The 144,179-nt window shown below is 43.1% G+C and overlaps 2 protein-coding genes across 2 annotated transcripts; both read left to right on the top strand.

Annotated features, from left to right (window-relative positions):
• The first annotated feature begins 60,107 nt into the window (after positions 1-60,107).
• On the top strand, positions 60,108-104,628 carry LPCAT1 (lysophosphatidylcholine acyltransferase 1). The gene is made up of 14 exons (XM_053397220.1): positions 60,108-60,616; positions 77,765-77,907; positions 80,549-80,763; positions 83,932-84,044; positions 86,216-86,276; positions 89,335-89,393; positions 90,483-90,517; positions 91,253-91,307; positions 93,463-93,545; positions 94,903-95,028; positions 97,560-97,713; positions 99,467-99,565; positions 102,424-102,562; positions 103,762-104,628. Exons 1-14 carry the CDS (start codon positions 60,449-60,451, stop codon positions 103,926-103,928), a joined length of 1,617 nt encoding a protein of 538 aa, XP_053253195.1. The 5' UTR covers positions 60,108-60,448; the 3' UTR covers positions 103,929-104,628.
• A 15,099-nt stretch (positions 104,629-119,727) lies between these two features.
• CLPTM1L (CLPTM1 like) lies at positions 119,728-143,959 on the top strand. Its single transcript, XM_053397219.1, has 17 exons — positions 119,728-119,983; positions 123,808-123,908; positions 125,355-125,544; positions 127,289-127,434; positions 129,719-129,797; positions 130,944-131,061; positions 132,364-132,458; positions 133,483-133,567; positions 134,296-134,399; positions 134,651-134,716; positions 135,310-135,360; positions 136,220-136,302; positions 137,004-137,038; positions 138,898-138,953; positions 139,054-139,098; positions 140,012-140,127; positions 141,250-143,959. The coding sequence occupies exons 1-17, from the start codon at positions 119,801-119,803 to the stop codon at positions 141,332-141,334; spliced, it is 1,638 nt and encodes a 545-aa protein (XP_053253194.1). The 5' UTR covers positions 119,728-119,800; the 3' UTR covers positions 141,335-143,959.
• Positions 143,960-144,179: the final 220 nt, after the last annotated feature.

Raw genomic sequence — 144,179 nt, 5'->3', positions numbered from 1 at the left:
ATTGGATATAGTGATCAGGTTTGATTATCTGCTTCTAATCCCCATATTTGATTGTTACATTCCTGGTTAGTCACATTAAGATCCCAGGTCCAATGTGTTTATCTGCAGGGTGAAGGGTTAATTTTTTATTTTTTAAAAAAATCATTTCTCATAGATACTTAGCCCTTAAAATGATGTACAGATTCCTGCAGATCTCTTTGCTTAGGCCCAGTCACTCATTTATGAATCCTTTTTCACTTTCTTCCTATAGGGTATACAATCACTTCTTGTTCAGCATCTGATTATCTTAATCCATGGGTAGGCAAACTAAGGCCCGGGGGCTGGATCCGGCCCAATCGCCTTCTAAATCCAGCCCGCAGATGGTCAGCATGTTTTTACATGAGTAGAATGTATCCTTTTATTTAAAATGCATCTCTGGGTTATTTGTGGGGCACAGGAATTCGTTCATTATTATTTTTTTCAAAATATAGTCTGGCCCCCCACAAGGTCTGAGGGACAGTGGACCGGCCCCCTGCTGGAAAAGTTTGCTGACCCCTGTATAATCCATTGACAGCCATTAGTACACAAGGTGTTTTTAGAAGGAATAGATCAATTCATGGTGGATGGGCTATCAGTAGGTAATAGTCATGCTAGCTAAAAATGACATTTTAGGGTACAGAGGTAGTATACAGTGGTACCTTGGGTTAAGTACTTAATTCGTTCCGGAGGTCTGTTCTTAACCTGAAACTGTTCTTAACCTGAAGCACCACTTTAGCTAATGGGGCCTCCCACTGCTGCTGCGCCGCCGGAGCACAATTTCTGTTCTCATCCTGAAGCGAAGTTCTTCACCCGAGGTAATATTTCTGGCTTAGCAGAGTCTGTAACCTGAAGCGTATGTAACCTGAAGCGTTTGTAACCCGAGGTACCACTGTATTTTTAATTACAAAATGTTGGAAACAAATAATTGAATGTAACCCCTTCAGTGAACATCTGACTGGGTCTGGAACACAGGGTTCTAGGTGGCTTCTAGGCGGACCTTTGGTTTGGCTCAGCAAGCCGGTTCTTACGTTCTTTACCAGCCAGATGTGAATTATAAAATTGGATTCTGGTTCAACTGGAATAAGGTTATTGATTTTTTCATACACAAAGAGGAAATCAGAACACTCAGCCATAAAAATTTGACCAACTATGCAAGTTTATAATTTGATGTGTCTTACACATTTTTGGGGGATGAAATCCATCATCATTCTCATGTACCTTATTCAGCAGTTTACCTTTCTGAATGATCAACCTATGTGTTTTTGTCCAGCTCATTGCAAATTGTCGCTCCATGTTATTTAGATATTTTCTAGATTTACTGCAAGTTGCAAACAAATCATTTCTCATTTTACTATTATAATCACTCAATTCTCCATCCCTTGGCTGTGGTGTCTCTGTAATTAAAGTCTGGGGCTTTCTACGGGATGCATCGCACCAAGTGAAAAATGTTAGCTATTTCCACACTTCAGAGACCCAGCTGCTCGGAGCATTAAAATTTTACTTAAAACATAAATTTATTGCGTTGCGATTACCATGGATTATGTTGTTATAAATGAACTGCACTGTAAATTGCTGTTTTTAATTAAAATACAGGTTATTAGGAAAGGCAAGGGAATAAAGTGGGGAGAAGTTATGTTTCATGTAATTGCCTCCATACACAACAATACCTGCAGAGGTAGCAAAAGACCCATTTAGAGTCCAAAAGCCTCTTAAGACTGCAGAGTACAAGCTTCCATTTCAAAGGCTGTATGCAGACTGAATGCAGATCAATGTCCTGATACCACCGCAACCTATTCACTCAGCGAAAGTAATATGGGAACGACTCTGGACCCATCTCTTCAAAGCCAGGACTATCTCTCAGAAACCACAGTTCTCCCACAGTATATTCATATTCTGCCTTTTCTCTTCCAGCCTTTACACTTAATGTTTTTATTTCCCCCTTATTTCAGAGGCAGTGTGTCATAGCTTTGAGAGTGCTAAATGTTTGTTGACTGCGGATGCTAACGTGCTTCAAATGGGGGTTCATGGAATGGCCAGGAACTCCCTTCTGTACTGCTACTTCCTGTTCTGGTGGGCGTGGAAGAAACTCCTGCCCAACCACAGCAACACTTGCACCCAGAGCTTCTCCATTGGTTTCTGTAGGCAGTTGTCACTTCCACACCAGGCAGGGGGAAAGCACTACGGAATTGGCAGTGGAGCAGATTGTGTTCGGATCTGGGTCAGTTAAGCCTGCAGCTGAGCGTAGCTGAGCCATTGAATGTTGAAGGTGGGGAGAAAGTAGCATGGAAGGTCTTCTTGAGCCCCATAATGTTGTTGTTGTGTTGTTTAGTTGTTTAGTCATGTCCGATTCTTCATGACCCCATGGACCAGAGCACGCCAGGCACTCCTGTCTTCCACTGCCTCCCGCAGTTTGGTCAAACTCATGCTGGTAGCTTCGAGAACACTGTCCAACCATCTCGTCCTCTGTCGTCCCCTTCTCCTTGTGCCCTCCATCTTCTCCAACATCAGGGTCTTTTCCAGGGAGTCTTCTCTTCTCATGAGGTGGCCAAATATTGGAGTCTCAGCTTCAGGATCTGTCCTTCCAGTGAACCCCATAATAGCTTATTATAATGTGCTTGGATGTGAACATTTGAGTTGAGGAATCTGTGCCATGAGGTTAAAATTTGTTGGATGGATTCTGATGACGAGGGGATATTTTATTTAGTAGTTATCTTTCACCTTTCTCACTTGTGTGAGAATGTAAATATTTTTTTCAGCAGAGTTTGAAATCATCAGTGCACAGCTTATTGCTAGAAGTGATTAGGACAAGGTTGCATAGAACAATAATGGATGCTTTCAGAAAACTTGGATTATCTTCTCCCATTTTAGGTTTCCCTCTTCACAAAGAAATGACCCTCAGACTGCTTAGTAAGCAAGAAAACACAAGCTTTACTCACACCAAAAGTCTTGCCAGGATTCAGCTGATACACTGATGAAAGACATGCAGTCAATCATCCTTAAATGTTACAAATATCTATAGTCCTTTTCAAAATGGAGATTTCCCTCTGGAGGAGAGCAAAAATACGTCTTCCCCCATCGCAGGTAGGAAAAAGAGCATGTAGTGACAGGATGAAATGAATGAAGCTATCTGTAGTTGGTAGGATATTGAAGGAACTGCTCTTAATCCAGATGGGTTGGATTAAGTTTTAAACAGGCTTTGAGTTACCTCCTTAGTCTCCATCCCCAGCTGAAACAAAGTTTATGTACGCACACTGCACATGCTCATAGTCCCCTTTGCCTCTCATCACCCTCTGTTGCACCTCTCCCCTCAGCCCTGTCAAAATTCAGATTGTAAACTTCTTGGGGCAATAACCTTTCTCTCTTTTCTTTTCTTTTCTTTTCTTTTCTTTTCTTTTCTTTCTTTTATGCCTCTTTAGAGCGTCCTGTACATTGTCTAAATAAGTACTGGTCTCAGGCATAAAGGTAAAGGGTAAAGGGACCCCTGACCATTAGTTCCAGTTGTGGCCGACTCTGGGGTTGCGGCGCTCATCTCGCTTTATTGGCTGAGGGAGCCGGCATACAGCTTCCAGGTCATGTGGTCGGCATGACTAAACCGCTTCTGGCAAACCAGAGCAGTGCACGGAAACGCCTTTTACCTTCCCGCTGGAACTTGCACTTTGACGTGCTTTCGAACTGCTAGGTTGGCAGGAGCAGGGACCAAGCAACGGGAGCTCACCCCATCACGGGGATTTGAACCGCCGACCTTCTGATCGGCAAGTCCTAGGCTCTGTGGTTTAACCCACAGCGCCACCCGTGTCCCTCGGTCTCAGGCATAAAAACCAGCAAATTGGTTTTATAACTTGACACAAAATGCCAGCAGTCCAAAGTTCTAAGCATACAAGAGTACCGCTCTCAAGCTTTTGAATATCCCTTGTATTGATTTCAGTGTTTTTATTTAAAAAACAAAACACCTGAGCTGTCGTGGCTTAAATATCCTATCTATCCTTGGAAGATTCTGATCAGTGTGATTTTGAAAACATGAGCTGTGTCCCAGCATACCTTTCAACTAAAATCTGGTTAACATGGAGCAATGGGTTTCATCTCCCCATAAATTTTCTGAAGTCCTGGGAAGTCTCACTTTGGAATGGCTACATTCTTCCATGAAACCTGGAGATGGTCAAGATTGTCTCTTCTCTGGATAACTGTAGATCTGCTTTAATACCCACCTAATGGTTGCAAGTCTATGCTCAAAGCAACGACTGAGCTCTATGTCAGATACTAATAGGAGCAGCTCCATTCCATTTCTCAAGTCCATTTTAAATTAATAAGTGTTTCCCCTTCTGGGGTTTTTTCTTAATCCACAAAAGAGACCTCTCTGCATATTAATCTAATGTTAAATTGATGGATCAAATTATACCAAGCTCAGATTCCATTCTGCACGTACTCACTAGGATAGACCAAATCCCTTAGCAGGGATAAAGCGCAGAAAATGCATTTGGAGACACTGATAAGTCCAGGTCCATTATATTTCATTTTAAACAAAGGGGGGTGGAAGGGAAGTCCCCTCTGAGATGCTCTATCAGCTATTAAACAGAAACGTTGCTTGCAGAGGGAGATTGATGATTAGCAGAGAGACCATCTCAGGATGATTCTCCCCGGGCAGACAAATTCACAGTTCACAGGCAACCCCATACAATTCTCTGGTTTTGTGGCTCTTCCACCACAATCAGTTCACAAGTGCAGAATTCCAGTGTTGGTCTTTGGTGCCAGTGAAGTATCAGGCTGTATATGTATCTAATTCAGTGATTGTGCATTTGCTAGGTTTACTAATATACGTAATTAGGCTGATGCTGCAGTGAAGTCCAACTTTCAGATATAGCTCAGTGGGCAGGGTCCATCCTTTCAGGGCCGGCCCACCCATGAGACATAGTGAGGGGACCACTTCAGGCGGCAGGATCCACAGGGGCAGCAGACCCCAATGTAAATTTTTATTCCCCCTTTGTTCCTGATGTAGATCTTCACTCCCCTCCCCCTTCTTCCCTGTTGGGGGAGGGTGTTGCCATGTTGTGATTTCGCCCCAGGTGCCAAAATGTCATGGGTCAAACCTGCGTACTTTGAATGCAGAAATTCCTAAATTCAATCCCTGGCATATTCAGTTAAAATGATCTTAGGTAACAGGCTTGTGTCTTGAGACCTTAGTCAGTAGACAGAACAGAGGTAGATGGGCCAACGACTTTGCCCATTATGTGGCAGCTTCCTATGTTCGTGGGAAGACAGGTGCAGCTTTTGCAGGATTGGTCCAGTGGTGTTCTGGGAATGCCTAATATATTTGCATTGTTGCAGCAAATCATGTGTGTTAAGTTGTGGGTGAACATATCAGATGACACGGCGATTCTTCAGACAGCTCTTGTTTATTCACAGGCCAGAACAGAACTGAACTGAAGGGTTCAGCCAACCAGCTTATATAGAGCTCAACTACAAAGCAACAGTAACAACTTTCTGTAACTATCCAATCACTGAATGTCAATTTCAATTCCTTATTTGGATATGCGGACCTGAGTGAAAACTATCTACAGTATCCCCCTGCTGGCCCAGGGTGAGAACTTCAGTACATAACAATACAGTGGTACCTCGGGTTACATACGTTTCAGGTTACATATGCTTCATGTTACAGACTCGGCTAACCCAGAAATAGTACCTCGGGTTAAGAACTTTGCTTCAGGATGAGAACAGAAATTGTGCTCCGGCGACACAGCAGCAGCAGGAGGAGGCCCCATTAGCTAAAGTGGTGCTTCAGGTTAAGAACAGTTTCAGGTTAAGAACGGACCTCTGGAATGAATTAAGTACTTAACCTGAGGTTCCACTGTGTGTGCATCTGCCCATCCACGCTTTCGACTGGTGAAGCAAGAAACTGCAGCAACAGAGCCCAGCACAGTCAGATTGAGCTAAGAGGAGAGATACCCCTGCCTCATCCAAGCCCCCTCTGGTGTCACTGAAAAATAATAATGGGTGTTTTAGAATATATAAAACTCAGGGTTTTATTCTGATTTTGGTTGCTTTGAGCTGTTGGAACAGATGAGAGGAAATGCTTTAATTAAAAAAATAAAAATTGCTGTACTGAAAGGACCCACCAGTCTATAGCTGATAGCTTTCCATGCCATTGCTTCCATTGACAGCCCAGCCTCTCAACCAATGTATACACTGCTCTTGCAAACTGAAGAGTGGCTTGTCTCTTTCTCCCTTGTATGCCGCCTATAGTCATCTGAAGTGCACACAAAAGGCTTTTCGGTTCTTTTTTTGAATCCTCCATCAAGGGGAGTTAGGCTGCAATGACTTTCCTGGCCCAAGCTTTGTGGCAGAGCAGGGATTTGAACCTGGAGCTCCTCTGGTCAAATCCAACACTCTTTATTTGGGTTTGTTGTTGTTGTTTAGTCGTGTCCGACTCTTTGTGACCCCATGGACCAGAGCACGCCAGGCACTCCTGTCTTCCACTGCCTCCCGCAGTTTGGTCAAACTCATGCTGGTAACCTCGAAAACACTATCCAACCATCTCGTCCTCTGTTGCCCCCTTCTTCTTGTGCCCTCCATCTTTCCCAACATCAGGGTCTTCTCCAGGGAGTCTTCTCTTCTCATGAGGTGGCCAAAGTACTGGAGCCTCAGCTTCACAATCTGTCCTTCCAGTGAGCACTCAGGGCTGATTTCCTTCAGAATGGAGAGGTTTGATCTTCTTGCAGTCCATGGGACTCTCAAGAGTCTCCTCCAGCACCATAATTCAAAAGCATCAATTCTTTGGCGATCAGCCTTCTTGATGGTCCAGCTCTCACTTCCATACATCACTACTGGGAAAACCATAGCTTTAACTATACGGACCTTTGCCGGCAAGGTGATGTCTCTGCTTTTTAAGATGCTGTCTAGGTTTACACACACACAAACACACACACACTACAAAAAAAAAATCACTTGTGGGGGTTGGGGAAGAGAAAAGCCTTATGCAGAAGTGCATTCAAGGATGCTGATCTTGAAACCAGCTATTTCTTGAGGGGATACCCTAGGCATGCTACAGGAAGGTTATACTGTCAAATCTAATTAGATGTGCTTCTATAACCCATGGTATACGTTTCGTGGGTCTCTCAGGAACTTGCTGAGATATTCCACATCCTATTTTTTAAAATGTAAATAAAACATATAGGGCTGGCTCTTTACCTGATGTCAGCCAGCTGATAAGCAGCTGCTGGTGGTCTGCCCAACATGCCACAAAGATTAAAAGAATGAAAAATCCAGTAGTCTTTCTATGGCTGTAAACGGCACGATTTTTTTCCTTGGGAAAAGCAGACAGTGAAAACAACATTTATAGGATTCGCTGAAATGCTTTAAAACACGGGTGTCAAACACAAGGCCCGCGGGCCGAATCCGGCCCGCCAGACCACGTCATGTGGCCCGTGTAGCCGCCGCCGGCCGCCGGCCTTCAGCTTTTATTCTCGCTTTTTTTTTTTTTTGACACAAGAAAGCCGCCTCTTCAGCGCATGCGCGGCAGCCTACAAGCCAGAGAACGTCTGCCCTCTAGCGGTGCCGGCCGTTCTACACAGGAAACCTCCACTTTACATGTCCTTTACATAGTCCTACAGATACAACCAGCCCTTTGAGGGTGACCAAACTGCTGATGCGGCCCCCGATGAATTTGAGTTTGACACCCCTGCTTTAAAATGTCTTGAAATAACCCTGGAAGTTCATTCTCAACGGGAAGCATTAATATAAGCAAATCTATCACCACCACCCCGGAATGTTTCCAGAGGCTACAAAAGAACAACATTGATTGGGGACTGCTATTTTGGATCTGGCTCATTGCTGCAGGACTTGGGAGAGCTCCCAAGTTCATCTCGAAGAGCCCAGGGTTTAAGTGAGCCATTATATCCCCAAGCAGAGCCTGACGATAACAACCAGAATTTGCTGGGGATGTAAATGGGTGGTGTTCTAACTTAGGCATGTGCTCTCCACCTTGTTCGCCAAGTACTCCTCAGATGATAAATGGCCCAGCCTGAATCAGAAAAGGCATGAGCTGTTTCTCATGGTTTCAGAAGCTCATCCTGTAATTCCAGAGAGGCGTTTGACAGGATTCCCTTATTATTTATTTATTTATTTATTTATTTATTTATTTATTTATTTCACTTGCTTGTAAAACAACAACCTCCCAACAGAATTGTGGTGCCTTTCTATGATCAGGAGATGAGCTTAGGGGGTGATGCTGGACTTAACACCTCCTCTTTTGAGGGGCAGGTAAAGGGGTGGTGAAGAATAGAAACCAAAAGTAACCCAGCAGAACAGAAACTGGAAGTGATGAAAAGATTCCCTTCAGAAACAAAACCTTAGTACAGCCATACTTCGGGTTACAGACGCTTCAGGTTGCGTTTTTTCGGGTTGCGGACCGCTGAAACCCGGACGGGTTACTTCCAGGTTTCAGCGGCCGCGCATGCGCAGAAGTGCTAAATCATGCTTTGTGCATGCACAGCTGCACTGAATCGCAAGCCGTGCGTGTGCAGATGCGCTGCTGCAGGTTGCGGTCACTACGGGTTGCAAACATGCATCCCGCACGGATCATGCTTGCAACCCAAGCGTCCACTGTACTAGTGATTTGATTGGGTGAAGACTGAGATAAAGGCACAAAGCTTTTCTGTATAAGCATACCCTACAATATTTCTCCAATGAAAATAGGTGAGGCATCTGATCAAAGCCTGTATTCTTGATCAAGGTTTATATTTTGATCAGATTCCTGTATTCTAAAAATGAGCTTAAATTCACAAATATTTCTTTCGAGGCAGGAAACCAGCAGGCAGCTGGCAAGCTCTTAGACAGAGGGCCCCTCTGGTTTATTGCAGTCATAAAAAGGCTGAGGTCACTGACCCTACATATTACAGAATACAATCAAGCTGCAATTAAGTTGGTAAATAGTAAGAATTATTGTGCCTCCCATTAGAGACTTGAGCCACATTTTCATAAGGTTAAAAAGGCAAATAGAAACAGCAGCTGGACTAGGCAAAGCAGCTCTCTGAAACTGCTTTGAAGCTTTAGAGAACTTAGAATTTAGCTTAGCTTTTACTAAGTTCCCTTCCTTCTGAAAAACTATATATGTTATGAAATATATTGGCTTAAATGTAATTATGCAAAGGATTTAGAAAGTAAGAAATGTTAGATTCTTATGTTAGATTCTTATTTCATAGAATCATAGAATCATAAAGAATCATAAAGTTGATAGGGACAACATTGATGATGAGGATGATGAGGATGATGATGATATACCCCACCTGTCCATCTGACTGAGTTGCCCCAGCCACTCTAGGCAACTTCCAACTTATATAAAAACATAATAAAACATTAAACATTAAAAAAACTTTCCAATACAGGGCTGCCTTCAGATGTTTTCTAATGGTTGTTGTGGTGGTTGTTGTTGTTGTTGCTGCTGCTGCTGTTATTAGAATTTATACCGCTCTATACCCGCAGGACTCAGGGCAGTGCACAGGTTGTATAGTTACTTACCTCTTTATCTTAGAGGTCACATAACTCCATATCCTCCAACATTTCTCCCATGAAAATAGGGACGTCCTAAGGAAAAGTGACAGGGACGCGGGTGGCGCTGTGGGTTAAAGCCTCAGCACCTAGGACTTGCTGATCAAAAGGTCGGAGGTTTGAATCCCCACGGCGGGGTGCGCTCCCGTTCCTCGGTCCCAGCACCTGCCAACCTAGCAGTTCGAAAGCACCTTCAGGTGCAAGTAGATAAATAGGGACCGCTTAACAGCAGGAAGGTAAACAGCGTTCCGTGTGCTGCGCTGGCTCGCCAGATGCAGCTTGTCACGCTGGCCACGTGACCCGGAAGTGTCTGCGGACAGCGCTGGCTCCCGGCCTATAGAGTGAGATGAGCGCACAACCCTAGAGTCTGGCAAGACTGGCCCGTACGGGCAGGGGTACCTTTACCTTTACCTTTTAAGGAAAAGTGGGACATTATTGGATCCAGTGAGAAAGTGGGAAGGGTTCTGTAAGTGTGGGACTGTCCCTGGAAAATAGGAACACTTGGAGGGTCTGTATAAGGTTTTAAGAGGGAGAAAGCAAAGAAACAGAGCTGTTTCTATTGGTTTAGCTCTGGTTGCCCACAGCCCCTTCAAAAAGCAGAGGAGAGTTAGTGAGCCCCAGACATATACTGAAGACACTACTTCATTAGATGTGGTGCCTTCTAACTATTCTCCTTGGTTAGTATTCTCTGCTGCTTTGAAAGGAAGTGTATGCCATTATTGCATTTTATTTCTCCAGCCAGTAGCGCTGCAATTACAAGGGACCTTCATTACCAAAGTTGTATCAAGCACAAAGACTTCAAAGAAGCTGCAAGAGAAGCTCTCACAGAGCGGTGAGTTCACATGAAGATGCTTTGAACTTCCTTTATGTCTTGAACAGGAAAAAAGTGTCAGTTGAACAGAAGACGTCATATGCAGGAGCTGTAGAGGAATATACAACAAAAACCGTACTCTGTGATATCAACCATTGTTTGGTGTGAGTCGCATGACCCTGTGCTTCATTGATGCCACAGGTAAAAGGATAGACCTCTTACAGTTTCACGTTGAGGCAGGGGATGAAATATTGGGGCACACAATGCAAAGTATACCTCTTCAAGAATGCAGAACGAGTGGATAATGTTGTGTGGCCAAATTTTGAGGGAAGATAATGTTTGCACTCATTTCACACGCTAGCAAGGTTATGCTTAAAATTCTACAAGGAAGGCTCAAGCAGTATGTGGACCGAGAACTCCCAGAAGTGCAAGCTGGATTTAGAAGAGGCAGAGGAACCAGAGACCAAATTGCAAACATGCGCTGGATTATGGAGAAAGCTAGAGAGTTCCAGAAAGACATCTACTTCTGCTTCATTGACTATGCAAAAGCCTTTGACTGTGTCGACCACGGCAAACTATGGCAAGTTCTTAAAGAAATGGGAGTGCCTGATCACCTCATCTGTCTCCTGAGAAATCTCTATGTGGGACAAGAAGCTACAGTTAGAACTGGATATGGAACAACTGATTGGTTCAAAATTGGAAAAGAAGTACGACAAGGCTGTATTTTGTCTCCCTGCTTATTTAACTTATATGCAGAATTCATCATGCGAAAGGCTGGGCTGGATGAATCCCTAGCCGGAATTAAGATTGCCGGAAGAAATATCAACAACCTCAGATATGCAGATGACACAACCTTGATGGCAGAAAGTGAGGAGGAATTAAAGAACCTTTTAATGAGGGTGAAAGAGGAGAGCGCAAAATATGGTCTGAAGCTCAACATCAAAAAAACGAAGATCATGGCCACTGGTCCCATCACCTCCTGGCAAATAGAAGGGGAAGAAATGGAGGCAATGAGAGATTTTACTTTCCTGGGCTCCATGATCACTGCAGATGGTGACAGCAGTCACGAAATTAAAAGATGCCTGCTTCTTGGGAGAAGGGCAATGACAGGCCTAGACAGCATCTTGAGAAGTAGAGACATCACCTTGCCAACAAAGGTTCGTATAGTTAAAGCTATGGTTTTCCCAGTAGTGATGTATGGAAGTGAGAGCTGGACCATAAAGAAGGCTGATCGCCGAAAAATTGATGCTTTTGAATTATGGTGCTGGAGGAGACTCTTGAGAGTCCCATGGACTGCAAGAAGATCAAACCTCTCCATTCTGAAGGAAATCAGCCCTGAGTGCTCACTGGAAGGACAGATCGTGAAGCTGAGGCTCCAGTACTTTGGCCACCTCATGAGAAGAGAAGACTCCCTGGAAAAGACCCTGATGTTGGGAAAGATGGAGGGCACAAGGAGAAGGGGGCGACAGAGGACGAGATGGTTGGATAGTGTTTTCGAGGTTACCAGCATGAGTTTGACCAAACTGCGGGAGGCAGTGGAGGACAGAGGTGCCTGGCGTTCTCTGGTCCATGGGGTCACGAAGAGTCGGACACGACTAAATGACTAAACAACAATAACAATGTTGAAAGCTGATGCCTCCATGAGATTCTCAGATTTCGCAGATGAAACAGCAGATATTTCTGGCATAGAAAAACTGCTTCTAGGTGTAAGATTTGTGGAAGAAGCTGATGGGTATATGAGGAATTCCTTGGGTTCATTTCAATCTCAGACTAAACTGCCAACACAATTTTATCTGCTTGTTCTGATTTTGGAGTAGGTTTCAATAAATCAGTTGGATGAGGATACAATAGTTGTTCAGCTATGGCCAGAAAACAAGGTGGGGTTCAAGCACAAATGAGGGCATTCTATCCTCAGGCAACCTTTGTCTGCGGCTCATCCCATAGACTTAATCTCACTGTAAATGATCTGAACAGCGTAGATGATGTGTGGTGTACAGCTGGCACAATTAAAACTGCCATCCTTTTTTCCATGAGACTGCCCAAACACAACATCTAATATCCAACACGTCAATACTATGTGGAACATGGTGGGCTGAAAAATACAAGAGCATCCATGTGTTTGCAAAAAAAAAAAGTACAGAAGTATCGTCTCACAACTGAAGCAATTAGCTGGATCAAGGGAAATGATGACAAATTGGCTTTTGGACCACTTGTTGTGTGCATTGCAGATATCAGCTTTTACTGTTTCTCTTGGAATCAGAAGGAAATATTATTTGATGCCAGAGTCAGTCGCCAAAGCTCTGCAAACTGTGATGTGAGGTGTAATGGAAATGAAAGCACATATATGAGAGTTGCTGAGAATCCTGAAATAACAGGGGAACTTAGTGAGGAGACCTTTAGCACAATAATAGAAAAGTGCAAGAAGCTGGCAGATGAATGATCTAGACACACCATACACAACAGAAAATGTGCAAATCATCCCTACCAATCCACAGAAGAGTTATACTGGGGGTCCATCTATGTTCCCTACATGGATTCACTTATAAACTCACTGAGGATTCATTTCCATTCTGTTTGTTGAAACTACGTCCATGTCAGATGTGCCGCAGTGGAGAAGAAGACTTTTAAGCCCACATCAATTCCATCAAGGAATGTTACTAGTTTCAAAACTTGGGGAATGAATCTGTTGCTTAGTATGAGCTGTGGAGGAAAAGACCTGCCAAAGAAATACACACATCATTGTTGCTCGCAAGGCAACACGGGCCTTAATGAACTATTGGACCCCACCAAACGGTTCCCTGCAATTAAAATGGCTATCCAATTTCCCTCCCAGTTACAATTAGCATTTTGCACCGGGGGAAGACATGATTGTCTGAAGATCATGTATGTTGAGCTTTCATAGAGAAAAGTTGAAGACCTATCCCAAGGAGAAACTTCTAAAAGAAGTTATCAGCCGTTTTGGTCAAGATCCCCTAAGGTCTCCATATTTTGTTTAAAGAATGACCCACTTTGCACTGTATTTTCATAAGAACATACAATGAGCCTGCTGGATCAGGCCAGTGGCCCATTTAGTCCAGCATCCCGTACTCACAGTGTTGACCAGATGTCTATGTGAAGCTCAAAAGCAGGACCTGAGCACCACAGCATTCTGCCCTAATAGGTGGGTAGTCCTATAATGGAGATTTAAGTGCAGAAAAGGAGAGGGAATTCTCCTGCTCCTGCTTAACAAAAGAGGAGAGTCTGATTAGCTTTAGGTGAAGTTTAAAGTAGTTCTTGTACAGAACCCTTGAAATCTCAGGGTCAATGGATAGGGGACCCTATTAAGGCGTTAGTCTTAAGATATGAGGAGGAGGAATAGAGATGAGTGTGCTTGCTCTGTCTTCCTGTCACTGCTCAGAAACTGAATGGTGAACTTCTGGAGCAAGGAGCCTCCTAAACTCATATAAGTTCCTCATCCAGTGCAGAATGTGGATTCTACGTTGTGAGTTACTCCTATATAGGTGAGTATGAGAGCTACTCCCAAAGCATTTTTTTCCCAGCTGGAGCTCACAGGAGCTCAGCTCTGGTACCTCTCTGGTGGGTGCCATTGCCATTCTAAGAGAACGAGGGAGAAGTTCATGGTGAGCTCCAGAACCTCATGTTCTAAAAAAAAGAAAATAGCACTGGTTACTTCTATATACATGAGTATTTAAGGTTACAACCTTATTTGCGAGTAGGATCCTTAGACATCAGCGCAACTTACTGTTGAGCAAGCATACTGCAAGTTTCCAATCCTGAACACATTTGCCAAGAAGTTAAGTCCTATTTGCTGAGGAGAGTTTCCTTCTTCAGTATATATGTTCATTCAGCTGAAGGCAGTGAGGAGTGCCAGTGTTGACATTCTCTTAAAATGCTGTTTGTCAGACCCATGAAATGAATCTACGCCACGGAGCTATCATGGGAACGTTTTCAACATTTTTCTATATTCCACAGAGCACATCATTCTCCTTCTAAGACACAATCTAGCAGGAAGTCCTCCAGCCCAAGCACCGTTCCAATGAATGGCTGCCACACAAGAGCATTCATGTTCTTGCACTTCTCCCATTGATTGTAAAGGGGCTTGCAGTGGGATCGACTGCTGATGCGTGCCCAAAGCAGGCTATATTTTTGTGAAGGCTTTCCAACAGAGCTGTGCTCGCTCTCTGCTCCACAGTATGTGCTCTACTCAGTCTGTCCTTTGCATTGGTTCCACCAGAACGTGCATTACAATCAATTCTCAAAGCAACAGCTCCACCCTTTGTTTGTGAAGAACAATGCAGAATTTACAGTGCATCAAACCACAGAAGAAGAAAGAGCGCACTTCAGAATGACATTTGCTGTTATTTCTATTGATATTCTGCTACTTGCCATGGGCTAAGATAGTATTATATGCTTCTCTGCTTCCCTAGGTAGTGAGAAATTCAAGGGATAGGGCTATTGCATTGGATGCTGAAAGTGTCTTTGCAATGTTTAATGCTTTTACAGAAGTACAAAAAGGTAAATGGAATGGTGATGTAATTTGATTGTTGGTCGCAATTCAGATACGATACAATAATCTTTATTGTCATTGTCCCATACAAAACAACGAAACTGAAAAAATCTAGACATTAAAAAACCAACAAGCCTGCTATCCCAACTATCCCAACCTGGTTAGCCCCTAAAAACTCTGATACCCCATTTTTAAATACAATATACTCCCATAGAGACTCCTTACACTGCGTTTAAAATCAGAATCTCATTTGGATAGAAGCTGTTTCTCAGGCGGCTAGTCCTAGTCTTAACAACCCTGTACCTTCTTCCAGAAGGCAGAAGCTGAAAGAGATCATTTCCGGGGTGCGCACTATCCTGCACTATCTCTGCAGCTTTCTTATGGCACCTGGAAGTATAGATTTGATCCAAGGTGGGAAGAGTGCACCCAATTATTCTCTCCGCAGTCTTTACAACCCTGGACAGCATTGTTTTTCCCCTGACCATGCAGCTCCCAAACCACACATAGAGACCATAAGTTAATACACTCTCAACAGTACAATGGTAAAATGCCATTATGATTCAAGGGATTGATCACTATTTTTAACTATTTCTGATCTGGTGGTCCTTTAGCTTTTCAAAAATAAGAGAAGACCTTTCTGATGCTAAGAGTTGTTTGACAGTGGAACAGACTCCCAAGGTGGTGGGCTCTCCATCTTTGGAGGTTTTTAAGCAAAGCTTGTATGGCTATCTGTCATGGGTGCTTTTGTTAAGATTCCTGCATTGCAGGGGGTTGTACTCGGTGACTCTCATTGTCTCTTCCAACTCAACAATTCTATGATTCTATGAATGCTATTAGGGATGCGGGTGGCGCTGTGGGTTAAACCACAGAGCCTAGGACTTGCCGATCAGAAGGTTGGTGGTTCGAATCCCCGCAACGGGGTGAGCTCCCGTTGCTCGGTCCCTGCTCCTACCAACCTAGCAGTTCGAAAGCACGTTAAAGTGCAAGTTGATAAATAGGTACCGCTCCGGCGGGAAGGTAAACGGCGTTTCTGTGCACTGCTCTGGTTCACCAGAAGTGGCTTAGTCATGCTGGCCACAAGACCCGGAAGCTATATGCCGGCTCCCTCTGCCAATAAAGCGAGATGAGCGCCGCGACCCCAGAGTCGGTCACGACTGGACCTAATGGTCAGGGGTCCCTTTACCTTTTTGAACGTTATTGTTTACTTTTTTATGATGATTTCGGAACTGGCTAACTCAAGGAGCCGGAAATTGTCAATTGAAGTATGCACCTTGCCTTAGGGTTACTATCTGTTCAAGTGAAGATGAGGACCCCATCACTACCCTTGGAACTGCTGCTGTTTGTCATTTTTTTATTATTAGCAGTCAAGAAAATGAGTGACCCACCACACACACACACACACACACAAAAAAAAAACCCGAGTTCATATGGGATTCAAGGCATGTGCTTATGATTCTGCCCCGCCCCTTCCCAAACACTTTCTCCAGAAAAAAGAAAAAAATGTGTTTTTGCATGAATCAATCAAGGAAAGTAATAAATATGAACAGGGTGATAGGAAAATGAACTGTTTATTACAATGCAATAAATAATGTAATAGTGTTATTACAAAAATATATGCATCAGCTGCACATTTTAACACTCAAACAGTCCATTTTTCAGTTACATTAATAAATATCAGAGATTCACATTAAGTCCCAACAGCTGCACTTTCTGTGTGTTTGGCTAAATCACAGGGAGCAAAAAAGAGAAGATAAAGAGGTCAACAATAAAACAACAATTAAACATTGGATGTTAATGGTGGTTAACGGCTAATAATCACCTTAACAGCAAATCAATGGGACCAAAGCTAACACCACATTTCAGCAGTACTTAGTTAGCAAACAGTTAAGATGAAACATCGATGGTGATAGCAACTGACTAAATTTTATCATAACAAATATGTTTTAAAAATAAAAAGACACTCTCAGGGAATTCTGCAGAAAGTCACTGCAAACAAGACCTTTTTGCAAAGAGAGTGAACAAATGCACTACAGTCCAGCTCAAAGCTCAGTCCACTTGTGGAGATTTCTGCCACCATCCTTAAAATGGAAGAAGAAGAAGAGTTTGGATTTGATATCCCGCCTTTCACTCCCTTTAAGGAGTCTCAAAGCAGCTAGCATTCTCCTTTCCCTTCCTCAACAAACACTCTGTGAGGTGAGTGGGGCTGAGAGACTTCAGACAAGTGTGACTGGCCCAAGGCCACCCAGCAGCTGCATGTGGAGGAGCGGAGACGCGAACCCGGTTCCCCAGATTACGAGACTACCGCTCTTAACCACTACACCACACTGGCTCTCGAGGCAAAATGGAGGCAAACAGACACTTCTATAAGTAGCGCAGCTGCTTATCCTGTACTAGATCATCAAAGACAGCAACTGCATCTCAAGAATCCTTCAGCTTCAGGATCACAGCAGGGGTAGAGGAGGGAATTTAATATCCTCCCTGAGGAAGGTCCTGGGGAAAAATCACATATGAAAGTTGTTTGTATCATAAAGAAGCATCCCACTTGTGCATGTGGCAATTTTGATAATCTGCTCACCTTACTCCCAAACTGATGCTATTTTCGTTTTCTTTAAAACCTGAAGGTTAAACACAAAGATGCATTTAACACCATGTCTTGCTTGGCCCTCAGAGTCTAGTTATACAGGCAAATAACCCACTCATTTTGGCCCAGTTCTCCAATCTGTTATGGTCGTTTTGAACCCAAATTCTGCCTTCTGCGGCATTAGCTACACCTCCCAGTTTGGCATCATCTGCAAATTTGATGAACTTCCCTTCAATTCCTTCATCCAAGCCGTTTATAAAGATGTCGAACAACAACAGGCCCAGGACAGAACCCCATGGCACCCCACTTGCTACTTTTTCCCAGGATGATGAGGAACCATCAGCGAGCACTCCATGGGTTTGGTCAGTCAACCAACGACAAATCTTCCTAGCAGTTACCTTGTCCAGCCCACATTTTACCGGCTTCTCTGCAAGAAGATCATGGGGGACTTTGTCAAAAGCCTTACTGAAATCAAGATACACTATGTCCACAGCGTTCCCCTGATCCACCAAACTTGTAACTCTATCAAAAAGGGGGGGGGAGAAATGAGATTCGTCTGGCATGACTTGTTTTTGAGAAACCCACACTGTGTCTTAGTAATCACAGCATAAGTGCTCACAGACCGACTGTCAAATTACCTGTTCCAGCAGCCTTCCTGGTATTGATGTCAACAGAGCCGTCTTTCTCATAGAGCTTAGTGGCGCGCTGCGCCACAGCGCTGCTTTCTCAGGGGTGCCCCAGCGAGTGGGGGAGCTGTGCGGCTTTGCCGGCAGCCTCCCCTTTCCCTGCACGTCCGGGCGTGCAGCTTGCCTCCTGAGCCTCCTGTGCATTGCAGGAGCGCGGGATGAGAGCTCCGAACCAGTAGCTAAGTTCCTCTATTTGATTTTTTGTCGCCGAAGTATGCTACAGGATCCGGCCCTTCCTGGAAACCCACAGAGATGAGGCTGATTGCTCACCTCTTCTGCCCTTTGGAGGGTGACTGTGCCGTTGGGGGGGGGCGACGAGATCGCACTGGCCTATCTATTCTGAATGTATTCTGAATGTTCTTATGTGATGCCAATAAAGGTTACTTGATTTGACTTGAGAGCCGAAGAGGCGGGTGGGAACAGTTTTGACGGGGAAGCTGGAGCCTCTCCCAGCGGCTCTCTGTCAAAGTTCCCCACCAGCAAGCGAGGAGAAGGGAACTCCAAAACATTTGCAAAGACTCTGTGTTTTTTTATTATTTTTATTATTAAAGATTTTCTTGTTTTACAGAAGTATGTGTAATGTCTCTTCTATTTCTTCCATGTAACATTTTTACAAATCCGTTTCATTTGTTGAGACATTAGGGGGAGAAAAAATGGGGTGGAGGGGGGAAGATGGGTGGGGTCGGGTTGTGATGTTTCTATTTTGCTTAATGTATGTAGGGTTTGGTGTCAGCGTTGCTTGTGCTGTTCACTTGTGTTCCTTTGGTGGTGAGAGAGGTTGGGGTTGTTTGTTTGTGATGGGCTGTGGTGATCTTTGTTTTCGTGTGTGAGTGGGGTGGGTGGGTGTTTTGGATCAGGTTAGCCATATTGATTTGTATGCTGTTGGTGGATTATTGTCATTGTCTTGCTGAGCTGTGCATGTGATAAAGGGGAGCCATACCGGGGTAAAGGCGTCCTCTTCTGTTTGTCCCCATGTCAGTTTCAGTTTATTGGTTAATTTTTCTAGTAGGGCTGTTTCCCATACTATTTGGTACCATTGGTCCATGCTTACTCCTGACAGGTCTCTCCAGGACTCTCCTCCTCTTCACTCAGGAGCAGAAAGAGCTGCTTTGGCTGCTGCCCCTGAGACTCAATCCATGCTCTTTTCTGGAGTCCAAGCTGAACTCTGACTGAAAGAATTATTTCATGGGGTCTGCCCAAGGCGTTTGGCTCCCCCCCCCCCAGACCCAGCCTTAGCTGTGCCCATAAAAGGTAAAGGTAAAGGTACCCCTGCCCGTACGGGCCAGTCTTGACAGACTCTGGGGTTGTGCGCCCATCTCACTCAAGAGGCCGTGGGCCAGCGCTGTCCGCAGACACTTCTGGGTCACGTGGCCAGCGTGACATCGCTGCTCTGGCGAGCCAGAGCCGCACACGGAAACGCCGTTTACCTTCCCGCTGGTAAGCGGTCCCTATTTATCTATTTGCACCCGAGCAGTGGGAGCACACCCCGCCGCGGGGATTCGAACCGCCGACCTTTCGATCGGCAAGCCCTAGGCGCTGAGGCTTTTACCCACAGCGCCACCCACGTCCCTTAGCTGTGACCAAGTGCACTTTTATTTCTCCGTTTAAGTAGTGTTGCGAAATGCAGCAGGCTGCACACACACACACCCCGTACACTGCGTGTGTGGTTGTGGGGGCGGACAATCTGCTGCTGTCCTGCCGCACCCAACCACCCACTCACTCACTCACTCACTTTGAGAGGATCAGGGAAGACTGCATGGGCGGGAGGAGCGAGGCTATTACTGCCCAGCTCAGCTTCCCAATCACCCCCCTCCTCTCCTCTCCGTCGGTGGGTTAAATGTCCTCTCCTTCCTGCTTTCCTCTGTCCCATTTTCTCTCTTTCTCTTTATCCAGTAAAGGAAGGGGTAGGTTCTCCCATGCCCAGTTCTTGCCTCTCCTTCCCTGGGGGACCTTATAAAAGGTCAACAACTTTGGGGTTCCCCCCTTAAAAAGGTCGACAACTCTGGGAAACGGGGGGGGGGGACCGGAGGGATCTTTGCACCACGGCGTCGGATATGCTTAAGATGGCCCTGGATGTCAAGCCAACCAGTTGCTAGTTAACTGGATATTCTTTTTGAAGATGGGAACATTTTCCCATCTCCAGTCTGCAGGGACCTCACCTGTTCTCCACAAATTCTCAAATATTATAGACAGAAGGTCTTATATACCTCTCTCGCCCTGACCTAGACACTGTGATCCACGTGACGGTCACCTCCAGACTGGATTATTGTAACTCACTCTACGTGAGACTGACCCAGAAACTCCAGCAGGTGCAGAATGCCACGGCGAGACTCCTTACGGGGTCCTCACTGCAGGATCACATTCACCCAGTGCTATACCAGCTGCACTGGCTCCCGGTGGAGTACAGGATCAGGTTTAAGGTGCTGATTTTAACCTTTAAAGCCCTTCACGGCCTATGATCCTCATACCTACGGAACCGCCTCTCCTGGCATATCCCACAGAGGACCTTACGGTCTTCAAAAACATCTTGGAGCTCCCGGGCCACAGGGAGGTTAGGTTGGCCTCAATCAGAGCCAGGGCTTTTTGGCTAGGGCCCCGATCTGGTGGAACACTCTGTCACAAGAGACTAGGGCCCTGTGGGACTTGACATCTTTCCGCAGGGCCTGCAAGACAGAGCTGTTCCACCAGGCCTTTGGCCAAGGCACAACGTGACCCCCTCCTTTGGCAATCCTCACAGAACTCTAGCCCAGTGCTTGCCATTTATTTGATTTGAACTGATTTTAGAATGAAATGATTTTAGAATGTTGTATTATTTTACTGTTGTTAGCTGCTCTGAGCCCAGCTTCGGCTGGGGAGTTGTTGTTGTTGTTGTTTAGTCGTTTAGTCGTGTCCGACTCTTCGTGACCCCATGGACCAGAGAACGCCAGGCACCTCTGTCCTCCACTGCCTCCCGCAGTTTGGTCAAACTCATGCTGGTAACCTCGAAAACACTATCCAACCATCTCGTCCTCTGTCACCCCCTTCTCCTTGTGCCCTCCATCTTTCCCAACATCAGTGTTTTCTCCAGGGAGTCTTCTCTTCTCATGAGGTGGCCAAAGTACTGGAGCCTCAGCTTCACGATCTGTCCTTCCAGTGAGCACTCAGGGCTGATTTCCTTCAGAATGGAGAGGTTTGATCTTCTTGCAGTCCATGGGACTCTCAAGAGTCTCCTCCAGCACCATAATTCAAAAGCATCAATTCTGCGGCGATCAGCCTTCTTTATGGTCCAGCTCTCACTTTCATACATCACTACTGGGAAAACCATAGCTTTAACTATACGAACCTTTGTTGGCAAGGTGATGTCTCTACTTCTCAAGATGCTGTCTAGGCCTGTCATTGCCCTTCTCCCAAGAAGCAGGCGTCTTTTAATTTCGTGACTGCTGTCACCATCTGCAGTGATCATGGAGCCCAAGAAAGTAAAATCTCTCACTGCCTCCATTTCTTCCCCTTCTGTTTGCCAGGAGGTGATGGGACCAGTGGCCATGAGCTGCGTTTTTTTGATGTTGAGCTTCAGACCATATTTTGCGCTCTCCTCTTTCACCCTCATTAAAAGGTTCTTTAATTCCTCCTCACTTTCGGCTGGGGAGGGCGGGATATAAATATTATTATTATTATTATTATTATTATTATTATTATTATTATATGTGCTAGCTCCTTTAGTACCCTTGGGTCCAGCTCATCAGGCCCTGGAGATTTGAATTCATTTAAGGCAGCTAGGTGTTCCCTTACCACATCTCCTATCTTAGGCTGTAGCTCCATCCTTGCATCATTTATTCTGTTGTCACCAGGTTGTACAATGCTAACCCTAACCCTAACTCTAACTCTAACCTCCCTATGTCACTTGTTTTAGTTTTAGTTTATTGTACCTGAAGTTCATAAGCATAGCCTATTCCTGAACTCAGCCATAAGATGTTCCACAAAAGTTGCTCAGGCATTTTGAAAGAACTCCCCCTTTTCTCACCTACTGACGAATGTTATCAAACTCCATTTTTCAGACACCCCAGACTTTTAAAACTTATGCTAAGCTGATTGACCAAGTATTTCCAAGCAAATACTATGGATTTGGATAGGCATATCTGAAATTCCTGCAGCATTAAGTCTGTTAATGTCAGTGGGTTAATGCTGACTAAAACTAAGTTGCCCACAACCCTGGCTTTCTATTTACAAAACACACAATAGCTACCTAGGCCTTCTGCAAGGTCAGGTTATTTGTCCAGTTAGGCCAGCGTTGTCTAGCCTAGATGATTCTCTAGGGTCTCAGGCAAAGAAAGGCATTTCCCAGCATCTGTAAGCTGATGCTTTTAATTGGTTGCATGTGCCAATTTACTTAGCCCCTGGGCTATGGTTCCTACACACACACTGTCTCTATGTCTTAGATAAGGTACCTACGTTTTCTTGCTTTTGTAGCAGATATTATAACTTTGCTGGCATACGCAGAGTTTGAAATTTCCGAGGGAGTAATCCTGTACACAAGACGCCATCAAAAAGCAAGCAGGTGTTAAGTTAAAGTTAAACCAGATCCAAACTCTGTTCACAGCAGGGCTACCGCTGGCGAAGCCAGCCGAAGAGGAAGGACACCTTTATCTGGTCCTAAACATTTCAGACATTTTAAGTGTGGCGTTATGGGACATTTAGGGAGCAGTCCTGTGCTCAGAAAGCTGGTGTAAGTTACACCATCATTTTTGCCAGGTAAATTTACAGCAAGTTGCCGGGTAAGGTGACCAAGCTGAGTGGGATGGTTTTAACAGGGATGAGGTTTTAACCTGGGTGGGTGCTGTTTTGTTTGGAAGGTGGGGTTGTTTTAAATTCTTGTTAAATGTTGTATGTTCATTTGGATTAATACCATGTTGGCAAATGCTAATGTTGTAGATGTGGGGGCTGAAATGCCAATTTCTGCATGAAGCTAAAACCATGGATTACCTTTTAAACTGGTCCATACCGTATTTTTGCACACCGACCCCTATCGCTCTCCAGGCTTCAGGGATAGCCGCCTGAAGCCTTCAGAGCGCAGCGAGAGTTCCCGCTGCGTTCTGGAGGCTTCAGGTTCCTTTCACTGAAGCCAGGAGAGTCTTGCTCTCCCGGCTTCAGCAAAAGGAACCCGAGGCTTGCGGGGCGCAGCGGGAACTCGCACTGCGCTCCGAAGGCTTCGGGGATAGCCGCGCGCAGCCCCTCCGGCAAGGAGAGGCTGCACGTGCCTATGGCTTCTTTAGCCCCGCGCAGCCTCTCCCAGCTGGAGAGGTTGCGCAGCTAAAGAGGATCCATCCCGCTCGCTGTCTTGGCTTCTTTGGTCTTTGGGGCTGGGGGAGGCAAACCCGGGCTTCCCCCGGCAGCCCCAGCAGCTCTGGGAGAAACGGACAGGCTGCACGCAGCCTGTCCACTGCTCTTTGGAGCGGGGTGGGGGAAGAAGATTTTTTTTCTTGATTTCCCCCTCTAAAAACTAGGTGCGCCTTATGGTCCGGTGCGCCTTATGGACCGAAAAATACGGTAATTGGTCCATAACCCTGTTCTCCGTTTACCTGAGAATAAGCCCCATTGAACTCAGTGTGACCTAATTCTGAGTAGACAGGTGCAGGATTGTGCTCTTAGTCATTTACGATCACATGTGGTCAGCTGTAGGCACTCAGGAAACTTTTGTGTTCTCCATTGTTTTCTACATCAGAAGGTCTGTTCTTCTGCATTAGATCTCATTTCCCTAAGTGTTATCATATCCACATGTGTAGTCCATGTTCATTTTAGTAGTTATAAGGGAGTTGCTGTCTTAACAGCTAAGAGACATACCAGGAATTAACATGACTGTCTCAATGTAGAGTTGTTAATTGGTTATCTAGCTGATCATCTCCCTCATAACTGATTGATCCATTTATTTTTAAGTAAATTCACACATCAATGAAAGTTCAATTTAGACATTTCTGAGGCCACTGGAGAGAGGGTGAGATCCTGCAAATTTAATACACAAAAGCTAGCATTCATTACAACAATTTAGGAAATGTCACCTCTAATATTATTCTTTTGTGGTTGCAAAGGCTTCAGATCAAAAGATAAAAGCCACAATCCAGCACAGAAATGGGCATGCTAAAAGCCTGTGAAATAAATTAACTTACAGCCCATGCTTGCCTACTCAAAAGCCCCACTGATTTCAGGAGGGCTTACTCCAAGGTAAATGGATGTGGCATTAAGCAAGACAGGCTCTGTGTTGCTTTGTGTCTTACATTCTCACTAAACCTGCACTTCTAAACTCACTCACTAGTGAGTAACACCCATTAAGCATAGTGGGTGAGACTTACCCTATTTTTTGCTCTATAAGACTCACTTTTTCCCTCCTAAAAAGTAAGGGGAAATGTGTGTGCGTCTTATGGAGCGAATGCAGGCTGCGCAGCTATCCTAGAAGCCAGAACAGCAAGAGGGATTGCTGCTTTCACTGTGCAGCGATCCCTCTTGCTGTTCTGGCTTCTGAGATTCAGAATATTTTTTTTCTTGTTTTCCTCCTCCAAAAACTAGGTGCGTCTTGTGGTCTGGTGCGTCTTATAGAGCGAAAAATACGGTATTTCTGAGCAAAGATGCACAGGACTGCACTGCGAAGCTATCCGTTCAGCTAATATAACCTTGCACCCCAACTTCCAATACATTTCAAAGTTTAGAAAACCTGGGGGGGGTTGCCTCTGGCTGTGCTCCAAATGGTTCCAAATTCTGAACTAACTAGAAGTGCATTCTGCGCTCAGAATAAATAAAACGCTTCCCCTTGTTAGGATAAACAAACAACCAAATCACCTCTTAACCTCCTTAAGCCCCCCATCAGAGCCAAGTCCTTGAGCTTTTCTCTCTACAGCTGATTTGATGCTCTCTAACATGCTGCAAACTCCTTTATCAAAAGGCTCAAGGGACGTGGCTTCTTGTCAGATAAAGCAGCGTTTGGTTGATGGAACTGCAGACAGCTGTCAACTGTCATCCTTCAAAGTTCTGCAAGCCCCAACAGCCCTTTATTATACTACAGGCTGCAAGTTTCAACATTTAATGTAACTGCATTTTATAGAGGAGGGAGTGTTTTCTGCTTTAAAAGTGACTGGAATCCAGCTCAAATAACAGTAATCTTTGAGATTCCCTATTAAAATGTTTGGGTAAGGGTTTGAAAAAGAAATGGATGTGTTGCACAAGTCGGTCATTCTGATCATTGCCAACTGTAATGTCGCAGTCTGGTCAAGCAAAGCACGATTGCCACGTGGAAAGGAAATGGTTTGTACACACCTGCTTTTATCTGGTGAGGGAAATTCCAGGCAAGTTGAAGTCTCAAGCTGCTAGATCTCAACAAGTAAATTTCCCAGTGTGATGTAGCCAGTGTGGTGTAGTGGTTAAGAGCGGTGGACTAGTAATCTGGTGAACTGGGTTTGCTTCCCTGCTCCTCCACATGCAGCTGCTGGGTGACCTTGGACTAGTCACACTCCTCTGAAGTCTCTCAGCCCCACTTACCTCACAGAGTGTTTGTTGTGGAGGAGGAAGGGAAAGGAGATTGTGAGCCGCTTTGAGACTCCTTAGGGTAGTGATAAAGTGGGATATAAAATCCAAACTCTTATTCTTCCCATCTTCTCTGCATCCTTATTCCTTTGCTATTGAGCAAAGACCAGTATTCTCTCATCAACACAACAACAACAGTAGTTGTGAGTATACAACCAAGATGTTCGTGTGGTTATGCCCTTCTTCGTTGAAACCAAAGGTTCACAACCTGTGGTTGTGGCAAGCTCAGAAGGACTGAAAAGTAGCTGGGAGAAACATCAACATCTTCAGATGAAAATAGGGACATTTTTCATGCCCTGCAAACTGACCCTTCTCAAACCCCCCATTTTTGTCCCCGCTCCTCCCTGCAGAGCATTTCCTATCAGAAGAAGGGCAAGTGCCACCCCCACCCCCATACCAATATATCTTAATTCCAATTTTATTTCATTTTATTCTTTGGCAAATTTATAAAAAGAAAAACACACCCCAGTAAATAAATTTTAGAAAGGGGCAAGATTAGACATGGACACACAAAACATTAAAAAGGGGGGGGGGGAGAGAGAGACTCCTTTGGTTTTACAAAATCAAATTGCCCAGTCCCAGTTCACAGTCTTGCATCTCTATTCTGGACTAACTGATGTTTCTGAATCATTTCCCTCCTCTGTTTCCCAATTTAATATTTTCTTGAATTTCAAAAGTTTTTACATATTAACTTCAACTTCAATATTAATTCCCTTTGACATTTTGATTTCCCACTCTTACCTCCATGGTGTTTTGTTTTTTTTTTAATAAATTTTTATTAATTTTCCAACACATATTAAATGACAATACAAAACAATACAAAAACAAACAAACATATAAACACGTATAATTTCTTAACCTTCTTTTCCTTAAACCTTCTTTCAACGACTTCCCCATACCTCCTTTTTCTGCATCCCTGTTTTAAATCTTTCCAGCAACCCCTAATTTTGTTTACTTATGGCACTTCCTTTAAATCCTTTTTCCCATATCCAATTGTTTATCGCTGCAATTCTATTTTGCATTACTCAAAACATTTTAGCACTCATTAATTTTACAACAGTTCTTAAGGTAAACTTTAAATTTCTTCCAATCTTCTTCCACCGTCTCTTTCCCTTGGTCACGGATTCTGCCGGTCATCTCAGCCAGTCCCAACCTCCATGGTGTTTTTGTTCCCATTCTTATTCCTACTGTGGGATGTGATCCATGAGAGGCAGTCAAGTACAACATTCCTTGTAATGCTAGAGAAGACATGCGAGGGAATGTTTGGTCCAGCCAGTCGAAACTTCCTGTTCCTCCTGGCTGGAGCACCCTTACTTTTGCATGTGATGAAAGGTGGGCATGACCTAACCTGTCCAGGTAACAAAAGGACGAGTCATGCAGCACACTTCCCTCCTTTTGACTTCCTTCTTTGTTGGACCAGCTTTTAGGTAGGACTGCAGAAGCACTGGGATTATTCCCCCATATGGGGTAGATCCACATGTACATATTTGTAACTAAGTCTGCCTTCAGGAATCCAACTGTGAACTGATGTGAGTAAACTTCTTTTATTGACTTTGAATAAGATTGTGGCGTCTTCATTCTTTTAAGAGGGATTCAAGGGAACTTACTAGGAATGTACAATTCAATCTGAGACAGACTGAATTGTATAATAGTGAGAGGCTCACACGAGCCCGCAACCAGCTATCTGCTGTGCATGTAAAAAGGGGAATGTAAACTCTGCTATGTAAAGGAACTTGCTAGTGCAAGTTAGGAAGGATATTAATAAACAATATATCCTCTCCTGCCACCCTGAACATTCCCACACCTACTGCATTACACAACATACATTTATCCAATATATAACCTGTCTTACATTTATCATCATTTTGTTTCGGCTGCTCATCCTTTGAATCCTGATCGTGACTCCATCTGACTGTGATATTTTCTCAGATAGTACATAAAGGGTTTCCACTCTTTGCTTTGATCTCTTAACTGTTGCTGTCAGCTTTGCCATTTCTGCAGACTCCGTTAGTTTTAATATCCGTTCTTCCTTAGCTGGAACTTCTCTTTCTTTCCATTTCTGTGCATATAAAATTCTAACTGCTGCTTTTGTGTACATAAATGATTTTATTGTGTTCTTTGGGACATCTGTCCCTATTATCCTGAAGGAGCGGCTCCCCTCCATCATCAACTCTGGACACTGAGGTCCAGCTCCGAGGGCCTTCTGGAGGTTCCCTCTCTGTGAAAAGTGAGTTTACAGGAAACCAGGCAAAGGGCCTTCTTGGTAGTAGCACCCATCCTGTGGAAAGTCCTCCCATCTGATATCAAGGAGATAAAAAACTATACAACCTTCAGAAGACATTTGAAGGCAACCCTGTATAGGGAAGTTTTTAATGTGTAATATTTTATTATGGTTTTATTATATGTTGGCAGGCACCAATTATATGTTGGCGGGTGGGGTACAAATAATAAAATTATTATTATTATTATTATTATTATTATTATTATTATTATTATTATCTCTAAAAGAAAAGCTTTTTGTTTGGGGGGAATAACCAATTTTAACATCTTTTTCATTTCATTATGTATCATTTCCCCAAACCCTTTAGCTTTTCCTCTGAATCATTTCAGAGGCAACTTCACATACAAAAGCACATCATACTAATATCTGCAGTAAGTTCCCAGTGTGTTGTCTCTGTCCCAGTGAGGTCAAACCTGGCGTAGGAGCTTGAGCCGGCCTTCACTAACCTGTTGCGCTCCAGGTTAGTGCCCATCAGCCCCGGCCAGCATGTGCCCCAGGTGGTTGAAGCCAGGCTAAACTGATGGAAGGTGCTCAGAGCTATAATTGCCATCTGTGCCTGTAGTCAGAATGAGAGTATCCTGAAACTGGGAGCCTGATCCTGTTTAGGGGAAGTGCATCCACCTCCAGGATAGAATGAAAACTTCAACTGAGCAGACAAACCACACACAAACAATGTAGTACCACCTCCTTTTCTGGATCAAGTTTCAGATTACGAGGCCTCATCCATCCTAATGACTGCTTAAGGTACTAATTTAGATAACACTCACTTGTCCCTTGATTAGGAGGACAGGTGTATATTGGTGGCAACCCAACCCAACTACCTGAATGTCCTCAATCCAAGAATCAGTGGTTTCAAGTAGATGTTGAAGAGCATGGCGATCATCCCATCAGGTGTACAAAATGGCCTGTCCCCATCCGATGTTGACTGGAAGGAGGCATGGCCAAAGCACTGACTCATGCAGAGACCCAGCAGAGAGCATCTCTTCTGCAAGTCAATACTTTGGGCTCACAGGAGTTTTGAATAATGTCATCGCTTTATTTCCTGAAGCACACTACAGTGGTACCTCGGGTTACATACGCTTCAGGTTACATATGCTTCAGGTTACAGACTCCGCTAACCCAGAAATAGTGCTTCAGGTTAAGAACTTTGCTTCAGGATGAGAACAGAAATTGTGCTCTGGCGGCGCGGCGGCAGCAGGAGGCCCCATTAGTTAAAGTGGTGCTTCAGGTTAAGAACAGTTTCAGGCTAAGTATGGACCTCTGGAACTAATTAAGTACTTAACCCGAGCTACCAGTGTAACAGATCCCTAGTGGCACACTTGGAATTAGCAAGGCAAATACGAAAGGTGGTTTGATCGTTTTGGGGGGCATAAAGATTATTGCTATCTTGCTTTTTTAATATAGAAATAGCGACAGGTGCATATGAACTGTCTGTCTTGAAATGGTTAATAGTATTGTGTAAGCATTTCCCATACAGCACTGACATATAACTGTACAGTTTTGATTACACACACACACACACACACACACACACACACAGCTCAAACAACTCAAGGCAAGCTGTCAGTCAGGTGGATATTAGCCTAAGGGCTTATTTAAGGTATATAGGAAAGAAAACAGGAAGAGGTTTAGGTTTTGGGTTTTGGGGGGTTGATAATCTCTCCTGTTTCTCTTCCGCTAGAGCTTGAAGGACTGGTAGGAGTTCGATACATGTTGAAACAAATTGTGGTCCCTTTTGTGAATGATGCCGTTATTTGTACAGGCTGCCCTACATGACCCAATCAATTCGGCAGTGCAATAAACACCAATGGCTTACTAAAGAATTTAACCTGAGAAACACGGCATCTGAAACAAATGTCATTTGACCTAGATTGGATTTCTCTCTCTCTCTCTCACTCTCTTTGCGTGTTCATTAAAACCGTTTGTGGAGCTCCATTTCCTGAGGCGACTTAGCGGGGGCAGGCTACAGCCCAAAGAAACAGAAAGCCTGTGAAATGTAAACTTTGGGGGATCACACCCTTCATATTTCCACATGCTATTAGAGAGAAGCATTCTGTTCTGTACATTGCAACATTTCGTCTAAATATTATAAATCATGAAGGCATCTTTTGCGTAGATCTTGCTTCCTGTCTTTATTTACAGTGTAGCCCTGTAAGCCCGTCCACGAAGTGACCAGCCTGCAAATATATATATATGTTGTTGTTTAGTTGTGTCCGACTCTTCGTGACCCCATGGACCAGAGCACGCCAGGCACTCCTGTCTTCCACTGCCTGGAAGTTGGTCAAACTCATGCTGGTAGCTTCAAGAACACTGTCCAACCATCTCGTCCTCTGTCGTCCCCTTCTCCTTGTGCCCTCAATCTTTTCCAACATCAGGGTCTTTCCCAGGGAGTCTTCTCTTCTGAGGAGGTGGCCAAAGTATTGGAGCCTCAGCTTCAGGATCTGTCCTTCCAGTGAGCACTCAGGGCTGATTTCCTTCAGAATGGAGAGGTTTGATCTTCTTGCAGTCCATGGGACTCTCAAGAGTCTCCTCCAGCACCATAATTCAAAAGCATCAATTCTTTGGTGATCAGCCTTCTTTATGGTCCAGCTCTTACTTCCATATATATATATATATATTACTAGCCATCTGGGGCTTGGCCTAGGAAGGACAGAGTGTTCTGTTCTTCCTACAGAAGGGCCCATCACCAGTTTGACCCCATTAGCCCATCAAGACTACCCTACAGTACTGGGTGCCCTTGCCACCATCAAAGTTGCATCACAGGTCCCAGTTGAAGACTAGAGTCAGCCCAGATGCAGGTTTACCTCTCAGGCTGTGTACACACCGTTCATCCAAAGCATGTGGCTTCCCCAAAGAATCCTGGGTACACATGCATGCACACAGGGTATGCCCAGCCATACTATAATGTTGCTGTTTTTTAAGGGAAGGTCATGGCAAGGAGGGACATGGGTGGCGCTGTGGATTAAACCACAGAGCCTAGGACTTGCCGATCAGAAGGTCGGCGGTTCGAATCCCCGCAACGGGGTGAGCTCCCATTACTCGGTCCCTGCTCCTGCCAACCTAGCAGTTCGAAAGCACATCAAGGTGCAAGTAGATAAATAGGTACCGTTCTGGCAGGAAGGTAAACGGCGTTTCCGTGCGCTGCTCTGGTTCACCAGAAGCGGCTTAGTCATGCCGGCCACATGACCCGGAAGCTGTACGCTGGCTCCCTCGGTCCATAAAGCGAGATGAGCGCCGCAACCCCAAAGTCGGCCACAACTGGACCTAATGGTCAGGGGTCCCTTTACCTTTTACATGGCAAGGAGGAGAGCGTATGGAGCAGCACCCTGTCAGCTACCACAACCCATCGGGAAATGGGGTTGGAGGGAGACAAAGGGAGGAGGTGGAAAGCAGACAGACAGAGAGAGATACCGGCAGAAGAAAAAGGCTGGCATGGCTCTAGAATGGGACTGCAGCTTCTGCCTGCATCTGTCTCTGGAAGCAACATAGACAGAATCAGCAGATCCATTCCAGCCTTTTTCTTCTGCTTGAGTCTTTCTCTCTCTCGTGGCTCTTCCTCTGTCCACCATCTTTTGCTCAAATGTGGTGAGGTCTCATTCTCTAGGAAAGATGAAGAAACCTAAATTTGTTCTGGTCAGTTTAGGTTAGCTTATTATATTGATGGAGATGGATTGAGGATTAAATCTGTAATTTAAAATGTAAACCTCCTGCCCCACATGTTTGGGAGAAATATGAGAGTAAACAAGCTGTGAAGCCCTTTTAGCAGAGTAAAAACACTTATGTGCTTTTGCAGCTTACTGGAAGATTAGGCAATTACACCTTTTATCCCTGTCTGCTTTACTTTTCCCCTCTCTGTCCCCTTTGCTAAGAATGAACCACACGTTTTAGTAAAAGCAAAAGGTTTACTTACATTTCAATGCAGGCAGCAAATATATCATGTTTAAAGAAGCTTTTAATGTTTAACAGACCATTGTATTTTAATATTTTGTTGGAAGCCACCCAGAGTGGCTGGGGAAACCCAGCCAGATGGGTGGGGTATAAATAATAAATTATTATTATTATCAAAGTAGTATGCAGGTAGAAATACTTCTTAGTTATGAAATACAAAATTAGTTTCCAAAATGGAGCTTGAGCTCTGAGCACAGTCCAGGCATGTATGTCTGCTCACTTTATAGCGCTGAAAGGAACAGAGACTGAGGCAAGGAGAAAGGAGAAAAGATTAATAACCTTTGTCCTATTTTCCAGCACAGGAAGTAGAGGCTATAACCTGTCTTTTCTAGGAATATAGGAACTCTTTATAGTCTTAACCCCTTTATAGGCCTATTTAGCAAACATAATTGTCATTCTGACTGCACATTTCCTCATATATCCAGTTAAAGATAAAGATTATTGGCTATAGCTTTGTATACACTTGGTTATCATTGCAGCAAAAATCTGGTGCTGTCCCTCATTTTTTAAGTTTGTATTTTTAAACTAAAGTTTAGTTGTTAAGTAAAAAAATAAGATTAGTTAAGCTTTAGTTTCTTTAGTTTGATGACTAAATAAAATGTCCTTTATGATTAATAAATGTTTGCTTTAAAAAAAAAAATCCCTAGGAGAAACACTCTAATGAAATGTGCTCCCTGGGAACTGTATCCCTCGCAGAACGAAAATTCCCAGTAACCTTAGCAAACCACAATTCCCATTATTTTGGGGGGGAAGTCCTGTAATTTAAATGTATGGTGTGTACACAGCCTAAGTGAGAGCTAGGCCTATATGTTTTTACAGAAAAGCCAATCTGTTACAGAGACCAAGAATAAAAAGTGGCGAGAATGAGGCTATTGGGGGGCAGGGGCGGGCAAGGCACAGGTTTGATTCCTGAATTCAACAGGGATCAGGTATAGCCTTTGTCCCAAATTTTCTTACTCATATGAAATTTACTTTCCAAAATAATAATAATCGTGTTAGCGTTAATTTATTATTTTTAAACGATAATTTCCAGATGGATAGTTTAGCCTGTGTTAGCAAAAACAACAGAATCCTTTGGCACCTTTAAGACAAATTCTGTATAGCATAAGCTTTCTTCCCCCCCCCCCCAAATTTTTATTATTTTCCCTTAAACAACATTTCCAACATTACAGTAAAAAACACAAAACAACCTTTTTGCTCTGCCGAGTTTGTGACTTCCCTCCTTCCCTTCAACAGGTATCCCATATCACATTCATTCGCGCAATTTAAGTCTTTGCTATATGTCCACATTGTAGGATTTATTTCAATCCTGCTGGTGTCTTCAGATTTTTATCATTCAAATATACAATAAACTTACTCCAGTCTCTTTGGAATTTCTGATCGTCATGGTCTCGGATACTGCAAGTCAGTTTGGCCAACTCTGCAAAGTCCATCATCTTCACCTACCACTCCGCAATAGTAGGTATTTCTTGTAATTTCCATCGTTGAGCCAGCAAAGTCCTCGCTGCGACTGTGGCATACATAAATAGTCTTTGATCCACCTTCGCAATCTCATTTCCCATCAAACCTAGCAAAAATGCTTCCAGATTTTGGGGGAAAATATATCTAAACATCTTCTTTAATTCGTTGTAGATCATCTCCCAAAATACTTTTACTTTATCACAAGTCCACCACATATGATAGAAGTCACTGTCTGAATCTTTGCATTTCCAGCATGCTTTATCTCTCATCCTATACATTTTGGCAAGCTTTACAGGTGTCAAATACCATCTATACATCATATTCATTACATTTTCTTTCAAAGCCATACATGCTGTAAATTTCATATTTTCATTCCATAATCTTATCCTTGAATCAAACTCTATATTATACCCAAAATCTAAAGCCCGTTTTATCATAACTTCTTTCACTTCCTCATCTTTAGTAAACCATTCTAACAACAGATTATACATCTGTATAGCATAAGCTTTCATGGACTACAGCAGCCTTATAAATAAGCCCACAAAAGTTACTAGTCTGCTAACACAAAAACAACTAACCTATGGGAGGGAGATGCTGTCAGGAGAAGAATGGGGTGCTTCTTTCTTCCTGCAACAATCCACATAATTTCTATGCTCAGGATGGGGGGGGGCTTATCTTCTCTAATATCCCACCTGATTTCTGCGCTGGGTCCACTTGCCTGCATGCAAGTTCATCTTCTTGCCTGTGGCTACCAGGCCAGTGCATAGTTGCAAGGCTGGATTAGAGTCCACTTCATCAGTTGCCCGAAGTGTATCCACAACCTGCAGCTGAAGAACTTCATGCATCTGATGAAAGAGATCCTACTCCACGAAAGCTTATGTTATAAAGAATGTGTTCATCTTTAAAGTGCCGCAAGACTGTTAGATTTAAATAATGTTTTCCTTGTTTAAAAAATGGAGGGAATCAAATTAGATTTAATGAATCTAAAGAAATGCTCTCATCACTGGGTTACAGTCACATTTAGGAAACAATCAATATTAACAGTTGTGTACATAAATGTGATGATGGGAACACTGTAATAATACATTTGAGAGAGAAAATAGGCATGTAAAACAGAGAAGCAGTGCAGGAAGATCGATGGCATGTAATCATGTGGAAGCACTGGAATGGCTTTGAAAGAGGATCTAATATTTGTTTAACTTCTTAAGAGCCATAATTAAAGTGGGATGTGCCAGTAGGCCTCTGAAGAATGATGCCTAGCTCTCTTGACTGATACACTTTAGAAAGCAGCAATTAATAGGCAGCAAGCAAGTTCTTTAATATCCCTAAAACAAAGTAGGATTAAGCAGGATGAAGCAGGGATGGGAGTTTATCTGATTAGTCTAGAGAAGAAAGGAACCAAATCCCCTGGCAGGCCTGCCGGTGTAAATCTGGAGTAACGTCACCGACTTGCCTGGGATTCTTTAGGCCAGATGACCATCAGATTCCATGCATGGTGGGTCAGATGAGTAATGAGTGCAACAGTCTGGTAGTAAATTACTACTTGCGTTTAGAATTGCCAACTGTAGCACAGCTGCGAGAAACCCTATCCTGACCTCAAAGGCCAGAAGCAGCTGTGTACAACGAGAGTAGTGAGGGCAGGAGCTACGGGAAAAGGAGATTCAGAAAAGAAGTAACGGACAGAAGGAGCAGCCCAATATCAAGCTGAGCTTCTGCTTGTCTCTGGGGAGGCAAAAGGTGCCATAGATTTATGTATAAGCTGAACAAGCTATAGCGATGCGGGTGGCGCTGTGGGTTAAACCACAGAGCCTAGGGCTTGCCGATCAGAAGGTTGGTGGTTCAAATCCCCGCGACAGGGTGAGCTCCTGTTGCTTAGTCCCTGCTCCTGCCAAACTAGCAGTTCGAAAGCACGTCAAAGTGCAAGTAGATAAATAGGTACCGCTCTGGCGGGAAGGTAAACAGCATTTCTGTATGCTGCTCTGATTCACCAGAAGCGGCTTAGTCATGTTGGCCACATGACCCGGAAGCTGTACGCCGGCTCCCTTGGCCAATAAAGCAAGATGAGCGCCGCAACCCCAGAGTTGGTTACGACTGGACCTAATGGTCAGGGGTCCCTTTACCTTTACCTTTACCTGTAGGCTCCTATGATGCAAGTAATGGGCCCCACCTGCTAGCCTGCTCCCTAAACTATCACTGTTTTGCTCATTTCTATATATAGGGTGCCTACATTCTGCATGGACTGGTTTCATGGCAACATATGCAAATGGCTTTAGATACCTATTAGGTCCATAAATTACCATATAGCATACAGTGGTACCTCGGTTTACAAACAGTCCTGTTTACGAATTATTCGGTTTACGAATTTTGCAAAGTAGTGTTCTGGTTGGTGAACTTTAGCTCGGTTTATGAACAGAAGCCAAAGGTGGAAGGGCACTGGTGGCAGGAGGCCTCATTAGGGAAAGCACGCCTCATTTTAAGAACGGATTTGGTTTAAGAACAGACTTTCAGAATGGATTAAGTTCGTAAACCGAGGTACTACTGTATATTCAACACAAAAACAGCAACAATTTGTTGTTAACAAAGGACAGCTGGACATATAAAGGGCCCCATTACCTTCAGCAGCTTAGGGTCTCATCAAACCTAAATCCAGCCCTGCTGTAGACCTTCTAGATCACAATGTTCATTGCCTCATGTGTCATCTTTATCAACTTGCGCATTCATTCATTCTTTATGAAATTAATATTGGCTAACGATCAATACATGGAAAGCATTTTAAAACAATGGAACAATAAAAATAGATTGTACTTTAAACCACAAGCCAGGCCACAGCAGCCTTAACAGATCGAAAGCCGTCCTGAGCAAAACACACTCTTGCCGTTCTTCTGAAGAATATGGCCGAAGCTGAGGTCTATAAGCAGATTCATATCCAGCTCCCCCTTGCAGTCTGCTGCCTCATGGCCTTCGCAACTCATATCCCTTTGAAGCAGGGAGTGCGATGGGCTTAATTCTGTTAACGTTTGCCCCGACTTCTGTATGTGTTATGGAATAATCTTTTTAAAAGCTTCCACGATTAATTCAAAGCAATGCCGCTGCGTCGATGAATCTTTTACTGCTGCATGCATGTATCTGAAAGCAAAAGAGAATTAAATAAATGGTGGAGCTCATTATGTGAATGAAAGTGAGTTCTGCTGAAGTCAATAGAACTTTAATCCAAAATAGATCTCACCGATGCACATTCACTCTGAACTGTGCGCTTGGACCTTCTTTGTGATGCTCATCTTGGCCCAAGGTGGTTCGATATGGTTTTTTGATACATGTAGCATTGCGCCTCCTCCTGTCCAAGGCCACCACATGTCACATGCAACTAGGTGCCCATGAGAAAATGTTTAGAGTAGTAGCTTGTTACCAGTTCAGTAACAACCGTTCTGTGCTATTATATTTGAATCTGCGTGTGTTTTGAATGGTTCCTGTACTCTCTTTGCAACTTTAATTTCTCATTAGGCCACCCTCAGCTACACTGAAGAATTTTAAAACGTGTACATCTGGACACTTACACAGAGAGAGCATACAATTTGTGCAGCGCATTTCATGTTTGTAAATTATTCTCTTGTTAAAAGGAGGGGAACCTTTTGTGATGTGGGCTGCATTACATTTCCCACTTACTATTAACCTAGAGAGCCCTAAAGGAGCTCTCCCTTCCCCCTCTTTCTTACTCAGTTGTATAATAGTGACCTGATGCAATCTGCCTGCAGGGGCAAATACAGTTATCTCTCTCTAAATTAAAATTGTAATTCATTTGGTGCAGTTTACACAAGGCCTCAGCTTTGACACATGCAATTACTATGAACACAGGGCGAACATGATTGCTGGGCGCCACCAGGAATAGAGTTTAATCAGAAAACATGGAGTTGTTCCAACAGATTTATGAGTCCACTACTTGTTATTCTTTTGTGTTCTTGGGGTTCAGATAATTAGATACACTGGTTCTTGCTTCTCAAAAGGCCAGAGAGGGCAAGTCTGATTATTTCTGTGTGTGTGTGTGCATTAAAAATGATTAAATTATATTGCCATCCATCTACAACCTTTTTCTGTTGTTAAAGTGACAAATTCACTCTGTTTATTGCAATGTTTACAAAATATTACAAATCACTCACTTTATAGTATTTGAATATTTCACCCAGTGCGGAAGTGAATTAATTCATTATACAAATTCATGGCATGAGCCAGGAATATCTGTCATGTGAAAACCGCTAAGTTAGGCATCCATTCCATCCTTTTAATCAGGTTTTCACAAGTAGCCCTTTAAAAAAGAATACAGTTCACAGATTGCTGTGGTCATATTTTTATCAAAGGGTTGGATCCAGACATGGTAAACAGACTCATTAAAAGCAATGAGACTGAAGTCAGTTCTCTCAGTTTCTCATATTTCCAATCTTAAATGATGTTCTCCGCATTTCTTCAGCAATTTGCTCATTTGTTTTGAACAAATCCTCGTGAAAATCCTTCAGCATTTTATCATTAAAAGGTAAAGGGACCCCTGACCATTAAGTCCAGTCATGGCCAACTCTGGGGTTGCGGCGTTCATCTCGCTTTATTGGCCAAGGGAGCCGGCGTACAGCTTCCGGGTCATTTGGCCAGCATGACTAAGCTGCTTCAGGCGAACCAGAGCAGCGCACGGAAACACCGTTTACCTTCCCGCCGGAGCGGTACCTATTTATCTACTTGCACTTTGACGTGCTTTCGAACTGCTAGGTTGGCAGGAGCAGGGACCGAGCAACGGGAGCTCACCCCGTCACAGGGATTCAAACCACTGACCTTCTGATCGGCAAGTCCTAGGCTCTGTGGTTTAACCCACAGCACCACCCGCGTCTCACTGTCGTATAGATGCTGTTAATTTAGCCACTTTAAATATTTGTTTAATTTGAGAATCCATTCCTCCTTGGTAGGTAGTTCTTTCGCTTTCCATTTAGATGCTATTACTATCCTAGCTGCGGCGGTCGCATATAAAAAAATTCTTTTTTTTTATTTCGGTATTTCTTTTCCTAATAGGCCCAGTAAGTAAGCCTCTGGTTTTTTCGTTAATGGGATTTAAACATTTTTTTCAACTCCTTGTGTATTTCTCCCCAGAGGTACTTAATTGGGGTGCAGTTCCACCACATATGCATTGTTGTTCCAGCTTCCTTGTGGCATTTCCAACAGAGGTTGGATTTCAGTTTACAGATTTTTGCTAGTTTGACTGGTGTTAAATGCCACCTGTAGAACATTTTGATGAAATTTTCTTTTATTGTAGTAAATTGCTGTAAATCTGATATCTTCCTGCCAAAGCTTCTCCCATTGCTCTAAATATATTGTATGGCCGAAGTCTTGCACCCATTTAATCATTGTCTCTTTCACTTCACCGTCAGTCATGTCCAGATCTAGCAAAAGGTTATACATTTTAGACAGCAATTTTTTGTTGTTTTTTAATAGTATTTCATACATTAATGAATACTCGTTAGTGAAACCCATGACAACAGGCTTCTTGTCACTCTCAAACAGGGGTGCCAACTTGAATAAAATATTGAGGGGTCCCAGGTAAGCCCTGCCCCACATATTCAATCACATTACACAGTGCACACGCACCATTTGAATGGCAATGCCCATCAACTTTGGGGGGGCAGCCCCCTGAAATATTTTATGGGGGACTGAAACCATATGAAGAGGTTAAAGAAAATGTGAATGATTGGTTGCATTATTATCAGTTGAATGCAATGTTTAAAAAAGAGATGCGAGAAAGAGGTTTTCAGGAAAAGAAATCTAGGTTCCAACAAGAAATATTGAACTGTGATGCAAAAATATTGTCAAAAATGTACAAATTATTACTTGAGTGGCATACAAAAGATGAAGAAGTGAAATCGGTTATGATACAATGGGCCAAAGACTTTGGTTATAATATACAATTGGATGAGTGGATAAAATTATGGAAAGAGGGAATGAAATTCACTGCATGTATTACAATAAAAGAAAATGTTATGAAAATGATATATAAATGGTATGTAACACCAGTGAAACTTGGAAAGATGTATAAAGTTAGTAACAAATGCTGGAAATGTCAGGAGAAGGAAGGAACATTTTATCATATGTGGTGGGAGTGTAAAAAAGTGAAATGCTTTTGGGAAATGGTTTATAATGAGATGAAGAAAATGTTAAAATATACTTTTGTTAAGAAACCAGAAGCATTGCTATTGGGTATGTTAGGGAATGATATTGAAAAGAAAGATGTGAAGTTATTTAGATATGCAGTTACAGCAGCTAGAATTTTGATGGCCCAGAAATGGAAACAGGAGGAAATGCCAGCGAGGGAAGAATGGAGAATGAAATTGATGGAGTACGCAGAAATGGACAAATTGACCGGAAAAATCCGAAACCAACGCGATCAGAGATTCACCAAGGACTGGAATAAATTTACAGAGTATATCAAAACTGTGTGTGAAGAAGAACTAACGCTTGTTGCTTTTCAGGAAGCTCTGTGAAAAGAATAGATAGGAATGTCGCTTAAAAGAAAAGATAAAATAAGGATTGTTAAAGTGCAACATAAATTTAGGAAATGTGAGAAGTTGTGATAAATATGAAAATTGTCAGATAGGCTGAGGGAAGTCTAAAAGATGTTTATGTTAAACTGGATGTTAAATTATAAATGGAATGTTTATTGGAAACTGAATAAAAATTAATTTAAAAAAAGGAAATATTTTATGGGGGGCTGAAGTCCCCACAGCCCCTAGAAGTTGGCTCTTTAATAATGTGTTTTCCAGGAACAGACATTAAGTTAACTAGCCTGTAATTTCCTGAGTCCCTCTTTATCTCTTTTTTTAAAAAATGGTGTTACATTGCTGTTACATCCAGTTGTTTGGTACTGAAGCCAGTTGTACAATTTCAAACTGCTGTGCAATTTGCTCAGCTTTCATTTCCCAAGGTTCATTTGCATCTTTCCCTAGGATACCAATGTAAGTAAGTTCCTGGGCACATGGATGAAGTAACACAAAAAAGAATCCTGATGTGACGGTAACCGCAATCACATCAAGGTACCTTTCTGCAACATCTTTCATCCATATGCACAGAACTTTATGCACATTGGAAACCTAGCAGAAAAAAGAGGTCAGAAGTAACTCAAAGTGGGTCCAACCGCATAAACATTTCCACCTGCATTTAGCTGATTACTGATGCTGCTATTTTACTGCTGGGTTTTGGAATGAATTGTTTTTAGTTCGGATCTTTATATTTTACCTCTCAGTGTGTTTTTGTGAAGAACTTATTTTGCGAAGAACTTATTTTGTGAACCACTTTCAGAGGGCTGCTGAAAGGCAGTACCTTGGTTCTCGAACAGAATGCGTTCAGGGAGTCCGTTCGACTTCCGGAACTGTTCGAAAACCAAGGCGCGGCTTCCAATTGGCTGTAGGAATGTCCTGCAGCCAATCAGAAACCGCAGAAGCCACACCGGACATTCAGCTTTGGAAAATCATTAGAAAACCAGAACAATCACTTCCAGTTTTCGATCGTTCTGGAGCCAAAACGTACGAGTTCCAAGGCGTTCAGCAACCAAGGTACGACTGCATAAAAACATTAGAATGGAAATGGAAACCCCACATTTAAAGCTGAAGGAAGGCAAGTTAAAATAATGAAGTTGAGCCGTCTCACTGATCAATAATGGAATAACATAGAGCAAATCTGTCCATCCCAGCTTCACCTCTCATCCCTGGATGATGCTATATTTGACTGCTCTTGGCCGAATGAGTGAGCTGGCTCCATTGAAGAGTATTACACATCATACAGTCATGCAGATTGACTCTGAGCTGTCCTTGGGAGCTGCAAAAATTATATGTGTGATGAACCTGCAATGACTCAGTCACACAGGCAAGTCAACTGTTGATGCTTCACCAAACAAGCAACGAACAGGCATGTGTCAACCAGTCCTCAGTTGCAGCCAGTTTGATTAGATGCCCAGATCATCTGAAGAGAAGGTGAAGTAGAGGAGTAGGAGAGCTGAAAATAATGCCAGGATATTTCACATCTGGCAACCGACACATCCCTTTGGTTTCAGATAGTACATGGGTAGATGAGTCTAGAGACTATGGTGGCTCATTTTCCAGAAGTAATGCATTTAGCATTAACTCTGGAAGTGTATAAGCTAAGCCTCCAGAGTTAAATGAATTACAGTGGTACCTCGGGTTACATACGCTTCAGGTTACAGACTCCGCTAACCCAGAAATAGTGCTTCAGGTTAAGAACTTTGCTTCAGGATGAGAACAGAAATTGTGCTCTAGAGGCGCGGCAGCAGCAGGAGGCCCCATTAGCTAAAGTGGTGATTCAGCTTAAGAACAGTTTCAGGTTAAGTACGGACCTCTGGAACGAATTAAGTATTTAACCTGAGGTACCACTTTACTGAATGAATCTTCCAGTTAATATTGTGTGCATCCTTTTTTTATCTCAAGATTTGCCCATTGTTCTACCAGTTCTTAAAAGCAACACTGATGGCGTGGTGGAAATGGAGCTCAGTACTGGCTTCTGTTTGTAAGAGGCAAAGCAATCTCAGAAGAGGATCTGGTAGCAAAGATGAAAGCGATCTAACAAAGGCATCAGCGGTGAAGGCTTAGGAGCCAGTACTGAGTTCGAATTCCACCCCACCATCAATGTTGCTTTTAAGAATTGGTTAGCCCCCTTTCCTAGTTCCATACGAGAGAGCTGCAAGAAGCCCAGAGCACGTACTGATGGTATTGTGTAGTTGCCTTCTATCTGTAAAAAGGTAAAGGTACCCCTGCCCGTACGGGCCAGTCTTGACAGACTCTAGGGTTGTGCGCTCATCTCACTCTAGAGGCCGGGAGCCAGCGCTGTCCGCAGACACTTCCGGGTCACGTGGCCAGCGTGACGAAGCTGCTCTGGCGAGCCAGAGCCGCACACGGAAATGCCGTTTACCTTCCCGCTGGTAAGCGGTCCCTATTTATCTACTTGCACCCGAGGGTGCTTTCGAACTGCTAGGTTGGCAGGCGCTGGGACCGAGCAACGGGAGCGCACCCTGCCGCGGGGATTTGAACCGCCGACCATGCGATCGGCAAGTCCTAGGCGCTGAGGTTTTACCCACAGCGCCACCCGCGTCCCTTCTTCTATCTGTACCCATGGAATATTCACACTGCCTCTAATGAGAAGTGATTTAATTCAGAAAGCTGCATAGCATAACCCAAGACTGGGCATTCCTAGCCCTCCTTCATATTCTTGAGGTCTACCCATCTTATACAAGGTGAGTCCTTTAAAAGAGGCCCAGTGGATACAGAGTACACATGTTCCACAGGGCCTCTTTTAAAAGGCTCACCCTGTATATATATATTTTTAAATGATATTTATTAAGATTTTTCCATTATCAAAAAATCAAAGAAAAACACAAAAAAGAAAACGAAACAAAAAAAATATTAAAAAAATTTAAAAACACATAAAATTCAAAGTCATTATTTTCAATAACATATTTTCTGACTTCCCCACACCTCCCCCTCTTGTATTCCAGTTCAAATTGTTGGCTCAACAAGTTCTTGTCCCCAATTTTTAACCTTTTTATATTTCAATCATTTTAGAAAAACCAATATTAACTTTTAAACTTTTAACTTATAAATTTATAACTTATAACTTATAAACATCAATAATTATACATCTGTTCTTATTCTTAAAGCCTTTTTCTAAAGTCGACCTAAATTCCCTTCCACGATTTCCTCAATTCTCATACAAATAACAAAACAAAATAAAAGCAAAGCAAATTATAATTATGCACCCTTTGGATTCCCAAACTCCACCCCCCCCCTTTCCCGGTTCCAATCCCAATAATCGTCCATCAGTCAATCTACTCTCAGCCTGGGGATCTCACGTCCGAGGCTCTCAATTCTCTCTCAGTTCCTCTCTGCCGGCTTTTTGGATAGTCCTTAGTATTAAACACCAAATCTCGGAGAAGCTCTAGTCCAATAAAGTCCATATTTCTTCCAACCAGACCTCCATACTCAAAAGTGGAGCCTAAGTCTTGTTTCTTACTCTTTTTAAGTCCAAATGTCCCGAAAGCTCCAACTTCCACCTTAATCAGATTTGTAATCCTTAGGTCTTCAGATCTCCACACAAGAAGATCTCTCCATTCTTCAGTCTCCAATTCAAACCAAATTTTCACCATCGAGATCTTATTTTCCTTTGCAGCCATCATGCCAGGCCTCTGGCTCTCCTTTACCATCTGTAAAATTACAGCTCCTCCTTCCTTTTTCTCAGGAACACCATATATCTCTTTCTAAGACTCACCCTGTATAAGCCTTCCATGTGGGTGGGAAATGAGACAATGTCTGTTAAGAATCCTATATTGCCTGTGATTTGTGTTCCCATTATACTCTGGGTAGTTCCATGTCATTTCCTCTGCTTTCTGTTCTTTTATTCTATTACGAGGAAAATTAGATTTGGGGAAGATGGCAATTTGCAAAGCTCCCTCTGTCCTCATTCTTATTTTTAAAAAATCAATACTACTTTTTCTTTCATTCATTCTTCTGTTATGTTAGCAATTGTCCATGATTGTCCAAAGAGAATTGCCAGCAATCCTGAAAGTTTATAAACTAACTCCGTAAATAACCCTTTCCAAACTTGTGTGCATTGTACTTTTCCCATTATTTCTATCATTTTTCTAATTAATGTTCTGATTGGTTTGCTAAGTTGTCCTTAATAGTCTTTTGGGGGGTTTTCTTCTACATGGGAATATATGTAAGGTAAAGGTAAAGGGACCCCTGACCATTTGGTCCAGTCGTGACCGACTCTGGGGTTGCGGCGCTCATCTCGCTTTATTGGCCAAGGGAGCTGGCATACAGCTTCCAGGTCACGTGGCCAGCATGACTAAGCCGCTTCTGGTGAACCAGAGCAGTGTATGGAAACGCCGTTTACCTTCCCGTTGGAGTGGTACCTATTTATCTACTTTGACGTGATTTCGAACTGCTAGGTTGGCAGGAGCAGGGACTGAGCAACAGGAGCTCACCCCATCACGGGGATTATAACTGCCGACCTTCTGATCAGCAAGTCCTAGGCTCTGTGGTTTAACCCACAGTGCCACCCGCGTCCTTGTAAATATATGTACATAGCTACAATTTTCAAACAGTTTTGCAAATCTCTTTAATGTTGTAAACCTATCAGAGGTTTTACAAAATTATGAATAGTGCAGAAAGCGATTATTTTCTCCTTCTCTCATAGTACCAGTTGGTGGGACGTACCGCTTACTAAACATAGATGGTTCATATGTATTTCCCGCACAGAATCACTCTGACAGGGGACATGTCAGGGATGCTCTGGTGGTACCGATGTCTAACATTTCTTCACCCACACCCCACATATGTCAGTTGTCCATGAACACTAATTGGCACAATTATTTTCAAAGATAGGAGCAACCTGACTGGTTCATAGAGTTGAGTAGGGACTCATCTTGAAGCAGAACGATGGTGGCTTACTTTCTTGGGTCTCAGACTTAAGGCAGGAATGGTGTGTCAGAAATTAAAAAATAAATCAGAAGAAGGGTTGAAATCTAAACATGGGCAGGAGATGTAGGTGGAAGAGAGCTATGTTTAGGCCAGTTTCATCACCAATGTATATGGGTGGCATACAGAGCACCACAAGGAAAAAAGACGGGTCTCTTCCTCAGGGAGCATAAGATCTAAATGTTGACAGCGAGAGAGACAAATCTGGAAGAGTTAAGAAGAGCAAACATTTACTAAAGACTGGAAAACTCTTATAGTCTTTTTGTGTGAAAAAGATAATGAAATGGTATATGCATTTGGGGACTGAAGATGGTGTTGGTTTATAGAAAGTGGTTTTGTTGGGTGTTATATTGGGGTGGACGAAGTAACTATTGTTTAAATATAGTGGGCAGATGAAGAATCATAAGTTCTTTAATTTCTGTATTTTATGTTCTTTTCTATCTCTTTTTTCTTATTGTTTTCTCTCATTTTCTCTCTCTTCTCTTTTGTCCTTTCCCTTTTCTTTTCCTCTTTCATTACGCTTTTATTTTATTTAGATTAATGTTGAATTAAGAAAAAGATGTTAATACCAAATAGTTTTGTATCTCTCTTTATAAACTGTAATAAAATTTATTCAAAAAGAAGAAGGACAAAGAGAAAGTGGGAGGAGGAGGAAGAATGGGAGAGATGAGAAAAAGTTCTGATGCCCATGGTTTAATCCACTTAGGGCACAGCAGTACATTCAGCTTGAGACCTGGGTACATTTAGGACCATCTTATTTCATATATTCCTCTCTGCATGTTCTACTCAACACTTGAAGCCTTGCTTGGGTTTGTTCACTCATATGAAGCACAGTGACAACCACTAGGGGCAGGACATTTTCTGGGGTGGCCTTCTAGGTGAGATCTTCCATCACTTTACAATATTCTATAATTAAGATGCTGTATGTGTTCCGTTTGCCCATAAAGGGGAGCAAAAATAGCCTCCCAGAATTCTGCGGCAGTGAAAATTCGCTTCTTTCTCCCTGTCCTGAGCAGGAACTGTATTGGCAGCCTGGTCACCAACTGCATCTCCTAAAATGATGGAGACCGAGCACTGTTCCAGGCCATTATGGGTTGGGGGGAGAAATGGTTGCTAGTGGCTACCACACACAAAAATGATCCTCTCTTTTCAGAAGGGGTCAAAAATAAAATTTACCAGAAAAATATCTTCTTGTTCAACAACAATTTTGGCTTGTTCCTGCATGGCAGGAAAAGCACCACAGTCCCGAGCCATTCTATACTGTTCCTTTGAATCAGGTAGGAATAATAACAGTAATACGACTGTTTGCTAGGGATATGTACAAGAAGCCCTTGGATCTGCCTTTCGCTTAAAACCAAAAACTGTGTAAAACCAACACAGTGACATTGCAGTTAATCCATTTAATGATATATAATTCAAACCAGTCAGAGAATTTTGTGGAACAATCCTAACACATTTCCCACGCATGTCTGCTCAGCAATAAGCCTTGCTGGTTTCAATGGGGCTGACTTCCAAGAAAGTGTCCATTGGATTGTAACCTTAAAACTTAAATAAACAAGTTTGTGTTTTCAGGAAATCTTGTGCAAGAGCTACCAATCTAGTCAGTTCCTCTAGCAGCTAGAGTCCAGCTACTTTAAAAAAGAAGAAGGTGCAAGTGGTTAGAAGAAGTAGGAAGTTTTATGTAAGAGAGTCTCTTAGCAAACAGATCTGCGATTAGTAGCTAAAGGAACATACTAAGGGACAGGGAACACACTGTAAGCTCCCTGTAACCAGGGCTGCAGTGGTCAGATGTAAAGCAGGAGAAGGCTACTTGTGTACACTTGCTGAAATTTCCTCTTCTGCACAGCAATTAAGGCTTCACATTCTAAGACGTTACAGATCATCTCAACACACACTCCTTACACCATGTAGGGTGAGGGGGCGCTTGAGTGAGGGAGCCCACTCAGCTGAGGCAGCCTTCTGGCAGCTGAACTCAACTGCTGAGCCAGTTAGAGGGTGACACAGGAGTCCGACCCAATCGTCTTCCCCACTGCCGCCTTCTGCTATGGCTGCCATCATTAACCACTGGGCTATGGATGCAGCCATGGCTGTGCTACTCCACAAGGTTTGCATTGCACCTTTCCACTGTGTTGTAAACAAAATCTGCCCTTTTTCCCTTATGGGGTATCCAAGAGCCCGTATAGAGTCCTTACATGGGTTCCCTATTGGTAGGAGAAAATAACAGAGGCAAACCAGAGAATACTGAGAAACAAAGCAGCTAGTAAGCCTGATCTTTATTGATCTGTTGCAACAGGGTGCTCCCCTCACACGCAGGAAAGGAGGCGGTCCCAGAAACAAGGTGTGCCTGCCCTTATATAGACATTTTAAATTCCCTGCCCTGGAGCTCAAGACCAGCCCTCCATACATCATACATACATCATAGAAGGGGTGTAACCCAAGACCACCACCCACAAACATTATACCTACATCACAGAAAAGGTGGTCTACAACAGAAATTTGAATGTTGTTGTTTTTCCTGTCTGTCAGGTTATCTGATAATGCCTTATCTGATTGCCTTTCCTGGTAGTCTGGCCATTCCTTTGAGATGGTGATTTCCCAATTCCTGAGACAATGGGAAGGTTCCCTCACCCCCTCCCTCCTTGCAGAGAAACATTTGGTCAGTTTGGGAGTCAAAATGGTTTCAGGGCGGTCTTCCTGTGCTGCTCCAGACATGTGGTCCACATATCTATGTACGTGCTTGGTTGGTACATTTATGAACATTTATTATATATATAAGCCCTTATTTTTTTTATTTCAGTATGTTTTCATGATGCATGCACTCCTGTGTGTTCTTTCTATGACAAGTACCGATGTGTGTGTTCTTCCTTTATGTTCGGCCTTTAATGTCTCCAGTCAGGCTTCTGAGTATAAACACTTCATATTGCGTCTGTATAAACTGCCTCTGCAATTTTAGCAATTTTGCAGCTTTAGTTTTCTCAGACAAAATGCCCTCGGGGTAATAATATGAGTCACTTGTGAAATGGCATGAGCGAATGGCATTAGCTTAGAAAATAACCTTCTGCTACCAGGAAAGAAGCAACAGGCAATGTTTTCTGGGAATCACAAAATGTGCTGGGAATCACAAGCTGGGAGAGTGCTGTTGCACTCAGGTTCTGCCTGCAAGCTTCTCATGAGCCATTATGCTGTTGGCCACTATAAGAACTAGATGGGCCATTGACCTGGCTTAGCAGGGCTCTTCTGATGCCTTCATGGCCAGCATTTCAAAGTCAGATGTGCCTCTTTAGAACTACAAGGAACTGTGCAGGACCTCTGTAAGTGTGACCTCAGTCTGGAGGGACACCCCAAGATCAACACGGACTCTGTCTTCTGTTTTATAGGATTTAACGTCTATGATATAGGGGGGGGAATAGGGGTGGTTGGCTTTTGCTGCCCAACTCCCCAAGGGACTGAGTCCACCAAGTCCATGATTGGTCAGAGATGAATGGATGGAGGCAGATCTTTATTTTTCTGTTACAACAGAGTTCCCACCCCTCCTAGCAAAGAGGCAACCAAGAAGAAACATCTCTTTTAAGGGTTGGCATTTTGGCATGGAGAAGGACATCCCCTCTGCAAACAGTCATAAATTACATCACACGTAAGGTGGGGTTACTGTGGCTCAGGCAAGCCAAGGTGTGATATTCCTGGGGATTTAGCAAGTTTCACACAAAGAATTAGCATTTGATAAGAGAGCCTCTTGTTGTTGTTGTTGTTGTTGTTTAATCGTTTAGTCGTGTCCAACTCTTCGTGACCAGAGCACGCCAGGCACTCCTGTCTTCCACTGCCTCCTGCAGTTTGGTCAAACTCATGCTGGTAGCTTTGAGAACACTATCCAACCATCTCGTCCTCTGTCGTCCCCTTCTCCTTGTGCCCTCAATCTTTCCCAACATCCGCGTCTTTTCCAGGGAGTCTTCTCTTCTCATGAAGTGGCCAAAATATTGGAGTCTCAGCTTCAGGATCTGTCCTTCCAGTGAGCACTCAGGGCTGATTTCCTTCAGAATGGAGAGGTTTGATCTTCTTGCTGTCCATGGGACTCTCAAGAGTCTCCTCCAGCACCATAATTCAAAAGCATCAATTCTTCGGCGATCAGCCTTCTTTATGGTACAGCTCTCACTTCCATACATCACTACTGGGAAAACCATAGCTTTAACTATACGGACCTTTGTTGGCAAGGTGATGTCTCTGCTTTTTAAGATGCTGTCTAGGTTTGTCATCACTTTTCTCCCAAGAAGCAGGCGTCTTTTAATTTCGTGGCTGCTGTCACCATCTGCAGTGATCATAGAGCCCAAGTATAATGGTTATGGGGTTGCTCGTGCATAAGTTGCCGCCACTCCTGGCTAGGTGGCCTGGTTAAACCTTTCCTGGCTGGACAGCCCCTCACTTCGTGGCTGTTCAGTCGCTGGCAGAATCCGACAGTGGGCGTTTCTTCAACCTTTTCCAACATAAAAGTTCTTTGACGCCCAGTCTCCTCCTAGCCTCCCTGCGCAGAAGCCTTCTGCGCAGGGTGGGCGTGGGTAGCGGAGGACCTGTGCTCTCCCCGCTGGTGTCCAGTGAAGAGTCTCTGAGCCTGCTCTCCGCTTCCCCCATTGGCTTCCCTCCATCCCTGGTGTCGCGCTGATTTTCTTCCCCAACAGGAGACCTGCCTCTCTCCCTACTTGGCCCCTCTCCAGCATCGTTGTGGAGCCCCTCCTCCTCCTCTCGTTCCGATGGCAGTTCCCTGACACCAAGAAAGTAAAATCTCTCACTGCCTCCATTTCTTTCCCTTCTATTTGCCAGGAGGTGATGGGACCAGTGGCCATGATCTTCGTTTTTTTAATGTTGAGCTTCAAACCATAGTTTGCGCTCTCCTCTTTCACCCTCATTAAAAGGTTCTATAATTCCTCCTCACTTTCTGCCATCAATGTTGTGTCATCTGCATATCTGAGGTCGTTGATATTTCTTCCGGCAATCTTAATTCTGGCTAGGGATTCATCCAGCCCAGCCTTTCGCATGATGAATTCTGCATATAAGTTAAATAAGCAGGGAGACAACATACAGCCTTGTCGTACTCCTTTCCCAATTTTGAACCAATCAGTTGTTCCATATCCAGTTCTAACTGTAGCTTCTTGTCCCACATAGAGATTTCTCAGGAGACAGATGAGGTGATCAGGCACTCCCATTTCTTTAAGAACTTGCCATAGTTTGCTGTGATCGACACAGTCAAAAGCGTTTGCATAGACTTAGACAATCCAGATGCCCGTCAGACATCCCTCAGTGCAGAGCATCTGGGCAAACAATGACAATTAATACAAAGGAGGTTCGTAGATATAGGAGAGGAATCCCTTAAGGAACTTCCCCCAATTGCTGTCTGCCTACCTGTTCTCAGACAAGGGGGATTGAGGAGGCAAAGGAAATATTTTAGAGTATTTAGGGGAGCCAAGATGGTTTTTGGATTGCTCTCCTGTACTATTTTAGACATATGGTTTATATACTTAGGTATGTACGTTTACTTTGTGCGATTAGCAACATTTATTCTATATTTAAGACCTTAGAATTCCTATAACATCTACCTACCTGAACATGTGCTGACAGTCTGTGGTCAAGGTAGCAAAGAGTGTGAACGAAGGAGTCTTGAGCAACTGATACCCTAATCACTGGGGGAAAGTGCCTGAGCAGAAGACAGCATCTTTGTGGGACAAGTTAAGGGGCAAGAGCTCTGCATCCACCTGAAGTAAAACAATGACTCTGGTCTCTTTCCTCCTCCTCCTCCAACTCTCCATTTATAGTCTGGCCATTGTGGAATCAAAGCACCGCTGCAGAGTGTGTTTTAAGGTGGGTGCATGAGAGCTCACTGATTTTCTGAACTGAGTTCAGTAAATGTGGCAGTCTCACCTTTTCCCGTATATAAAAGTCTCACTAGGTTTGTTTCCGTTTTGTTTATATTTTTAAGGTTGGACTTCATGCATAAAATTAAAGGTGCCCTGTTCTCTTTTGCACCTGGTCACCCCAATTGGGCTGTCTAAGACTAGATCAAACCAACCTAATAAAATATTAGAGGAATAGTCAATGTTAGTCACACTCAGATTAGGCCCGTTGAAATGAATTGGTCTGGTATGACTAACATTAGATATATTGAAACCATGAATGTGGAAAAGCTTTTTAATATTCAGATGAATGTGATATATATCCTGTGGGAGGAGAATGTTTGCAGAGCAGAGGAGGAATCTGGTTTTACGGACAGCAGTTTCACCAAGCCAGATATTTACTATACAATTCAAAGCAAGTTAAATGTATTGCTAATGTAATTCAAAGTACAAACCTGCGCCTTACAGACTCCTGTGCCTTACAGACAGTGGCTAGAACCACAGGGAGATGAAAAAGGGCAATTGTCAACAATGACTTTTGGAAACAAAGGGCTCCAGGGGCCTTCTTAATACACCTAATTTGGATCTGTCCAGTTGTTAGCTATTTTGGAGGACAGAAATAATTTCTTCAGTAAATATAGTCCTTAATGCTTTCATCGCAGAGAGGTTAGTAGTCCAACAAACTGGAAGCTGTCCTGGCTTTTGTGGGAATTTCAATTGCTAAATGCAAATTTCTCTGCCATTGGAAGTGTAAACCTGAACCATAATATGATAAATAGGTGGCAAAGATGTAGCCCTTGTGAGACTGAGGAATCCAGATCAATTTAAAAACATAGGTGAGCTTCTGGATCTATAGAGTCCAGGTCATGTTTATAGAATTACTGCTCATTAACACTTGAATGCATGCAAGAGTGAGGTAAAAAGGTAAAGGGACCCCTGACCATTAGGTCCAGTCATGGCTGACTCTGGAGTTGCGGCACTCATCTTGCTTTATTGGCCAAGGGAGCCAGTGTACAGCTTCCGGGTCATGTGGCCAGCATGACTAAGCCGCTTATGGCGAACCAGAACAGCGCACGGAAATGCCGTTTACCTTCCCGCCAGAGCGGTGCCTATTTATCTACTTGCACTTTGACGTGCTTTCGAACTGCTAGGTCGGCAGGAGCAGGGACTGAGCAACGGGAGCTCACCCCGTCGCGGGGATTCGAACCGCCAGCCTTCTGATCTGCAAGTCCTAGGCTCTGTGATTTAACCCACAGCGCCACCCGCAGCCCTCGGAAGAGTGAGGTACCCATGATTTATTCAAATTACTGAGTAATCCACTTTTAATGTTATTTTTATTAATTTATCAGTGAATAACATTTTAAAAAGAAATTATTTTCTGTCTTTGTTTTCCCTCTTTTATGGCATCTTGACATAATATTTGGCCCATCTGATTTTACCATGACAACTGTGAGTTATTGTTATGTATTATATGGTTTGATGTTGTTACCGGAAAAATCCGAGGGCTCCCTTGGACAAAAAGTAAAGACACCAACCAGGATAACTTGGAGCAAAACAGCAGCCTGTAGGCTTGGCCTTTATTGAACTGTTGCAACAGGGTGTTCCCCTCACTTGCAAGAGAGAGGAAAGACCCAGAAAAATAGTGTGCAAGGTCTTATAAAAACTTTTTGAAATTCCCCTCCTCTAGGTCAAGCCCACCCCCAGAAACATCATGCATACATTACAGAAAGGAGGGGTTGAGGGAGGAGTTGGTGGTAACCTGAGTGTCTTGTCACCTGGCTGGTTCCTCCTTTCCCCCCTCCCCATGAGTCACTTCCAGGAGACAAAGGGGAGTTTGCAGTTTCCTGCCCCCAGAGGGAAGATCTGATCATTGTCCTTTGTTTCAGTCCATGCTGAATCCACTCCCATATGCAACTTCTTTGTGATCTTGATTGTCTTCTGTCTGGGATCATCAGGGTTGGCATAGCAACTGGGCAGGGCTCCTGTGGATGTGCTGAGACGGTGAAGGGATTATGGCTGACCAGGACCAAGCCACCCCCCTTTGATAGTTCTTGTCATATGGAGTAAAATAAAATGGAACAGTGCAAATCCGATGTATGGTTGATTTTCTATGAATTTATAACAGAAATGTGGCGTATGTAGTGTGTGAGTGTGTGTGTGTGTGTGAAGTTTGTACAAACAGAATGATTGGGGTGGGGGGGTTCCTGCTACAATGTTTACTTTTAAGACTGGATCTCATAAGGACTGTGTTTGCAGGTAAGATGGATGGAGGAGGGTCTGATGATGGAGAGGAAGGCAGTATGGTGGAATGGTGTATTTCTATTAAATGAATTCTTTTAAAAATAATAATTCCATTCATTAGAGATTTCTGAAACATTAAGCCGTATATAAATGCTTTTTTTTACAAATCAATTTTAAAACTGGGACTTGCAGATCTCATTTATCTCCAATGATTTTGGCAGATGAAATCTATGAGAGTCCCACACCTGTATTTCTGGTTTTTTTTCTTGGTAACCTTTTAACTGGTTCTCAGATTGTTTCTGATTTCTTCTGGCAAGAATGGGTTGCAGCCATATAGATATTGCAGACCTGAGAAGCAAGAACTGCAAAGCTAATAAAACGAGACCAGAATCACTGTGCTTTGTTCTTCAGTGATCTTTACAGTCTTCCTTATCAGCAGAAAAAAGGCAGACATATTGAGAACACCTTGGAGCAACAGCAACTAAAGGATATTTAAGTGTGCTAACCACTTTAAGTGTTTACTTTTTCAAATAGCTTTCTTGATTGACTATTAGGACCAAAGAATGAGAGAATCAAGAAGTTTCCAAGTTGACATTTCTTCTCCTTTAATTTACCTGGAAGAGAATTTACTTGATTTGCTGAAGTGTGCTTTCAGAACAGCATTGACTTCGATGAAATTGTCAGCAGAGGCCTGCTGCAATTTTAGAGGAAAGCATGCATTTTAAGTAACATCACTATGTTTGGGAGGAGGAGACAGTAACAGCCATTCCTCAATATATATTTTATTTTTGGTAGTAATATTTTATTGAAAAGTTTACAATTATAAAGAAAAAAAGTGATACAAAGAAAAAAAAGGAAGAAAAATACAAAAGGCACAAAAATGTGTAGAGAACACACACACACAATACGACAAATGCCCTAACCCATACATTCTTTTTAAAGTTTGATTTAACCTTATACATATGTAAATATTAATAGCCTACTACATTTTGTATAAACCCATTCCAAATATTGTTACATTTATCCGAACAAAGTCTACATTGGTAAGCAATCCATTCATAAGTTGCGAGCGTTATCACATTGTCAATTTCATTGTGCTATTTTAAGAATGCATGGAACCAGTTTCTATTCCAGTCATGGAAATATCATGGACAATGGTAAAATCAACAGAAAACAGAATTTTCAGTGAAAATAAGACAATTACTGTGGCTGTCTTTGCTCTCGTGAGTGGGAAGCAACAGCAAAAGTATTCTGATTCACACATTCATTTGGGTGCCTTATGTACATAAGCAGAATCACTGGGAGGTACATTTATAGGTTGTTAGTATCACAGTGATAGTAATACTATTATTTGGCAATAAGCCATAACAAAAAGAATTGGGGCGCCCAGAGTTGAGCCATAAATGTAGCTCTCAATGTCCTGGCCACCAACACCAACATGGAAACATACAAGGTAACATAGTTTTCATTATCAGGCAGCAAAATAACAACAAAACCTTACAAACTCAGAAAGTGTAACAAAGTAATTTTAGATACTAAACTCAGGCAAATATTTTTAGTACCACATTGTTTTAAGACCTGTTTCCTGCTTGGTTGGTTTTCTCCTATTCTATAGAAGTAACAAGTCAGCTACTTTTTCGTGGCATTTTGATTGGTTCCAATAATAATAATAATAATAATAATTTATTATTTATACCCCGCCCATCTGGCTGGGCCTCCCCAGCCACTCTGGGCGGCTTCCATAAAAACCAAAAATACAGTAAAATATCACACGTTAAAAACTTCCCTGAACAGGGCTGCCTTAAGATGTCTTCTGAATGTCAGGTAGTTGTTTATCGCTTTGACATCTGCTGGAAGGGCGCTCCACAGGGCGGGCGCCACTACCGAGAAGGCCCTCTGCCTGGTTCCCTGTAGCTTTGCTTCTCGCAATGAGGGAACCGCCAGAAGGCCCTCAGCGCTGGACCTCAGCGTCCAGGCAGAATGATGGGGGTGGAGACGCTCCTTCAGGTATACTGGACCGAGGCCGTTTAGGGCTTTAAAGGTCAGCACCAACACTTTGAATTGTGCTCGGAAACGTACTGGGAGCCAATGTAGGTCTTTCAAGACCGGTGTTATATGGTCTCGGCGGCCGCCCCCAGTCACCAGTCTAGCTGCTGCATTCTGGATTAGTTGTAGTTTCCGAGTCACCTTCAAAGGTAGCCCCACGTAGAGCGCATTGCAGTAATCCAAGTGGGAGATAACCAGAGCAATAAAGCCAACTGTGAAGTTCGGAGGGGATTTCCCCCCTGATGCCAACACTAACTACCTTTTGCTTTTTATATGCTTTGGGGAATACTGAATCCAGACATTCAGAATGGAATCTACATCTGAAGATGGATTTTGTAAATATGGAGGGTTGCATTCCCCTCCAGCCACTAGCATGTGCTACACAACTTGGCTTCAATTGACTCTTTTTTCCACCCACCTACCCTCTTCCCCTGGGACGCGGGTGGGGCTGTGGGTTAAACCACAGAGCCTAGGACTTGCCAATCAGAAGGTCGGCGGTTCGAATCCCCGCGATGGGGTGAGCTCCCGTTGCTCTGTCCCAGCTCCTGCCAACCTAGCAGTTTGAAAGCACGTCAAAGTGCAAGTAGATAAATAGGTACCGCTCTGGCGGGAAGGTAAACAGTGTTTCTGTGTGCTGCTCTAGTTCGTCAGAAGCAGCTTAGTCATGCTGGCCACATGACCCGGAAGCTGTACGCCGGCTCCCTCGGCCAATAAAGCGAGATGAGCGCCGCAACCCGAGTCAGCCATGACTGGACCTAATGGTCAGGGGTCCCTTTATCTTTACCCTCTTGCTCAGGAGAGGTGCAAAGAGCTCTGTCAGGGAACATCACGGCGGGTAATATAGATGTCTTCTTTCTCATTGATGGGGAACATGCCCACACCGTCTTGCGGACCTGTCTTTTTTTTCTGTGGTTAATAGATGTGGCAATCATTTTGTGTTATGCCACACCTTCATGGCAGCTGCATTGCTGACTGGCACCCACAAAGCCTTCTCAATATTCCAGATGTGTTCATTGTCCCCAAAAGTTTCCCAATCCCTGCATTAAGGTACAGGGCTGGGCTGGGAAGGTTGGATTGAAATACGCACAGAACTAGTTGTGAGGTCCAGGCACATTCACAATATCTCGGTCAAAGCAACTCAAAACATTGTGTTGAGGATAAAACTGGGGAAATGCAGACATGCCTAAGATTAGACCGTGAATGTCAGAATGTGTGCCTAACAGCAATGGGAAAAGCAAGATCTAAGGGTAATATGGAAGCCTTTGTACATTCTTTTCATTTTCTATAACCTGTGAGATTTTCAATTGCAGCAGCTCTTCAAATAATCTTTAGCAGAAAGCAGGAGAAGAGTGAAGTGGTCATTTGCAAGCCCTGTGTTTCTTTCAACCTCTTAAATATATGCATTGCTTTCCTGCCCGATAGGGCTCCAATGTAGTGTACAACTAATACAAAACATGGTACAATATTGATAATAACTATCTGCTACAACAGCGGCAAGAGTCTTGATAGCACAAGGATGGAAGAATGAGGAAAGCCCGACAAAAGAACCGTGGCAAGAGAAATTGATGAACTATGCAGAACTGGCGAAACTGACATGCAAACTGTGAGATAAGGACAACTGTGACTTTAAAGAAGAATGGGAACTTTTTACAAATTATTTAAGAAGACAACAAAATGAACTGGACTCCTTGGCCGGTTTTGAATAAACATACACAAATTTATTGAGGGTTAATACAGTAGACAGATAGGATGTATACAATTTTACAATATGCAAAGAATAACATGAGTTGAGAAATCAGAGAGAGGAGCTGAGGGAAGTCTCAGGGGGGAGGGGAAATAATGAAAATGATTTGTTTTGATAATTTGTTGTTGAAATTAATATTTTTTAAAAAAAAAATATTGATAATAACTATCATTTTCAATAGGCAGTTTTTTTGCTATTCCTATCTACACCATGCTCAAAAATCTCCCTTTGACGTAGGTTTGGGTACAAGGAAGTGTTTCTAATACACACACAGGGGAGGAGATTTGTCTTTGATTTCTAGCACTCCCTGTTCTCTACGGTAAGTGGTACTTTGCTTCTGGAGTATGGTGCTCACATCCAGAAGTGCGCAGTTTCTGCTTCTCAAGGTTCAAGTGCCATATGTTCCCATCACCTGTTCTTGAATCATAATTAAGATCTGAATGCACAGAAGCAGTTTTCTGACTGTTTGTGTAATAATAATAATTTTTATTTATACCCCACCCTCCCCAGCCAAGGCCGGGCTCAGGGCGGCTAACAAGCAATAATAAAAACAAATTGAATGAATACATCTTAAAAACAACATTAAAATATTGAAACATTAAAATATTGAAACATTAAAATGTAGCCTCATCGCAGGATGAGTAAGGGCACCCTTCCATAATAATTAGATATGGGGAAAGCCTAATGATCTGGCCCTGCACGGTGATATCAGAAGAGCTACTGCTTGACTACCAGTTAAGTTTTAACTTATCCAGTTAATAGGATCTTTGTTTTAAATTACAGTATAATATTTCAAGCTACGGTGCCTTTAAACATGTTAGATAGGCTAGCACAAATGATATACGGGTGGCTAAACCTAAGGTTACATTTTAGATGTAATCTACACATGGAGAGAAATCACATGGTGCTGAGAGGAACTATAATATCTCAAACTTGCGAGGGCTAGATTGAGTGCTGCCCCACAAAAGCATCCCTCTACCAGGGAAAAACTGTCCCCACTCCAGGTTGAATTCCTCTCAGGAACTTGCATGTCATTCCCACGCATGTGTCAATTCACCCTAAACTAGGATTGCCGTATTTCAAACAGTGAAAACCTGGACAGAAAAGCTTTGGGGCAAAAACGCAAAAAAGAAACAAACCAAAAAACCCCACAATTTTCCAGCTAGTTTTATGGGAAAACAATAAAAACGACACTGCCTACATGGGGTTCCATATCCCTGGATTTTCCCGGATATTTGACTGATTTCTGCCCAGGCACTGCTGCCGACTGCACTATTTTGAGTATGTCCAGGAAAATCTGGACCTACAGCAACCGTACCCTAAACTGGGGAAGAGTTACATTTTATATGTATGCCACCAGAGAACAAGGCATGGTATAAATAAATATAGAATATTGATTGCTGGCATCCATCTGTCTCAGGAGACAACGGAAGAGTGCACCATTGGGGGTAAAGTCAAACCATTACAGCGCCTTCTGTGGTTGTTGAGACAGATATGGAAGAGACATGTTTTGTTGCAGCTGGGGCAGGTGAAAGCATCCAGTTTCATGGTTACAGCGGTCATTCCTCCTCTGGTCACTGCTGTGGATACACGACTACCTGTCTCCCAGCCATCCAGTCGAGGGAACTGCCCACTAACAGCACCTGTCTTAACCGGATTGAGCTTCCATTTGTTGACTTTCATTCAGTCCATTACTGAGGCAAGGCATCAATAATTCAAACCTCTTCCCAACTCTAGATTAAGCAATGCAAAGTATCTACCACCACCTTCCTGGGGTTGGCATTCATATCTCCAATATGAATTGGGAGCAACGGCCACCTCTTTTGGTGCACACTTTTGCAGGAGTAATCCCAATTTAAATATAACCTAATTTACCTATCCATTCTGAAGGAAATCAGCCCTGAGTGCTCACTGGAAGGACAGACCGTGAAGCTGAGGCTCCAATACTTTGGCCACCTCGTGAGAAGAGAAGACTCCCTGGAAAAGACCCTGATGTTGGGAAAGATGGAGGGTACAAGGAGAAGGGGACGACAGAGGACGAGATGGTTGGACAGTGTTCTCAAAGCTACCAGCATGAGTTTGACCAAACTGCGGGAAGACAGGAGTGCCTGGTGTGCTCTGGTCCATGGGGTCACGAAGAGTCGGACACGACTAAATGACTAAACAACAACAACAACAAATTTACACTGTGGGTTAAACCACAGAGCCTAGGGCTTGCCAATCAGAAGGTCAGCGATTCGAATCCCCGTGACGGGGTGAGCTCCCATTGCTCGGTCCCTGCTCCTGCCAACCTAGCAGTTCGAAAGCACATCAAAGTGCAAGTAGATAAATAGGTATCGCTCCGGCGGGAAGGCAAACGGCGTTTCCGTGTGCTGCTCTGGTTCGCCATGCTGGCTTAGTCATGCTGGCCACATGACCCAGAAGCTGTACGCCGGCTCCCTCGGCCAATAAAGCGAGATGAGCGCCACAACCATAGAGTCGTCCCTTTGTTGTTGTTGTTGTTTAGTCGTGTCCGACTCTTCGTGACCAGAGCACGCCAGGCACTCCTGTCTTCCGCTGCCTCCCGCAGTTTGGTCAAACTCATGCTGGTAGCTTCGAGAACACTGTCCAACCATCTCGTCCTCTGTCGTCCCCTTCTCCTTGTGCCCTCCATCTTTCCCAACATCAGGTTCTTTTCCAGGGAGTCTTCTCTTCTCATGAGGTGGCCAAAGTATTGGAGTCTCAGCTTCACGATCTGTCCTTCCAGTGAGCACTCAGGGCTGATTTCCTTCAGAATGGATCGGTTTGATCTTCTTGCAGTCCATGGGACTCTCCAGAGTCTCCTTACCTTTACCTAATTTACTTGTAGGTAACTAGCTCTGGATTGTGAGCAAACTGCAGGGCCTATTTTCTGTTTTGGCCACCAGTTGCTGTTTTGACCACCATTTTCATTCTAATTCCACTGAGTCCCATCCCTTTGCAAGGAGAAGCCAAGGTTTGGGCGAAATCGACACAGAGAAAGAGAGAGTGGGTGAAGCATCGCTCTCCAAGGTTCACAAGTTCACTGACTCCTGCTCGCAATCCTAACAAAGGTCATAAATGCCAAGTTTGTTGGGGTTACAGTATTCCAAGCAGGTGGCCTTCCTGGGGGAGAGGGAAACCGAGCGCCCAGAGGTCGCCTCACAGCAGCCCACTGGGCCCCGCCGTGGCCTTGCCTTCCCGCGCCCCCGCGTCCCTCAGAGTCTCCAAGCGGCGGCGCCGGGGGCTTCCCGCCCTCCGCCCCCATCACTGCGCCCAGGACGCATGCGCGCTCCGGAGGGCGGGGCTGAAGCCGGGAGCTCGGCGCGGCAGCGGCAACAGCAGCAGCGTCTGACACAGCCGCGCATCCGCCTCCTTCCCTCCCTGCCGGCTCAGGGAGACCCAGAGGCCGAGCGCTGCTCCGACACCCTCGCCAGCCCCGGCCCGGCTCGGCCTAGTTGATTAACCGCAGCGCCGAAATTGCCTACCTCTCGCTCCCGGCTCCTTGCTTCCGAGGAGAGGAATTTCCCTCAGCTTCCCCTCATCCCTTCCTTCCTCCTCATCTCTCCGTTATCCCCTCCCTCCCTCTCCTGACCCAGCGCGCCCATTTTCTCGCTCGGCTTTTCCTCCATTCGCATCCCTCAACCATGAGGCTGAAGGGCCGGGGGTGCTGCGCCCCGGGCGGAGGCAACGGAGGAGGCGGCGGCGGGGAGGAGGAGAAGCAGCCACAGCAGCAGCCGCCCGGGCCGGCCCCTCCGCCGGTGCGGAGCCCCTTCGCGCACCACCTGCGCTTCAGCGCCCTGCAGAAAGCCAAGGTGGGTGTGTGTGCGCGCGCGCGCTAAGCGGGGCATGTCTTCTTGTCTGGAGGCGAAAGGGGCGAAGGAAACCGCCGCCCGGAGACATAGATAGGGGAGTGCGCGCGCGCGGTTCTTCCTCTCCACCCCCCCCCAATAAAGCATGTGTGTGTGTATATCTTCTCCCGCGCGCGCCCGCGAGGCAAGACCCGCTCGTGTGTGCGCGACACGGAGGGGGGGGGGTAGCATTGCACAACGCGTGGAGACGCCGAGTTGCGCGCCCGGCGGAGGGGAAGGAATGAGGGGCTCGCGCTTTTGCGCGCGGCGCTGCAACCAAATCGCACCAATTCTAGTCTCCTAACCGCTAACGCAGATGGTCTTGAAGTCCTCCTCCTCCTCTCCATCACCAGGCCTTTCCTTCACCCCTCCGCTTTCTTTCAGCCTCTTGCCATCTTCCTGATGCTTCTCAGTACAACAGGTGCCTGAAGCCCCGAGGCCTGATTTTTTTTATTTTTATTTTTTGGCCTGGCCTCCCTGGCAGAGCCAAAAGATTGCAGTAAACTGGCGCCCTCGACTCTCTCAGGCATACATAGCAAGGGTGGATCTAGGGAAACGAGACTGGTTCAGTCGCACTGGACAGCAGAGCTTGTGAGGCGCCACAGCAGTTGCCACAACTATGAAGTCCAACACAAGAGGCGTGCGTCGGATTATGGTATCACACGGGGCATCACTGATATTTGAGGCGCCAAGGTCCGCCGCTGTAGGTAGTGCCCCTTGGCAAGGAGCTGTATTGGCACACACATATGGGAGGGTCACTTTACCGCAATAGCCGTATTAGAAATTACTACGTTTTACAACTACTCCAAGCGTCCGGAGTGAGGGCGGCGAGGCGAGGAGGAAGGATGATAAAAAATTTGCACGCCTTTGTGTGAGAAAGATGGGAAGCTTCTGTGTTCAATGATGCCATGACAGCAGCGGTACATCACCACAAACATATATAGTGGTACCTCTGGTTACGTACTTAATTCTTTCCAGAGGTCCGTTCTTAACTGTTCTTAACCTGAAGCACCACTTTAGCTAATGGGGCCTGCTGCCACGCTGCCGCTGCATGATTTCTGTTATCATCCTGAAGCAAAGTTCTTAACCCGAGGTACTGTTTCTGGGTTAGTGGAGTCTGTAACCTGAAGTGTAAGTAAGCTGAAGCATATGTAACCCGAGGTACCACTGTACTGCACATTGTACGCTCTGTAGCGTGGCAGGTGATTTCTGCAGCCCCCCTGGGCCTGGGTCCCAGGGGGACCGGTTTCGCCAACCCCTGGGTACACCTCTGCCCCCTCTATAGGCAAGTGCTTCCCATGGCCTCCCATGGCCTTTTCCCAAGGAAGATCTGGTAGGAAGTGCCTTAGATTGTGGCTACTTCTTGTGCTACTCAGAGTGCTTTCTTCCAGTGGCATCCAACCCTTCCTTGTCTGCCTTAATTGGTCTGGAGTGGGAAAGACAGATTTGGGAAGTTTGCCTGTGTGGCTAGGCAATTCAGGCATCTTGGGCAATGCAGCTGTTGCCAAACAAGCCCCAGACTCCCTCCAACCTTTGGAGCTGAAGAGGTGGGGCAGGGATTGACATGCAGTTACTAAGACAGTCGCCCACCTTTGCAACTTTACGCCTTGGGAGGAAGACTGGCTACTCACAGTCTCACAGGACATCACCATGCTTTGTCATAGTGAATGTGGCAAGTGGGAATTGCTGAAGCCTGCTAAAGCCCACTCCTAACCAAGGTTCTCAGAAATAAGGCTCATTCATTTTCAGCACAGCTGATTTGTAAGCATGCTTAGAATCGCAAAGTAGTCCAAAAGCAATCCTGGAGTTGGGACAAAAGCGGGGCTCTAGTGTTCTTCACAGGACACGGGTGGCGCTGTGGGTTAAAGCCTCAGTGCCTAGGACTTACCGATCGAAAGGTCGGCAGTTCGAATCCCCGCGGCGGGGTGCGCTCCCGTCGTTCGGTCCCAGCGCCTGCCAACCTAGCAGTTCGAAAGCACCTTCGGGTTGCAAGTAGATAAATGGGGACCGCTTACCAGCGGGAAGGTAAACGGCGTTCCGTGTGCTGCGCTGGCTCGCCAGATGCAGCTTTGTCACACTGGCCACGTGACCCGGAAGTGTCTGCGGACAGCGCTGGCTCCCGGCCTATAGAGTGAGATGAGCGCACAACCCCAGAGTCTGGCAAGACTGGCCCGTACGGGCAGGGGTACCTTTACCTTTACCTTTAGTGTTCTTCACACCTCCTGTTCCTTGTTTGTATGATGAGAAAGACCATCTCATGTCTTCTCATTTGTGTCAAGGAAATAAACAACTATCTGACTTTTAGAAGACACCTGAAGGCAGTTCAGGGAAGTTTTTAATGTTTGAAGTTTTATTCTGTTTTTAGTCCTCTGTTGGGAGCCGCCCTGAGTGGCCGGGGAAACCCAGCCAGATGGGCAGGGTATAAATAGTGTTGTTGTTGTTTGTAATAGGGACTGTATTAGTGTCCAGCCCCAGCCTCACTTTAGTGCCCTTAATTTTCCTGCACTGTCCAAGAACAGAGACATGAGGTTTGATAAATTCTCCTCGCTTTATTGAGGTGCCCATATCAGAATCTTCCCTGGGCCATATATGGCTTTAAAATGAAATATGATATCTAGCCACCATAAATCATAGTCATATCTGATCTTAAAAGTTTTTGTTACATTGGAACAAATTGGCCTTGTTTAGATTCTAGTCTTCTGTCCATAATACCTAGCACTAGATGTTCAGAGAATGTGCAAAATGAGCACAGGAGAAGTTATGGTTTTCTACTGTGACAGAACAATAGTAGAATACCAGTGCTGAAAATAATTGCACCATAAGGATAGCACCCAAACTTACTTTTTCTCACCTCATGGGACCAATATTCTGGCAGTCCTCTCAGCTGCTAGCCATCTCAAGGACTTGTTGGCATGGGGTTCCTCAACCCTCTTCTAATCAATGTTTGTGCTATGCACACTGATTCCTACTTTCTGCAAGCCAGTTGTGACTGCTGTTTTGACCCATACTCCACTTGCAGAAAGAACAGCAAAGTCCATACAGTTATACTATGCAAACTTTCCTGCAACCTAGTACTTTTTCTTAGGCACTGTTTCGCACACTTCCAGATGAATGATGAAAAATAGTAGTGCAGAAGTGAATACGGAGAGGAAAGAATTGTCCAGTATCACTTCATTCGTAGCTTCTGGCATTTGCCTTCCTCTGACCAGAGGATGCACTTTTAAACTTTGGTAGTATGTTGCACCAGGCATCTTTCATAATCACGTCTAACTATGTTTTGAACACACACACACAGCGCAACCACTTTTTTTGGAAATAACCATGAATGACACCTGGAAAGCACTATATAGACTATTTTTTTATCTCTTGTGGCAGTGAATTTTGTACGCTAACATTGTATTGCATGAAAATGTAACTTCCCCCCATCTTAACCTGATTTAAATTTCTTTAAGTCTTCCTTAGTTTATTGTCGGATGGAGAAAACTTGAGCAATAGCCCTCTATTCACATTTTCCTTGATTCTTGGCTATACTTCTTTCATTAGTGCTTTTTCCCATTGATTTGTGTGTTTGTTTTTGGGGAAAAAAGCTTGCTTGAACGATACAAAATCTTATCTTTCTGTGTGCCCTTTTCTAATTCTGCTGGAAGGCAGCAAGAATTACACGTGAAATTTAAAGGGTTGTCGCCAGTAGGAATGCTCTGGCAGTTGCTCTGACAACTTCTCATGTGGGCTAGGAAAGGGGTGACTAACGTGTGTCCCTCCATATATTGCTAGGCTCAGGCTCCCATCAGCTCCAACCAGCTTGCATGGTCAGGGATAGCGGGAATTGTAGTTCTGCAACATCTGGAACGCCAGAGATTAGTCACTCCTAGACTAGGGCAAGAAGAGGATGGCGATTAGCAGACTAAGTCACAACATAAATGAATGAAGCCTCCTCCCCCCCCCCATGTGCTGGAGGGCTGGGCTATGGGTGCAAGCAGCAACAAAAATATCTGGCTAATAAGCCAGGTAAAAACTTATGGACCTCTGTCAATGCCCCAGTTTTGGTTTCCGACAGGCATCCGGTAGGCCACCTTGAAAACAAGTTGCCATGACCTGATCCAACAGGCTGTTCTTATGTTCTTATGTTGTTGTTGTTTAGTCGTTTAGTCGTGTCCGACTCTTCGTGACCCCATGGACCAGAGCACGCCAGGCACTCCTGTCTTCCACTGCCTCCCGCAGTTTGGTCAGACTCATGTTTTTAGCTTCGAGAACACTGTCCAACCATCTCATCCTCTGTCGTCCCCTTCTCCTTGTGCCCTCAATCTTTCCCAACATCAGGGTCTTTTCCAGAACCACTATATTTTCTTACAGAACCACTATATTTTCTGTTTTACACCGTAATCCTTGCTAGAGAAGTGTAAGCAGAACTCTACTCATATAGCAGTGCCTTCTCCCGTCTCCACCCCTACTGTAGCCTTCTGAGTCGCCTGAAAAGCTGCTCTTCTGGGTTAGGGGCACTCTCCCAAATTTCATGCAATGATGAGACCACTGTAATGGGGGGGGACACACGTGGAAATCAGGATCCTATCTTCTGCCCCCTTCCCAGTTGCCTAACCAATGTTTAAGAATGATGTGTTTTGCCAACTATTGTTTACTGTGTATAATGTTTTTTAAACCACCCTGTCTTCAACTGAATTGATTTCCTGTTTGTAGAACAGGAATTCTCAGAATATCTATAGAGGCAGGATGCATTGATATAAATCACTAAGAAGAAGCATGGTTTAAACCAGGTTTCCCATTGCAACTCCATGTGGTTTCTAAACCACATGGAGTTGCAATGGTTACTAAATGGTTAATGGTTACTAAATGGTTAATAAATGGTTAAAAATGGTTAATGGTTACTAAATGCATACTAAATGGTTAATAGATTTTGGTTGGCATCCGTCTGTCTCAGGAGGTAATGGAGCAGTGCATCATTGATATTAAAGCACATTTATGTACCACTCCGCAAAGTGTTTATATTATCTGGGAATGTATGTTTTGTATATGTGCACGCACACAAACAAACAAACAAACAAACGTGGGGCCAGTTTTCTTGCAGCTGCCATAGTCTGAAACAAGCAGTGTACTGGTGCATGTTGCTCAGTCAAGCCCACTTGGCCGTTCAGTTTCTAGAGCTGGGAAGCTGGTTTAGCATTACATACAGACTAGCATTCATGGTTTGTTCCTCTCAAGCAAACCATGAGTGGAGAATCCAGGGTCTAGAAGACAACTTTAAACCATGTTTTTACATTCTGACTTCCTTGGAAGCTATTAACCAGTTTCCTAGTTCAATGTAAGCTATGGTTGACTTCTCCCACACTCATTCAAAGTGCACAAAGGTTGTGCACACATTTGCTTATTAAGTCAAGGTTTGATCAAATTCAAACATGGTCTCTCCTTACCTAATAGCTACCACCAGCCAAATCCTACCATGGCTTGGCGAGGGTATAGAAGAGAGAGGTTGAGGTGGAGCTGGACACAGGTTCATTGATGGAAGCTAGTGGCCAAGGCATAGAGAAAGTTACTGTAGATTGAACTCAGGTTAAGAAGTATGGTCAGTGCAACTAGCCTAGATCTGAACCTTCTTTGTGTTGGTGTAATAAGAATGCATCAGATGGATGGCTATCTCAGATTTCTGTACTACATTTGCCAAATCTTATTCATCTTCAAAGATCTATTTGTGTTCCCATGGCTGAATCACTTTGGTTCATAGTCATCTTGTGACCAAGACCCAAGTACCAGATGAGAATCTGTGGTTTCCAGCTGATGAATCCTCAGCAGACAGGAAAAGTAATCATTACTAACTTCCAAATGCACATTGGCATTGCTTATGGGGCATTATCCAGCAACAGTTGAGTATTCCTAAAACCTATACATTATAGTGGGATAGTTGACCTCCTTAATTTTAGGTGGAGTGTACTTGGAAGTTTCCATCTTAGCTTCATTGCTGCACCCTATACACCTATACACATAATGGGGACGCGGGTGGCGCTGTGGGTTAAACCACAGAGCCTAGGACTTGCCGATCAGAAGGTCGGCGGTTCGAATCCTGGCTACGGGGTGAGCTCCCATTGCTCAGTCCCTGCTCCTGCCAACCTAGCAGTTCAAAAGCACGTCAAAGTGCAAGTAGATAAATAGGGACCGCTCCGGCGGGAAGGTAAACGGCGTTTCCGTGCGCTGCTCTGGTTCTCCAGAAGCAGCTTAGTCATGGTGGCCACATGACCCGGAAGCTGTACGCCGGCTCCCTCGGCCAATAAAGCGAGATGAGCGCCGCAACCCCAGAGTCTGTCACGACTGGACCTAATGGTCAGGGGTCCCTTTACCTTTATACACATAATGGTTGGCAATGCTCACAACCTTCTGGTGCACTAACTGGTACCTGTTGATTTCTGGAATTCTTGCAAAGAATGCTAGATAGCTAGATCTAGGGTCACCCTGTGTGCTTAAGCAAGACTCTACTCCTTCTCATCGAACATGATTCATTATGCCTTAGCTAATAAGAGATCCCAAGCAGGCTGCCTTGATTTGTAAATTTAGAATGCATTAGTGGACAGTGTGGAGTCTAGTGCAGGGGAAAAAACAAATCACACATTACTGAAATCCGCTCACCCTTATTGTAAAACTTCAGCCACTAATCTTCCATATTTCTGAAAAAACTGAATATAATGGATCCTAAAACTTGTGCTTGGTAGAGTATTTGTTAAGTTATTTATGTGGGTTATGATTTCTAAAAAAGAGATTTTCGTATCACAATAGTCGCTCCCTCAAATAGTGTGTTCAGCTGCTGAGTGCTGACAAAATGGAGCCAACAGAGGGACGCTGAGAAACAAAAGGAAAGTATTAGAGGGACCAGAAAGTATCAAGAAATAACAACAAACAAAGCAAAATTTTGAAACAGCAGAGTATGGGGCAACCCTCCACCCACCATAAGCCCAATAAGCAGATACTATGTCTCAGATTTTGTTATATTTTGCCTTTTGTATTGATAACTTGATTTTTATGTACAGCACTCAGGATTCACACTTTGGCTGAACATGCACTTCATAAATTTTCTAAATAAATAAAATGGAAATTAAAAACTAAGAAAGGGCTGCCTGCAAGAAGAGGTTGTGGCTGCCTGCGTCCCTTAACAGGTGGGAGGTGAGAATACATTGCATGTTACATTGCAGAGGTATATGGAAGGGTAGTGCCTCTGGTGGGGGACACGTCGTGCTCCTTCTGGGGTGGTTTGTCCAGCTTTGTTCCCCACCCTGCACTAGTCTCTCACCTGTGGCTCCTGGAAGCTGTCAGCATGCGACAGCGGCCACACCATGGGAACAGCTTTGACTGGCCAGCTAAACCAGGTGAGGGCAGCTGATGGATCTCAAACCCTCATTGAGTTAGGGACTTCCCTGCATAGGAAGACAAGCTCTGGCAGATTAAGCGGGTAAGACCAGTAGTGGGTCCAGTGGTCAAGAAGGCAGTTTCTGCACATGCAGAGGGAAGTGAAGGGTAGATGGGGCTTGTCAGCCTGGGAAGGTAGCCCATCTACAAGAAGGAAACCTCTGATCCTAAACCTCTGCTGCCTTGTGGGACATCTTTGGGAGATGAAGGGGGTAAGGAGCAAACCCTACACAAATCTGGAGTGGAGTCTTATACCAAATGTATTGCTCTGCTTTCCTTTGCACCACACCAGCGAGGCTGAGTCTTGTCATCTGGGCAGCCCAGGACCTCCATACATACTGTCTAGGCTTGTGCCCCAAGTAGGTCACTTAAGTGCTGCTAACTCAGTGGTTTGACTTCACCCGCAGAGGAGCACTCCATTGTCTCTGAGACAGACGGATGGCAGCAATACATTGCAGCACTTTGTTGCAAGTTCCACTTGTTCCTTCTTATGGCCAACTAAACCAGTTCATGAGACCACCCACCCCCCAAAAAATCAGGTAGTTTTTTTTAACATGCTCCTTAGATCTGTAATGGGGTGCCTCTAAGCACCATGGTGCCCTCAGATATGCCCCTTGGCCAAGACCTACTGCCCCTCCCCATTCTTATAAAATGAGTTTTCCAGGTTTCTTTTACCATGGGTGCTGCTGAGCTAGCTGGAAAAGAAAGTGCAGGCGTTCATCCGCATCCATCCTCTTAACTTCTTTTCTTCCAGAATGCCCCATGTTGGGATGCCTTGCTTCCATTTTTGTTCATTTTGTGGCAGTTGTAGGCATTGTTATTTTCTTCTTCTTTCCTTTTTTGTGGATTTGCCTACTTTATCTTTTGAGAGGGAATGCATTTCAGCTGCTTTTTCTTTTGTTTGTTTGGAAGACACTTTGCCTGGTTTTTTTGTGGGGGAGAGTGGCTCACTTGCCCTTTTTTGACAGTATTTTGTGTGTTCTTGGAGTGTAGATGTGTTGCCTGTTTTGGGGGTCTGAGTTTCACCCAGTTGTTTCCTGTTAAATGGGTATCTTGTGGTGCCCATTGCAGTTTCTTAGATTCCCATACATATTCCCAGGTTCAAAATTGACATAGGAGTTCATAGATGCATGTAAATTGAGAGAGAAATATATTTGTTTCTCTACTGCCAAATCATAAAATGACCGTGGTGGTGTTCAATAGAAGCATTAAAACATTACAAAATCCAGAAGAAATGATTAAGGCTGGATCAAATTAATGATCTGAAAATACTTGTTGAAACAGAAACCTTTTCAGCAGGCAACAAAATGTCAAAATTATTTCTTAATTCATTAGAAGCAGTGTTTCAAAGTACGAGTGCCACTATGCTAAAAGCAGGCATCCCCAACCTTCAGCCCTTCAGATGTTTTGAACTACGATTCCCATCATCCCTGACCACTGGTCCTGTTAGCTAGGGAGCATGGGAGTTGTAGGCCAAAACATCTGGAGGACCGCAGGTTGGGGCTGCCTGGCTAAAAGCCTTAGTTTGCATAGAAACCAAACAATTCTATGATAACTGTGGAGCAGTTAGGAGGGTTTCTCTGGGTGATCAGTGATCTGGCCAGTGTATAAGGAACAAAGTGGTTCTTCAGGTAACCTGGTTCTAGGTCATTTAAAACCTAACAGTAATATCTTGAACTTAGCTCAGCAATGTAATGGCAGCCAGTGCAATGCAATATGTCTCTATTTCCCAGTTCTCAGATCATTCTCAGATGTAAAGAACTCAGTTTCCCCATATATTTTCTTCTCAGAGGCACACTCAATTGGCACTTATTGGTGCATGTAAAACAAGATCAAAGTATGTTGGTGTTCTGCCTACTTCTCTTCAGTTTTCCCTTTTTACTAGTAGTGATGAATATCTCTTCCCAGTGCAGGTAATAATTTTTATCATGAAGTATTTGAATCCTAAACTGATTAATCTGGCGTTTATTTTGCCCAGAGAGCCAGCTGCCATTTTCAAAGTTATCCAATTAGTCTTGGCACCTTCTACATGTGATGAACCCATGCCGCAGTACAGTCTGTTTGCAATTTCCTGCCACATCATTAATTAATCTTTTCTCTGATATCTATTCCAGGGCCTTGCATACTACCAAAGTTAGCTCAATTGGCCTCTGATCATTTGAATTGGTTCTATTTCTGTTTTTGGATGAGATTAAAGGTACAACGTTCAATATTTCCTATTTTGTAAGGTACCGTTGCTGACTTCTCTGAAAACCTGACTTTATGGGCAGGGTCATAATAAAATGTTTCATTCTCTGGTTCCTCCCTCATAAGATGGGCTTTGCCAAGCAGGAAACAGGATATGGCCAATTTCCTTCAGTGTCAAAAGCACAAATAACATTTCTTACCCCTGCCTTCTGCATGGTCTCAGTAGATCCAATCTAGGTTATGGCCTTGGTTTCAACATTTAAGAAGAGCCCTGCTCAACAAAATTTAATCTACTCTAGCATCTGTTTCCAACAGTGTCTGTCCAGACAATGTAAGAACACATGCATCCTCTTCTATAGTAGCATCATAGAGGATCAAGCGCACAGAGCCAAGGGGTGTTGGCACCTTCCTGCACAGTCAACCTTGCTCTTAGCCATTATTGGATGGCTGTGCTTTGAAAGGACCCCTGTTGAGCGGTGCAAAAGTCTTGTCCAAGGGGAGAAAAGCTTGCTTGAATGAGGTAAGAAGGGAAAGGGAAAAGGTGCTCTTCATGATTCCTCCCATTGGTTTCTAGCAAAACAGTAGCTCAGGAAGCCATCACGAAAGGTTCAGTGAGCTGGGCCTCTCCTGACGCATTCTCATTCAGGCACAGGGTAGGATACTAATAGTTTCTTGCGGGAAATTCTAAAAGCACGCCATAATGGCCTTCAGCACATAGTCGTAACTGCACAATCCTATGTCAACTGTAGCAAAGGCAACCCATCTTAGTTCAAGGGAAGCTGGATAGGTCTACATGACTTGCTCCTTCACAATGTGCTCCTCAAACTGTTGCAACGTAGGATTCTGTTTAGGACTATTTTGTTTAAGTGTGCAGTTTTTATGAGCCTGGGTTTTTTAAAGGTAAAAAAAGGGGGGGTGAACATAATTTCTATACCTTCAGTTTTAAATGCTTAAATGATTTCCAGCTCTGTTATATTTTACTCCAGGAAGACCCATTTATTGCTGCAGAAGCAATCACTCAGATCACTTTTAAAATAAGAGACTGTTAAGTATTTTGCAGTCTCTAAGTGTATCTAATGTCCCTGCCAGTTTTAATAGCGGCATGGTGACTTCTTGTTTTTGAATTGCTTCGCAATACACTATTTAAAATCTGCACTCAGGAAGTTTATTCCATGTCTCAAAACATAATGTGATCAGGGTTAATAGATGTGTATAATATGCTGAGAATCTGAGAGCAGGTCTAGCATACATGTGTGTAAATCTTTACTTGTTTACGTATTAAATGTGGGAGTGTTTTGTAGGAGCATTCGCCTGACTTTAAATTGTAAAGAAGGAAGTCTCCCTGAATATAACCCATGGCCTACAAGCAATAATTTCTCCAGTCAGAAGAATGCTTGGCAAGGACAGAAAGTAAAAATATAAACTTTTTTGGGGGGGTGACAACAGAAAGTTAGGGCTAGTGCAAAGCCTTTTAACAGAATAAAGCATTGACATTAAATCCTACTTAATAAGGACCTCTAGTATTTCTTCCATTAGCAGGAATTATTGGTAAAAAGCTGTTTTTTACTGCATCATAGCTATCTAGGAAGATTTAGGCCGTTAGACAACTTAAGTGGTTTTAAACAAAAGTTGTGAAGAAATGTATTCATCATTTAGGGAATTTCGTTCATTGTACTGAAAGAAAGCTGTACTTTTGGTGAAAGGCTTAGTTTTCTAGTGTGAAAATCAAAGGTTTGTGTCGCAGTATTAGATACAGCAGCTGAGGCATATTGCTGATAGTTCTAAAGGTTCTCTGCAGGTCCCATATATCTTAAAGAACATACTTACTGCTTCAGAGTGAAGATGGTTGATTTATTTTTCTGGTTCCAAGCAACTGGATGTAATCCTATTTTTCACAACTTTCTATTGCTGCTATAAATAACTTCAGCATGCCATGTTACTTTTCTACAGAATATACTCTATACAAATTCTATTTTTTGTTGTATTATATGATGTGGTTTTTGACAGTGTGCATGGAAAAAGTAGAATTGTTTGGCGTTTCTGTTTTAACCTGCGAGAGCTTACATGCCCTCATCCTTTTGATAGCTGGTTTTGTCTGTTGTTCGACTGAGATAGCATTTTAATGCCACTTAATCAGTCAGGCAAACTGATCCTTCGGGTAGTTCTCTGGCATAAATATTGAAACGAACGGAGTTTGTTAACAGATTCCTTGACCTTGTTCGTTTCAGGTAACATAATTCTGAAGCCCAAATCAGTTCTGAAAGCTTGGTCAGATAATTCTTGTTAATGATCAGTATCTCATAATCTAAATTCTTTCTTGCGTATCTGAATAAGGCTGCAGTCCTGACCTCACTTATCTAAGAGTAAGCCCCATTGAATTAAATCGGACTTAGACTGGAATAGATGTGGTTAGGATTGCACTGTTAGTGTGATGTTTCTTTAATGCAATCTTGTGTTGAACCGAGTACATATTTGTTGCCGAGGCAGTTCATATCAAGGTCCTTAATTGTAAAGTTTAATCCTTTGCAGCTGCAACTGCTTTCTTGTTGAATGTGTTTGTAAACATACATACCATGTCATTATTGGTAAGGTGCTTCACCTGTGGCTTTTAGTATCTGGGAACTGGTCTGTGTGAATTTCTTTACATCTATCCACCAGTCCATTTCTCTTGTGCGCTACCTCTTCTCCTATTGCAGAGAGCCAACAACAATGCAAGTGAATGAATGTTGTGCCCTCTGTTGTAAGAGAATAAGGCCGCATACACAATATTCCTTTGAAGCACTTCTCTCTCTCTCTCTCTCTCTCTCTCTCTCCCCCAAATTCTGGACTGTAGTTTGCTAGGAGTTGCTGGGAATTTGTAGCTGTGAGGAGTAAGCTATAATACCTAGAATTATTTGAGGGAAAGAATGTGCTTCAAATGTTCTTTAGATATATACACCGTATTTTTCGCGCTATAAGACGCACCAGACCATAAGACGCACCTAGTTTTTGGAGGAGGAAAACAAGAAAAAAAATATTTTGAATCTCAGAAACCAGAAGAGCAAGAGGGATCGCTGCACAGTGATCCCTCTTGCTGTTCTGGCTTCAGCAATAGCTGTGCAGCCTGCATTCGCTCCATAAGACGCACACACATGTCCCTTTACTTTTTAGGAGGGAAAAAGTGAGTCTTATAGAGCAAAAAATACGGTACTTGGTGTGCTTGCAGCCTCAAAAACAGTTGACTGCATTTCTGTCACTTTGTCTAAGCTTGCAGCCTTGAATCGGAAGAAGTTAATATTAAAATTAATTGTGCTATCATTATGCAACTACATATGTAAAGCCATTCAGCTGAATATGCTACAAAAATAGTTTGATGCGTGCCAGGAGCCTCAGCCAGCAATCTTCTTCTGTTTGTTCTTTAATGGCCTATTGTCTTGGGTATTAACAGTCTTACGACTGGAGTGTACAGTTCTGTGCTCAGCCTTTTACCACTGTTCCTAGTTATTGCAAGACACCACAGACTTGCTGGAGGAACTGCAGTCCAGAAACGCCATTCTGGCCACCACAGATATATGTAGAAGTCCCAAACACACATTTTCCACACAAAGTTGGGCTATAAACCATCAGAAACACTAAGCGGTGGCGTATCTAGCTACTGAGCTTAATTGCTTTGTTTCACAGTTGCAGGTAGTCCGCACCTTCAAGTTAGTGGTCTTGCTTCAGTGTTGCCCCATGGTATACTTATTGCTGAATTAGAACAGTCTTTCCTTAGTTCCTGACCTCAGTTGCCTCTCTGATACCTGAATTGCGTCAGTGATGACATCATAATCTAGTTCTATAAGCACACAAACACAATCTTATACCATATTTACGGCTACACGTACCTGTATGCTTCCAGCTGCCATCCATAGCACACAGCACAATTCATTGTCTGTAACTACCCCCTAAGAGAGGAGCCACAAACTCATTAGGGCCTGTGGGACATTTGATAATCTTAAACTGTTAATGGGCACTAACAGAGTACCGGGTTTGCACAGAAGAAAGCTGCTGGTGCTCAGAAGCCCCCCCCCCCAAGCTGCTCCATCTTGCAGTCACTAGATGGCAACATGCACAATCCAGACTGGAACACCAATTTGCCTGCCTTCTCCCCAGGCCAGCATCAGCGCACTGCTCTCCAGCCAGGTTTGGAGTATGGTATTGGTTTCCTCCATTGGTTATTGAGTATTAACATTTCATATGGAACAGATGCCCTTGGGAGGTGGTTGACTCTCCTTCCTTGGAGGCTTTTAAGCAGAGATTGGATGGCCATGTTTCATGGATGCTTTAGTTGAGATTCCTGCATTGCAGGGGGCTGGACTAGATGACCCACAGGGTCCCTACCAACTCTATGGTTTTATGAAGTGTCTGATTTGTGTCTGGGTCTGTGCATTTATCCTTTTGCCCAGACACAGTCTGGTTTGGTCTGTCAGAGTCCATACTTCTGGTAGTCTTCACCCTCTTCAAGATATACTTGTGAGTTGCTTGGTGTCCTCATATTCTGATACATAGGCAGTGATGTAACAGCTGTTTCTCAGTACATATATTACATGATGTGTCACAATGCAAGAGGTGGCTTTTCTTTCATTTCCTCATTCCATACAGCTATTTCTCTTTTTAAAATTCTGTTTACTTAAAAACTTGACCAGGCTGCAGCTCAGCAGTTGTTACTTGTGTGGCATAGCTACAGAGAGCATAATCCTACAGATCTATAGGCAGAAATCAGTGGAAATGATATTAAAGCTCACTTTTTTGGTCTGACTGCATCATACAGTCTTTTTTCCACTGCCAAAAATAGTTTACAATCTCTTTACTACATGTTGTTCCAAGTATTGTGATGTAAATAATATGGGGACGGACAGAGACAGGAAGGGTAACTGAATTGTAATGGGAAAAAAGCCAGTGCTTTTCTATTTGTATTAATTATATAACAGAGTTTTAAAAGATGCCATGTTCATGCCGCGTTTCATTAAGATCGTTCATAGTGGGTTACTGCCGTATGTGTTCTCAAATTGTCAATCTTTTACTCAGCTAGAAACAAATTCAGGCTTCTTCCTGGATAGCAGACAAATAGCTTTCCAGGTCAATGAAGCATTAGTTCATCTGTGTTGTGTTTGAGCTTAGGATGCAATTAGGTGAAATTACAATGGCTTGTAATATCAGATTTCTGTTGGACTATGACTAACGTTGGATATCACCGTGCGTGCCTTTGCTTGTTAAAAACTTGCAGAAGCTTATTGGAGCAGACTAGATGTGCAACTAGATTTTTTTGCAATCTATGTATTAGCTACAAGCACACTAATACCTTGTGTACCAAGGGATTTTTGGCAGGAAATTGAAAATTAAGATTTGGTCACTCCAGTGGGTTTCTCAAAGTTTACAGCAACTGTACCAAAAGTTCTAATAAATGTTGACTAGGAACATAAGAAAAGCCCCCCAATGCACAAACCAAAGACAGTACAGGTAAAATATAGTCACTGTTGCTAGGTAGCCATTTATAGCTTTATGATCCATGAATTTTAAGCCCTTTAAGCTTGTGGGATCACTTTAGCCCATACACGTCATACCCAACCACTTCCGTCTGCAGAACTGCCAACTGTAACAGGTGCCATGTAATATTTCCACAGTTGTAAGAAATCCATAGTTTAGTGTGGCAGGGCCTGCCCTGTAGAACTCCCTGACTATTGACATCAGGGAGACGACTCTGTTGTACTACTGTCTATGCCTTCTTAAAACATTTTTTTATTTAGTCAAGACCTGTAGGTGTTGATGTGCTTTCATCTATTTTACTGTTAATTTTAAGTATCTTTATTTTTTATTGATATTTTAAATTTTTCTTGTAAATCACTTACAACTTGGCAGTATGTGCATTTTGTTAAGTAAAACGAATTTTGTCTAATCCTCTTTTAGAAGTCACCCTGTTTGGTGATCATTACTGTGTATTGGGAGAGTGAATTCCATAACTATGCACTGTGCAAAGTGATAATTCCTAGCACAAATGAATGAAATCAGGGTCCTTAGTAATTTGGAGTGGATCTACTCCAAGAAGCAATTATTAACATCACTATGCAAGACAACAGAAGTCAGTTGTGTTAAAGGAAAGCTCTCAGTGCTCTTAACTCTGTGTGGACTGTGGCACCAACCACCGTGGGGTTTATCTGATTCTAAAAACTTCTCATTTCCCCACATACAAACCCCATCTTGAAATTTGACAGCTGCCCTGTGTGCTTCATTTGAGTATAATTGTGTTTGCTGGGATTTCTTCATTCCCAGTTTGGACAGGGATAGAGTCAGGGTGAATGGGTGGCATAAAAACTAAGGTGTGAAAAGCATGGCTGCATAACTATTCAATCTAAGTGTTATTTCAGATTCTTTCTTCAACTTATTTTCCCTTACAACCTGCCCTGAACCTCTTGGAATGTGCGTTGGGGATGGGAGCGTTGGTGGGGGGGAGGAAGAGTTCTTGTGTGATGCTTCCTGCTCGCTCTTTTAGTCCACAGCTGGAGAAATGCTTTTGGCAGAGTGTTGTATGTGTGTTTGGCTGTGTATTCCTGCTTAACTAAATCAGGGGTCAGCAAACCTTTTCAGCAGGGGGCCGGTCCACTGTCCCTCAGACCTTGGGGGGGGGGGCAGACTATATTTTTTGGGGGGGGAATGAACGAATTCCTATGCCCCACAAATAACCCAGAGATGCATTTTAAATAAAAGGACACATTCTACTCATGTAAAAACACACTGATTCCCGGACCGTCCATGGGCCAGATTTAAACGATGATTGGGCCGGATCTGGCCCCCGGGCCTTAGTTTGCCTACGCATGAACTAAATCATTCTGGGGAATACTACAGGCTTTTACTAAACCAGAATTGGGAATACATCTAGAACTGTCAATATCTTCTTGCTACTTTCAATTACTTAAGAAGCATTTTTCCAGATTTGGTAAGAAAACAAGTGTTTAAACCATAATTTTAAGCAGTGTCTACTTCGTATAGGGATGCGGGTGGCGCTGTGGGTAAAACCTCAGTGCCTAGGGCTTGCCGATCGCATGGTCGGCAGTTCGAATCCCCGCAGCGGGGTGAGCTCCTGTCTTTCGGTCCCAGCTCCTGCCCACCTAGCAGTTCGAAAGCACCCTTAAAGTGCAAGTAGATAAATAGGTACCGCTTTATAGCGGGAAGGTAAACAGCGTTTCAGTGTGCTGCGCTGGTGCAGGCTCGCCAGAGCAGCGATGTCACACTGGCCACGTGACCCGGAAGTGTCTGCGGACGGCGCCGGCTCCCGGCCTCTAGAGTGAGATGAGCGCACAACCCTAGAGTCTGTCAAGACTGGCCCGTACGGGCAGGGGTACCTTTACCTTTACTTCATATAGGTACCGTTTTGGTGGCTCTCATCTTTGTTATAATGTGATTAACCTGATCATCAGTAAAAAGCAACCATGTTTACAAACGTTGTTTGCCTTGTGTCTACAGTCCAATCTTAAAAGAACCAAATTCCTTGGGTTTTTGCAGATTGCCTTCATGACGCTGACCCTGTTCCCCATCCGGCTGTTTTTTGCTGCTTTCATGATGTTGCTGGCCTGGCCTTTTGCATTCATCGCCTCCATGGGACCTGCCGACAGAGAGATAGAAAAACCCCTCTCCTGGTGGCGAAAGTAAGTCCCTGAGCCCATTTGGGTTTGCTAACATCTGCTTGGAGTATAATGCAAGAAGTGAAATTGGCACGGGTTACTAATTTGATATATTTCTCCTCATAGTGGTGAAACTGACATATTGCACAATAAAAACATCGTTTCCCCCTAACGATGAATCACTTGTATATTTAACCCCCAGTGGCAGCTGTCTGTACTGAAAAGCATCTTCAAGAAAGGCTGGCATTAGCAGAGAAGTAAGCTGGTGGGGGAGGAGGCAGAGTTAACCTTTTTGCAACCTTTTCCTTCTCTGCTGCCTAACCTTCCTCTGGAGGTTCTGGGCAAGCATTTTTAAGACGAAGCACATTTCTGGAACCTCGCAAGGAGAAATGGGTAGGTGAGGTTTTGCAGGAGGAAAAAGGGTTAATCATTCATGCCTCTCCCGCTCTTGAAGCTGGTTTTCACTACAGAGAGCAGCTATCAGGATTAAAATAGGTGCAATGTGAATGTGAACACTTTATTTCTCCTGGCTGATATGCATTAAGTTCAGTGTCTGTTCTGATTCTTTTTCGCTGCGTCCCCATTCGCATAAACTGCTTAACTGCTTTATTTGGTACCCGAAGATGAGTTGCCGGAAGTGTTTACAAGATCTTGAGGGTGCTTCTTCTTCTGGAAGATTTTCCATTATCTCTACGTGCTGTGCTGTGCAATGTTAATCCCAGGATTAACGGAGGGTACATCTGATTGGTTAAAAACACAAGAGAGTTGCTGAGCAATGCTGTCTTTCTGTACCCATGAATAGTCATGAGAAACAACAATATCGAAAACCGTGCCCTGTTATCTCCATGGGATGGTTTGTCAGCTTAGAAAAGTACCATATTTTTTGCTCTATAAGACTCACTTTTTCCCTCCTAAAAAGTAAGGGGAAATGTGTGTGCGTCTTATGGAGCGAATGCAGGCTGCACAGCTATCACAGAAGCCAGAACAGCAAGAGGGATTGCTGCTTTCACTACGCAGCGATCCCTCTTGCTGTTCTGGCTTCTGAGATTCAGAATATTTTTTTTTTCTTGTTTTCCTCCTCCAATAACTAGGTGCGTCTTGTGGTCTGGTGCGTCTTATAGAGCGAAAAATACGGTACCTGAAAGGGGAAGGGCACTGGTTAAATGTCTCGTCCCGACAAGTGCCTGTTGTGGTATTCCCTGGAGAGATATCCACACAGCGTTTGTAAATACTTCTTCAGCTGTGGCCAAAGAAGTTGCAAGCATTTCCACAACATGTTGTTCCTTTTTCTCTTAACCCAAGCCATGCTTTGTGGGGCAGGAAAGCTTGAAGGCACTGCAGCTTCAAGTTGCAAATAAATTTAGCAAGGAGGTTATATAACAGCTCACAGAATACTAAAATTTATATCTTTAGGCACCAGGAGAAAACATTTCTCTTTAACCACACCTTAGGCTGATTAACATTCTATGTCCTTTTAAATGAAAGGGGGTTATTGGTTTCTTTTTGTTTTTATTATTCATCCTTTGTTCTCTTTTTTGTGAAACACCCCGTGATCTTCAGATGAAAGGTGGTATACAAATTTAATAAATAGCAGGGTATACAAATTTAATAAGGATGCGGGTGGCGCTGTGGGTTAAACCACAGAGCCTAGGACTTGCTGATCAGAAAGTCGGTGGTTCAAATCCCCGCGACGGGGTGAGCTCCCGTTGCTCGGTCCCTGCTCCTGCCAACCTAGCAGTTCAAAAGCACGTCAAAGTGCAAGTAGATAAATAGGTACCGCTCCGGCAGGAAGGTAAACGGCGTTTCCGTGCGCTGCTCTGGTTCACCAGAAGCGGCTTGGTTATGCTGGCCACATGACCCAAAAGCTATACGCCGGCTCCCTTGGCCAATAAAGCGCCGCAACCCCAGAGTCGGTCACAACTGGACCTAATGGTCAGGGGTCCCTTTACCTTTACCTATACAAATTTAATAAACAGCAACAACAACAGCAAATTTCCTCTGCCCAAATTGTTGGGAGTGTACATCCAAAGTTAGTTCATTTTAGATTGTGCCCATTAAAATTAATGGACATAATTAACTTAGGTCCATTGATTTCACAGGCCTAACATAACTTGGATAAAACTCTTTTGAGTTTATAGAAAACCAATGTTGTCTTTATAGTTGGAGTGTGTACCCATCTTAGGATATCATCATAATTGGAGATGATAGCTTAATAATTATAAACTATCCTACAGCTAGCTGGGGGAGAATGAGCAGAGAAAAATAGTCACCCAGCTCTTTGCATGAACGTCTATTAAATGAGTGTGGATATATTTGTTTTGGGTTGTCGTTTTTGCTACTTTGGCCCACCCACTGATGAAGATAGACAGGCTGCCTTTCTAAAGAGAGAGTTTGTACCTGTTCTGCAGTGATGCTCCCTTTGACCTTTTGGGGTAAGATGAAGTAAAATCTGCCATGGGGTTGCTGACAGAACTGGTTAAACTGGAACCTATTTAACCACATTTGAACTCCCTGACATAACAAAACCGTGTTAAAACGCAATCAGAAAATGAGGAAACAAACTCTTATTTCCGGTTTCCTTGGAAATAGCTTATGTAGTTAATCGTGTTCAAAGGGACAATGCTGCATTAACACTTCTGCCTTTGTGCTGTCTAATTATTTTCAGGTTTGTGGATGTCATGCTGAAGGCCATCATGAGGACCATGTGGCTTGCTGGGGGATTCCACTGGATCAATGTGAAGGGCAGGCAGGCCTTGCCCACTGAAGCAGCAATATTGACTCTGGCTCCACATTCCTCGTACTTTGATGCTATACCTGTAACAATGACCATGGCCTCCATTGTCATGAAAGCAGAAAGCAAAGATATTCCTGTTTGGGGAAGTAAGTCAAAGAAAGCTTTACTTTTCAAATAAGGGCCACGGCGATTTATTTCTGGAACGGAACGTATTCTTGGAATGTGGGAACCACCGCAGAAAAGGGTCCCTTCCTGGTTGTCGGCAGAGGAATATTTGCAGCTTTTGAGAAAACTAGGAGGGCCTCTGGTAATGACCATAGGGGCCAGACAGATCCAAATGGGAGAAGCCGATCCCTCGGGTAATCCACTCCTGAGTTGCTTGGACCAAAGCTGAAACCTGGCTTGGTAGCAGATGGTGGGCAGTTCAGTTCTTTCAACAAAGGTGCTACATGACAGCAGCTTGACACATCGCTCAACAACCTACCCATTGTTGTGCCAGCTCTTTGCTTGTGCCAGCTTCTAGGCCACGCATACGGGCAGCTAAACATAGAGTGCCTATCAGTATGCCCCTTCGCCCCCCCACCAGGTGTTTCGCAATGTTTCCATTTCTTAATTTTATGTTCCTTCCTTCAGTAAGCTCTGCGTTCTCATACATCAGATTATTCCATTTTATCTTTGGCAGTCATACAGTGAGGTGAACCAGATTGAAAGATAGCAACTTGCCCAGGTTATCCAGTTGAGAATTTTGTGCACGCACACTTTTAAAAGTCTCAAAGCAGTTTACCATGAAACATGCCAAAACATGTTAAACAATATGCAACTTCAGTAAAATAACAATTAAAAACACACACGAAAGCTCAGGTTGATGACACTTGTCATCAAAGTTGCTGATGTGTCTGCAAGAATAAAAAAATGTTTCTACATGGTGCCAAAATGGTAGCAAAGTTCGTGCCAGCCAGATCTTCTTTCTCGCACTATGCACAATGGCCCACTAACTCCTTCCTAAGGAGCCACCACTTATATTTCGATATCAGGAGGAGTGTGATGCAGGGCCATGGGGGAGGCTAAAGCCCTACATTTATTTCAGTAGCATCCAAGGGAGTTTAATAGGAAAAGGTTTTGAGTTGAACTTTCATCACAACTCTGTACCTACAAAGATTTTGTTAGTTCAAATGTAACTCCGTAGTTACAAAACAAGGAAGTGCAAAAACAAACCACAGATTTTTCCCTGATTGCGTTGTGTATTATGATGTGGGATCTTAAAATGAAGAAAGCAAAACCTTTGTGGGAGTGAGTGGGTATGGAGTCAAAAGGTCACCCCACCCCCATCCCTCACTAACTGTTTGCCCTTTATTTCCCTCTCCTGCTTCAAAAAAAAAATATCAGGGCACACGTGCATATAATTAGTTCCTTGATTTTTTTACATTTGTGTTTTGAAAACATGGGTAAGTTGAGGGGGGAAAGAAAATGATTTTTTTGGTCACTTTGCCTGGTTGTCATTCTTTTCATCTTGTAGCTATTGCATTTGTGAATTTGTGTATGTGTGATTTTTGTCTGGCTGTGCGTGTAAATGGGTGTATTTAACCTGCTTTTGCCCATTTATAAATGGATTGCTAGACATTCTTTACTCTGCTTGTGTTGCAGAATATCACTGTGGAGGGTTATGCATTGGGTAAACTTTTGGTCTTCCTCTCTTCTAGACCTAAAATTCAGTGGGATGATTTTTGTTGTTAACATTTTGGCATTCTATTGCTGCTTTTCTGTACCTCTGAGGGAGTTGCATACACAGCCCTTTAACCATGTGTACATGACCTACATAAATATAGGAATTTAGTCTGCTGGTCATCTGTCTTAAATAAACTTGGAAGTTTTCTGGAGATTCAGCTCAGCGGCAGATTGTGGGACTTGATTTTTTTACCACTGTTGGTGGTATATTTAATTCACTTGAATATTTAATTCACTTGAAACTTTGGGGGGCATGGAATCATTGAAAGCAGGGAGAGCATGTGCTATGAAATGTGACATATATAATTTCACTAATGTTATTTGGGAGTGGGAGACGGACCCTTCAACAGGTGGCAAAGATCAGGCTGTCCAAAGAGAATATAGCAGCTTGCCTCCAGCATTTTCCAAAGTTCGCAATAGTTTCCATGAAGACTATTGCAATGCAGTAAGGCATTACTGCTGCTGAATGATAAACGTCGTCAATAAATTTCAGCATACCACCAACCTGTCTAACATAGTATCTAATAATGAGCTCTAAATGGCTGAAACCTCAAATCTACAACATTCCCACCACTTTCCTTATCTGGAGTTGGATATGTGATTAAGGATAACCTGTTTGTACCACTAGGAGTGATCTGACAGAGGTAGAATTGCTCCAACCCCAACCTTTCCACCTAAAATGCAAGGGCTTCTCTTATGCCAACTGGCTTTTGTTAGTTGTGTGAATCGCACAACACAATTCAAGATTCTGTGGTACTATAGGAGTATAGTCAGGTGCTCTTGTCAGATTATTCATGTGGCTGGGGGAAGAGTAATCTCACGACCATGTATATTTAGAACGCTCAGGTGATGACACGCAGCTTGTCATATGCATTTGAGGTGATGAGCAGCGTTCACAATGACCCAAGGGAAAGTGAGCTGGAAATGCAGACTATATAGCAGACGTCTAGCAGTGTCTCCTTTAAAAAGATCCCTCCCGTTATTTCAAGACAGTCAATGGTGATGATAGTTATTGTTCTTAGGAGCTTTTCCTGAAAGGAACAAATAATTTGATTGGCTTTGAATGCAGGCCAAAATAGTTCTAGACTGGCTATAAAAGTTATAAATGTGATGTATTGCATTGCATGGATTTTATTATTCCTTATCGCTGTTTCAGTATTAGATATTCTGATTCTCTCTTTCTTTGAACTTTACACGAGTGTTAAACTCATATCCCATCCCTTTTGTAAGAAATAAACAACTGTCCTGTCTACCTTCAAACAGGATCAAGCTAACTGAGGCAATTTTAGAAATAAGAAAAACCATGGCAGGTAGTTTTAGTTTATGTTTTAAAGGGGCACTTTCAGTTTAACGTATTCATAAGTGGGTGACTGTATTTCTCAATAAATGCAGGGCTATATTTTATTTTAAAATGTTTATTAATGTGTTCTGCTAGTTACTCCCCCCCAACATGGCATATTTTGTTATGAAATGTGTTTGCTCATAAAACTACTGATTGTTTCTCTATATAGCATGTCATACGCTTATGCTAATCTAAAGAAAAATGAAGGAATATACTTAGGAATACGGACATTTCTGTTTCTTTCCAGCTCTAATCAAATACATTCGACCCGTGTTTGTATCTCGATCAGATCAGGATTCCCGCAGGAAAACTGTTGAGGAGATAAGGCGGCGTGCTCAGTCAAATGGCAAATGGCCACAGGTACTGGTAGAACGTCTTGTGATTTAAAGGTATTTGTTTTCTGTAAAGGAATATCTATTTCCACCTAAAGAGATGCTATTTCTGTTCAAAAGTAGACACACACACTCCTCAGGTTTCAGTTTCTACTATTTGTGGGGCTAACGTTCACCTGAGTTGTGAATTCTTTCGAATTCTTCAGGTTTTCCTCCAGCTGTTCCTCTTGATTGGTACCACATCCAGGAAAAGGTGGGGGGGGGGAATCCTTTGTTGGATGATACCATGGTGCATTTAACCCATTATTCTGTTTCTAACAGCCAAACATCTATGGGTGTTCACAAAGAAGGCATGAAGGTGACAGCCCTCCCTAGTTGTTGCCAAGGAGGATAAAATCCATGATGTTAAGTTGTGGGTAGACATATCAGACAACACAGCGATTCTTCAAACAGCTCTTGTTTATTCACAGGCCAGAACAGACCTGAACTGAAGGGTTCAGTCAGCCTGCTTATATAGAGCTCCAGTACAACGTAACTGTAACAATATTCTAAAACTATCCAATCACTCAACGTCACTTTTGATCCCTTATTTGCATAACTATCTGCAGTATCCCCCTGCTGGCCCAGGGTGAGAACTTCAGTACATAACACATGACTTGCTGTTAATTTAATTATGTTTGACATGTGAAACAATCCTGATACCTTAAGGAAGCAATCCTGTGGGAAGACCCCGTGCCACCTTAACTCCCTCACCGTCAGCTCAGCCAGAGATAGGCTGCCTATATCTCCCTCTTCCAGGCTCAGCCCTTAGCAGTACAGTTTCCTTTTCCTCAGTCCTGATCCTAGTGTCAGTCATTCTCTTATAGAGTTATGAAGGATGGGGGAGGGGGGAAGTACTTTCTCAAGACGAGTTTTGATTATATAAACATCCATCACGTTCCGCTTAATCACCTCTCCTGTTCTTCCCTCAACTAAAAAACAAACAATTGCTTTACGAATAGCGAATTCACCTCTTGGCAATTTGCTTACCCCTTTGAAGCGTTTTCAAATTGTGCGATAGCACTTTTGAGAAGAAACAAGTACATAACATCGAAATGTCACCGCAGCATAAATTTGGGTAACGGTATTTTAACGTTGAGTTCTGTTCCTAAGAATTTTCCAGAGCTGAGTTCATTGCCACTTAGGAATCTCTTAAGCTGTGCATAGATAAGTTTTCCTCCTGCCATAGAGGAAATCATCTTAATCTTCACTTCTTCTTTGTTTGTGGACGCCTTGCTGGTGAAGGAAGGTAGAATAACACCCCATTCTGCCCCCTTCTACCCTTTGCTGCTATGTGTGAGAAACTTTAGTGCCTTGATTTTAAAAGAACAGGGTTTCCTACTACTAATATTGTTCAACTTTTATTGAGTACTGATGGTAAGTACAGTAAGAACATAGAACTTTAATGTAAAGCTGGGGAAAAGCTGAATCTGGCAATTTCGATGTGGATTAGTTCCCCTTCTTTGAATATATGAGCAGGGAGGTATCTTCCAGCTTCTCTTTCTTCATTAAGGTTCAGGTATTTAAATACCACCTGATATTTAGTGAAGTATTGTTGGAATTTGGTTATACAGTACTGCTTTGCTGTTTTTATTTTATTCCACAACCCTGTTACTTTCTTTTTCTCTTTTGCTTACTTGTTTTCCCCCCTGCATCTACACATTTTCATATGCAACAGTAAAATTCAATAAAAAGTGTTTTAGAAAAAGAAAACAAGTGGTGTTAACCAGGCTCCAGAAGTCTTGGAGCCTACGTAATTTAAAAGGCAATGGATGAGGAGGTCATCGTTTGCTTCATGCGTGATTAAAGGAGAATGTCCTTGTGAAGAACATTATATTATAACTTCTACCTCACTCATTGAGAGGGTATCTGGCCCTCAGTGTTTGCCGTTCCAAATGGGAGAGTGCTTCAAAGATTCCTGGGCTGCGTTCCATACATTCTTTCATAGATCACACTCCATTTGTGGAACACCTTAGGGAGCAACCTGAATGCCTTCTTGAAATCAGATACCTGTGGTGAATTATTTATTAAATGCTAGCAGCATTTAAAGCAATGCGAATTTGAACGCTTCTAAATTCTGAGCTTGAAATGTGCTTAAAGATGCAGAAGATGTACAAAAATAACTTGTAATAGAGGGGTTTTTTCTGTTTTTGTTTTAAGATTATGATATTCCCAGAAGGAACATGCACTAATCGATCCTGCCTAATTACCTTCAAGCCTGGTAAGTATGATGTACATTCTTCTTTACCTATGTAACATCAGTATAACTTCAGATTTTGAAATTCGGTGCTCATGATTGCCTGTGGCCACTTCAGATGTTACAAGAGGTGTGTCCCCCCCCCCCCAATAAGGGCAACCTTTGCCTTTTCTGTAACTTTGGTATGCCAAGAAACCTAGGATTGTCTGTCTGTTCAAATGTTGAGTTAACTGTCGTAAGTTGCAATCCAAGTACGTGCAAAAAACCCACCCATCTGAAGTACCTTCTTCATACATAGGTCTGGAAATCAAAGTGCATCATTGTAAACATGTGTTGACCATTTTCTGGAAAATGCTGAATGCAAATAAAGGTGTTTCCATCTTCAAATCTAATTATTTAGTTCAGGACAAACAAGAACCTGAAATAGGACATTCAGTCAGTTCATCATTCTCTGTATTTTGTCCAGTCTTGACACATGCTGGCTTTCATCTAGTGTGCATCAGGGCTCCTTCGGGATATTATGTGGTCTAGAATGTTTAAACCTAAAACCTCTCTATAGCAAAATAATCTCCTTTTTTTGAGGATTACTGCCATTAGCTCAGTTCTCTTACTGTTTCCTATGGAATTCAAAAAATGTTTCCAAGTAAGTTCAGAGAGACTTCCTTGCAGAAAAAGAAAGTGGAACTCTCATGGTTTTGCACCCTGATTTGGTAGGTGAAGGGGGCAGCGTCGGAACGAGTTGTTTTTGTATTTCTAATGTAATAGTCAGAGACATCATTGGATTGTTCCTTCCATGCTTCAGTGGTCCTTATTTCATAGAATTGTAGAAATGGTAAATGGAAATTATTCTCTTTGCCAAATACAAAGGGTAAGGGTGTTTTGCTTGTACCACAAATTGCAGGAGATAAGCTTATCTTACCATGTTTTGCATTCTCTAAAGTTTAGTCAACATATTGGATAATGAGAGATTTATGGTAATACCTTGTGCCCTTTTCATTCCTGATTTGATGCCAGGACTTTTCCTCAGATATGTATTGGTATGGCTCTTGTGTTGTCCAGCACTTTGCAATCTTTTCCCCAGGATATGTGTATTTGCATGACCTCTGGTTTTCTAATCAGATGGATATCATCCTGTCCTGTATCTGAATAATTTCATGTTGATGGCACATGTACGAATCCATGCATTCTTGGGAGCTGTGCAACAGAATAATGAGTAAAAGAATCCATGAGTGAAGATTTGAATCATGTGGAGAATACTACCTTCAGTCTGAGTCCAAACATATATTTTCCCAATAGCATTTAAGCATGTACTACTAATATTCAGTAGTATTGGAGCATGGCTGTTTGTAGAATGGGGCTTCTAGTGCTAATCTGCCAGAGCCTTCTAGAAAAGATTGCTTCAGATTGTGTAAATGTCTAGTCCAGTTTTTCTGTGACCAGGTGTGTATGTTCGATAGCAGATCTACACTTCAGAGATCTTCCCTAGAAAATACTGTGGTACCTCGGGTTAAGAACTTAATTCATTCCGGAGGTCCGTTCTTAACCTGAAACTGTTCTTAACCTGAAGCACCATTTTAGCTAATGGGGCCTCCCGCTGCCACTGCGCCGCTGGAGCACGATTTCTGTTCTCATCCTGAAGCAAACTTCTTAACCCGAGGTACTATTTCTAGGTTAGCGGAGTCTGTAACCTGTAGCGTCTGTAACCTGAAGCGTTTGTAACCCGAGGTACCACTATACAAGTTTGTGTCACCTTCCCTGATGTCAAGATAGAGAGAGCAAGGAATTTTTTTAAAAATACCAACACCTTGCGGGCTGCCTTAGTGAAAGAAGCCTTGACCTGGGTTTCTGGTTCAACAGGTTCCTCTGGTCCATGAGTAAACAATAGTTACTATCATCAGTACCTGTGGGAGATAGGGTTGGAATGAGAGGTTGCTGCTCAGGGCTTCAAGCAAAAATCCCAAAGGCCTCTTTCCCTAGAGCCTTTGCAGAGTGCATCATCACGCTTAGAGAGATTCATATGCTGGGCTGCAAAATCTAGAAAGCACAATAGCTCAACCTTTTCGGAAAGGGAGACATCTAAATTTGTAAACGTTGGTGAAAATAGCCCCAGACTGACCATAGAGTTGGGAAAGAACTGGGTGTCCAGGAAAGATTTTGATTTATTGCTATCTTCGGTAGTGGATGAAAGTACAAACAAACAAGACCAGAAGTGTTGAATGTTTCAGTTATCATTCCTTTCTTGTTCTTAGTTAGAGATTTGAGTTGATTCTAGAGTCTTCTTCCACTCCAGAAGAGTGGAAGAATTAGCATTAACAATGTAGATTGTTTTCACACACCTTATTATTGGTTGCTGTTCGTTGGCTTATAACATGAGAGAGAGGTTACAAGGCAGGTTTTCCTGTTTAAAAAGAAAATGTTTGTCTTTATCAGGGAAGGCAGTCAAACCTTGTGGTGGAACATTTTTTCTATTTCTGTCAAATTCCTGGAGAGAGAGAGAGAGAGAGAGAGAGAGAGAGAGAGAGAGTAGGATTTGACAGCCCTGAGATCTTTCCAATTAGGTACTTCTGAAAAATTGCTGTCTATTAGTTGCTTTGACTAACTATCCATTCTTCCTGTGTCATCTTACCTGGAACGAAATATCCTGCTTATCAAAGGATTGAAATTAAATTGAATGAATCATACTAATGCTTCCAGTGTAATACAAATTTTTCCAGGAAGTAAGCTGCTGGGAATAAGTCACAGTGGTATACCATAACAGTAAACCTCTGAAGGTGGCACATTATGTTCACTTGCAGGGAGAAGCTTGGACTATTTATTATTTGGGCAGGAAATAATCAGAATCTATTTATCTTTAGATGCTTGGATTACTATGTTGCTGAGTGTAGTTGCTTAACCTTTAAAAATAAATTATAGTTGCACCTTTTTTGCCTACTTGGGAAGGTGGAACTTCAGAGCATATCATCCAGAAAAGCCAGCTGTTACATAACAGAAATGTGCAAGCAATACCTTCAATGCTCACAGTGTCATTAATACGTGGTAATTAGAAAGTATTGTAATTATATGTATCCCGTATATCTTGTAGGAGCATTTATCCCTGGAGTGCCTGTCCAACCTGTGATTTTACGTTATCCAAACAAACTGGTAAGCTCTGAGTAAGCTTTTATGCCAAATACATACAGGTAAAGGGACCCCTGACCGTTAAGTCCAGTTGCGGACAACTCGGGTTGCAGCGCTCATCTCGCTTTATTGGCTGAGGGAGCCGGTGTACAGCTTCCGGGTCATGTGGCCAGCATGACTAAGCCGCTTCTGGCGAACCAGAGCAGCGCACAGAAAAGCCATTTACCTTCCCGCTGGAGCAGTACCTATTTATCTACTTGCACTGGTGTGCTTTCAAACTGCTAGGTTGGCAGGAGCAGGGACCGAGCAATGGGAGCTCACCCCGTCACAGGGATTTGAACCGCCGACCTTCTGATCGGCAAGCCCTAGGCTCAGTGGTTTAGACCACAGCACCACCCGCATCCCTATGCCAAATACATATATGAACCTTAAGTAGTTGTCTGAAGTATATTCTCAAACTTTTTTTTGAAAAGCAGAATGATAGTAAATCAGGTGGGAGGTGACATGGGCAACGATTGCCCTCTTGCTGTTTCTAAGATATGTACATTTGTTTCAAGACAAATGCAGCGTGTGTTGACGTATTTCCCCCCCCAAACGGGAGAACATTAAGTATCCCCCAAAATAGTCAAGTTACTCGTATGCTAGCTAGAAAGATGTAAATTTGATATGTACACAGCCCATCTTTTCATCTAATAGCTGATCTGTTAATCTCTCAATCTATTACTGCAGAATTCAAGATTTGTTTGCTAGTATCTCATTGTGGTAAACAAACTCAGTTCTACCTATGAGAAAGCAAAAGTGAGCTTGTGTCCTGTTATTCCTTTAACTGAAATGCTGCTTCTGTATCACTAGAGGGCACTGATAATTCCTTCGTCAGTATGTTGTAAATTGGAGGAATTCCTGAATCTACAATAAATTCATCGGCATTTCATTTAATGTCTTCCCCCTTTCATGATTTACATATTGCCAAATGCCGTAGTAGACAAAACCCTTACAGGGATAATGAGATATAAATAGCCTACTGTCAATTTTTCAAAGCAATGCTGTTTTTGTGAAGCCTATTAACTTCGTAGGACTGCTTAAATATTTGAATGTGTTTCTTTTGCTGCATAGGATACAATTACGTGGACGTGGCAGGGTCCAGGAGCGTAAGTCAGCTACATATTATTTGAATTACTAATTGCTTTAATTAATTGCTTTTCTTTCTAAGGACTAGTATGTTAAATAATGGGAAATAATGGGCACACGTCAGATTATCTTCCTGGCCAATTATTTTTTTTATGATCAAACAGGGTTTAATAAGTTCTTCAAATCCCAAATCACACTATTCCTAATTTGAATGAGTAGATTAGCCTTCCAATATATAACTTTTATCTATAGTGTTTGGAAGCATTTGAGCAATGGCCGTCTTGTTTCTCCTTAACTTTTTCATACAATTTCAGATTGATTAAGTATTTGAGAATGTTAAATCATAATTGATTTCAATATCATTCATAGCTAAGGTACTTAAGTTTACTGCGCATCAGTTTTGATATTTAATTGCCAAGTAGTGTTCCCATATTTTACAGAGTGAGGCCCATCTGCTTACACAACATAAATCCATTTGTGCAATGGGACTTCTTTTTCTTCCTGCTCCTCCAACTCCCCCCCCCCAGCAGACTCCCTGCTTCAGAGAGTCCCCCAACCCTTTAGAGCATATTTGGGGTGCGCAGTGGGGAGGAAAGGAAGGAGAAGTCCCATTGCATGAGCAGATGCCAGTTTGTACGATGCTGGATCTCACCCAAAGTTCATTTTTGTTTCTCTTTCTCAGGATGCATTTGTGATGTTAATTACGGAACTAATAATCTTGTAAATTAAAACGAGCTTTTCATTTCTCTTTTCAGGTTGAAAATTCTGTGGCTTACTTTATGTCAGTTTCATAATTTTGTGGAAATAGAGGTTAGTACAAAGTTACCAATGTTTTAGTCTGCAATCCTATGCTTTCATACTTGACTAAAAAAAACTACTAAATACTACTAAAAAAACTACAACCTATTTTAACGGTATCCTTTAATGTGTGTGAATAGTTCAGCTCTTGAACAATGACTTCAAAAGAGTACCCCAATAAATAAAGACCCTGTACTGCAGGAGGAAAGCTTAACTTCATTTTATTTCTTTTTTGTTTCCCCACTTTGCAATAAGGAATAGCCAGTGCTATTTTTCTAGAAAGAGAGGTACCGAAACTCAGCCATGAACGCCTCCCCTGTTCTCTTACAATGGCAATGGCGCCTGTTAAGTTGTGGGTGAACATATCAGATGACACAGCGATTCTTGAAACAGCTCTTGTTTATTCACAGGCCAGAACAGAACTGAACTGAAGGGTTCAGCCAGCCTGCTTATATAGAGCTCCACTACAACGCAACAGTAGCACTTTCTGTAACTATCCAATCACTGAACGTCACTTTCAACCCCTTATTTGCATATGTTGACCTGAGTGAAAACTATCTACAGTATCCCCCTGCTGGGCCAGGTTGAGAACTTCCGTACATAACAGCGCCCACCTGAGAGGTGCCAGGACTGAGTTCTGGTGACTTCCAGCTGAACAAAAACTCTGGGAATAGAACAGGTGCTTCCACTGGTCTTCACAAGTCCATGCATTGTTAACCTCGAGTTAGGTTACTGTAATGAGCTCTGTGTGGGGCTGCTATTGGATCTGGTTCAGAAACTCCAGCTGGTGCAGAACGCAGCATCCAGATTGCTGGCGCGAGTTTCTGGTCGAGAACATGTCATGGCTGCCCATCTGCTACTGAGCCAGGCTCAAGCTTCTTACACTGATTTACAAAGCCCTGAGCAGCTTTGGGTCCAGGATACATGAGGTATCACTTGAACCCTTATAATTCCGGCTCTGTTACTGAGATCATCTGCAGGAGTGGCTTGGGTGAGTTGGTGAGGCTCGTTTGGCAACAACAAGAAATCAAGTTTTTTGTGTCATCAGCCCAGTCCTGTGGAACACTCTGCCAAAAGAGATTCAGAGGCACCTTCTGTGCCAACTTTTAAATGTCCGCTGAAAACAATTGAGAGTACATCCCCCACAATGGTCTATTGATGCTTGTTTTTTATTTCTTTTTGCTTTTTTAAACTATCTATTATTTTACTGTCTGGTTTTATGCTTTTTCTATTGTGATATAAAATAAATAAAATAATAATAATAAAGGTCAATACATTATGGGTATATTTGGAGAGGGAATTAATGTCACTGATCACCGATAATGCTACTATCCATATGCAGTGGTACTGACGACATTTGCACAGCCACATTTCATACCTGCAGTCCACTCTTAATGAGAAAAATGCGGTTTTTAGACTTGCCGTTCTGAACGGTGGGAAAATGAGATAATTGACGCAGTTGGAAGCACAACATAGAAGAAAGATGCCTAATCTGTATCCCACACAGCTGCTCATTTGTTGCACTATAAATATCATTTAAAGGTAAAGGTACCCCTGCCCGTACGGGCCAGTCTTGACAGACTCTAGGGTTGTGCGCTCATCTCACTCTAGAGGCCGGGAGCCAGCGCTGTCCGCAGACACTTCCGGGTCACTTGGCCAGCGTGACGAAGCTGCTCTGGCAAACCGGCACCAGAGCAGCACACGGAAACGCCGCTTTATTTACCTTCCTGCTATAAAGCGGTACCTATTTATCTACTTGCACTTAAGGGTGCTTTCGAACTGCTAGGTGGGCAGGAGCAGGGACCGAACAACGGGAGCTCACCCCGTCACGGGGATTCGAACCGCTGACCTTCTGATCGGCAAGTCCTAGGCTCTGTGGTTTAACCCACAGCGCCACCTGCGTCCCATAAATATCATTTAGTTCCTTTTAAAAAAGCAAATTAATAAAGGGAGGGAGGTTGGAAACAAAAAAACCTGAAATGTTGCTACTCCTTAATGATGTGTGTAAAAATTCAGGGTTGTGTTTTTATGTTTTTTGTTTTTGTATTTGCTTATGAACATTTGATCCTGTTACCAAGCTTAAAAGCAACATTATTAGTGTGTGTTTATACTTTTGCCAGTGAAATACGGTAACACGTTTGTGCTAAACCATTTTTTCTACTTGCAGTTCCTGCCTGTGTATATACCCTCTGAAGAAGAAAAGAGAAACCCATCTCTGTATGCAAATAACGTGAGACGGATCATGGCACAGTAAGTGAACTGCTGTCCAAATAGCACCATGATGGTATCTGCTTATTTAGACGTTTGTACCGAAATATTCTACTTATTTTAATGTGTGTGCTAACATTGTGGACATTGCAGAAAAAAATATCATATCAAACCTAACGAAAGCTGACTGCATCACTAGTGTGGACTGGAATCTGAACCTGTTTTTGGTGTGGAAATTACAACCCTGTCAATGACAAGAAAATCTGTTCCTTCTAAGATCTGACAAGTCCCTACTAGTGTCAACTTTGACTTGTCCAGGTTCATTTTCAGTCTATTAATCCTTAACTACCTGCCCACAACTTCCAAACAGAGATTTTATGGCCAATAGGGTAGCTGGATGTTTGAGGAAAGTTCCTCACTCCAAAATAGTGGGCGATCTCTCTCAGTGGCTTTATATAGATGATCAACAGGATTGGTGCCAATACTAATCCCTGTAGGACTAAATAGACCAATTTTCAAGAGGTGAAATATCAACATCATTCCCAGCGACCATCCTCTATATCTGACTGGGAAAGAATACCAGAATTTCTAGGGAACCAAACCTATCATCCAAACTGAAAATCGAAGCAGATACGTTATGGTTGTAGATTAAGGTGCAGTTTAGATGTAGCAAAAAAACAATTTAAAGGGATTTGGTTTTTAGGTCCCCAGATATACCCAATGCACAGCCCACCAGAATGCACTGGCTGCTAATAACTGTAACTGAACATTTTAATTACAGGTAGGTAGCCGTGTTGGTCTGCCGTAGATGGAACAAAATTAAAAAATTCATTCCAGGAGCTCCTTAGAGACCAACTAAGTTTGTTATTGGTGTGAGCTTTCGTGTGCATGGACACTTCTTCAGATATCTTCAGATATCTTCTTCAGATATTCTTCAGGTATCTGAAGAAGTGTATACCTTCAGATATTCTTCAGGTATCTGAAGAAGTGTGCATGCACACGAAAGCTCATACCAATAACAAACTTAGTTTGGTCTCTAAGGTGCTACTGAACATTTTAAATACATTTCTGGGGGAAGTTTTTTATAGTGGTTTTAAGATGCATAAAAACACACTAAATGTACGCCAAACAGTTGAGAAACATGCAGGAGGGAAGGTCTAGTGGTTTAAGGGTTTTAGGCAGATTTAAATGTACCCTCCCTTTTCTTTGTCTCTTCATCCCCATTTTTAAATTTGAAGTACTCTTGATGAAAGCTACTCTTTCCTTGACTTGCCAGACCACATCGTGAGCTTTGGCATAGTCAAAATGTGGCGTTTAGATTGCGTCTGCTTTATAAGCCTGCCGTTATAAATAAAAGTGTGGCGCTGTTGTGTAAATTCCTGCTTTTTCCCCCCTCAAGGGCTTTGGGGGTTCCAGTAACAGACTACACTTTTGAAGACTGCCAGCTAGCTTTGGCTGAAGGACAACTTCGTCTCCCTTCAGACACCTGCCTCTTAGAATTTGCAAAGCTTGTGAGAAGCCTTGGGTGAGCAGGTTGATAAAAGTGTGGAACTGTACGACGGGATGTTTTAATCGCTTTGTAACTTTATAAAAGCACTTTTTTTAAAAAAATGTATTTTAATTATAGATTTTCTTGATTTACAAAGGTATGTGCAATGTCTCTCTGTCGTATTTTTTTCCCATGTAACTTTTTTTTTCTTTCACAAATCGGTTTAAAAGCAATAATTAAAAAAAGGAAAGCATCTGGGAGGTTGTGGGGGCAATGTTTTGCAATCTTGCGGGAGCAGACCAGAATCACAGAGGTTTCAAAAGCTTAACAAATTTGACATCTGCCAGTGTTGTGCAAGATCTAGTTATAATAGGCTTCTTGCCACTTAATTCAGTTGAGCATTCCTGGCTTCAGTTGACTGTGGTTCTGATAATTAGGAAAGTCATAATTCGTATTCCTGGGTGAACCTAGCATATTACAACTTATGGTCGAGACAGAAAGGAAGAGCCATCTGTATATCACTTCCCCCTCACCTCAACACAAGTTAGATGCCAGGGTTGTGGTTTGCAGAAATCAGAGTCCGCATTGCTTAAATTTATATTGTTAACAAAACAAAAAACCCTTTCAGCTTAACATGTTATATTGGACACTTCCCATGTTCACTCACATTTCAAAATGTCAAGAAGTTACAGCTGTTAAGTCCCCACACCCTTAACAGATGCATTGTTTATGCAGTATTGATATGGTATTGAATCTTACCTTGTTAGATCCAGCTTCAGCACTGCCTTGAAGCTTGGTGGTTGTCAGTAGTAGATGAGAATCTGAGATGATGATGATGATATTTTTAAAGGAGGGCTTTTTCAATAACTGCAAATATAAAGTGGGAGCAACTTTTTCCAGTTCAGGATATTGCGTTAGAACTTTCCTCTCCTGAAAACTGAATTTATCCGCATGCTCTCCCATGTTGTTTTAGAGCAAAACTGTATATTCAGATTGCGTGGTACAGAATTCCTGGAACTCTGTCATTCAGAATGAAGAGTGAAGAGACACATGTCTGAATGATCCACCACAGGAAGAAAAGGTGTAGATTCATTGAATTGTAGAGTTGGAAAGGAAGCTGAGGGTTATCTAATCCAACCCCCCTGCAATGTAGGAATCACAACTAAAGCATCCATGACAGATGGCCATCTCTCTTGGGAATCATTCCACTGTCAAACAGCTCTTAGTGTCAGGAAGTTCTTCCTTTCTTGTAGCTTGAATACATTGGTTTGGGTCCTAGCCTCTAGAGGAGGAGAAAACAAGCTTGTTCTATGTTGCTCGGTCCCTGCTCCTGCCAACCTAGCAGTTTGAAAGCACGTCAAAGTGCAAGTAGATAAATAGGTACCACTCCAGCAGGAAGGTAAACGGCATTTCCGTGCGCTGCTCTGGTTCACCAGAAGCAGCTTAGTCATTCTGGCCACATGACCCGGAAGCTGTACGTCGGCTCCCTCAGCCAAGAAAGCGAGATGACCACCGCAACCCCAGAGTCGGTCATGACTGGACCTAATGGTCAGGGGTCCCTTTACCTTTACCTATTGTCAGATGGCTTAGGTGGTTGTTCACGAGTAACCAGGCAGGGCTCCGACCTGTCTTTTACAGGTTTTATTTAGGTGCAAAACTATTTACAGTGCAGAACCCCTAAGTTCATGTCTGCCTCAGTCACTAGCAGAATCCGGGAGTGCTTGTTTCCTGGACCTCCCCCAGCATAAAAGTCTCGTTACGCCCAGCCTTTTCCTTCCCTCTTTGCGCTTCTGTGCAGGGTGGGCGACGGAATGGGCGTGCTTCCCTCCTGGCCAGCTTTGCCAGGTGCGTTGTTGAGGCTCCTCCCAGCATCCTCTGGTCCTTCTTCCCCACCGGAGGTGGGGTTTTCCTCATCACCGGAAGAAGAACTGCTTCGCAAGATTTTCGGAGGCTCCCTGTAACACAACTGCCCCTCTGTTTCCCACCCCTGTTCTGATGGCAGTTCCCTGACAGCTATCATATCTCCTCTCAATCTCCTCTTTACCAGACTAAACATATCACAGATCAGGGAAAAGTTTTTAGCATTAATCTTCTGTTAGTGGAAGGGACGTGGGTGGCGCTGTGGGTTAAACCACAGAGCCTAGGACTTGCCGATCAGAAGGTCGGCGATTCGAATCCCTGCGACGGGGTGAGCTCCCGTTACTCGGTCCCTGCTCCTGGCAACTTAGCAGTTCAAAAGCACGTCAAAGTGCAAGTAGATAAATAGGTACCACTCCGGTGGGAAGGTAAACGGCGTTTCCGTGTGCTGCTCTGGTTCGCCAGAAGCGGCTTAGTCATGCTGGCCACATGACCCGGAAGCTGTACTCTGGCTTCCTTGGCCAATAAAGCGAGATGAGCGCCGCAACCCCAGAGTTGGCCACGACTGGACCTAATGGTCAGGCCCTTTACCTTTACCTTTACTCTGTTAGTGGATTGCCAGGAAATTACAAACTTCAACACTACTGTAAGAAAAAAAGAGAGAGGATTCTCTACAATTTCAACCTTGGTTGTTTTCTTCCCATGTTTAGATTAAAGCCAGAGAAGCTTGAAAGAGAGCTTGATGCATATTCAGGAAATACCAAGAGAATGAAAGACAAAAGGGTCAGTCTCAAGGAGTTTGCGGAATACCTAGAAGTCCCAGTTTCTAACACATTAGAAAACATGTTTGCACTTTTTGATGAGGTAAGAAATATGACAATCTTGAAAATGCTAAATAACCACTTTTATTATTTGAATCAAGGCCTTGGGCATTCTTTAGTAAGGAATGCAGTTTTCATTTGTGAGTATGGTTAATATAGCTGTAACATAGAAAGTACCTACTTGTTTATGTTATGAACAATAGTTTCGGAAAAGTGATTACTAAATCCAGAAGGTATTGTGTGCATGCATTTTGCCTGCTGTGTGAACATTTGTAGTCTGAAGTTACGCATCCTATTGGCTGCTGATCATCATTTTTACCATGGAGAAATGTAGCACAAGGGATACATGGTGACTATGACTTACTTTACAAATTAGACTACAGCTTTCTATATAAATACACATATATAGCAAGCATAACATAGTGTTACATCAAAGAGAGGATACCAAAATGGCAATTGAATTAGTTCTTATCAATGAACCACCCTGTGCTTCTTCAGACCTCTGCAGTTTGAAGGAGAGAAGGGGTGGCATATGAAAAGCTCTCTATAAACATCCACATGCGAGAACTATTTGAAAGCCTCATGTTTCTTTTTGAGGTTTTGACAATCAAGGGCTCAAAGGGTTACATTGACTGATAGCACTATAGAGCCAGGTGATTGGCAGGTGGGCTCTCTGCCCACCAGAGGTTGGGAAGAGAAAGATCTGGCCAGAAAGGGTTCCTTGCTGTAAAACAACTGAGAAATATAAGATGTTTCAAAAGTTCAGAGGAGTAAGTCCCTTAGTTAATTGCAGACGAGCTGGTATTTTAGCACTAGCTTGTGGTTCGAGGACCCGATCCCCGCGTAGTGGAATGAAAACACACGGACACGTGATATAAGGTTAATGGGCAAGAAAAGGCCACAACTTTATTGATTACAGCAAATGAAAAGGTATTGGCTTAGGCATTGGATCACGTCAGTTGACTCCACCCACTCGGAGAGGGGTGAGTCTAAAAGGGGGGTTTATTCACCAGTAGGTGGAGCCTGTTGATGCTAATCCAACTATAAGCTCTCCGCTGATGTCACCGAGGGTCGTGCTATGGACCCCCCGCCACACAGGCATCGGACAGAATACACAACCGCTGGATTCCTTTAACAGAATACAGTGGTGCCCCGCTAAACGAAAAACGCGCAAGACGAAAGGGCTTTCCGATTTTTTCCCCGCTTCGCAAGACGAATTTTTCTATGGGGTTGTCTCGCAAAACGAAAAATTTTTCGGGGTCTTGCGGTTTTTTTGCCTTTTCTGAAAGCCGCTAAGCCGCTTATCTGCAAATTGCCGCTTATCCGCTAAGCCGCTAAGCCGCTTATCTGTCAATTACCGCTTATCCGCTAAGCTTTTAATAGCGGTGCTCCGCAAGACGAAAAGCCCTGCAAGACGAAGACACTCGCAGAACGGATTAATTTCGTCTTGCGGGGCACCACTGTACCCAAAATTGAAGGCGTAGGCGATGGCCACACCTAGCCCTTCCACACATCACAAACACTCGTGATGGTTGGGCGCTTGCCCGTGGGCGTGGTGCACCAGCCAGGTGAGTCGGTGGCAGGGGGCTAACGCCCCCTGCTTGGGGCGGAGCTCGGCTCCCGCCCACAACCCCCCCCCTCATTTGCAGGAGGAGAGGCTTTCTTTGTTTAGAAATCTTTGTGCAGAAACCTCCATGTGAGCTCTTTTTATGTGTACTTTTCAGAATTTTCTTTTCTTCAGTGTGTATTTTCTATGAAACTGGTAGTACAGTTTTGTTTCTTTCTTTTTTTAACAGAAGGAAGGTGGTCTGATTGACTTAAGAGAATATGTAATCGCTTTGTCAGTAGTCTGTCGGCCATCCAAAACCTTGCAAACGATACAGCTGGCTTTTAAGGCAAGTAGCAGCTTTTATTAAGATGGTTTGTTGAAAGCCATTTCTTAAAACAAAGCCCTTTTTTCCCTTTTCCTTTTTTGGGGGGCAAAACAGGTCAATTCATTACAGTGACCACAACTTCTCCGCATCCATTGTCATTACTGGCTTTATACAAGTTCTGTACAGTTGTTGTTGTTTAGTCGTTTAGTCATGTCCGACTCTTCGTGACCCCATGGACCAGAGCATGCCAGGCACTCCTGTCTTCCACTGCCTCCCGCAGTTTGGTCAAACTCATGCTGGTAGCTTTGAGAATACTGTCCAACCATCTCGTCCTATATTGTCCCCTTCTCCTTGTGCCCTCCATCTTTCCCAACATCAGGGTCTTTTCCAGGGAGTCTTCTCTTCTCATGAGGTGGCCAAAGTGTTGGAGCCTCAGCTTCACGATCTGTCCTTCCAGTGAGCACTCAGGGCTGATTTCCTTAAGAATGGATGTGTTTGATCTACTGTACAGTAGTCAGCACCTAACGGTAGCCATATTCACTCGCATGCATTTTGACCCACAAAACACAGCAGCAATCTGTTGTGCCCTGGTTTGTTTTTTTCCAAATCTGCAAGCAGGTGCAAATTGCTGCCTACGCAGGCAAATGGGTAAGAAAAAAGTAGCCTGCATGCTCGTCACTTGATGAAAGCAGCATCAAGCGACAACTTGTAAATGTGAGTGAGCCATCACATATACAACACCGCAGAGACATCCTTTCTGGTAATTGTGTTTTATTGTACATTGATGCTTTATTTTATGAACTGTGGCCAAAGAGGGGCTAACAAATGGGAGAGTGCTACTTGATGATACCTCAAACTTAATGTTTATCAGTAAAGTTAATTCACATATTCATCTGTGAGTCATTAAGCACCGAGAAATCAAGTGATGTACGTGAAAGCCAAGGTTTGTGTACCTTTTGAAAGCGCTGGATTTCCTGAGCTCAGTATGTCTGAAGGACCACCTTTTCCTGCATGAGCAACCCCTTACCCTAAACACATCTGGGGTGATCCTGCTCTGGATGTGGCTAGGTCTTATTTTTATTGCAAAATATTTATGACCTGCCTTTCTGTCCACCAGGACCACCAAGGCAGCTAGCAATACACAATACTGGCAAAATGAACAGTTCCCACAGAATAAAAGAGGCAGTAAATCAAAAGAACTCAAGGGCATATGAGCATATTAGCTCCCCGATGCTCTCTAATCCCTCCAGCACTCAACTCTATTGTGGCATCACACCTGTGGATTGTGTTTCCTTATGCTGGCCCACCACATTACAGCCTCAGCAGAATTTAGGTGACAAATGAAGTCTCCTGTATCCGTTGCAGTGATGATGCATGATTAGTCAGTTTCCTGCAGCAGACCTTGAGAGAATGGGATTTTAACTGGTATTTAGTAATATGGTTGGCCTTTGTATTTTTATGTACTGTAATTCCATATATTACCTTGAGTACTACTTTTCGTGGAGAGGCAATTGCATGTTTGATGATGATGGTGGTGGTGATGATTTTATTTATTTATACCCCACCCATGTGGCTGGGTTTCCCCAGCCACTCTGAGTGGCTTCCAACAAAGTATTAAAATACAGTGGTCTGTTAAACGTTAAAAGTTAAAAGCTTCCCTAAACAGGGCTGCCTTCAGATGTCTTCTAAAAGTCTGGTAGTTGTTCTTCTCTTTGACATCTGGTGGGAGGGCGTTCCACAGGGTGGGTGCCACTACCGAGAAAGCCCCCTCCCTGGTTCCCTGTAATTTGGCTTCTCACAGACAGGGAACTGCCAGAAGGCCCTCAGCGCTGGACCTCAGTGTCTGGGCAGAACGATGGGGGTGGAGACGCTCCTTGATTTATCTAGAAGCCAATCCCCCACCTTTGCAATACTAGGGTGGCTGTTGTTGTTGCTATTATCATTATTGTTTATTCAGTTTACATCCTGTCCTTCCTCCCAAACGAGCACTACATTTGCACGACTCGAAACAGCTTACATCAATTAAAATACTGCTTCCACAAAAGCAATAATATTAAACAAAGCAATTTAAAAATAAAAACAGGCACAGCAGATAAAACCCCAAAGAGAGCTTACAATATAAAGCATCCTATGTTGGCAAGAAGGGGCTCCAAACAAACCTCAGAGGTCAAGGTATTCCATAGCCTGGGTGTGGCCACTAAGTGTGGCCCTTTTTCTCTTTCTTTATCTGTTTCTGAATAAACCAGGGGTAGGTCACAGTGAATGCCCTCTCTGCCAGATCTTAGACATTGGGAAGGCTGGTACAGGAATAGGCGGCCCCTAAGGTATCTAATAGGGACACGGGTGGCGCTGTGGGTTAAACCACAGAGCCTAGGACTTGCTGATCAGAAGGTCGGCAGTTCGAATCCCCGCGATGGGGTGAGCTCCCGTTGCTCAGTCCCAGCTCCTGCCAACCTAGCAGTTCGAAAGTACATCAAAGTGCAAGTAGATAAATAGGTACCGCTCCGGCGGGAAGGTAAACGGTGTTTCCGTGCACTGCTCTGGTTCGCCAGAAGCAGCTTAGTCATGCTGGCCACATGACCCGGAAGCTGTACGCCGGCTCCCTCGGCCAGTAAAGCGAGATGAGCGCTGCAACCACAGAGTCGGCCACGACTGGACCTAATGGTCCGGGGTCCCTTTACCTTTAAGGTATCTAATAAATTGTATCAATAAACGTATTTGCTCTTGGGCTTCAGCGAAATTTGCAAACTCTAAATGGAAAATAAAAGGTGGCGTTAGAAGATTTATTTGGCTGGGAGGAAAGTGTCAAACAGAGGCCCTGGGAATGTGTTTCTTTGCTACTGCAACAACAACAAATCATACGTTTTAATTTTTCACAGATGTATCAGTCAGAAACTGGAGCTCTAACAGAAGAAGATTTAGCTTGCATTTTAAAGACTGCCATGGGAGTTTCAGATCTTAATGTGTCAAACCTTTTCAGAGCTATAGATGTCGACAAAAGGGGGGAAATTACATACGGTGAGTTCCGTGCTATGATTTTAGAAAGCCGCAGACAATGGGAAACTTTTGTGTGGCGGCCAGGCATGTCCCACGGAAAAGAGCAGCTGCCTGGGGCAAGTGTGACAGGTTCCTGGCCTGAAAAGCCTGTCAGTACTAGATAGTCTGGCTCAATATAAAACAGCTTCCTGTGTTCATTAATGGGCTTTCTGGAATGTCTGTATATGGAGCATTATTATTTCTTGTTTATGTGCTATACCTTTTCCTCCAGCTTGTATGGTTGGCACCCCCTTCACCCCTTTGATCCCTACAGCAACCCTGAGAGATAGTGCATGGCCCAAAGAAATCCAGAGAGCTTCCAAGCCAAATGGAAATTTGAACTTGGATCAGTCCAGTCCTAGTGCAGCACACTAACACGGCCCATGCTATGGTTACCAGTAGCTAAAGGTTCCATTCTGTTCTATGATCAGTGACTTTATGCTGCAGTGTTGAGCGCTGTGGTCTAAACCACTGAGCTTCTTGGGCTTGCCAGTCAGAAGGTTGGCAGTTCGAATCTACGTGACAGGGTGAGCTCCCATTGCTCTGTCCCAGCTCCTGCCAGTTTGAAAGCACACCAGTGCAAGTAGATAAATAGCTACAGCTGCGGCGAGAAGGTAAACAGCAATTTCCTTGCTCTCTGGCTTCCGTCACGGTGTCCCATTGCACCAGAAGCACTTTAGTCCTTCTGGCCACATGACCCGGAAAGCTATCTGTGGACAAACACCGGCTCCCTTGGCCTGAAAGCGAGATGAGCGTCGCAACCCCATAGTGGTCCAGGGGTCCTTTACCTTTTACCTTTACCTAGTGTAATAAACCAACCTGTCAAGAAAAGGCCAACATGAACAAACAAACAAACTATAGCTTAAAGCTCAAGGAAGTAGGGAGGGGAGGAACATAGTGTAGTTCTGCAAATCATTTTGAGTTGTTAGCAAATGTTAGTGTTACTCAGGGAAAACCCATTGAAACTAATGAAAATGACTATCCTGTGTCAGTGGGTCTACTCTAAATATACTTTAATTGGGTCCAACCCTTTGGAAAATGCTCTTAAAGTTTGGCATGGGAGACTTAGTAACTAGTAGCCTACTTAGTACTTTTATTGTCTTGCAGTCTTTCTTGATTTTGTAAGTAAAATGTCAATTTTAAAACGCTTAAAATGTATGCTTGCTTTTATTAATTTCTAGAGGATTTCCACAAGTTTGCCGAAATGTATCCAAACTTTGCTGAGGAGTATTTATATCCCGATCAAATGGAGACTGATAGCTGCCCTGCTCCTAACGGTTTCTGTACAGACTTCAGCCCAGAAACTACTGAAGACAGAAGAAATCACCTGCAGAAGAAACTGAATTAATGTTAACAATTCCAGCGTCCTCTTCTGGTGAGAGGAGCGTGTCCTGTCTTGGGCTCGTCATAGTCACACAACTATGTAATCTGAAGTATGTGAGGGGTGTGTGAGACAGAGAGGAAAGTGTGTGTGTGTGTGTGTGTGTGTGTGTGTGTGTGTGTGTGTGTGTTTGTGAGAGACAGAGAGAGAGAGAGAGAAGATTTTGCTGCATTAATGAGCATCTTCAGACTTCCTGTTTGGAAGATCTTGGTTTTTTCCATCTGCATCTTGGAAAGTAAAGAATGTAAATGAACTTTTAATTTGTGTACTTAAAAAGAAGATGCTTGCATATTTATATTCCATTGTTTAGTTCCATGTACAAAGTGTCCTACAAAGTGTGCATGTGTAAAGAATACTGTAGCTCCTATGGTGTTAAGTGCACTTCGGTGATTAGTGTTATTCCTGTTTAGGGAATTGTTTGGGTTCAAGTTCCGCTTTCCTTCTTCATGTGAAGACACAACTATTTACTGCTGACTGTGGTCACTGGTCTTCTGAACAAGGCTAGCTCAATTTAGCCCTTTTGTTTTCATTTCAGCAAACAGTTAAAGGAAGAAAAGTATGCAAAAATATTTTTAACTAAGGAATTTTTAAAATTATTTTTCTTGTAAGAGGACTTTTTTGCCATTCAGTTCATGGTAGTATTAAAAATTGGAAGGGTGCGGTTGTTCCCTGGGGTTGTGTGCATTCTGTGCTAAAAGCATGAAAAAATCTGTACCAAGTAACATAAATTCAAAGAAAACTGAATTCCAAAGTTTATATAAACTAGATAAACTTCCACATTATATATAGTTCTGCTTTTCCTGAATGTGGGCAATGACCAAAACAACTAAATAAATGAGACAGGTGTGAGAGAGACTGAGGCCCAGTGTGATGTAGTACTTGAGAGTGTTAGCCTAGCGCCAGGAAGACCTGAGTTTGAATCCTGGGTCAAATCACAAAGCTCACCAGTTTACCTAGGGCCAGTCACACCTGCCTCACAAGGTTGAGGAAGGAACCCTTGAGTTCCTTGGTAGAATGGTGGGATACAAATTGCCCTGACCTCTGGAAAGTCATATTATTCCCACTATAAAAAGCTGCTGAGATTTCATAGCCCACATACTTTCACGTTTATCTTAAGGGCCAGAAATGTTCATTAAAAAAAGAAAAAGAAAACCAGAATTCTCAGGATGCTGAATACTGCCCTAAATTCAAATTTATTTAATTATTGGATATGAACACAGAACACACACAGCCCTGGCCATATTCCTGCCTTTTCTGTTGTATTTCACTTAGGGTTTTCTAGCAGGGGATAATTAAACAAGGTATATTTTAAACAGCTTCAATGGATTTGGCTTTTTGTGCACAGAAACAACACAATGCATAATGGAGACTGAACAGGCATAAAATAAACCATTTTTAACACCAGAAAGGCATCAGTTCTTGTGAACTGCCCTGAGACCTGTGGGTACAGGGAAGTATACAAATTTAATAAATAATAATAAAATAGTCCCTCATAATCACCCACAGATATAATAAGATTTGGTTGTACACATTTTCAGAAAGAACGCTTGGTAACACCTGACTCCATTTTTTTTTACTATCCCTGCCGTAGTGACTCTTTCATTGCAAGACGCTTTTCAAATCAATGTATTGCCTCAAATGGTCACAAAACCTCATTGTTCTAAAATGTGTTCTCCTACAGTCCACAGTTTTTCTACAGTTAAAAACTGGACATTAAAAAAAGATATGGTATAAATTACTGTATTACATCAGCTTTCTAACCCCCTTTTAATGTATACAGAGATCAAAAAGAAGAGGAAAAATGGAGGCGTTTTATCTATGAATCTGCTTGCTTCCAAAATGCTGTTGGGATCACATAATTTTGAGCAACTATTTAGGTTGTTAATAGGTTTGGAAGAGAATTTTTCCCTCCTCAAATCAAGAAGTTGCACACATAGTTTCAATGAGACTTGCCATTATGTCAGTAAATGGTATTCATCTGAACGGTGATTCTCCATGGCCTGAGAACAGTCATTGGTTGGGCAATGGCTCCAACTTGGGAACAAAGACAGGAGCGGAACTTCAGAGAAGTAGACAACTCCCACAATCCAGTTTGCAAACTTGTTTTGTTATCAGAAAATGGCAGAATCCTTGGTCTGCATCAAAGTAGCCTCAAGTTAACAGAGCATTGAAACCTGATCAAAAGTTAACCTGAATGGCATTGTGCCCTATCTGAAGACGAAGAGAAGAAGAGTTTGGATTTGCTATCCCGCTTTATCACTCCCCTTCAGGAGTCTCAAAGCGGCTAACAATCTCCTTTCCCTTCCTTCCCCACAACAAACACTCTGTGAGGTGAGTGAGACTGAGAGACTTCAGAGAAGTGTGACTAGCCCAAGGTCACCCAGCAGCTGCATGTGGAGGAGCGGGGAATCGAACCCGGTTCACCAGATTACAAGACTACCACTCTTAACCACTACCACTACACCACACTGGCTGAGCAAAGAAGTGGGGGATTTTTGCTAGCTTTTCCTCACTGCAGTACTGCCTGCTTTCTGGACTCCTAAAGCTACATCAAACTACAGGGAAGTGAATCAGCTTTCTTTTGCTACAAAGCACTCCACCATTTAATTTCCTTTGCCATTGCAAACACATATGCATGCCGAAATTATACAGGTCTAGTTTCAAATGTGTGAGTTTCCTTTTACATCTCATTTATTCAAATGTCAATTATGTTGTCTGAGAGTGCAACATTTTTTTTCTGGCTTTCCATCAAGAAAAGTCTTTAGGGTTGAAAAGTTTGCTTGGTGAAGGCAGGGCACAAAGCGCTGGATAGCAAATCGATGCTCATTGTCACTTTCACCAACGACCAGTGGACTTGAATGTACTAATCCTAGCATTGCACACCCTATCACTGAAGGCTTGCATCCAGCGTAATTGCCACTCCTGGCAGGGAGACCTGTACTTTTGAATCCAGGGTCCACCCAACACATGGCCAGCAGAAGACAGCAAGGAATGTGCACAGGAACGTGTCTGTTATAGGCTGTTGCCCACTGGAACAAGAGAAGTGCTAATTGAAAGCAGTGATAGTGATGTTTGGCCCAGACTGTGATTTGAGCCATGGGCATGCAGAGGTTGAGGACTTCTTACAGGAACATTACACCTGCCTTTTTGAAAGAGGCCAGAACCTTGATCTTCAAAATGTAGTCTCGAGAGAGCAACATCATACCAGTGGAGGTTTCAAGAAGCATTCCAAGATGGACCAGCTGTCCAATCAGACAGGTGATTCTTGCCTAGGTTTACAAGGAACCCCTAGGTCTCCGGCCAAGGAGGAGTCAAAGCTATGTCTCAGTGGGCCCAAGTCAGAGTGGTACAGCCGATAAGGAGATTGCGCTGGAAGCAGAGGTGAACCACCAAGGCAACCATACTCTGTGTGGAGGTCTGAGGTGATGTAGCCAAGTAGAAAGGAAGGGCCCAGTACTGAAGATGATTCTGGTCAAATGAAAACTACAGGTACTTCCTGTGATTACAGTGAATGGGGATGTGCAGCTATGTTTCCTGAAATCTATGGGCACTAAGAAATACAGTGTTTGGATAGAATCTTAGGTGGAGGCCAGAGATTCCATCCGTAACTTCTTGTAAGCGACCCACTGGTTCAGGAACTTGAAATCTAGCAAAGTCATCCAGGACTTCTTTGGCAGCAAATGAATATTGAATGGGTGGGGAACCTTATTTGTTCTGAGCCAACATTGGCAGTTGGGTAGGACTTCTCACCTGTCAGTCACGCATCATTATGATGTCACGTAATTGACAGTGTCCCGCCCACTTGTCAGAATTCTTATGCAGGGATTATGGAAGTGACAAACAGGGGGAGGAAGAAAGAATTGTTTAGCAAGCAAAGGCAATGCAGGAGTTCTCCTGAGCTCTGTCTTTGCTTGCAAATCATACTTGTCTCCTCTGCCCCCACAGGGGAAGGGGAGAAAGTTGCATTTTGCAGCAAATACAGGATTGCAGGAGAAGTATTCAGCTGCAACAGGGATGAGGGGAGAAAGAAACCGTGTGAGAGAAAAACCTAAACTGCACCAGAAAAGATAGAAAGAATGCCACAGGTAGCTGGGGAGGAAATAAAGAGACAAGATAACGAAGAAAGGAAGAAGAAACCAATGAATTATAATCCTGAGGAGACTAAATGAATGGGAGCTCTAAGGAACGCATCCTGCTTCAACAAAGGTCGGAGCAAACAGGATTGTTTGAGGTGCCTGCTTCTACCAAGTTCTTGCTCCTACTATTCCCCACCAGGTGGAACTGTTTCCCAAGCTGTGATCTTCTCAGGTCATGGAAGAATCTCCTGGCTTTTCATTGATCCATCTTATTTCCCACAAAGCTTCTCACTCTCTGATCTTGCCTTTCATATGCCTGGCTGCACATCCAGCTGCCACATATTTCCTCATCCTCCACTCTGGGTGCTTCCAAACTAGGGTTAACTCTAGAATTGCCTCTTTTTGCCCACTCGCTGTTTGTCAGGCATCTGCCATTAAAATGGTTGTGCTACCTTTTCTGTACTCATTCCATTTCCCTTTTTGGAGCTCACAAAATCCCAGCTTTTGGAGGGGAAGGAGCAAAACAGCAGAGCAATCTCTAGCCTTAGAATACCTTCGTATTTTATTAAATTTGTATACCGCCCTTCCTCCAAAGATCTCTGAGCAGTTCACAGTATAAAAATTACAAGATTAAAACACAAGGCTACTCTTCCATCCATTTCAAGAGCTGTAGATTTGACATGTGCAGTTAGGTTACCATCACATCACATGGGCACACCTTCAGTGTTACTTTTCCAGTTGGTGCCATTTTAGCAACATGGGTTGTCGTTTTTTACTCTTTCATTTTGGCGCAGTCTTTTACTTCCAAGCATTTTAATGCATTTGTAAATTGTGTGTTTAGGTCCATTGTTACAACTCCATTCAGAAGGCTGTTGTGATGTTCACGGTTGTGGACAGAACATAGCAGGGTACAGACATAGAACTGTAGAATTCTAGAGATGGAAGGGAACCTTAGGATCATCTAGTCCAATCCCCTGAAATACAGGAATACGCAACTGTCCCATACGGGGATCGAACCTGCGACCTTGGTGTTATCAGCACCATGCTCTAACCAGCTGAGCTATCCATGCAAACTGTTCTACCCCTTAAAGTGTAGGAACCTAGGGGCAATGCTGCATGTAGAAAAGCAGTGATTGAACAATGCTAAAAGTAAACACTAGCGGTGTGAAAGCTCCCATTGTGCCGTGTGATTTCTGACTAATACACAACATGCACCATATGAAATGCTATGGGAGAATGCCCCTTGCCTGTGAATGACTAGAGCAGATACTTGTCTTCTCTTGATGGCAATTCCATGAAGAATAGAAACATCATCATCGTGTTTTTAAAAGAGTAATTTCATTCTGAAGAGATATCAGACTTCTGGTTTATTTACATGCCTGCTCAATTCAGAGACTAATTTTCCTATTCATTGTGGGTAGAGATAACAGAGCCTATACGAAGCCTGAAGATTGTGCAAATGGCCCTATTGAAGCTGGTGGGGTGGTGTATTTCAAAATTGGGACCAAAGAACCAAGGACACTTTTGTTGTCGTTAAGAGCTGTTATGATCACTTCAGTCCAGCTGCTGCTAGTGGGAACAGCTTTCGATACATTTCAGCTTGTTTGTGGGATAATGACCATAATATAGAGTCCTACTTCAGTAAGTTAAGTGTCAACAGCATTTTTATACTGCCTACTGTCATTTAAATGAATTTTAATGTGGGGATATTTTTTTCATAACTTTCAGAAGCATAAAGGTTTTTACATAGAGTAACGCCAGGAGCTGTTGTGCTATCAAGTTAGGTGTTTTTTTGTTTCGTTTTGTTTTGTTTCGCTATTGATCCTCTTCTGAAGAATTGCTTTAACCTCAGCAATCTCCAGGTCTTGGTAAGGCATGTGGAGAAGTAGGTGCTGTAAAGAACAAAAACAAAACAACCCTGTAATCCTCCTCATGGAATGCCTTTAGAAATTTCACAGGTAAATTCCATATAGAGTCTGGAATGTGTAGTATCTTTTATCTGAAAATTAGGTGGGTAAGATGGGATTAGGAAAAAGGCAGACAAAGGCTATTTTCAATAGGTTCCCTATGCTATTAGCCCTGGAATGATGCCTATTCTCCCGTCTTTCCCACTTTGCCAAATTTATATAGGAATATGACAGCATGTGTAATCATTTGCGTAAATTTATCTTCGTACGATCTCAGCCAACGTGTTTCATGTGAATTTGGGTCAAGTGAATTGCATTAGATCCCACTTCTTGAATTTGAAGGATTAGGTTGCAGTGCTGGAGACTCCCATTGTTCAAGGCGCATTTTGCAACAGGGAATTTCATTAGCGCGAGCAGTTTCTCAGCTCTTAGCCCCTTCCCCATGATATTTCAGATTAAAACTGCAGAGTGGAATGAAAGGAAGACCTTTTTCTGCCTCCCCGTTTCCAGCTACTCTCTGAAAACTGGAGAAGAGACTTCCTTAAGAATATTAGGGAGGTGGGCAGGGGAAGGACTAGACCAAGTGAAAAATGAACATAATATTTTAGCTGCAGTTCATCCATTTTCAGCTTTGTATTCTTGTTACTATAAAGTGCACCTAGACATTCCGCTGTTGCACCATAACCTAGGTTTATGGTGCCATTTAGCTCCTAGCTTTCATATCTCAGTTTCTAATACTGTTAGATTGCCTCCTGAAAGCAACAGGTTTTAGAAAAAAACCTGGTTTTAGAACCAGGTTTTAGAAAAAAACCCTCAGAGTTCCAGCTACCCTGAGAGTGGGGGGGTGGTTCCTTGCTAATAGTGTTCTCTGAAGTGTCGATCCTTAAGTAGCCAAATTAGCACTATGCAAGCACAAGATGGGAAGGTTGCAGGTATAGAAGCAACAGGAACCTAAACTAGGGTGTAGCATCCTTACTGTCTACAGAATGCTCTGCATTTGTGGTGGAACCGAAAATTGGGATGGGTGGGATGGAGTTTAGGAAAGGGTGTCGGTGGCAGAAACCCTGAAAAGGAACATTCCATCCTGCAATGTTTTTTCGGAGGTCCAGCTCATAGTTTAAAACTCTGTAATGAGCTGCCAGTGCCATTCTTCAGCAACACACTTCATCTCATTCCTTCATCCTCCCTCCCAAATCTCCTGTTAGCTTCCCTCGGTTCTCTCCTCCAAAGGTCTGCTGGTTAAGCTCTTGGGTTTTTTTCCTTTGTCTTTGGTTTAGTTTTTAAAAGCACCAAAGCTCAGGCTTGCCTGGGAGCCACCCATTCTGATCGGGAAGGTTGTTGCCTTCATACCTTGTGTGTGAGATCTGGTTACGCTTGCTCTCTTTATTACTGTATTCCTTCAAATGTCTGTCTTTGAATAAAAGCTCTCAAAGCCGACACCTGGTAAGCTCTGGCTAAAATTAAGCAGAGCCCAGAGAAAGAGCCTTTGGGTTAAACAATGAGGGGCTGACATGGTTAAAAAAAGCATTTTGCAGGGAAGTTGCAAGCTGGAATGTTTTGTGTGTCAAGGGTCTGCTGTACATATTTAGCTGGTTTGCTTGTGATGCTTAAATCATGGTCTAGCACTTTGTGCATGAGCCTGGGCGAGTCTAAGCGAAGTCTCAAGCTTACATACTCTCCTCTCCTCTTCCTCTCACACGGCTGGGAGAACTTCTTCTGCTATCAGTGTTCTGGTGCACCATGATGTATGACCCAAGAGCCATGATTGAAAGGAAACTCTGGATAAGTTAAGCCAGCTAGCATCATAAAGCATGGTTTGAAGTTAACTTGGCTTTAAACCACAATTCCCAGTTCAAGCATAACAACAAGCCAGCATTTGTGGAAATGGAACTAAGCATGGCAAAAGTTCTCTTGCCTGAGCCAGTAGGAGGGCTGAGCTTGTGTACCAATGTGCATAGTGCTAATTGCAACTTACCGTATTTTTCGCCCTATAGGACGCACCGTCCCATAAGGCGCACCTAGATTTTTGGGGGGAAATAAAGGGGAAAAAATTATTTTCCCCCCCCCAGGCGCAGGGCTGGGGTGGGGGAGGCCCGAGCTTCCCCCGACCCCAACCCCCAAACAGGCAGCTCTCTGCAAGCCGTGGGAGCCCAGTGCTGGCTCCCGCTGCTTGCTGAGAGGTCCGCGAAGCCTGGGCGCACTGATCTCAGTGTGCGCAGACTTCGGCATGCTGGCAACTCTCCGCAAGCAGCGGGAGCGCTCCTGCTGCTTGCGGAGAGGTCCGCGAAGCCCGGGCGCGCTGATCTCAGCACGCGCAGGCTTCGGCATGCTGGCAACTCTCCGCAAGCAGGGGGAGCGCTCCCGCTGCTTGCAGAGAGGTCCGCGAAGCCTGGGTGCGCTGAGCTCAGCGCGCACAGGCTTCGGCATGCTGGCAACTCTCCGCAAAGCCTGGGCGCACTGAGCTCAGTGCGCGTAGGCTTCGGCATGCTGGCAACTCTCCGCAAGCAGTGGGAGCGCTCCCGCTGCTTGCGGAGAGGTCCGCGAAGCCTGGAGAGCGAGAGGGGTCGGTGCCCACCGACCCCTCTCGCTCTCCAGGCTTCAGCGAAAGCCTGCATTCGCCCCATAGGACGCACACACATTTCCCCTTCATTTTTGGAGGGGGAAAAGTGCGTCCTATAGGGCGAAAAATACGGTAGTTTTTGGCTTTCTGTTTTAAAAGGGCACAAACTTAGATAGCTGGGGCTTCGTTTAGGTTGTGTGGGAGTCATGCAGTCCTGATCTGTCCAACCTTGGCAGCTTCAAGTTTAACAGTGGAATAGAATTCAGTGGCTCCTTTTGAGGCATCAGAAGAGTTTCCAAGCATGGCTGACATTTAAAAACACTCCTTTCCAGGCAAAGCTATAGTGAAATGGTAACTGAGACACAACTGATCATGTTTGCATATTTATTCTGTATGCATCATTTATTCTTTAAAAAAAACACCATATAACAAGTGTACAACATGACCACTTCTTCATGTGTTACATGTTTCCCCCATGATCAAAGGGTAGTCCTAATAAATTAGTACTTTGCTTTGTAGTAGCACAGAAGACTCACTGTATCTGGAGTCAGAGGCATTCAAATATGGGAATTTAAGGTAAAATTGTGCAATACAGCTGTCTGCAAAATTAACTTGAGGCCTAACTTTCTGTAATTTTATCAATGAAATCACCAGTGTGGTTTATCAAAGGAATCTCAGTGTGCCTCACATATTCTTCTATTTCAGATTGGGGGGGGAAATGATAAGGACAAATAATTAGATGAATAAGTCAAAATATGTTGCATCAACGTTTTCCAGTTATCACAACTGAATTATCTAATTGCAAGGTTACAGTGCAAAGTTACTGTGGCATCAATTTCTCAAACATGAAAATATCTATTTTACTTCTCTGTATTAAACATAGTTGTAAGAACACTTTGTTTTCAGATCAAATCCATTATCAGATGCTTCCCCACTCAAGCCTCTTGCTAAGAACATTATCAAACCAACTGAGGTAAACAAATTTAGGGAAGATTATCTCACAAAATGGAAGGATTAAACTGCATTCACTGCCCTTGCCTTCCTGCTATTTAATTAGAGGCTTGCTGCTTAAGGCAATAAATGTCCAGATAAAAGTGTGCCAGTGGCAGTTCGTGAGGACAAACTTCAGTACTTCAGAACAGGGAGGAGTAATAGTTTCTCAACATTTCTAAAAGGGCAAAACCGGTCTAGGATGAATTTCAGAATTTGGATTTGACTTTTGCTCTCTGATTTAGAAGCTAGTTGCTTTTCAGACAATCAAAGCTGATCGACATTGACTCTCATTGTGGTTTCTCATCATTGTCAATCAATAAAATCTGCAGAAAATGGATTCCTTCCTTTAAAAACAAATGAGCAAGGATAAAACTTTTAAAATATCTGTTGGTTTCTATTTTGAACTTGCAGTTTCTGGTTCAAAATAGAAATGTTTCCCATGCTAAAGAACTCAATTGGTTTTTTTTAAAAAAATATTTCTGTACTTAAAAGAAATGTAAATATAGGTTTTCTGTCCACTGAGCTCATTGCAACCCTTTTATTGATGTCTTCTTCATTTACACCTCTTTTTGGTGCTGACATCTAAATATTATGGACCTCATCGTGGACCTCTTACAGGCCCCTACTGACCTGTATGGCTTTTACACATTCTACCCCACTGAATAACCTCTACTTCTGGTGTGAACAATAATTGTCTATGCAAGATTAATTTGAACCATAGTGGAATTGTCATAGATCAGCACCAATGAGTGTTCTGAACAAGTTATCCCGCCTCCTAGTTAAGAGTTTCAAATATACTTAGTCCAGCAGCTTTCTCCTTTTGTAAGGGTTTGACATCAAGCTTTTTACATGGTAAAGTTTTCTTGAAGTCCTGCATTTTTTGCTCCTCCTGGTCACATGAACTTTTCATGATGGGTCATCTGTAGTCTTTATAAGTCTTTATAAGATAGAAATTTCTGGAGGAAAGGTTGTGTAGAATTCTGTCACAAGGATACCCTTGCCGCCTCTCGAAAATTCAGAGAAGTGGGGAGCATTTTAATACTTGGCTTAGTGCATAAACTGATATTTTAGCAGCATGCACAGTGCATTTTTGAAGTGGCTACGGCATGGTCTCTGGTCATCCCTCTCTAACCTTTCTTTTCAAAATTCGGTAATGAAGTTCAGTAGTGCTTTTGGCACCAGCAAGCCACTATAAGCTTCCCAAGCGTCTCGACTATTTGACTTCAATGGCTCTAATATCACATTGCAGCACTGAGGCCAACGGCCAAGTCTAAAGAGTGATGGGGAATCCTGAGCTCATATTCTGGGTTGTAAGGCGGCTGTGGGAGCATCCATCTTGAATCTCTTTTCTCAGACACTGCTTTTATTCCAAGTCTACCTCCTTTTCTGTAGGCATCTGTGTTGTCAGTTTTACTGTTGCTGAAAATGAAGAGGAAAATACCTCTGCTAAAATAAAAATATGGGGCCTCATCTTTAAGCCTATAAAGGTTAAAGGACTCAAGTGATGTTTAGAAACTGTTCAGGATCCAAATAATTTCATCACTACTTCCACATTTATCCAGTGGCCTCTGGACTCGTGTTTCTTAGGCAGCAGTTTCTACCCGCCTCGTGCTGTCTGACAAATTGCTTTTGAAATTTAGAGTTTGTGATATGATATTAGTTAGGGCGGGAGTCTTCTGTGCATAGGGAACAAGTAATAAATTTAAGTCACAGCCATAATTTCGTTTTTCTAAAAGCATCTAATGTAGAAATGGGACCAAAACTGAATCAAACAATGTCCATGCTGACAAACTGCTAGAAAACAAAATATCTGACTTTACAAGTCATTTCTAAACATGACATGTATATTTTTAATTCCTATCAAACATGAAAAATGTCTTTCGGGTGATGCAAGTGTAAGAGTAAAGCTCTTAATATACATATTTTCCACATATCTCACCTTATACTGTGAAAATCAATCTGTACACTTCGTGAAGAGCAGAAGTATAAATAAGCCAGCATTAAGTTTGAACTTTCTAATTAAAAAAATGGGAGAACAAATATTCTTGTATAGATAAGATTTCACAAGTAATAGGATACATTTAAGATGTCAGATTGCTGTAGCTGGTGAAACGTTTTTGTGTTCTGTTTACATCGACTACTGTTTTTTCTATGATTATTTTTAGGGGAGTAAAAGCGTTTTAAAGTAATAATTGTTATACCTTAGAACTTTAATATGTAACTAGCTCCTCTTAAACAAGCTCTGAAATTCATAATTTAAGGACCAAGGTAACTACATTTGTGGTCCTACACATCTACTAGCTTTGTATGAAGTACTTTATAACTTAAAAGTTACAGCAGTTTATTAAACTATCTCCAAGATTGTTGCAGTGGGGTCATTTTCTATATCTTTTTGTATCTCCTGATATCTACATAGCCATTATGGACAAAAATTATTTGGGGGGGGGGCTTCAAAACATTGAACCATTATTTGATGTTTTTAAACCTTTTAAAATTATTGTGAATACAAAATCAAACTATAGTGTCCTGTTTATATATATTGTCTAGCATTACTACATTTGTGATATTATTATTTTTAACATAATTAAGTTTGGAGAAAAAATACTAGTCTCTTGAACAGGTCAGTTTGGAGACTGCTTTGCTACTGTGATATCCAATGTGGACCACTGCCTAAAGGTGAGGGGGAACGGGACTCTAATTGGACCAATAACCTTTGCTGATATGACAATACCTTTATCCTATTTGTGCTGTTTGATGAGGAAATTAATGCGTTTGACTTTAGTAGCAATTAAATCCGCGCTGTGGTCTAAACCACTGAGCCTCTTGGGCTTGCCAATCAGAAGGTCGGCGCTTCAAATCCCCACGACGGGGTGAGCTCCCGTTGCTCAGTCCCTGCTCCTGCCAACCTAGCAGTTCGAAAGCACATCAAAGTGCAAGTAGATAAATAGGTACTGCTCCAGCGGGAAGGTAAACGGTGTTTCTGTGCGCTGCTCTGGTTTGCCAGAAGCGGCTTAGTCATGCTGGCCACATGACCCGGAAGCTGTCTGCGGACAAACGCCGGCTCCTCGGCCTATAGAGCAAGATGAGCGCCGCAACCCCAGAGTCATCCGTGACTGGACCTAACGGTCAGGGGTCCCTTTACCTTTACTTTACTTAAAATCAGCGATATACATTCCATGTCAATCAGTGCTACTGAATCAAGTTTTTCTGTGTTTAAAGAGAGATGAAATAACTCGGGGGGCAGTTTTCTAATGCTGTATCTTTGCGTATTACGCATGATGTATTGTACTGATTTAAGCTAAGAATCCTGGAACCAACATTTCTGATACAGAAGTACCTTTTCCACTTGAGTTTCTGTTGTGTACATGTACAAAGGCAATTGTTGTATGGGATTAACCATAGTTCAAACAAGAATATACTTTGCCTAGCTGGATCTACAGTCACTTGTTACGTCAGCAAATAAATGCTTTCGATGAGGACAGTATATCAGCTGTTACATCAGCACAATGATGTCATGTAGCCATTGCACTGGATTGGAGTGGAAGCATAGACATTTATCAGTGCTGAAATGTTTCATTTCATTGTCTACGGAAATCATCTTTCAAAGAATGTTACTTTTTTGTACAATGTCTCAAGTTTATATAGTCTGACTGTACCCGATATCAGTACTATTCACCAATTTCCTAAAGGAAATACCTCACTTTGAGCAATCTCTCTTTTTGTAACTGTCAAGTGAGTGGAATTCTGTGTCTTCATTACTGATTGTAAAGTGCTATAAACTGAACCAAGCCAAGGAACAAAATAATAATGGCTTTTAATGGTTTACCGTTATGAGACATGCTGATTTCCTTAAAATAAATCTGGTGTTTGTTTTTAAACATTAGGAAAGTGTCTTATTTCAAGATTTTGTCTGTGCACTATAGAATCACTGCTCATTTTGCCTGGTTGGGTTTTGTCCCCCCCCCCCTTCTGACCGGCTTTCTGTAAGCTGAATTTTTAATATGGAGAAAAATTAAAAGAACAGGGGACAAGCAAAGTATTTGGCTTTCATTAGTATTTTTTATGTTGTATTGGGATGTCTTTTTAAGTGGGCCACCAAAAAAATGAGAAAATGGGTAGTAGTCTATTGGTCTATTCGGAATATCACTTAGTTGACATTAACGGGCCTAACTTAGTTGAGTTTATCAATTTCAAATGGGTCTACTTTGAGTAAAATTTAGTGGCCTACCACCCTATGTATGGGGAGCTATTGTATATTTGGTAGGATTCTCATTGTTCCACATCAGCGATAAAAGGGAAAAGGAAGGCACAAGTTAAATCGTGAAGACGTATGTTTCTGATCTCAAGATCACAACACAATCTGCTGGTTTATTTTAGTGCACATGCACCCTGTCCATATTTGCAGCAGAAACTGCTAAATGGGGAGGGGGTTACTTCTTGGAGGAGAAATGATCAGTTTATATAGATTCATTTGTACAAAACTAGGCATGAGTTCTTGCAAGTGAACACAAAGGTGGGACCTGGTTCTAAGCTGTCAAAAATATTTCATCATCTACAAACACCCTAAAACCAGTGCTTTTCTTTAAAAAATGTTTAGGGGTACTCTCATTTTGACTCAAGAAAATCTCCATTTTATAGTTCAAATCGGGGAAAATAAAGACAGTAAATGGACAAAAGTACAAAGATTCACAAAATGTTTAGGGGTATGCGTACCCGTTTCCCCCCAGAAAAAAAGAACTGCCTAAAACTGCTCAGAAATTTGCACCGTCCATTCCTGCAACAGCTGCTGGAATGTTCCCTGGATCGCTTTTACCATGGCAATAGCACTGCGTGCCATTTGAAGAGCAGTGCAGTTTTGCACAGGAAAGCAACACCACAATAACCATGTGACCAAGTTATATAGGAATATACTTTATTTAGATGACATGGGGGGAAATAAATTGAGGTGCACAGTAAAATCATTAAGCTTCCATAAAACAGGTGCCAGAATATTGTGATTGTGGGAGCCTGTCTTCATTTCAACAGAAGCAGCAGTATTTCAACTTGCTGGTGCCACTACACACTAGGTCTTCCTTTGCATATAAACTAAACAGATGGAGATAGCCAAGTGGGAAATGGAGTTATACAAGCCACTGAATTTTTGGACGATTGCTGCAGGTGCACATCAAAGCCTGTCTTTATACTCTAAAATCTTGCTTTGAAACAAGCAAACCTTGTTTGAGATGTCATCTGTTTTTAAGGTCACTAGATTTGACAGCCCATGTTCCATCAGACGCCAAGATGCGCGTGGGCGTAACCTTGTCCACAGACACACAGGTGGAAAGGGAAGAAATAACACCTGGTGCGACATAATCCTCTCCCCTCCACCCCCCCAGGGCGAGCATTTAATACTTCTTCTTGTTTAGTCTTTTAGTCGTGTCCAACTCTTCGTGACCCCATGGACCAGAGCACGCCAGGCACTCCTGTCTTCCACTGCCTCCCGCAGTTTGGTCAAACTCATGCTAGTAGCTTTGAGAACACTGTCCAACCATCTCGTCCTCTTTCGTCCCCTTCTCCTTGTGCCCTCCATCTTTCCCAACATCAGGGTCTTTTCCAGGGAGTCTTCTCTTCTCATGAGGTGGCCAAAGTATTGGAGCCTCAGCTTCAGGATCTGTCCTTCCAGTGAGCACTCAGGGCTGATTTCCTTAAGAATGGATAGGTTTGATCTTCTTGCAGTCCATGGGACTCTCAAGAGTCTCCTCCAGCACCATAATTCAAAAGCATCAATTCTTCGGCGATCAGCCTTCTTTGTGGTCCAGCTCTCACTTCCATACATCACTACTGGGAAAACCATAGCTTTAACTATACGGACCTTTGTCGGCAAGGTGATGTCTCTGCTTTCTAAGATGCTGTCTAGGTTTGTCATTGCTTTTCTCCCAAGAAGCAGGCGTCTTTTAATTCCGTGGCTGCTGTCACCATCTGCAGTGACGGGTTTTTAAAGGGCCAGCAGCGCCGACTTCCGCCCCGATATCCCGAGAGCGGAGGGGAAAGGCGCGAAAAGCCCTCCCCGCTCGAGCCCGAGACAGGCCACGCCCCACAGGAACCCGGCGACGGCCTGGGCGGGACTACACTTCCCGGCATGCCGCGGGGCGGAGCGCGACCGGCCTCCCGCCGCTGAGGGAAGAGAGAGAGCGAGCGCTCGGAGCGTGAGGCGGAAAGCGGGCCGCGGGTCGGATCCTGCCGTTTCCCGGTGCTGGGCGCCTGCCTTGGGGGGCCTCCGCGTGTGGTCCGGGCGGTCGATGCCGGCGGCGCTTCTCGGGGGCGATGCTGCCGAGGCGCAGCTCGCTGACGGGGCTGGCGGTGGGGCTGTTCGCCGTCTACGTGGCGCACACTTGCTGGGTGATGTACGGCATCGTCCACACCCGGCCCTGCCTGGCGGCCGCCCGGGGCAACGACGCCAACGACGGCTGCATAAGGCCTTACCTGGCGCGGAGGCCCAAGCTGCAGGTGAGGCGCCGAGGGGGAGGGGCAGGGGAGGGGGGCAGTCGTGGGCGGGGGGGGATGAAGGGGGCAATCAATGGGTGGGGGGAGGGGACAGGGAAGGGGGAGTGGGGCAATGAATGGGCGGGGGGAGGAGGAAGGGGGCAAGAAATAGGCGGGGGAGGGGACGGAAGGGGGTGGGGCAATGAATGGACGGGGGGAGGAAGGGGGCAAGAAATAGGGGGAGGGGACAGGGAAGGGGGTGTGGGGCAACGAATGGGCGGGGGGAGAAGGAAGGGGGCAAGAAATAGGCGGGGGAGGGGACGGAAGGGGGTGGGGCAATGAATGGGCGGGGGGAGGAAGGGGGCAAGAAATAGGCGGGGGAGGAAAGGGGGTGTGGGGCAATGAATGGGCGGGGGGAGGAAGGGGGCAAGAAATAGGCGGGGGAGGAAAGGGGGTGTGGGGCAATGAATGGGCGGGGGGGAGGAAGGGGGCAAGAAATAGGGGGAGGGGGCAGGGAAGGGGGCAAGAAATAGGGGGAGGGGGCAGGGAAGGGGGTGTGGGGCAATGAATGGGTGGGGGAGAAGGAAGGGGGCAAGAAATAGGCGGGGGGGGGACGGAAGGGGGTGGGGCAATAAATGGACGGGGGGGAGGAAGGGGGCAAGAAATAGGCGGGGGAGGAAAGGGGGTGTGGGGCAATGAATGGGCGGGGGGAGGAAGGGGGCAAGAAATAGGGGGAGGGGACAGGGAAGGGGGTGTGGGGCAACGAATGGGCGGGGGGAGGAGAAAGGGGGCAGTAAATAGGCGGGGGAGAGGGCAATGAATGGGTGGGGGAGGGGCAAGAAATGGGTGGGGGAGGAGGAAGGGGAAAATAAATAGGTGGGTAAGGGGACAGGGAATGGGGAGTGGGCAATGAATGGGCGGAGGGAGGGTGCAATCAGTGGGCAGGGGACAGGGGCAGTCAGTGGGTGGTGGAGGGGGCAGGGAAGGGGGAGCAATCAATAGGTACGTGGGGGAGTCCGTTTGTTCGTTTATTTATTTGAGTAATTATATACCGCTGTATGGTGGAAATGTGTCATTGCGTTTTTGCAACCATGCGGCGGGGGTGTGTGTGTGTAAAATCCAGAGGAGTGGAAGGGAAGCATAAAAACTCCACAAATTCTCCCCTTTCTCCTTCCCATCTCCTTTCCAAGACAAATCAATTTGGGGGTGTCGGTTAGTTCATAGAAATTGTGGATTTGGAAGGGAGCCAGAGGATCATCTAGCCCAACCCCCACCCCCACAATGCAGGAATAGGCAGGGGGGATGGAACCTACAGCCTTGGTGGTGTTTTCAGCACCAAGGGAGCTACCCAAGTGGCTCGTTGATTTGTTTGTTTTGTGTGTTTATGAAATATTTCTGTCAGCAGTTTGCAACAATGTAGAACGTATAATTTTTATTTTTATTTTTTTAAAAAAAACCTTTTAAGAGGCAAGTTCATCTTCCCCTCCCCGTCCGACCCACTGGGTGCCAAGTTGGGGAGGGACACGTCACCTAAAAGGCATAGACAGCTGTGTGTGAGCGGACTTGAGCCTTGCACAATCTGGTTTTTCTTCTTTAATCACAATCCCCCACTCCCGTGTGCCCAACAGTACTGTGGCATATTGTATATTTGCACTGCCTCTGCATTCTTCCCTACCCCTCAAGATTTGCTGTAAGCCAAGTTTAGGTGGGCGAAACTCATTGTGCAAAAGCGGCATGTAAGTAAACTCTCAACCAACTAATCAATGTGAAACTTTCTGAGCAAGGGTCTCATTTTAATATAGCCAACCTCTGCTAAGTTATGAGGAAGCCCTTTTTCCTGGGTTAGGCCAAGGCCCATCTGGTACAGTACGCTTTGCAAGGAACTTGGAGCAGCCCATGGACAGTGCTAGGTGGCCTGCTGCAAACTGACCAGTGAAGCATGGTGTGCTACATAAGCTCTTCATCCTGCTTTCTTTTCCCCCCATCCTTTGACTTACTTGCACTGTGAACCAGGAAGTGCTGCTGCTACCAATCCCCTTCAATATTGGGTGACGATGCTAACTATGCAAGATTGTTGAAAAGTGTAGGAATCATTACCTAGAGACCCTTGAGCCAGATTGCCACCCCCTTCCTGTTGACCAGCCTTGTGGCAATACAACTAAGCAGCAGTCCAGTTGCCCCAAGGCCACCCTACTTTTTTCAGTTCTTATTTGGCAAAAGTTGCTGTTGATCAGAGTTCTAAGGATTAGCGCAGGCATAGGCAAACTCGGCCCTTCAGATGTTTTAGGACTACAACTCCCATCATCCCTAGCTAACAGGACCAGTGGTCAGGGATGATGGGAGTTGTAGTCCCAAAACATCTGGAGGGCTGAGTTTGTCTATGCCTGGATTAGCGAGATACATGTGAATAGCTTCAAGTGTTCTGTAAAGTGCTGTATGAATGCTAAGCTTATGGTTGTTGAAAAACAAAAGTACCCACTCTCAGTTATGTTTTTAATAAAGAGTTATTTCAAATTCCTAGGCAGCGTAAGAATGATATGAGGCCTTTGCACCCCAATTTCCTGGTATTATTACAGTTGTACCTCGGGTTACAGACTCCGCTAACCCAGAAATAGTGCTTCAGATTAAGAACTTTGCTTCAGGATGAGAACAGAAATTGTGCTCCGGCAGCAGCAGGAGGCCCCATTAGCTAAAGTGGTGCTTCAGGTTAAGAACGGACCTCCGGAACGAATTAAGTACTTAACCCCAGGTACCACTGTATTTGACTTTTCTGTCAAAAGGATGGTCTGTGTCGTCTTGTACCATATTAACACCTTTCATCTACAGTACATTGTAAAGTCATGTACAGTGTAACTTTGTTCCGCTGTAGTGGACTCTTGGGAGCGGGGAAGGAGAGACCATGAGCAACATGACAGGCTTGGATTTTGTATGTTCCTCCTCTGTTTCCCCAGTAAAGTAGAATGCTGCTCTCTGTGCCCTGTCAGTTTTATTAGTCTATTGTCCTGTCAGGAGCAGAAAGTCTCAAGCAGGAGAATGGAAAGAAACAGATTTGTTTATTCTGCACTAGACTGCAGAGTTATAGATTTGGAAAGGAGCACCATGCTCTTTAATCGTCATCACCACCCACTGATGGGTCTACCACTACGTGGGTCACTGGAGTTCCATAAGCAGCTGCACTAGAAAAGGGGGCCAAAAACAAATGGCAACTCATATAAATAAACTCAAAACAGTGTTTACAGAAGCAGGCAACTTCCATCCCTGCTCAGCGCTTCATAAACTTGGAGCAGGTGGGGAATCTATCTCTGTTCAATCAGATCAGATTAGAAGAATCATCCCCCACACTTTTAGTCTCAAAAGAGATGGTCAAGAAGAGTTGTGTCAGTTTAATGAAACAAACAACGTGAGCAATTAAAGCAATAAAATTGTTAAAGTAGATTATGGCGGGGGATGCTGATTTTTAGTCAGCAACTAAAAATGCTGAAATAAAAAGGTCTTCATGAACATTGGGGCTGTCATACCTTCCATGGCAAGTGAGTTTCATAGTCTGCATGTGACCACTTCCTGCCTTCTGCATCCCAGCCAGAGCTCTATGGTCCAGACACAGACATCCTCATACGCCCCTTTCAAGTGGCGTCTGCGTTTTAGATGTCACGAAGGCAATGTGGGTTGCAAGCTGAAAACATGCTGGCCTTCAGTTTGGGGCGGGGGGATTGGCAGCAGATAAAGGGAATAAATGCTTGGGATGGCAGGAGCACAGCCTGTTCCACTTTCATCAGCACCCAGCACAACAACATGGTGGAAGGAAGTATTTGTGCAAGCATTGACTGTTTGTCCCTTTTCTCTTTCAGCTAAGCGTTTACACGACCACGCGATCAAACATAGGCACTGAAAATAATATTGATCTGGTTTTGAATGTGGATAACTTTGACGTTGAGTCCAAGTTTGAAAGGTATTAATGGATTTGTACAGTTTTCTTTTAAGACCCATGTATTTAGCGTAAGAGTTAGCCATGTGCTGTAATATTTATCATTGAAATGACGGTCTCTTCGAAGTTTTTGAACTGCAGCTGGATCAGGGTTCCCAGCTTGTGGTTGGTGGACCACTTGTGGTGTGCAATTGAGGTCCGTGGCACGTCTGTAAAAATAGATTCACACAGCATATGCACAGTGCATTACAATTGCTGCAAGAGGCAGAGAAATTCTCAAGCACTCTGCCAAAATTCTCAGTAGATTTCCAGTGTTCCATGGAGGGAAATATTTGGGAACCACTGGGCTAGATCATGCCTCAAGTCACAGTTTTATTTTACTCCCTTTGTTTAAATCGTGTATTCTGCCTTTTACTGATTATTTCAAAGTAGCTTACAATTGTCTGACTTGTGCCCATTTTTAGCATGCTAATTGAAAAGAAGGATGTGAGTCTAATTTTCATTAATGGGATTTACCTCCAGATAAGTGTGCTCAGATTGAAGTTCTAAGCCCATCTATTTTGATTTTCTGGGCAGGATTTGTTCATAGTGTAGGTGTAAGTATTCAGAAGTCTTTAGTAACAAAATTCATCATAAGTGGTTGCCCCTCTTCCCTTCGTTTCCTTGAGTGTGTGCTGTGTGCAGAAAACTTGAGGAAGGAAGGGTCCTTTGCAGAAGACGCAGGTAACATACTTGCTACTTTCACCTCCTGCAAAACCTCAGTGGAAAGGAAAAACAATCCTTGCTTTGCTCAATGGAAGATTGGAGGGGGGAAGTAAGAAGTAGTTTCTCTCTTATAAGTTGAGTTTCTGCCTTGCTGCTGCCTGCAACCAAGCCCAGCAAAACTGGGAGGAAACCACTTTTACTTCCTCCCTTTCCACTGCAAACTTCCATGGAAAAAAGTAGGGACAGTTTCTTTCCCTTCCCAATTAGCTTTTTTTAGGAGAAAGTGCTGTGACTTCTCCCTTAAAAAACACAACATAGAGGTGAGCTTCCTTATCACTGTTCCGACATACAGACAGAAGAGGTGGTTTCTGTCCCATGATTGGGTTCTGGTTGGTGTGCAGACCAGCAAGCGAACAGAAACCTGTTCGGGAAAATTTTGTCTTCTATATAAATGGCCTTTAGGAAGAGTTGGTGCTATCATCAAAAGTTAAAATTCCTGGAGATCTGAAATGCTTCATTAGAACAAAATAAAAGAATGTGGAATCAGTCAGACTCCGAACAGAAATATAAATCTGTTACTTCACCATTCAGCTAAAAGACATTCAAAAGTTAATCTAAAAATTCTAAGTTTATCACTTTATCACACTTTAAGTGTCTAAAACGCTGGTAGTCCGGGTTGAGGCAGAACTGCTAACGATTGCATCTCATGGCGAAGAAAAAGCATAAACGTTATTTGTATAATTAATGTCTTTATTTCGTTTTCAGAACAGTTAACGTTTCAGTACCAAAGAAAACACGAAATAATGGGACATTATATGCCTACATATTTCTCCATCATGCTGGAATTCTGCCGTGGCATGATGGCAAGCAGGTGCATATAGTAAGCCCTCTGACTACTTATATGGTCCCTAAACCAGAAGAAATTAATCTTCTTACAGGAGAATCTATCACGCAGGTGAGAGGGTTTTTTTGTTGTTGTTATTGGGAGATTTCTGACATTTTGCAGTACTTCCGCTGAATAATTCGCCAAGTAAAAATAGTGCTGGTACCTTGTGCACATGAAAACTTTGCTAAACACATTCAGAATTTTTTTTCTACCTGCAAGTGTGCGTGCTTAGGTAATGCACGTGCTCAATTCATTTCTCTGAAAGCAGGGCAGTGACAGTTACTGGCCATAGAAGGAAACCTTTGCCCTTCAGTAGAATTTGCAGGTGAGTTTTAGTGTACATAATGCACCTTTTATGTCAATAACTGCCAAATGAGCCAGAATGTTTGGCTACCTAGGCTCACCCATAAAGAGCAAGAGTAAGAACCTTGCTACAGTCGTAGCTGTTTTCCATGGGGGAAGCCTATCTGTTTGGAGGCTGCCATGATGGCCCGTCAACCCCAGTGGAGCCCCCTGAGAACTTTCATGTGATGAGAGTGAGGACACTTGCCCTGGGCAATGGTTTGCTCCTGGGTGAAATATTGGCATAACTGGGGAGGGTGATGTGAGTTAATCTGACTTATGATTAAGAGGTGGGCTGCTTGGATGCTGAGTCTGTAGTTACATCCTGTGTGATTGGAGAGTGTTAGGTGATTTTGCTTTTTGCCATTGTATATATTTATAGATTAGATTTACATTTCTGAGCCACCATTTTGAACTCTGTGCCTGCTTGCAAAGCAATTAGATCCCTAGTTACTCTGCTCACTATTTTTGAAGCTATTGTTGTTGTCATTATTATTATTGATCAAATTGTTATACTGCCCTTCATCCAAATGTCATAGGGTGGTTAACAGTATAAAAATTCAAAATGAGAACACAAAATACATGATAAAATAAAAACAAACCAATAGCCCCCCTCCCACAAACACATTTAAAAGGCCATAGTATATGTCATGTATTCTACTCATATATTGATCCAGAGTAGAATTCCAATGTACAGTTAGCAGAGTAAAGACTTAAACACGTTGCAGGATTCCCCCCAAAAATAGACCAGAGGCAATTGTATTTCATTCAGCAGAGCTTTACTTCTACTGAATGCAAATGAGCATAATGGTCACAAATCCAATACATTAAGGATTGGCACTGTCCATAAGAAATCCAGTTGCAGCAGACTTAGCTTAAATTTACAATAACTTAACAATAAGACTAAACCTTAGCACTGTATACAGAACACCACACTAGAAGGAAAGAGAGACAGAACGAGAGTGAGAGCCAGGCTCCTTCTGGCCTTTTTATTATAGTTAGCATGACCTTGACAGAAAGAGATAACAGAATCAGTTTAAGCCAGCTGTACTCAGCTTCTCTGAAGGTATAACCCAAATATCATGAACCTTCTGCTTGTTAATTTCACAAAGAGAAGCTTCCAGAACCCTCTTGAATTATTTAGAATAGGAAAGATGTGCCTGCTACACATCAGGTCAATACTTTCTGCACTAAGAAATGCCAACCAACAGAATAGGCATGGTTAAAGGGAAACATTTTCACCTGGCACCTAAAGTTATGTAATGAAGGCACCAGGAGATTTGTTTGGCGAGAGGAATGGAAGCTTTACTTTACTATTCAGATTAGATTGTAATGTCTGCTCCATAAAGATGGAAAAGCAGAAGATTAGAGTTTGAAAGCAGTCGTGACCACACTGTCACCTTTTTTGTAATATTTCTGCCAAAAAGCTTGGATTTCTGAAATAACTTTTGTGTCTCTTTTTATTGAGCAGCAAATTGAAGCAGAGAAAAAACAGAATTATGCTCTAGATGAGCCTGTTTCACACTGGAGGTCCAGGCTGACCTTAAATGTTATGGTGGAAGACTTTGTCTTTGATGGATCCTCTCTGCCTGCTGATGTGCACAGATACATGAAAATGTAAGTATTTTTTAAATTGCTAATCCAAAATTCTACCAAAATATACAGGAAATGTTCGAAACTCCCATTGTTCTAGGCACAATTTGCGACAGGGAATTTCATTAGCGTGAGCAGTTTCTGAGCTCGGGGCACGGTACTGCGCCTAAGATTTCAGTTTTAAACTGCAGAATGGAAGGAAAGGAGGACCTTTTTCTGCCTTCCCACTTCCAGCTACTCTCTGAATACTGGAGAAGAGACCCTCTTAAGAATATTAGGGGGTAGGACTAGACCATGTGAAAAAAGAACATAATATTTTAGCTGCAGTTCATTTGTTTTCAGCTTTGTATGCTTGTTATAAAAAAGTGCACCTAGACATTCTGTTGTTGCACCTATAACCTAGGTTTAAGGTGCCATTTAGCTCCTACCTTTCATATCTTAGTTTCTAACACTGTTTACATCAGGGGTCAGCAAACTTTTTCAGCAGGGGGCTGGTCCACTGTCCCTCAGACCTTGTGGGGGGGGCTAGACTATATTTGGGGGGGGGATTTTTAAACAGATTAAAATTGCCTCTCTATGCCCAACTTTTCTACCACATCTAATGCTTTTTAGTGTTTTAACATCATACATTGCCCTGATAGTTTATGATCCAGAATGATTTTCACAAATAAAATGCTGGGAAGTTGAGAGTGGTGGGTGCAAGGGCCCTTTAGTGCAGGACACAAATCCACTGGGAGAGCAGAGCTGCCTGATCTTGCATTCTTCAGAATTCATCCCTGACCTCAGACAGGGTTTCAGAGATCAGGGTAATGGATGGGATGCTGCTTTTGACAGCTTATTATGTTTATATTAATTGTATTTTCACATTTTGTATTGTACCTTGCAATGTGGGGCCTGGGTTATGTTTGTCTCTGTAAAGGAGATAGTTTTTGGCAGTTTATTTATTTATTTATTTATTATTATTATTATTATTATTTGTTAAATTTGTATTCCACCCTATTCCCATAGATCTCAGGGTGGTAGTAACACCATATTATATTCTTATGTACGTATTTCTCTTTTGTAACATGAAGAACTATATTAAAAATGAGATAAGATCCTGTTGCTTCAAAATAAGTTTGGTGATGACTACAAACTTTGACTGGCTCCCAAGGTCAGTTTGAGATCCTACAGCTCCATGGGCACCCCCAAGCGCGCGCTCTCTCTCTCTCTCTCTCTCTCTATATATATATATTCGTAGTGGGATTCTGGCTGTATATGTAAGGTCAAAGGTCACTCTGCCTTGTTCAGTCTTCCACACATGTCTCTTTCCCTGATTAGCACTTACTAATGAGCACTTACTGTTCCCAACCCTAACCCTGCGGTAAGCCATCTAATTAGACTTTAATTTGATTCTGACCTGTTTTTAGGAGGTAATTTAATTATTGTTTGATTTTATACCAATGTTATATATTTGATGTTAGCCGCCCTGAGCCCGACTTCGGCCAGGGAGGGCGGGATATAAATAAAAGTTTATTATTATTATTGTTGTTGTTGTTGTTGTTGTTAAATAAAAGCACACATTCTACTCATGTAAAAACACCAGGCAGGCCCCACAAATAACCCAGAGATGCATTTTAAATAAAAGGACACATTCTACTCATGTAAAAACACGTTGATTCCTGGACCGTCTGCAGGCCAGATTTAGAAGGCGATTGGGCCGGATCCGGCCCCCAGGCCTTAGTTTGTCTACCCCCAAGGCTACACACGTCACCCATTTGCTTCAGCTTTCTCAAATGTTGGGGCTAAAAATGCAGATACTCATTCTATGCTTTGCTGTCACAAAGTAGATTTTTACAGGCATGTGTTAAAATCAACCCTAGTGTGTCACCCCCAAATAGTTTTGAGTCAGATTCCATTGCTTCAAGATATTGCTCATCTTATAACTCCCCCCCCCCCCCCGCATGGTTAGCAAGTTGATACGTCACACTTGGGTCATAAATTGAGGGGTCAGTGACTTTTGTCTAGCTTGGCCCTCTTCTGTGTAAGGCTCAACTGAGTAGAGGAGCCACCCAAATTCCACAGACCCTTATCCAGACTAAAAATTGGAATGTTAAATGAACTTGGGTTTCATTTCTCTCTGAGAAAACTTGAACAAGTGAGTGTTTGCTTGGTGTAAAGATTATTCATCTAGGTTCTAGGCAGAAATGTTTTAGCTGATACTGGACTATGTGTTTTTTACTTTAAGATACATATAGTAATGTTTGTTTGTTTACTGCATTGAAATAGAATTATTTGTATTCATAACAAAATCTGTTTTAAAACTTAGGGTTCAGTTGGGCAAGACTGTGCATTATCTTCCAATATTGTTTATTGATCAGCTGAGCAACAGAGTGAAAGATTTAATGGTGAGCTACAGCATGCCATCTTACATTTTGTATCATTGTTTGTCTCAATGAACGTTTGTTGTTTCTGCTACAGCAGTGTAAGTTGAAAAATGGGGTTTGCCATCCCATTTTAGCTGTGCAGTTCCAACACGTAGCATGGGAACTTCGTAGAACAATACAGAACGTTTCGCTTTTTCCTTCTCTCCTCTTTGCGTTGTGCTCTGTACATGTAGCCCTTGCACGATTCTGCTGTGCCTGCTGATTTCTAAGGCACACACACTTATTGCCCTTTGACTCTGAAGTGGATGGCATATGCACCCTGGGGAAGCGTAGGGTAGTTCCTGTCAGGAGCTCGTCCTATACTCGAGTAGGACCCTGGCAGAGACACATGCCCAACTGGCATGTTCTCTCCCTCCTGGTTGATCATTCGGGAGCTTCAAAAGCTTCCTTCAGCCCGAACATCACAGCGACCGATGCCAACAGACATCGGCACACTTAGGGTTGCGCAGTTTGCGTAACAGACCTCAGCAACTCAGCATTTTGGCTAATCTACTTTATTTACATATAAATACACACGGAGCAGTGCAGCATGGCTCCCTCTCTCTCTAGCATCAGACAGCAAAGAGAGAGGACAAAGGACAACAGTCCCACTTCACGGAACACAGTAACACAAACATCCTGTCTCCGTCACTTCCCACTCTGTGGAGTCAAAACATACCCCATCATGTGACAGACAACAATCCCATGACTGCAATCACAGAGCAGGAATTCTAACAGCTCCATGTCACTAAGGGAGGAGAGTGCAGGCCTCTTATTCTAGGCAAGGTACTTGCAGTATACTTGGTACTACATCCACCTGGCTCGGCTTCCAGGGGAAGAGCATTAAAGGGCTACATTGCACCTTATGGAAGTCCCACCTGTCTCAGAACCTATTGTGGTATGTGGCATAACCTGGAAGAGTGGAATGTAGAGACAGTTGAGAATCACCCTACATCTGTAATGTTATGTTGCTACTTCAGTATTTTTTTTTAGAAAGATGTTTCTTTTTTATTGTAAGTAGCCCACTGTATGATGTTGCCCTTTTAGAAGGCGTAATCTTAAACTAGTTTATAGTTGTCTGTGTTCATCTTGTGATTCTTAATTTATTTGTTTTCAAACTTGATGCAGATTATAAACCGTTCAACAACAGAACTACCCCTTACAGTGTCGTATGATAAAATTTCGCTGGGGAAACTGAGGTTTTGGATCCACATGCAAGATGCTGTGTACTCCCTGCAGCAGTTCGGTAAGTTTCAGTTTCCACCGGGTTTATGGAGTGGGTTGAATATTTCTGTGAGAATAGTATTGATGAACACAAATCCAGCTTACTGTTGCTGTGTAATATTTGTACCATTCAAGATTAAAGACACCATTTTGAAGTCTAGAGCAGAGGTGGAGAACTTGTGGATCTAGACGTGTTGACAGGACTCCAGTTCCCCTCATAATAATAATAATTTATAATAATAATTTATTATTTATACCCCGCCCATCTGGCTGGGTTTCCCCAGCCACTCTGGGAGGCTTCCATAGAAACCAAAAATACACTAAAATATCACACATTAACACTAAAATATCACACATTAATATCATCTCATCCCTGACTATTGGCCAGGGGCTCGGAGTGCAGCAGCATTTGCAGGTGTCCCCCCCCTTGTCTAGAACTATCCAAATTGTCCTGTCCCCCGTCCCCCGTCTCTTTTGTTCATACATGCACACAGGGCTGATATAGTGGTGAAACTGTTCCTGGTGTTTACCACTTCAGACTGCATGTGAACAAACAATTCTGAAAGTGGTAGAGATGTTGAGAATAATAGTTGAAGCCTCAGTTTGTTCCCCATATGCTTGTTTCGTTTGTAAAACAATTTTCTTGAGAAGGTATTCCGCCTTGCAACCGCTCCAGGTGCAGCCTAAACTGGTATTGTGTGTGCAATGCATGAATATTGGCAATGTTGTGATTTGGATCTTGTTTTATGTAACCAAGTGTCCACAATGGATGAGGTTCAAAGGCAATATATGGTTTTTCAGTGTGAGGTGGGTTGGACCCATGTATGTGTGCCTCTGCAGTCAGCTTTTAACACACAGTAGAATTTTGGGCAATACATTGTGTAGTGCATTACAGAATATAATGCCAATAAAAACCTATGATTTGCAGACGTTTCACTTTTATAAAGTCTTGTTGATAACCCAAGAATTTGCCTCGTACTGAGTCATGCCATTGGCCCATCCAGCCCAGCATTTTTTACTCTCCAAGATCTCATGCAGAATTCTTTCCCAGTCCTTCTACCTGTATTCTTTCAACTAGAGATTGCCAGAGATTCAACCAGGGCCATCTGCACATAAATCATAAGCTGAGTTGTATGTCCTCCATCAATAGACAACACCTGTCTAAGTATTCATATATGTTGTGCTTCCGTTCTATTTGCCCAAGGATGTAAAGGAAGAGAAAGTGTGTGTTTGATCTTCTCATATTTGAACCATATTTAGTATGCTTGGGCCTTCTTCTTCAGCTTGCTTGTAAGCCCATGTCCTGTTCACTTCATTCTTCTAGGCTTTTCCGAAAAAGATGCTGATGAAGTAAAGGGGATTTTTGTGGATACCAACCTCTATTTTCTTGCTTTGACATTCTTTGTAGCAGCATTCCACGTAAGTGAATTGTGGATATTTAAGCACTGATCTGACAGTGTATCTAATAATTATGGAATTCTGTTGGCTTACTCCAAGCTCCTGTTTAGAATAGCACCAGTTCTGTTTGAGGCTCTGTTCAAATTAAGACAGGGATAGAGAGATGCTGGGCTGGTGGCTAGAATGTTAGATATGAGATTGAAATACACACAGTCACAAAGCACAGCCTCAGGCATAATTTCTCTTCCTACCTTACTTACCTCACAGGGTAGTTGTGAAACCAAAACAATGCCCTGAGTTTCTTAGGAAGGAAGGAAGAATGAAAATGTAGCCAATAATGATTTGACATGTTTCACAAGGCTGCATAAGTTTATTTGTCTTGGCCTCCAAGTCTCTGGAAATTGATTTGGAATGCCGGTGTTAATTAAGAGAGACGTTTAGAACCCTGACTGGAGGGAGAAGCTTGCAAAATTAGCTAGTTTGCCTGTTTCATCTGTAAATATAATTACAGATTAAGAAAAAATGTAATGCAAATTGAGGTGTTTTTTTCATATCACAGGCTTTTAGCAGCTGATCTACATTGTGGTGTGTGCTGGGGTTTTGTAGCATTAGAACCTCTGACTGATTACTTGAGAGGAGATGGACATGAGGAAGGGTTTTCTATTGGTTTGCCCACTCTTAATTGTAAGGTGTTGCCAGTGCTGGGTTCCACAGACCTGAACGTTCGGGAACCGAAATGTACGACAATGGAGTCGTTCGGGAACCGAGGTTCCACTGTACCAACTCAGGCTGTTGGTCCTCCTAGCAAGTTGCAGGTCCGCTGTATTGTTTCCTGCAATATGGAAGTGGATAGACATTGCCAGGCAGAAGGTGAAAACAGAGGTGGGCTCACATGGTCATCTAGACAAGGGATGAGGAACTTGTGGCCCTCAAAATGTCGTGGCCTGGTAGTTGTAGTGCCTGCAAGACTTTACCAACTGTAGAAACGTCATTGTGCTGCTCTCTTTTGGTCGGTTCCAATCTAATGGCATCTTGGTATTTGCAGCTTCTCTTTGATTTCCTTGCATTCAAAAATGACATCAGCTTCTGGAAGAAGAAAAAGAGCATGATTGGCATGTCTACAAAAGCAGGTATGGAATGTGTGAGTTTCTGTGCCATCTTTTCATGGTTACCAAAGCCAAAGGTGGAGCAAATGCGGCGTCCCAGCAAGGCCTACCCATACTGATGTGGCCCGACCCTGTTACATTTATTCCTCTTTCCTCTTGAAACAAGTGCCAAGTGGCTAAAGCAAGGGTCCTATCATTTTAATCTCTGCACAGTTCCCTTGATATAGCATCCCTCCAGAGTGCTAGTGCATTGGGGAGGGGTTGTAAAGGATTCTGTTGCTCTTCTCAGCACTGATGGAAAAAGGAAGAATCTTTTTTAAGGGCCTGCCTGGCCCAGTTTAGGCAGCTCTGTTGATTTGGGATTTTTCCCCTTGTCGCTCAGCACTGAAAGGTGTACCAGTTGACTATAAACATGCCTGTTTAATCTGTCTTCAGTGTCTCTGATGTTGTGCACTCTCAGGGAGATTGAAATGGCAGTTCCCATGCTGTTCTCCTTCCTGTGCCACTCTTGCTGTTGCCACCTATTCTGCTATTCTTGCCCACTCTGCTTGGCAAGGTGCCTCTGGACAGAACCACTGATGATACTTTGCCTAGGGCTCTGTAGACCTGGAGCCAGTTATATGTAGGAATGCAACTATTAAAACAGAGGAATGCCACTTTTCAGTAAAGTTGGGTGTAGGGTTCTCTAAACTCGAGAAATGCATTATTTTAAAACTCGCACGAGTGTCCTCATGTGAATTTCTTCCATGCAGTGCTTTGGCGATGCTTCAGTACCGTGATAATATTTCTTTTCCTACTGGATGAACAAACAAGCTTGTTGGTGCTGATTCCAGCCGGTATCGGGGCAGTGATTGAGGTGAGTTGCCACACATGTTTCATATGAGCCCAGGCACCCATATCCTCAAAGTAGCTTTGTGTGGATTTAAACCAATTTTATCCAGTATATTTCAGTAGGTCAAAACCAGCTTCATTCAAAATGAATTTGGCGTTTTAACCACTTTTTGGCCCGTTGACTCATTTCTGACAACGGCTGTTAACAGTGTGAAAACTGAAATCAGTTAATAAAACAATACGTGAAGATGCTAAGGTAATGTTTTTATCTTCCAGCTTTGGAAAGTGAAGAAGGCATTGAAAATGACAATTGAATGGAATGGCCTGGTGCCAGCAGTGAAGGTAAATTACTTTTTAACTGTTTGTATAGAAATCGTCTTGCTTCATTCGAACCGTTTTTTCTTCCAGAGTCGCTCTGATCATAGCATACTATGCCTCTAAGGCCCAAACAATGTATAATGTAAAGGATCTGGGATTAGGTCTCCTAGCACTTTTATTTTTCCAGCATTTCTCCCGACTCCACCCCCACGCCCATTTTTCTACTCTGAATTCCAGCCCTCAAAGCTTTCTGTCCACAGCATGAGATTCCTTAACCTGTTTCTGCTACTTGGGGTTATTGCTTTGAATTAGCAATGGTGTCTGTTAACATAACTGGAGAAGAGGATATTTTCACTTTGCCTCTGTGGCTCCCCATTCCACGTTCCGTACTGTTCTGGAGGATCACCCAACCCCCCAGAACAGATTTTGGGGGGTTGTGGGGCACTGAATGGCAACCTTGGATTTCATTCCTAAATCTTTTCCATCTGTTCTAGGTGAAATATGTAAAGTGGTTTGTGCACTTCTTTCTCCATTACATTTTTAAAAATTAGCCCCCCTTATCAAAACAGTAGGGCATATGGTCAACCTGATTGCTTCTGTTCCTATATTTTATACAGTTTGGTGCATTTACTGAGTCTGAGAAGAAAACTGAGGAGTATGATACCCAGGTAAGAGAAATCTGCAACGTAACATTTAGTTTAATACCCAGAGGGATAGCAGCAGAAAGCAAAGTATTGTCACAATTTAAAGGCTATTATATTTTTCATAGCATACGTTTTCATGGGCTCAGGGCCACTTTCTCAGATGCATGATGTAGTAGACCATAACTGAGTAGAAAATATTTGTTGTGGACTTTCTTAGTAAGGAAAGAACTGATATAGAGCCTTGCCAGGCTCTGTATAAAAATGGAGACAACAGGTCAAGGGTGGACAGGAATGAGAACTAGTGTTGTCAAACGAATGGCATTGCGCTCCAGATTTTGAACTCCCTCGTAGTTTAATACATGCTGTTGAATTGAAAGGTCTATAAGGAATCATGTACGGATTGGTCTTTCTGCAAATATAGTTTGAAGCTGCAATGTGGGTGTTCGTGTAAAGTCTATGCTACATTAGTGGGAAAATGGTTTTGAGTTATTTCTAAAACTCAAAGACGTTCTGCCTCCTGGTCCATTTTCATGTGTGTGTCACAAAATTCCATCGTGTACTGAGGGCAGAGGCAAGAGTTGGAATGGCTCCTGGACATTTCATCTGTTGAAGACTCTGCCCTTTCCCAGCATCGACTTCTAAGTATTAACTTTCAACGTAATGAAAGCCCAGTGTGTTTTAGTGCATAGATGGTGGTTTGGAACCACAGAACCCTATGTCCAATCCTAGGTAACCTTTGATCAGCCACCATCTCTCAGCCTAACCTGTATGATACAGTCGTGAAAATAAAAGTGGGGAAATCCATTTATGCCACCTAGAGCTCAGTGGACAAACGGTAGTAATATAGGAGTAAAGTTCACCCAAAAAATGTTTTCTTTTTCAGGCTATGAAATACTTATCATATTTACTATACCCATTGTGTATTGGAGGTGCAATTTATTCATTGCTTAATATCAAATACAAAAGGTAAGGTGCTGTGAATTATTTCAGAAACCTGAAATTACTGCTTAAAATGTCTGTTGCATAGCCTTGAGCCAGTGACTTATAATACTGCAAAGTCAAAGAAGGCAAATGGTTTGGAAATGTTATCCCGGTGACTAAATGTCTGCCTTGTTTTATGAGTTCTCTTTAGTTAATGTAGCAAAAAATATATGCTTGACCAGTTTGAGATGAGAAGATACGGTACTATAGTGCTCCGGTTCAGAGCTTGCATCAAAATAATGGTTTGGCCATTAGGAACGTGCTACAAAACCACTTCACAAAGTGTAGCTTCTGATTATGACTTAAAGGCAAGCAGTAGTCGGTGGAGAGCTGCGGTCACATAAGTAAAATAAGCATGAGATGCGAGTTACATGTACACCTGTGATTTCTTATGTTAAGCAGTCGTTCTCAAACTTGGGTCCCCAGCTGCTGTTGGACTACAACTCCCATCATCCCTAGGTAGCTCATCATCAGGGATGATGGGAGTTGTAGTCCAACAACAGCGGGGGACCTAAGTTTGAGAAACACTGTGTTAAAGCATGGAGGAAACAGAAAGGCGGGGGGAGAGGGGTTGTATTGAGCTGGTGTGGGTTTTGTTTTGTTTTTGAAAAGAAGGAAATAAAGCAGCAAATAATGTTGTTTTTCTTAATTTAATGCAAATATTATTTTTATCGCCCCCCTTATAGCTGGTATTCATGGTTAATTAACAGCTTTGTCAATGGTAAGTATGGATTTGTTTCCTGTGTTTAGTTGAAGTCTAGTTCTCTAAAAATATGATTACAGAGTGAAGTTCTTCTTAAAAACGCTAGTATTTCTTTGTCATTATAATCGCCTGTGGTGAAACTCGCTGGGCTGGGTAGAAATCACAGAACTGAATGTTTTCTCAAGTTAAAAGAACAAAAGTAGCACCCTCCAAGTAGTATAGTAGGGTGTCTGGCAGAAGGGTTAACTAGAACCAGAGGCTACTGCTCTGACTGCATGGTGTTCTTTACATTGGGGAGCACTCAGATGTAATAGGTTCAGTAGTTCTGAAGTTGTGCGATATAGCAAGAGCTGGCCCTGGCAAGAGCTGGGGGGTCAGCATCATTGAGCAGTGGCCGAGCCCCCAGAAATATGCCCCATGAAGGCGACTGTTACATATGCAGTACAGTAGATCCAGCTATCCCTGTTTCCCCTAGAACAGAGATGGAGAACTTCTGGCCCTCCTGATGGGGCTGAACTACAACTCCTATAATATCTGGCTTGCTGCGCCTGATGGGAGTTGTAGTTCAGCAACATCTGGAGAGCCCAAGGGTTACCCACACACCTACCCTAAAATCATTTTTATTAAAATGCCTGTGCTGGTGCCTTGGAACTACTTGGCTTAACAGAAGCAGGAGCTTATGACAGAAAGAATGTATAACTTTGGGTTTCATACTATATCTTGCTTTAGGTAGTCCATGCTGTTTCTCCAGTTCATCCTGCAAAGGTGTCCAAAGTGTCTGAACACATGACATCAGCTTTCCTTGTGTATCACAAAGGAACGCATGGGTGGCTTTGCACATTACTCTGTAGCAGCTTGTTATAAATAGAAAAAGAGTGAACAGATCCAGGACTAGCAACTCCTCTTGATTGTAGTTGACAGTTGGAGTAGAAAGCAGCAAGACAAAATTTTGGTTGTCTGCTATAAGAATACGTAGCAATTATATAACACCTAAAATCTTCCAAGGCACTGTACAAGATTACAAAATAATAATAACCGTCCCTAACAGATCTTATAGAAAGGGGAGGGGTGATGTGCAAGGAACAGGAAAACTAGCCAATTAAGGTGTTAATTCCTTATCGGGTTACATAAATGTTTAACAGCCAGGTGGATTAGCCACTGTGAGAGACAGTTCTGAGAGAGGAAGAACCAAATGGTAGTTAGCTAGCTAAAGGAGTGGATTAGGCTGACTTAACCTCTCCCTTTGCTGTGGCCAAGCGGAATGGCTGCTAATTACACTTTTACTTGGGAGCAAGCCTTGCTGCATTCATTGGGATTTATATCCAAATAAGCATGCATGCAAAAGCAGCCAAGAGTGTACCATATGCTTTGTTTGTATCATCTCAACTATTTTTACAATAATGTTGCAACGTAGGCTAGGGCTGTTGTCCCATTTCAGGGAGTGGTTCCCCATGACATGGCGGCTTTCCTAAGTTTGCCTGGTCCCCAGCGTTTTGCAGGGGGTAGATTTGAATAGGAGTTTCCTTCCTTCCATTTCTTAGCTGTGACATTACCCTAGCTTCATTTCAAGCGTAGAAATGGATAGGTACCAGAAGTCTTGTTTTTATTTTGTTGGGTGGCAGGATCCTCCATTAGACGATGTGAGCTAAACCTCCCTGATCACCCAAACCAGTTAACTCAGTTTTGTGGTTGACATTTTGAGAAGTTCGTTGAGAATTGCAAAATTATTTAACATGGGCTTTGCCATCTCTTAGTTGAGTTTAATCAGTTGTCATTGTATCCTGATAATGTAAATGTGGTAGAAATAAAAGTCTTTAAGGGCATTAAGGCTTTGTTCTTTAATGATTAAACCTAGTTCATGTTTTCTTCCCCAACAGGAGTATATGCTTTTGGATTTCTATTTATGTTGCCACAACTATTTGTAAATTATAAGGTAAATCTGAAGGTTTTAAAGAATACCTTAATCTTTTTGTTTTGCCCGGCCTCCTTTACTACTGCTAGTATATATGAATGTGTGGTTTCATTTCTTCCAGATGAAATCTGTTGCACATCTGCCCTGGAAGGCATTCACATACAAAGTAAGTTAAGTTCATTTGACAGTTCTAAGATTTATAGTTCTGACCCTCAGTTAATATCATTTAGTTGAAAATCAGCAGCAGTTGATGACCAAACAATATGCACCAACAATTATAATATGTAGCAAAACTCTTAATGTGGTTGAGATGAATGCTGAGAATGCTTCTATAGCCAAATGTCTTCACTCCCGAATGCCGCAAACCTGGAAATGTATGTTCCGGTTTGCGAACGTTATTTGGAAACTGAACGTCCGACGCGGCTTCCGATTGGCTGCAGGAGTGTCTTGCAGCTAATCGGAAGCCGTGCCTTGGTTTCCAAACATTTTGAAAGTCGAACGGACTTCCGGAATGGATTCCGTTCGACTTCCAAGGTACCACTATCAGTGGTCCCTTGTGGGTTGTAAGGTGTGGTTGTCAGACTGCATTTAGCTTGATGGGTCACAAGTTAGGTAGGCCTGAAGTCTAGATCCTGGTCTGCATAACAAAAAAAAAGCATGGAAACTGTTCCAGCTGCTACTGAGGGTTATAGTTCTTGTCTCTGTCTAATCAGTTTCTCCCCACAATTTTTTAAGGGCCCTTTTTATTACTGGTTCCCAGTCAGATTGAGTAGATTGAGCTCCTGCTTGCCTCTGCAGATCAGTTCAGGACTCTGACTACCTCCCCACCCCACCACAAAAAATGCATGCTAGTTTTTAGTTCCTGTGCAGTGAGTTGCTCTTTTAAGGCTTACTGGGAGACGAGATGAGGTGGGCTACACCCCCAGTTTCTGAGATACCTCTTTAGCTTCAGAAACTCTGTTTAAATGTTGTATTATGAAGAATGGATAATTTGGTTGAAAACTTGGTTTGCTGGGAACAACACTTGATTGATGTTCTGCTACGTAGGCTGTGTTCACCTTGTGCATTATTTTCTCCAGGCATTCAACACTTTCATTGATGATATTTTTGCATTTATCATCACAATGCCAACATCTCATCGGCTGGCATGTTTTAGAGATGACGTGGTGTTCCTGGTCTACCTTTACCAAAGATGGTATGAGTTCCTCTTATAACTTTAGTTTTTTTGTTTTTGTTAATGTTTTGCCATTCATTCTTTTGTCAAAAAAGTCAGATCTTACTAGTTCTGTATATGTGTTGAGGAAAATGGCCCTCAAATTCTGTTTAAAAGGGAATCCTTGTTTAATGTTGGCGCTAATTGTAACACTGAAGAGCAGATAAGGAGCTGGGAGGAATTTAGAATCCTGCAGGATATACTCTCCATCTCTTAACTATGTTTACATGTGGTAAAAATGCTATAGTCATGGGGCTACTTATGCTTCCTGCTCACCCCAGCCATTAAGTATCAAACCTGCCCCTGTTCACAATCCTATGATGTCTTCTGTTTCTTGGTCACACTCCAGCAGAGATTCCTAAAACTGGTCTGGGACCAACCACCAGTGGTCCTCAAGTTTCATTCAGGTGATCCATAGCTTCTCTGTGGATTTGTGATTGAAGATAGGAGACTGCACATCCATCACATGAAATATTCATACGGATTTTAATAGTATTCTAAGGGCTATTTTTATTTTTATTGTCTCATCGTTTGAATTCTGGGGAGCACAATGAAGTTTGATACATAAGAAATAAAAAGAGAAATAAAAGTGCAATTGAAGATCATACAGCACTTGGCTCCAGCACATTACAATAGCTACAACAGGCAGAGGAATCTTTAAAGTGGTCCACCACGACTCTCAGTAATTTTCAAGCCGTCTGTGGGTTCAAGAGTTTGGGAACCACTGTGTTATCATTTTAGTCTCCCCCAAAATCAATTATGTGCTGTAAAAAATAAAATAGAAGAAAATCCCTGTCTGCAAGTGTACAGTCTAATAGAGATGGGCAGCAGAGGGTATGGAAAGCAGGGCAAGGGCAAGATCCACTCAACAATTGGCAACCCATATATAAAAGTAGTATCAGGATTTCACAAGTATCATTCAACATACGTTGACAGACCGTGTTGCTGAAAAGAATAGTAATAATTAGCATCATGATGGCATTTGCAAGGAAGGATATTCTGGCGTTGATGCATGAAAAACTGTACCAATTAAAGGTGGCAAAAGTATGTCCCTGGGGAGACTTTTCTTAAAGGAAGTATTAACTGTTTCTTTTTATCTGCAAGGCTTTATCCTGTGGATAAGAGCAGAGTGAATGAATATGGAGAATCTTACGAAGAGAAGCCGAAAAGAAAGCCCCACAAAGAATAACTTAGGATAACTCTAGGAGTCTCTTTGGACTGATACTGGCTGCATAATGTTGTCTGGCTTTTAAGAAGCAGCAAAGCAAAAGAGTATTCTTCAAAGCTTGTGACAGAACTTCATGGACAAAATATCATCTGCATTGCCAAAATATGTTTTGATTGCCTTTGGATCTATCTTTGCTGGTTGTTTTTTGTGTTCAAGAAGTCTGCCAATATTTCTGCCAGGTTTCACTCAAATGATTAACATTTTGAATTTCTGTGGAAGTTTCTGCATAAATATTTGTGTCTGTCCTGCTTAATGTCTCTGACCCTCCAGTATCCGGCAGTGTGGTTGTATGCATTTAAAGGCCTGTGAGAAATAGAAGTATACTGTGAATAATTACAAAAGGGTAGCGAAAGTGGGGAGGAGGCCAGCACGTGACCTTCAAACCGTCCAATAAAATGCTTTTGTACTTGATTGGGCCAATCCCTGGGCATGATCCAGTCAAATTCAGGACCCTGATTTCAGTGCAAGAGATTTCAGTGCATTTTTATCTCACACGTTGAAATCATGTGGACTTTAAAAAAAGTTTGCTTGACTGGATTGCACTCCTTGTTTTGTATCACTTTCTCCACCATGAACATCTCATCTTTTAGATTGAGATGACAGCTATGCTTCTCACAGTGGAACATGTTATCATAGCAGAATTGGGCATTGTTGCTGAAATATTGTCAATATACAAAGGCATGCACTTTAACATGTATGTACCAAACAGTTCTAAGCCAGCACTGGACACAGAAAGCTTGTAACTTTTTGAAATGCATTTTTTTAAAACGACAAAGGCTTATTGGCATAAGTCCAACTGAGCACATGCAACAAATAGTATTCAGTTGTTTTGGGGTTTTTTTGTACAGTGGGCAAAATGTTGTCCTTCAACCCTAGAGTTAGGATTTCTTCATTCCTTCCAAACTGGATCTTCGTTCCTAGAGTGAGAGCCATTATGTTGTAGTCAAAAACCTCTTTTTAAAAAAACAAAATGTAAATACATACTTGCATGACACACTATTGTGCCAATTATATTTCGGCAGGGAAACTAGGCCTTTTTCTTCTATATTGACATAGATAGCATAAAGATGGGAAGAAGTTGCTTAAAGCACCTAATAGAAAACAGAGACATCAGAAGGGAAGTGTAAAGAGATTCTGTTGCAGATCTGCTGGAAAAGGAATTGAACTTTCCAGTTGCCATTGCTTTGGGGGGGGTGTTGCAGGGTTTTAATCTTTTGCATTTTTTAAATTTTTTTAATTTGGATGTGTTGATCTAATCAAATAGTGTCACTAAGTCACTTTATTTTGAGCATGTCCAAAATGCAAGTGAAGCTGCCTTATAAAGGATCTGCACTTGTATCACAGCATGACATTTGGTAGAGCTACAATCCCACCTGTCCTTTTTGAGCTTTGATCTCCAATGAATTCCATGGAATTTGGACTCTAGGATTTTTATTTTTATTGAGACGCTGTGTGCACGTTGGCCTAATCCCCCCACCCCATCCAATGGATTGGCGCATAGGGCCTGCTCCCCGCTGTGCATGCTTAAGCCCATTGACTTGAATGAGACTTGAGTATGCTTAATGGTGACCTTCATTACTAAGAGGTATTGCATTCAATATGGTTGAATATGCATGTTCCTTCCGCACTCCAGCATCAAAAGATGCACTGGTACTTTATTCTCTCAGACGACATTAGGTTGCTTAGTTTGGGGTGTCAGGATACTCTAAAAATCTGTTTTGGTTCCTCAGGACTCTTTGCCCCCCTGCTATATTTTTATATTTTTAACTGGGAGGTGGGGGGTGTTGGCAGTCAATTAGTTCTCTGTCTTATTTTTTCATTGGAGGCATTTTCTCCCATTGAAATGAATGGGCCTTAAAAGAGGTGCACTATGGTTGGATGGTGTCCTTTTGTCTTCAGCTTTCAGTTTATCTGGATGCTGAAAGTTTCTGAAGTCGTTCCCAAAACCCTGAAGTTCTGCATTTGGGTAGCTTTGTCTTTCAACATTCCTTCCTTACTTGCTGTGGTTTCTCTGGCAAGTAGTAATATTTTGAAGTGCTAACAAGTGCCTTTGTAATCTCTTTTTTTAAAAAAAAAAAACTTTTGTTTTTTCAGAATTATGGTAAACTTAATAAAATTGTTGTACTACTAAGTTGAATGTAAACTTAAAATATGGGCACAAAGCAGTCAGAGTTCATTCCCATGGATTTCGCGGGGAAAGATTTAAACACTTACTTAAAAATCACAGGCCCCAAGAGTACTTAATGGGAGAAGTAGACCATAAATCTAAATTTCCAATAAATTCAAACTGGTAGAAGCTTCTTATTGTTTTCAAATTATAAAGAATAACCTCTTGGCAGAAATATTAATAGCACATGTTTGTTTTTCTGTTTGGTGTCTAAAAGTACAGAATATCAGTGATTAGCTGAATAATTTGCAGTGCAAACATTGTTTGGTTTAAATGAACATGTTTTATTTTTAAACTTGAATGAGGAGTGTATTTGGGAACATCAAAGTGTCCTGTCAATTCAGAGAGACCTGGTTAGCCTCCCATCCAGTCAATGATATTTGTTTCCTTCATTCCATGTAAATAAATGTTTATGGGTATGCTTTTGTTGTCTCTACTTGACATTCTCATTACGTTGTTGAAGAGTATTCTTCACATTCTGTTTCATTAAAAAAATGCATATGTTCATACTTGTGAACAGTCCCTCTTCCTGGGGAAACTTGGGGAATTGTAGTTCTGTGAGGGAAATAAAGGTTTGCTAACAACTCTCAGCGGGACGCGGGTGGCGCTGTGGGTAAAACCTCAGCGCCTAGGACTTGC

The sequence above is a fragment of the Podarcis raffonei genome, chromosome 7 (assembly GCF_027172205.1).
Source record: "Podarcis raffonei isolate rPodRaf1 chromosome 7, rPodRaf1.pri, whole genome shotgun sequence".
Lineage (NCBI taxonomy): Eukaryota > Metazoa > Chordata > Lepidosauria > Squamata > Lacertidae > Podarcis > Podarcis raffonei.
This window is presented reverse-complemented; position numbering and strand designations above follow the sequence as displayed.

Coding starts and splice junctions, on each gene's coding strand:
- LPCAT1 (XM_053397220.1), top strand. CDS start 60,449: ATGAGGCTGAAGGGCCGGGGGTGCTGCGCCCCGGGCGGAGGCAACGGA. Junction 84,045..86,215: donor CAAATGGCAAATGGCCACAG/GTACTGGTAGAA, acceptor TTTTGTTTTAAG/ATTATGATATTCCCAGAAGG. Junction 90,518..91,252: donor ACGTGGCAGGGTCCAGGAGC/GTAAGTCAGCTA, acceptor TTCTCTTTTCAG/GTTGAAAATTCTGTGGCTTA.
- CLPTM1L (XM_053397219.1), top strand. CDS start 119,801: ATGCTGCCGAGGCGCAGCTCGCTGACGGGGCTGGCGGTGGGGCTGTTC. Junction 125,545..127,288: donor CAGGAGAATCTATCACGCAG/GTGAGAGGGTTT, acceptor TTTATTGAGCAG/CAAATTGAAGCAGAGAAAAA. Junction 129,798..130,943: donor ACAGAGTGAAAGATTTAATG/GTGAGCTACAGC, acceptor AACTTGATGCAG/ATTATAAACCGTTCAACAAC.